Raw genomic sequence first — 142,404 nt, 5'->3', positions numbered from 1 at the left:
TTTAGCTACAAAAATGTGGAAAATATTCCCTCCTTGTGTCTTTGCTTTTTCGATTCCCATGTTATGGCAATTCGCAACAATATGGCAACTCTGACACAGCGCTGAGTAACTGTCTACACACACAAGCGCACTCATACAATATATAAAATAATATATATATATATATATTTGAGTGTGTGTGTATATATGTATGTATATATAAGCTTGTATTTTGTGCTTGTGTGTTGGCAGTCTTGTCAGTTGGGATTTCGTGTAGTGTTGTGCTGGGTCGTCGTTTATATAAAGGTACATTTCCACAGCGCACACACAGAGGAGAGACTGACGCATGCATGTGTGTGTGTACGTGTGAGTGAGTTTCGTTGTGGTATGTGCGAAGGCAACGCAAAGTGGAAGCAAAAGCAAAAATGAAAACTGCCGCCGCTGTTGCCGTTGCCGTCGCAGCGAAAACTAAAACTGAACTCGAACTGCGGCTGTTGGGCGGCTGATGTTTCGGCTGAGGCCGTCTCCGTTGCCGTTGCCGTTGCTGTTGCCGTCGCTGCTTTGTTCAACATTTTTGTTTATTTCAGCGCTGTAGCTGTATCTCTCTGTTCGCTGCATTTGTATCTGTATTTGCGAGTGCTTGGGCATTTGGGCACGTCGTCGTCAACGTCGTTGTTGTAGTTGTACCGTGCCAGGTACATTTTAGTTGTTGTTTTTAGCTCGTCGCCCGCTTCGTGTGCGCTCTGTGCTATTTTATGCGACGAACTGACTGTTCGACTGGCTGGCAGGCGAATGTTGTTGTTATTGTTGCCGTGACGCAGAAGCAGCAGCGACGCTGTCGCTGTGCGAATTTCGCCTTGAAACATTTTTGCCGTTCGCTTTGCTACAGCCGCTGCTGCTGCGGCTGCTGCATGAGCTCTGTGTTAGCTGTTATTCTTTTTTTGCTTTTGGCCAGTTTATCTTTTGGCCCCAAAAAATTGCATTTGCCCAATCGGAAAGCAAATCGCGCGCCAATTCTAATTCGCTTGCCGAATTTTGATTGAAGGTCAGCGCAAGGCGCTAGCTGCGACGCCAGCGTCCGACTCCCAGTCTGACTTCAACATCGCCGTCGCCATCGCCATCACCATCGCAATCGACTTTGACTTCTTCTGCAGGCTGTGGACAAACGACGACTGACTACGCGGACTCTAAACGGGGTGCCGCCTGAACCTGAACCAATTTCTCGGCATTTGTATTGCGCTCTTGTTTTTATTGCTGTTGTATCTGCGGCATCGATGCGTGCGCCGCTGTCGTCCGTGTTGGCTCACATGATGTCATTACTTTTGGCAGGCCAAAAAGCGAACGGGGTTTTTCAGTTTTTCTGCTTAAGTACCCCGTGCCACAAGCGGCAAGTGTATGTTCAGCCTGCGGTTTTATTTCGCTACATATTTTCAATTAGAATCGAAGTCGGAGATTGAAAGCTTAAACTGTAGAAATATGCATTTGAGTACCATATCCTATCAATATCTATAGAAATGTAGGTAATGCACCAAGATAAAGGTATATATGTATGTATATTTACAAATTGTTCAATTATTGCATATCCTTTAAACAAAATACCCTTTATAGCTCCTAAATGTGAATACTGCAGAAGTTGGGTTTTTTGTAATCATGTTATCAATAAATCTGATAAGCCCTAAGCCCTTTTCTTAGTATTATATTTATGATAATATTAGCAATAAACATAAGTAACTAAAATGCATTTTCCGCTAGAACCAGAAGCAATAAACAAAAAGAATCTAGTGCGATTTGGCTTAATTAAGAACTGTATTGCAAGGTATCTGCCAGTCGGGCACCCAGCTTTGCTCCTTGCGATTTTTTAGTATTTTTTTTTTTTGGCATGTCGGGTGGTTGTTTAGTTTAATTCGTGACGGCGTCGTTGAGCTGCAAACTTTTCACGTGAGAGTAAAAGCGGCGTCGCCGGCGCTCTAACATTGTCGTTGGCGTCGCGTCGCTAGATGCTGAGCGCTGCCGCAGCCGCAGCCGCTGTCGGCGCTGGCGATTTGAATATGTTATGATGTTGCATGTTGCTAACTGGTTTGGTTTATACTCGCGTATTATTCTCTATTGCGTTTACTTCCGAGTTCAATGTAAGCGGCGTCGGCGTAGCTGCTGCTGCTGTTGCCGTTGGCGGCAGCAGCTGCGTTGCGCAACCGCCCACACGCGTGTACGCCCGACGGCTCTTGGTGTGTGTGTGCGTGTGTGCGAGAGGTTGCGTCGTGCAAATATTTTTGCTTTGCTAGCATTTGCACCCACTTAGAGGCAATGGCAACCCCATCTAAACAACGCCTCACCCCCGCCACCGCCCCAGTGCCCACATCTGTCCTCATTGAGTGCTTGCCGCTTTGCCGGCAATCTCAAACGCACACATGTTGCATCGTTTTTAGATTTAGACGGGTTTTCAACCACAACAACAAAAGCAACAACAAGACTTTGGCACAAAAAGCGCGATCGTGTTGCAAAACAGGTGGCAGCGGCAGCGTCCAACCAGGAACCATCCTGCATACAATTTTTTTGTGCACATCACGACTTGGACTTGTTGCGACTTAAAACTCATTGAAAGTGGTAGGATATTGTGTTTTTTTTTCAATATAGCAACAAGTTTGTATTATCTATTGTTAATGATGAGGATGATAACTATATAAGTATTCTTTTGTTACATATTTTACAAGCACTTTTTCTTACATTTAATTACATTAACAAGATTTTTGAGCCCAAAATCAGACAAATGAAGACTAAGAAGAGATATCGAGGAGTATTTAACAAAAGCTTTTTATAAGAATTTATTGACTTTATGTGGAAAATGTTGATTTTAAAGCAATAAGTTTTCATTACCTGATATCAATTTGTTCTTATCTTGATTATCGCCAATCTATGCCATATTTAAAGTCCTATTGATAGGCATAGAACAGTTCTCAGCACCGTTACTCTGTTATATCTATGTATCTGTTCTCCTACAACAAATATTAATTTTTAAAAGCAATTGTACTACGAGAATATTCGGCATTTATTAATCACAGACAATAAAGCTTTCGAAATTAATCTAGGTCTAGGATCTAGTTTGAAAACGTACGTTAAATTCAACTGCTATCAAACTATGCCTAACTAACATGTACGTATGCAAATACAAACATATGATTTCTTCTAAGTGTTGTTATTAAAAGTTTTTTTTTTGTTGATTATGAAAGTAGGTCTGCTGCCAAAAGTTTGTTAATCTATTTTAGATGTTAAGTATAAGAACAAGACAAAATATAGACAAAACGTTTTTGTACTAATATCGAATCTGCCGAATGGAATTGCGTTTGCAATGCATGTTACATGAATCAAAACTGCGTTAAGAATTAGGATTTTATATTATTAAAGTGAACTAGAATATACGATAAGAGCTTAAATATGTTCGGACTTTTGGTTTTTATGAACTATTAGATTACTATGAATTAAAAAGATATGCATAGCCATTGCATGTGTCATGGGATATAATAAATATATCTAACGAATTCCCGTAACTCCCATAACAATAGTCCTTTTAACTGTCCCAAATTGCAACTTAACAACGCAGTCCATCAACCTGCTGACCTAACCAGCTGTACAGAGCACAGCAAACTGATACTGATAAGAGTATTCATTCGAACAGGAAGCAGTTTCGGTGGCCACAGAGGCCAGGAACAATCAGAAAGAGAAGGAAAACAAACATTGGCAACGGCTTGAACGGCAATCGAACTTATGGAGAACACGTTCCAAGCATTGCTGCACTTGTTCGAGAGCGAACCACTCGATCTCAATCTCGATCGATCGCCTGAGATGCCTTTCCGTTCATTTCCGCTTTGCTGTTGTTTTTCGCAGGCGAAACAAAAGCAACAACAACAGAGATACTCGTAGACATCGCCATTTAAACAAAGATAAAAGGCGCCCAATCGGAACCGAGCCGCAAGCACACAGCGATCATCGGAGCAAAGTGAAAAAATATTACACCTGATTGCCTTGAAAAACCTAAATCAAAACAAAGCAAAATCAAATGTACGGCGAAAAACGTACATATTTGCGGCGACGGCGACGGCAACGGCGAGGCAATCAAACAGAAAACCGATCAGCCAACATGTTCTAACTGCGTCGCCAACGTCGCTGCTAAATAAATGCCTCTCGCTCGCTGCTGCAGCATCCACTTCCTACTTCGAACTAGCAAAAGCTGCGCTCAACAGTGGACAAAAGCAAGTTTTCAAAGCTCAATTGCTGTGTTGTGTGTGGCAGCACAAAATTGCAGAGAAATTCCTTTGGCTTAATTAGCCTCTTTCGTTCGGGGCGAAAATATTTTCAACTGAGAAAAGCAAGAAAGCGGCACAATAGCAAAGCAACGATAGCAACAGCAACATCAACGGACAGCGGGCAGGAGGGTAAAAACAACTCAGAGCTGAGCTCAGCGTGGTTCAGCGCAGCAGCGCACAAATGAAACCAGTTTAGTTCATTTCGTTTCGTTTCGTTCATTAATTCAAAATTTCCATTTGAAACTTTTTTGTGTGTGTGCTCCGGCTCTGGCTCTGGCTCCGCTCTGCCGCAGTCGTTGCCGTTGCCGTTGCCTGCCAATTCTGTTGCTCTCTGCCCTCTGTCTCTTCTTGCTCAACACCATCGTCATAATCAGAGTTTTAACATTTTATGTACAGTGGGCCACAGTCACCACTCGCTCAGAGCAACCAAAGTGTACACAAAATGCTGATATAACAGGCAGCAGCGCAGCCAGCTAGTTCTTACTGTATATACAGACACTTCATACCCTCGCACAGATACTCACACACACTCACTCACATAGACACATCAACACGCACATATACAGAGAGCCGGAGCTCGTTTCGTTAAACCGACGTTCGTTCGCTCGGCTGCCTCTCCCACAATCGCAATGCTTTTGACTCACACCGCTGCCTCTGTTATATACACATAACCTACAAAAATATATAGCTACGGCTCTGGCTCCGGCTCTGGTGCGAGTGCCGAGTAAATGCGATACGATATTTGTGCGGCGCATCGTGTGCGCTGTCAGGCGGTTCGCCATGGTGATGGCGATTTCGGTGCAGGGCCGGGGCAGGTAGGCAGGCTGGCTGGTAGACAGGCGGCATAACATCAGCAGCGCCAACAGCAGCAGCAAAAGCAACAACAACATTAATACAAGTGAATAGGGTTGTCATACATCCAAAAGGCCGTCGGCATTGAACTCATATTGTGGGTGTATATTTGTTGGTTTTACCGTTATTAAGAATGCTATGTATGTATATATTTCTTAAATTATTTATTTTCCCACTTAACTGTACATGTAATTCGTGGGAAACCTCGATACTTTTTGGATTAAATCGGACAAACATGTTTGACTGTTAATTCAAATATTCAATAGCGAGAAATAACAAAAAAAAAAATTGGAGTAAAAATTCTTCATATAACAATAAACTTAACAATTATAACCAACTAAAGTTTAAATTAATATATACATACATACATACGTGCATACAGATACAAGACCTAAGATATAAATCTACTAAATTCCACTTGTACCTTAACCAAAGACGAATTAAATAAAAAACATGTGGTACTTTGAACAGAACACCTGACAACCCTGATGCTGGCATACTATCGAGTTTTATATGTCTGTACATGCGCTGACGCTGTCACGGCCTCTGCCTCCGCTTCTGCCTCCGCCTCATGCCTGGCCCCGTCGCTTGCCTGACTGACTGACGCTTGCCTCAGCGCGTATGTGGGAACGAAATAATACCTATAAAAAAATTATTTTTTCCCTCGGTTTTTTGCTGCTGCTGTTGCTGCTGCTACGACAACGAAAAAGAGAAAGACTTGTGGGTAGAAAACCAACAAAGTAAGACTATAAAGTACGGCGCAGAGCGCACAACGAGGACTTGGAATGGCTGCGGGGGTGATGGTCGGTGAGGCGAGGGGATGACGTTGGCAGCGGCAGCGGCAACAGCAAACAAAAATTTAAGATACTTTTTCGTTTGAGTGGATGTGCAGCAGCTCTGTATGCGAGATCTGCGAGCTCTTGGCTCTGGCTGTTGGAAACATGTTGAAATGAAATTGGTGAACGACGGCAACGGCAACGGCAACGGCAATGGCGACGACGCTGCTGCTGCTCGAGTGCCGGTTCGGGTAATGGGCCTCTGCCGCGGGGGTGGCGGCCAAATATTTGGCAGCATTTTGCTATTACATTTTGCTACTAGTGTGTGCGACTGTGTGCTTGTGTCTGCGTCTGTGTGCGAGTCTGTGTTGTAGATGTTGTTGCTCGCCGTCGCATCCGAAAAACTTTGAACATGTTCGGCTGCTGTTGTGTGCTAGTTACTCGAAAATATCACTAAAAATGCTGCAGGTTCGGCGCAGATGAATGTGGAACGCCAGCCGCCAACAGACGCGGACGACCCGAGACCCGAGACCAGAGACAAGAGACCGAAAACCAGAGACCAGAGCGACCAGCTGTTGGCCTTGTGCTGTTAATGCCTTGCAGTTGCTCTAGCTGTATCTGGCATTATTTTTGGAGATGTCGGCGACGGCAACGGCGTCGTTGGCGGCGGCGGCGGCGTCGGCCATGTCTGTTGTTGTCGTTTCAGCCCCTCTGATGGATGACTCGACACAACGCTTGACTCGACTCGACTCGACGCTATCGAGTAAAAATCATCAAAACAACAAAATGTGTATGCGACTGGCTATTTTTGATTTGCTGTTTGGGAATTTTAGCTCTGTTGAAACGATCGCGCCTGCGAGACCTATACATAGCATTCCAGTCGGAAGCATTGCAGATCATTGATCAATTTAATCAGGTGCAACACTACATCTTAGAATGTTCATTAAAGAAGCAGGCAAAGCTTTAGGAATAGGTACATATGTAAACGCATTCAAATAACTGAATACATTTTCAATATTTCTCCCGGGTAAATTCTGAACTCTTGAACTAGTTTGACAGTCTAATTTTTATCTATCTCATATCTTTAGTTGCGGCAGCATTTTATTTGATTTCATGCTTTCTTTGTTATAGCAATAAATGGTATTCCTAAGCTATGCCGAAGGGAACATAAAGTTATAGGATCAAGAAACTTTCAAATATGAACATATTGCAAGCTTTGTCTTATATCGAGTTCAAAAATATAAACGAAGGATGGGTGCACGAACAGTTAGTTCTAATGGGCCAAAATTCTAATTTCTGAAAGAGTCATAGCAAAGACCATATTTGTGTTATATAATATAATAAATTAATATAATTTGCAATTTTATATTCAGAAGGAACTATTAAAGAAATTTGTATTTCATACTCATGGCGTCTTTTGAATTCACAATCTCTAGAGTCTAAAGTTTAGAGCATTATAAATATCAATTATAATCTTCAGATCTCTGATAGTTTTCTCGCCATCATAGAATTTCGGCTGAAAAGCGAGCCATCTGTTGAATCCCTATATGATTTAATTAAATTTTCTTGCAAGGTTATCTATGAATATATAGTTTTCCAAAACCCTATGTTGGCCCAGAACCTTAAGTTCCTAGGGTGCTGATCCTCTTTAGTACTTTTCTAATCTCGGCCCTTAATTTTAATTATGATATCCAATATTTAACCCTTCCACTAGTTGAGCCATTCTTCTGTTCCACTCCCATTCTCTTAGCCTGTCCTGGACTTTCCACTCGGATTAAAGTTGGCCAAGAGCTAAAGCTGGTAGCCAGTAACAACTTTACTGTGCTGCTGTTGCGAACAGCTTTGATGATTTTACAGTTGCCATCCCAACTGCCAATTCCGTGCCTTTGTTGGACTTACACACACGTGGCCACCCACTCTAACGGCTTTATTTCACTCTCTCTCTCTCTCTCTCTCTCTCTTTCTCCCGTCGTGGCTTATGCACACGGGGTGCAGCAGCGTATTATGTTGCGCTCCACTCGAAGGAAGAAATGCGATTGCCGATTGAGGTTATAATGGATTTCGACAGTCCAAGCAGTTCCGACGACGACGACGACGACGACAGCGACGGCGACGGCGACGTCGCTGCCTCTGCCGCTGCATTGCCGTTTCTTGCAGTTTACTTTATGAATACGTTCGTTGTTCCTTTTGCGCCTATTAGTTTAATTTGTTTACAGCGCTGCCGATGCCGAAGCCGTTGCCGCTGTCGCAGATGCCTGCAACGGGATGTGGATGCTAGCTGCCAGCCTCCTGCAGTTCGTTGTTGTTTTTTCTCCTTATTGCATGCAACATGCTGCCGACTTTTGTTGCTGTTGTTGCGGCGAACTCACGAGTACGCGAGTGCTCTTGTAGCTCGCCTTTGCCTCTCTTTGGGCCAAAAAAAGACTTCAAACAAGTTCGAATTAGCGACGTTGTCGTCGTCGTCGTGCAAGGTGCATTCCCAATCCGATTATGTGTTTGTGTGTGTGTGTGTGCGCGCGTGTGTTTGCATTTGCATATGCAAAATATTTAGCAGGGCAGCGACGCAAACGCAAACAGCGACGCCGGCGGCAAAGTCGCGCAGCATCAGCCGAAAAATCTCAGACAGAGTCACATGTTGCATTCGACTTTAATTTATGCTGATTGCTCTGCACTTGCATATGACGTTCTCCCTTACACACTCGCACTTTTGCTAGACCTCTTTATTGCTTTTGTATAAGTTTACAGTTTAAGCTATCAATGTCAACAGGCAGCGACGCTTGCGGCGACGGTGACAGCGACGGCGGCGGCGACGGCAACGTGAGCATTGACAGACAGGTAGCCATCATCATAGCTCAGCAGGGGTAGGAAGTTGAAGGTCGTTCGTTCTCATACGCACACACACTAGCACACAACACATACAAAACATGCTCGCACTCATATTTATTTATTACTTTTTATGTTGTTTTAATGATGACGACGGCGACGTCAACAACGGCGTCTGTCTCTGCTCCACTTCTGGCCTGCTCTACGCGTATGTGCATCTCTGTCTAGCACATGCGTCGCCTGCGTTGTTCCTCTGAGCACTGGCAGCGATTATTTCGGGTTATTAAACCAACCACAGCAGCAGCAGCAGCAACAACAACAACAACAACAACAACAGCAACAACAACAACAACAACCACAACAGCGGCCCGACAGCCACTTGCAGTTTTTGAATTGCTGATTAATTTTATTGCCTTTGCCTTGTTGTAATTGTAATGATAAATTCGTTTTTTCGGTTTTTGTTTTGATCACTGGCTTCGCGTGCCGCCACTACGGTACTGCCCCTTTCCTTCACCCATCCCGCTCTCCCACACTTGTTGTCTCTCTCACTACACGTGACGCTATGTTGGGTGGCTGCTTGTGCTTTGCTTTGCCTTTTGGACAATGTCTGCTAACGTCGTCGTCAGCGCCGTCTATAATTTATTAATTGTGCTCAGAACAGCGGCGTCAGCGTCGACGGCGACAGCGACGTCGCTGCCGATGCCGTTACCGTTGCTGGTACTGTCGTTAACTTTTTTGTTTTGATACGCGAGTTCGTGCGCCAAAGTGTATGAATGGAAAGTGGTAAAGGAGGGGGCGTGGGTCTGAAAACGAGTTGCAGTTGCGACGCCGCCTGTTAACAGTTAGCTCCTTGCAGGGGCATCATGCACAACACAGCAGCAACATTAACAACAGCAGCAGCAACAATGCAACAGCTGTTAAGCGTCGCGCATCTACATAGTGAAGGCTGGCAATTGAGCTTATGTTTGCCTGACACAAAATGCCCAATAAATGCAACAAAGTGGGCAAAACAGGCTATTTTAAGTAAGATTTGAATGAGGCCAAGTTGCAGCATTGCTTATCTATCTGTTGCTGCTTTGAAGAATATGTTTGGGTTTGTCCAATTACTAAGAATTACCTTCGCAGGAACTAGAAGTAAAAAGCCTCGGCTGACCTCAACCACATCACAGTTAAGATGGAAGTAAAAAAATTAAAATACATTTTTCGAATTGAAGGTCTTATATCTTAATGGTTCGCTGCACCTATCATTACCCATAACATGAATAAAAACATAAGTGAGTCTTGACAGTTCTCCAAATTTAAGGAAATATACATATGTATGTTTAATTTGACAATAGAGAACAATTGTATTTTTTTTTGTTTTTATTTAATTGCCTTGATAGCCTCAAGATTTAAATAAAACAAATAATTTACTTTGCTGCTATGATAACATGTAAACCTACACTTATCATCCAATACTAAGTCATTTCTTAAAATAAAATTATATTTATGATAGAATAATACATCATTATCAATGTTTGATTGATATATGTATATAGTATAGTAAAGAAGTTCGTACCCAAATTCTATTTTGAACTTCGAACCCGTGTCCGTAAAGTTCAATTGGCAGAATGGTTGGAACTGTTAGCAGCTCCATATACATATGTATATTATATGTATGCCAAAACTGTCCCCGAATATTTTTACATATTAATTGGGAAACTCACTTTTAAATAAGTATTTTACCATCTCTCATTGCTTAGAAATTTAGCTAAGCAACTTTGTGGAGTATCTTGGCTTGCATTTCGAATGCAGACTTATTCGAAAAATCATCATAAAGAAAAACGACTGCAAGTTAAATTAAAAACACAAGGAATGTCCTGGCTGATAGAACGAATATCTCAACCTAAAGAACTACTAAAGCCTGGCGAACATGTTCTTCAGAACTGAGGTGATGATGTTTCTACTCAATTATTTCCGCGTTCCATCGTTCTGCACTCAGTCGGCAGTTTGGCTGCGTTTGGTTGTCATTTAATAGAAAAACAAAATTACGTATGTGCCACCTCGTGCGGCTCGGTCTTGTTTGACAATTTCAATGGTTTTTCTCACGCTAAGCAGCGCTGCTGGCGCCAACAGCGACGGCGGCAGCGACACAACAGCGACGGCAGCGTCCGCGTTGGCGCCGGCTTGTCTTTTATTCATTCATGCCTCGGCCTTTCGTTTGTTTGGTTTTTTCATTCATATTTATTTATTTAGCTAATAATATAAGTCAAATCGAAATTATTTATGATACCGGCATCGGTATCGACGTCGGCGACCCGGTCACGGAACGGGGGCCCAGCTGTGTGTGGTTGTTGTTCTCTTTTTTTTGTTTTTTTGTTTTTTTGTTTTCTGTTTTGATCGCTATGTAAATGGCTGTGAGATGATTTTTATTGTTTTTATTACGCTTGGTGTTTAGCAGTGCGCCTTATTGTTGTTGTCGTGCAGTCGTAGTATAGCGTAGTAAGCTATCAGGTCATTTTTTCTATTGACTATGACTGTAAAATTCGACCAATCGACGTGGGCTGTCGCTTGGGGAACACCCGGTCAGTGAGCAGCTGAGGCCTAGGGCAGCTGATCCAATTAGATTGGAGTTTCCACTTTTAGTACATCAGGTAGTGATACATTAAAGAGTTTGTTTTGGCTTATTAATATACTGCTATCTTTTTATACAGGGAAAAAGGAAATCTTACTTTTAAGCGTGCTACTCTCTCTTTAGGAGCTAACAAATCGAAATATTTATTTTTATAAATGTGTGTGCATACAAATTAAACAAAGCCTCTAAGCTCAGCTCTAAGGACACTTTACATTATCAACGCGAAACTCTAAGTGCTCCCAACAAATTTTATTCCGAAGTAGCCATATATGCGCATCTATTTGCTCACTCCAATTGGTCCAATTGGCATCAATGCTTCTCTTTTTACAGTATTTCTCGTTTTTCTTCTTCCTTTCAAACCGACTCACAAAAGGAAGATGAACGGGGGAATCCCTTGTAGCCGTAGCCACAATGAATTATGCACTCAAGCACATACATGCACACATGCACACATGAGCACATGAGCACAGATACATATGAATGTGTGGCAAATGCCAAAAGAATTAGCGAGTGCCGAGGCGGCCTGACAACAATGTCATTCAGAGTCATTCAGAGTCATTCAGGCAGTTAGTTTCGTCGCTGCCGCTGCCGCTGCCGCTGTCGCTGCCGCTGCCGCTGTCGCTGCCGCCGCCGCAACGGCAATTTTGCTTTTTATGTATTTTCTCTTGATTAGAAACTGCTAAGCAAAACAAAAAACCGGAAAAAGGGTTATTTTTTATTGCTTACTTTGGCCTCCGTCGTTCAACGCTGCCGTCACCATGTCTCCCACTGTGTGAGTGTGTTTGTATACGTGTGTATTATGTGTGTTGTATTTTCTTCTTAACTTTTGGCGATTCGCCTTTTTTTATTATTGTCGCCGGCTGCTCCGTCGCTGACTGCGCTGCTAGCGCTGACGTCGCTGTTGAGCTTTTAGCATTTTAAATTGACGTTTATTATGCGCATTTATTGTTGTTGTTGTTGTTGTTGTTGCTGCTGTTGCTGCTTTTTTTCGGTGTACTCAACATGTTGTGCGAGTATCTCTCCTTGTTGTTGTCATCGTCTCGCGTGGCACTGCCAGCGTTTCTGTCGACGTCGACGACGACGTCGCTGCTCGTTTCTTTAGTTTGTTTTGGTTTTTAATTTAATCGTTTTTGTACCCCCTGCCTACACCGCACTGCTGACGCTATCGTTATTGCTCTTGTTGTTGTTGTTGTCGCTGTTACTGTTGTTGTAGTTGTCGTTAAATGTGTTTAGCACGTGCTGCCTGACCGGCCTCTCTAGTCTCAGCTGTTGCCGCTGCCGTGCTGTTGTTGTTGCTGTTGTTGTTGCCGTTGTTGGCTTTACTTTTGCCCTTTTGTGTCTGCTCTTGATGCTTATTAGCGAGTGCCATTCAGTCCTCACTCCTCACATCACTCACTCCACTTGTACGCTTGTTCACTCGCTCATTCATAGTACTACAATGTACAAATACATGCATGTGTGTGTGTGTGTGTGTGTGTGTGTGTCTGTGTTGTTGCTGTTGCGGCAGGTTGCTACGGCCGACACTGCCGCTGCTTAGAAACAAGTGGCCAATAAATTATGGGCAGCCGCAAAGAGCAGCCCCCCATTATTATTGCCCATTGAAAGCCTAATGGTAAATACACATAAAACCGTTAAATGCCTCTATATGTATATATATATTTTTATGTGCGTATTTGTGCGGCTGGCTAAAAAAAAGGGTTCTCCTGCGGCTGCAGCTGTTTGGTTTATTTTTTTATGGCACGGAAACTGACCTAAGCTATGCAAAATCAGAGGCATTTGCATGAGCGACCCGGCACGGGCACCGATAATGAAAATGTGCTCCATCTCCATTGGGGTATGGGAAATGTCGACGCGTCTCCCGCAGTCGCTGCTCAGTGGCCAAGCGCAAGTCATGGTTGTTACAATACACATATATATTTAAACGTACATACACACGTATGTTTATGTATGTATGTGTACGCCTGTTTGTATGTGTGCACTTTTGTTGTGGCTGCCTGTCACTGTGTCAAGGACAAGTGGCATCTTTGTTTATGACCACTTTAGAAATCAGCCAAGCCAACTTCCTAATCAACTTTGCCCGCTTTTCTCATGCCGAAGTTCATTCAACTCGTGGCATATGTGTGTACATGTATACATATGTACATATGCATACGTAAATTTGCATGTATGCATCATACTTCATATCAGACTTTTAAAAATCAAGATAAAATCAACTGGGGCCCTAATCAGATTTGTACCAAACGTAATTATATCTTGCAATTACATCAGTCATACATAAAGCTCATACATAGTACATATTTCCCAAACGATGCTACAAAAGTATGTATTTAACCATGTTGAAATGTTTGTTTATGTGTTCACATATATAGAATTCGCCTAGATTTGGTTACAATTCCAGTGAATCCACATCTTCTGCTTGTAACCCTAGCTCCTTAGACTTTATGTTTTAAATCTTAAGTCAACTAGAATTCTTGGGCTTACATATGTACTTTCCAATAATTTTTTTATATTTTAACATTTCATGTGCTTTTTATTATTTTGCATACAATTTGCATGTCCATGCCCAATTTCAATTCCAGTAAGAATCTTAAACACAGCATTTTTTTAGCAGCACTACACTTTGACTTTATCCGCACGAACAGACAGACAAAACCTTAGGTCAGGTTTTTTGGGTCAATTGTTTGAGATTTTTAGGCCAGGACTTTTGTGGTTAATAATTAAGGCACCAGCGACTAAGTCGGCTCACAAAATAAACGAAATACATAAAATAAAAGATTCAACTGAAAAATCGGAACATGTGCTGTTCTAAGAAGCAAATCTTAACACCTGGTAGAGAATGCCGTTAGATTCTGGAGGACGGGGAATGATCACCTTCATAAAAAGACTCAGAATAAATAAGTTTATTTATAGCAAAGACAATATAGATAGTGTTAATATTGCCTTCGGTTGTGGTGCATTAGCCTTCTTTAATAAACAGAATAATTCACAAATGTATTCTGCTATTTATAAGAATCCGATTTGAATGGAAAAGAGTTTCGCTATGCACAAATCAAAAGCATGTTTCCCCATTAGAAGTATCTTTAGAAAATTTGGGGGTTGCCCTAGAAGCAGGATCATTAGCAGACGCAAGGGAGCTAAAGGTTTGGCCGGTTTGCTTCAGCCAATATCAAAAGAGTAGCCTGGCAGGATGTCTCAGGGGACGTGTTACCAATGAATAATATAAATTGATGAGGTTGCAAATCTCTTTCGTGAATGGAATGTAGGCTCAAAAACAAAATATGATGTAAAAAAGACAATACATTTTAAGTAAAAACTTTAATTATTATAGTTAGTAGCTCTATAGGTGATGTTATATGGGTCAATGGTTTCGCATTCGCGTATAACATATAATTTTATGATATCTTCGATATAATTTTTCCCATCTCAAATTCTGATTGCGCTATGCAAAAGTTAAATTTCATGGAATTTATAGCACTAGCGCCGACATTTAAATGTTTGTATATGTAGTATACTCGCGTATGTGTGTAGGTGTGTGTGTGTGGTTTGTGTAGACACAGCCTACACCTCCTGACCCCGACCCGAATAACAACCCATCCTCACCTACAACTCGTGCCCAACACACACAAGCACACACACCGACACTGCCACTGCCACTGCACGCACACAATGCACGACGTGTATGACATTTTTGCAGTTTTTGTTTTGCTCGCCGGCTTCTGCATTGTGGTGCCACCCCCAGCACGCCCCGCCCAACCCCTGAGCATTCCATGGTCGCACCTCATCGAAAAACTTTCATTTAATTGCTGAGAAGAACAGCAGCAAAAACAAGTTGAAAGAAAAAATATTTGCCGTTGTCTTTTGTTTACATTGCTTCGATTGTACCTCGACAAGGGAATGAAGAATGAAGAATGGGTGAATGGCGAACGGCGAATGGCGAACAGTGGAATGAGCATGCGAACTGATAGTGATGTCGACTGCGGCTGCGACTGCGACTGCGAGTACGACTGCGACGCATGCTACGCGTGTCTGCCTGCTGTGGCTACGTGATGCGTGCCAGCCCCCTTGCCAGCCCCTTGCAGAGTGCTCATTTCCAATCCCCAAATGGCTTTTCAATTGCCTCAACCGGTAAATACACGCCAAAGAAACTAAAGAAGAAGCGCAGACAAAGCGTAAACGCTGCTGAAGCTCAATAATCAAAACAAAAGAACTAAACTATCGCATCATTATCGACAGCAGCGGAACAAGTGTTTCAAGGCACCTTCTAGGTTTAGGGTTGGGCTATATATATATATATATATATATATATATATGTGTGTGTGTGTGTGATCATCGACTAAGGATCAAGTTACTCACGTTGTTGGCTTCGGTCCACATTTTCATTGTTTTCATTGGAGGTAATCGGGGGAATTCCTTGCTTGTAATAATTCTTTTGATTTTTGGCGCCTTTTTTGTTGTTGTTGGTTACTTGTTTGGTTGAAGGAGCAGGTGCAGTAGAGACCTTTCTAGTGCGGCCTTTGCTGCTGCAATTGTAGGCAACAGCGCCACATGTTGGATGCACAGATTAACTTAAAACTATTGCAATTATTTTGAATGGACTTTTGCACTAGGCTCGTAATTTCTGATGTTTAAGTTATTCGCTTTGCTTTGGCGCTTTATCATAAATTTACGTAGTTTTTGTCTGTGGACGTGCGCCGTTGGCGTCGTCGTCGTCGTCGCTGTCGCTGTGTTGTCTTGTTGTGCGAAGTGCAGAGTTCGTACTGAATGGCTTTGGACCAGGCCAACAAACAGTCAGGCCAAGCAAGCAAGTTAGCCAACCAACTAGTCAACCAGTGTTGCCCTCGTGCCGAGCCGAACAACCGAGCCTCAAACTCGTCGGCAACCCTGTCACATGCGCACATTGATTGTTGTTGCTGCTGCCGCCTGTGAGTTTTCCGATTCGCATTTTCAGTTGCGCTGTGGAAAGCTGCCAGGCGGGCCACACCAGCAGCTGCCTGGGAGCGTGCGTGCGGCAACGCAGCCACTAAGCCCAAACCCGCAACGTCCCATGGTGCTACGGCTCCCGGCTCCCGGCTCCTGGCTCCTGGCTCCTACATTATTGTGCGGCACTGAGCTGATAGGACCGCCCCTTTTCAGCCCATCCTTACACATTGACAGTTAAACTATTTTAGTGCACGACAAACAAAGGAGGCGGCAGGGTTATGTCGTTTGCTCGTTTCTTAAGGTCGATAATTATGATTGCTGCGTAACGGTTCTAATCGATGCGACACACTTGGCATCATTGGCATCAATATGGAAGTTATCGATACGAGCATTGATGCTCAAATGAATAAGTCTAGTCGATAGTCGATCATTGGGCAGTTGTCAGAGATCATAATAATCAGCAGATTCTATAAAGCTTGCTTACATTTAGAAGTGTTTGCGATCCCGATGCTTTTTAATTAAGTAAGCAAGAGTTGCCTTTTGATAGAAATGAAAATCGGTCCCTGGCTATTTAAAGTGATCGTGATTTCATATTAGGGTCTAGGGAGTAAGTACAATCATTTCATAAATGTGTAAATACTTTACCTGTTTTGGTTTGGTTTAAAAAGAGTGATTTTAAAATTTAATTAAAAAATAAACTATAGATTGATAAAATATATAAAATATAATATAATATAATATATAATATAGTAATATATATATATAAAATATGTTGTTTGGCGATTGCGAGCATACGAACATACGAGCATACATTACTGAATGCTAAAAATATTTAAATGTTTTCAAATATTGTTGCTATCTAGAAACATTTTATTTAAAGTCGGTATTTCTCGAATTAAAAATCGATTGCTTGTTTAGAATTTTAAAATGATCCCTTACATGGAATAAGTAATTGATATAACTATAAATTTGGTTATCAGGACTCAGATTATTTCATATATTTTTTTGTGAATTTAAAAAACTAGGTATTACTGAAATAATAAAAAAGTTGAGATTTTTGATCAGCCGAAGTCCTGATATGCACCAAAATTATGTTCCAAATACATGAATATTTATTTCGATATGAAAAAGAAAATACTTTCCTCTTCGTATTTATTTTTTCATTACTTCTCGTATAATATGCTTTTAATATGCTCATAGCTGTGCCAACTGATCTTGACAAACAACAATTGCAAGTCAGGTGTTTCAGTCGTCTCATCAACAGCAACATCATCATCGGCATAGCCATCAGCGTCATTATCATCATTCACAATGCTCAACAATCATTATCATCATTCAGCAGCAGAGTCGACCACATATCCGAACGACCTTTTGCTGACTGATAAAAGTGGGTGGTTGCTGGCGGTGACTTGGGGGCCCCTGCGGCTGCTGGCTGGCAGCGGCTTAGCTGCACACACACAAACACACACACACACACACATATATATATATCTATATATTTATATAAGTATATATATATATATATATATAAACTCATGCACAACAACAGCAATTTCCCATTCCCTGACCCGACTGACTGCTGATTGCTTTGCTTGCTTGGTTGCTTGGCTGACGTGATGGCATTGCACAGAGACACACACAAATACACAGGCGCACACACACACACACTCACGCACGCATGTACATATGTATGCAAACACACATATACGTATATATATATATATAGACAGCATAGTGTATGCGTGTGTGCCGCTGTGTGCGAGTAGCCACGCTCGCAGACAGAGAGGGAGATTGCTATTGCTGTCGTTGTTGTTGCTATTATTGTTGTTGTTGTTGCTGTTAACTGGGTGGCTCTTTGTTTTGCACACGCTCCACGTCCCCCAAAAATGGAGCTCGTGCTTTAGCCGAACAGCAGCCGAGCGCATTCGTGCAATTCGCCTCGTTCGCTTTAATATAAATGGAGAATTACTGATGTTGTTGTAGTCGCTGCTGGTGCTCATGTTGTTGCTGTTGCTGCTGTTGCTGTTGTTGCTGCTGCTGCTGCTGTGTTATTTGCAGTTAGCGCATAACGAACGCCAAGCCAAGGCAAAGCTGTAGCTAGCAGGCCGAGCCAGGCCTGGTCCAAGCCAGCCAAACAACCGTCGACGGATGACGACGTTTTCCGACTAACAACGGACGCGCATTTTCCACCGTTTCGAGGCGAGCGCATTGAAAATGTGCGACGCAGCGCAGCGCAATGTTTGGTAACCAGCGAGTAAAGATAAGAGGGGGCGATGGGGATGGAGAGAACTGGGGAGTGGAGGAGTGCGCGGCGGAGCAATGCGACATGGCTGGGGGAAGTCGGGGCATTAGGGTAGCTGCTGGTTTAAGCCCTAACGATGTTGGCTCTCTGGCATTGCTGATGCTGCTGCTGCTGCTGTGGCATTCATTGTTCGCCTTCGAGCACTGAAAATGCTATTTGTTGTTGCTGTTGCTCCGTTGTTGCTGATGTTGCTGTTGCTGCTGCTGCCGCTGCCGATGCTGTCGTATTTTTATTTCATACACTTTGCGTATCCTTTCACACAAGTCTGTGTGTTTGTTGCTGATTTGTGCGCAAAACTTTTACAACATCGCCGCAGTGAACCGAGAGTAGCAGCATCAGCAGCAGCAGCAGCAACAGCAACGGCAGCAGCAGCAGAAGCGTCGTGGTTGTTGTTGCCAGTTTGGACTCTGCTTTGTCTACGAAAGGTCGAAGCTGTAGTCTGTGGTCTGCTCTCTGCCTCTATTTCAGTTTCTGCTCATACGCTTTAAGAGGGGCTAAGCCGCCGTTTCGCAAATAGTTCAAAATGTACAATATTTCGGCTATTTTGGGCGGCAACTTTGAACCGAATTCAAGTAGGGAATTGCCTGATGCTGCTCTTGGGGATTCCCATTGTTGCAAATGACACCTGCTGTTGCCTGGGATCACAAATAATTACTTACACGAAGAGCAATATGATCAGACGACAGACTAATTGTATAATATATAAAACTCTACTTATTTGTATCAGATATAATTAAAGAACATTTTTATGAAAAGGGTAGATTTTGAAGATAAAAGATAAGATGCGAGCGCTTACTAGATAATGGGCAACATGTTGCACTTATAATATTCGTAATAATTGTCTACTCAGATTATTCTTATCATTTTTACGCATATACATACATGAAAACAAATCTATATACATTATATCTATAACATAGTAAACTAAATAATTATAATATATTTCGGTTTTTGATTTCCATTTGTATATTTGTTTGTTCTTTCTGGGCCAACTCTTACCTATAAGCAGAAATGTTTACCATTTATTGATATTTTACTCCGCCGCAGGCCTTCTATGCGCTTCTCATACCCCACTGCTTCCAATGTTTTGGACTCTTACTTGGTTGGGGTATTCGCTTTGATAGTTTCAATTTGAAGGCTTATCAACCCCACAATCACAGTGAGGATTCCATCATAGAGTTTGCTATACAACTATTACACTTAATATTCCCTGCTTGAAACCGGCTTGAGTTTGCGCAGTCAGGCTACAAGATCCAGTATACGTAAGAAGGATTTCATTAAACCTATACGGCTGTCATTAGTGAGAGCTTTCACTGTATATACACTCTATGATATACTCAAGTACATGCGCATACATGCACACGTACACATACACGCACACCTACCACATACAAACACACACATCTATAAGTAAGCATATGAAAGCAAACAAAGCTGAAAATGCGGTAAGGCAGTGGCGTCGTTAAAACTGGGAGGGTCTGCTGTATGTTGGGAAAAGATATTATTTTAGTGAAAATTCGAATAATTCGGTTTACTTAAGCTATTTCTATTTATTTCTGTTCAAATAAATTAGTAAACATTTTTTTTCAAATATAATAGAATTTAGTGTATATTAGCAGTTTCGATTAATAATTTAAATAATTTTAAGGATTTCTTATCGCATTCTTCATCGATATTATATGTGTCACTATTTTACTGTTGGATATTAAATTTTATAAAACGTTTAAATAGACATCTACATTGTGCATATATTGGGAGTGCTTACGTTTTAAATATTTTTAGATGCTATATACATATAAGAATGTATCACTAACTGATAATTTGAAATTTTTTATTTTAATAATAAGAATCTTCAATAAAAAATTTAACAGTTTTTTTTTTGGGGTCTTCAGGAGTTGATGTTTGAACTGAATGTACCTAATCCCAAGACAAAATGTTTTATAGAAAGGTAAACTGTTTTTCATAACTTAATAGTATTATGAAGCACATATACTTATGCTAGAGAGTTAGCTTAGCTATTTTCGGACTGGGCCGGTATAAGTTTTTGGCTTCTAATTTTAGATATCAGTTTTTCAGCCATCTCCAGTCCATGGACAATTTAAACATACCCGTATTAATTGTGAATTTTATCTATAAAGCTATATTTTATATGGATTTTTGAAAAAGAGTTGTAATTCTATTAAATTAGCGGTTCTTTCCGTCTTGTAGCCGTAAAATAAACTGTCGTTAAGGAAGAGGATTTTGCGAAAAGGAACATTTGTGGGTGGCCCAAAACATCAAAATTAACAACAATTTCTGGCTCCTATCTCCAGCTCTAGTGTTTTGGGCTGCCCGGTGATCGTTAGTCAGTCAGTTAACACAACAGTTTGATATAAAGAGATGTATGCAAAGCTATAGTAAGTAATTATTTTACCATTCAACCCCTTCATTGTAATGCCTCTGGTGCTGTGGCTGTTGTTGTTGCTGCTGCTGCTGTGATGCGTTGGCTGCCTGTATTTTGCCGCAGCAACAACAAGGCGCATTCGTTCGTTAGATGACTGACTGTGTGTGTGTGTGTGTTTGTGTGTGTGTATATATGTGTATACAGTCCTACATTTCCATCGATTTAATCTATCTGACTACGACATCAGCCAAACACATACACACACACAAGCACATACACACACACACGAGCACACACACACGAGCACACACACACGAGCACACACACACAGAGCAGCTACATCACAAAAACCCACCCAAAGTACGTTGAGTGGGGGCAACAGTCCGACAGTCAGAGAGTCGATTCGTCGCGTTGTCGGTTCGTCTTTCAGTCGTTTCGTCATATCGTCGGTTCGGCAACATCGGTCCATACAAATAACGAAATGGCAATGGGGTGTACGTTGGGCCTGGGCCCTGCCAGTGCGACTGGGTGGTTGCTGCTCTGTGGCAGCATGAGCAGCAGCGGCTGATGCTCTATAGCAGTGGCAGTGGCTCTGGGCCTGGATGGTTTTAGTTCACATTGCTTTTGGCTCCGGCTTGGTTTGAGTATGGGTTTGGGTTGCGTTTGGTTTGGCTTGGTTCAGCTGGGTTGGGTTCAGCCAGTGCCGTGTGGACGGGCGTTTTTGGGTTGAGTTGGAGCCGCATAAATTTTCTCGTCTCGTCTCGTTCGTCTAGTTTAAATGGCTGTGTGTGCCCTGCTGTACTGTGTGTGTGCCCGGCGACGTCAACGGCGCCACAATTGAACTGTCAGTAAGCTGGGAGCCGGGGGACCCGGACCGACCGGGACCGGGAACGGTATATGCACTAGGGTAGAGGTAGAGCCTTTGTTACCCATGCTACGTAATAAGTATACGAATAGTGTTGGAAAATGACAGGGAATATGTGCAGAATAAAGAGCTTAGGGTTGGGCTCTAAGGATAGTGTTTTGTGTTATTTTGTGGACTTAAATTTGTGAACCTCACACGCCTTTACAACACTATGGCTAGGCGTTGCACAGCTTTTGAAATTAGACAATAGCACCGAAGCGATTGATAAAAGTTTATTTTAATGTTAATTCTTAGTAGCGATCCCTTTAAATGGGAAGGAAGTTGATAATATGTTCTGTTCAATTTGGTATAGCAGTACAAATAATTAATGATATAAATAGTCTTACTTAAATTTATGGGAATCGCATATTAGGACAATACTTGACACTTCAGCGTATATGACATTATTGCGTAAATTCATATATATATATTTATACGTACAGAACTAAAGTTTATTCGATTGCCAACACTAAATGTTATTAAAATATTTATAATCATGGCATGAAAACCAGTAAAAGTTACCTTAATTTTTTTTAAATTGAAGCGCAAGAAGCAGTTATTTTAAAAAAAAGTCAAGTAAAATTTGTCCTCTTTTATTATAGCGGACATTACCCGGCCATGTGAGGGCTAATTTTTCAATAAATATCAGAGCAAACAGATTCTTACCTATATCTCTAATATGTTTTCAAACATCCTTTTAGTAAAAAGCAAAAATGACTTACTCAAGGTAAATCTTTAAGAATGTTGTTTTTAAATATCATAAAATAAAAAACCTTTTTTTTTATCGTACTAGCGCTTATTTCAAAGCATTGCAATTGGAAATTTAACTGTATTTCTCTAGCCGTATTTTATTTAACTCAACGTCTAAAGTTTTATTTTAGGGATAAAGAACCAACATTTTTTCGGCCATCTAAGTCTAGGTGAGAATCTTTTAGCCAAAAAAAATACTGTCTTTCATTAACCCTTTGACACGGATTTTCCATTAAAGCGCGGTAGATTTTGTGAAACTACATTTTAAAAAGGTTTCATGCTGATCCGATGGTAAAAAAAAGATGCAAGTCTTCCGCCATTTAACCACAGTTGAAAAGTTCAATATCTTTAAAAATCGCACTATTCATTCATTTCAAAAAATCTTGGATTCATTTTTTTCACCGCGGGTTTTCCAAAGGTATTTTTTTAATTTAATTGGAACCTGAAACTTTACCCACTAATTCTCTGACCCCCACTTGCAACGAGGATGAATGATATTCCGAACAGTGTGCAACATCCCTCAAATTAATTTGAACAAAGATAATTGAAAATAAATTTTGATAGATTAATTGGTAAGCAAAAAAGTTTCCCACAATTTTTTTTTTTGCGATTTTTCAGGTTATTTTGCAGGTGGAATTTCCAAAACCCCTCATAAGAGTGCACCTCCATTACCTTAGGTAACTATAGTGTAAATTCCTTCCTAGCTCTTACGATTTGGGCTGTGCATTGATTGTCAGTCAGTCAGAGAATAGCTAGGAATACATTTAAAGTTTTGTTGTTTTGTAACCCAAGCCAGCTACTTTAATTGCAAAGACTGTGCAACAAAGCACTCCGACAATTCTAGCGCTAGCGGTGACCCTGCTTTTGAAACATCTGGACTATCTACCGTCGAAAATCCTGATTTCAGATTTTATATTTAGCTGGCGGCGCAGTTTTAGTAGTAGCTGTTGTCAAGGCTCTGGTCAGCACTGATTGCTGAAGCGTTGAGTTGGAACTGGGGGGCACTACGACAAAAATCAACTCCATCAGCAGCGTCGTCTGTGCTTTGAACCCAGCTCGGCGCCAACTAAGTAGAATGCCATGTGTTGTGTAGTTTATCCAATGGTCACCAGCGAAAAGGGGCCAGTGCGGCAGGATTGTGCTGCTAGTTACGGCAACTTGATGTGGAAGGCGGTGCTTAGGTGGCAGGGGGTATTAGGGTGGAAGGTAGCGCAAGGGGGACAGCAGTCGCTGTGGCGACTCTCGATGAAACTAAATATCTAGCTGCATGTTACGTATACGTAGCGTAGTACTATGATGGCCAGCACTAACGTGTGTTGACGCAAATGCAAATACAGATACAGATACAGACACACATACAACAGCAGAAACAGTTATAAACATGCACATGAACATGCGAATATGAAATATTGACCGCTGCATGGCGTTGCATAGGAGAATTCAGACGCCAGCTTGTGGATTGGGTTCCCAAACAGAACAGAGACTGGGGGATATACGCACAGAACTCCATATGGTAGTAGTGCCGTCAATCTTTCCAGAGGTCACACTAAAGCATGCAACTCAGAGCGATTATGAACTAACCTAGTTAAAAAACGCTTGATTACGGCGAAATGAATTTATATAATTTAGTGCTTACGAAGGATGTGAAAATGAATATTTTCCTGATGGTGATATTTGAGCTGCATACTTGGAAGAACTTGAGATTTTCAATTAGTATGAAATTGATTGTATAATAAACGGTAAGAAAAGCTGCAAGTTACCTGAGTTATATCGATTTACGTAAGAGTACTAACTTATTCGGAGTGAGGTGAAAATTTATATAAAATTAATTTTAAATACGGAAGCAAGGGATACAGTCCTTAAAGTAAGCTGCGGGTTGCAAACAAGTTCATAATTTAATCGGAGACGGGAAAGGCGTAATGCGCGGGCTATTGCGGTTAAACTAGCCAGTGCTGAGTAACTCGCAGGACTTAAGTCGTTGCACAGCACTGTTATAGTACCATGACAGCAGACGCTGTCATCGAGTGTGGCTCTGGTTTGACTCTGGTACGTCAATTGAAATGATTTGACAGTAAGTCCTGGGGGACAGCACACGGACGGACACGCTGTGCACCGCAATGCCAAAGCGAAGTCCATTACATTAAAAAAAGCAATAAGGACTCTATTTATTTAACCCTAAAAAGCTTCGAAAAGGCGACACGGTGCATGCAGTCCTCAAGCAGATATCAAAACCAAGGCCGCTAAGACTTTGTTTACAATCTGATTGGTCTCAAACTAATTTTATGTTATATTTGTTGTTTTTTGCAAATTTTGAAAATAGATGATAAGATAAGGTTGAACCTAAAAGTGGGTTCAAGGATGCGTAAAACCCGGTTCGAATCCTGAAACGAACCACCTAAAAATCTTGCCTTGAATGAATTCTCACAGTTCTTAAATTGGATACAAAATATTTCCTGATAAGCATTGAACTCCCAAAAACAGAATTTTCTGTTGCCAAAACTTAATAAAGAGCAATATTATTATCACTATTAAAAAATTTGATTTAAAATAAAACCACAGTACGTAAGCCACGCAAAATATGGTCATATAAGATACAAGGATACACACTTGGTTATAAAATGGAAATAATTAAGTATTGATGAAAATAATTTGTTTAAAGCTGTAGCATCTAGAAGAGCATTTACGTTATGTGCTTTATTCTGTGATTCTATAGCATTTCATGCTGCATCGAATTAAGTGATGTCTCTTGCGATGCTCGCCAACTCGAAGCCACAGCGAATCCAGCGAAGGACGCCGCCCGTCTCAACTGTCGGGTAACTGTTGATAACTGTTGACAATCCGATTTAAGATTCGCTCTCTAAACAACATTCATTCAACAAGTTGCAAGTTGCAAATCGTAAAGTTGGCGGCGGTGCTCCTGCGAAGCTGCTGTCTTTCGCTTGTACAGCCCATGAGACTGACCTTCGTTCCGCTCCGCTCCACTCACTCAAAAGTGTGTCCACTCATAATTTCATTCATTTCCATTCACACACATACACATACGCACGAACAAACACACACACAGCTACAACATTCACTTGAGGCGGCAGCCTCGTTCATTGAGAGTTTTTCACGCCTAATTAAAAGAACAACCCAAACCGCGCTATGGCAATAAAAACGACAGTTCCCAAACAGCTGTGAGTTGATTTTTTTTGCCTTTTTCCGTTTTGTTGTTGTTGTTGTTGTTGCTGTAATGTATAAACAGATTAACCATAAGCCAAGGGGTATAGGACAGGGTCGGGCTTTGGCGAGAGGGGGCAAAGATTGGGCCTTTCCAAAAAGAGGGAGAACCACTTGTTACCACCGCGGCAACTGTTTTGGGAAAGCGCCAACGCCGAAGCGTCGCCGCAATGGGAGCATTGAACGTAACACTTTCGCTGCCGGCTGAGGATGACGACGACGTCGACGACGACAAGAGCAGCATTGACTAATGATAGATGGATTGGTGTATTGGTGGATGGTTGACTGAATATCTTTCGGTGGATGCTTCATGTTGTTGATGGCTTTGAATGGCAGGTTGCCGGCTCTGCATGGCTGGCATGCATACATTACAAGGGTCCAAAAGCGGCAGCGGCAGCAACAACAGAATGCCATAAATAAATAAAAAGCAGCCAACAACAGCAACAACAATAAATTGTTCAAGGTCGCCGCTTGTCTGCTGCCTTCGAAAGCACCATGAAAAATGCAAAACAAACGTTGACTGTGACTGCGACGGCGACGGCGACGGCGACGTCAGCGTCGCATTCGCGGCTGCTGTGGCAACAACAAAGTCTGTCATAATTCACATGCGATGCGAATACATAGCGCCCCAGCTGGGTGTGGGGGGGTTGAGTGGGTGACGGGTGTGCGGGCGTCTAGTTGGTGGGGTTTTCAACTGGGGGCGCAGCTGTGGAAAATTCAGTTTAGCAGCTGGCTAAAATGTATTAAAAGCAAACGCACGAAGCAACAGACGATGCAGCAGCAGCCAGCCAGTCACTCAGTCAGTACAGCCGTTCAACCCTCCCACGCCAAGTTGCCACCCCTGCGCCAGATGCATGCCCCGCCACATCCCTCTAAAGACAATCCACTACGGGGTGCATTGGCATTGGGCTCTGTCTATGGCTCCGGCTCCGGCTGTGGCTTCATGTGTGTGCCACGTTTCTTGCTCTGTGCATACAAAACCATAAATTGAAAATACGATGCCGATGCCGACGTTGACGTTGACGCCAGCGTCGATGCTGCGCCACTGCTGACGTCGGCAGCGTTGCTGCGTCGCAGTCGAAGGGGTTACAAAGTTTTTCACTTTTTACGGCAAGCAGCATAAAAAAACACACAAATACTCCATACACACACATATGTATATATATACATATATATATTTATATATAAAGATCACAATTGCTGGCAGAGAAAAACTTTCGCTTCGCGGCAACGTCGTCGTGACGTCCTGAAGGATTCACGTTTTGCTGCCCAGTTGCCCAGGCGCTTATTAAGCGCTCCCATGGGAGCTGCCATACACAGTCTGTGTTGCACTGTTGCGGTTGCCGCTAGCAGACGCGACACTCCAGACAACAATAGCAGAAGCAGCGGCGGCAACAACAACAACAACAACGACACCTATCCTGTCGGGCTTCTCCTGCAGCTCTTATATTTGCATAACTCCTCCACGCACTTTGACATGTGGCTGGCGCAATTTGCAGCCAAGTGTTTTGGTTTGTCTGAATGAACAGAGCCATTTGATGTACGTAAGTGTGTGTGTATGTGTGTGTGTGTATATGTATTTGGGTCACACACGCACACATACGCACATGCAATCGTTATGCCAGACGCCGACATGCTCCACATCTCCATTTCCACATCCTCAAAGCGGGCACTAAGGCTCACTCACCAAAATTGCACATACACACACACCTACACACACTCTCGCGCACACTGCCTGCGGTTTCCCGAGCTGACCTTACACAGCGGGAAATGGCCATGGGGTACACGGCACTGCATGGGGGCTTGCCTTATGAGGTGTCATCCCATCACCTGTTCGCCCGAAAACTTTCAGCAGGTCAAGTCGCCGCTTTGCGGCAATGCAAAACCAATTAGTGGGTCATGTTACGTTTTCCGAAAACAGCGCGCATCGATAACGAATATGTGGAGTGAATTTTATGATTGGGTGGTGACGACAGTGACCGGAGAAGGTGGGTTTATATGATAATAAGTATTAGTATATACAATAAAAGTATAGATCATAGCAATAAACGATCCATTCAGGTTTTTAATAGCTACTGGCTACTGAAACTTTCGACAAATTCAAGGCTACTGCCGTACATTAACCTGAGATTCGCCCCCGGATCCGGATCCATTTAGGCAGCTAACTCATCTACCGAGGACTTCGGGTTTTCTTTAAAGTTGGTCATAAGTTATTTAAAGTGTGTTCAACGAGCTAGAAAAAGTCTTAAGTAAAAGTTGTTGGGATTAATGAAATGTTCACTTGAATAAAGTTTAACCAGAAAGAAGGGCTAACTTCGGCACGCTGAATATATTATTTGTTATTTTTTATTTATTTATTATTTTTTCTATAGTTATATGATATATTAGTCCCATATAGATGAGATATGGCTCTTATATAAGAAACACAGTAAAGCTAGTTTTTAAACGATTATTCATATGGCAACTATATGATATTGTGGTACCATCCAGCCGGTTCCAACATACAAGCGTACTTTCTGCAACGAAAGGACGGAGCTATGCTATCCTTTTAAAACTAAGGACTAGTTTGCACAGAATCACACGGAGATGGTTATATCGAGTCGGCGGTTGACACTGATTAAGAGTATATATTCTTTTTGGGGTCGGATATACCTCCTTCTGTGTGCTATGTCTTTCATGGCAAAATTAACTTCCACAAGTATATAATTTAACATTTATGGCATTTTAATAAGAACGGTACCGACATTTGGCAAAATATCTTACATACCATATTTAAATAATCAATATGTCTCTTAACGTTCTAGCAATAATAAAATTTGTTTAAAATATGTTTATATATAAAGCTTAATTCAGGCCAACGCTTAAATACATTTTGGGCAATACATACGATCTAAGGAAACTGACTTTCTCGATAAAAATAAGCTGTCGAAATGATCAAAGCAGCTCAAACAAAGTTTACAAAATGCAGATGTGCAAGAGCACGTAACCAATAGCGTATATGTTAATTACTTTGTAATTCAATACTAACATAATTAGTAACTATATGAATTGAAGCATGAATATTTAACTCTGCATATAATAAGCCCATTTACATTTTTTATAATCTTATTAAGAATATTAGAATTGTGTAATGAAAAGTGTAACTCATATGAAATATGAATATGGCAATGAATGAATTTCCGTCAGTATGTCTCTTTCTATGCAGTTTTTCTAATCTTTCTAGTCTCTCAATTGTAAAGTTTAATAAAATGTGCATAGATCCGTCCTTCTGTTGCAGGCAATACATATGTAGAAACCACTTCAGACCAAAGTTGGCTCCATATGCTGCTTACATTTAAGCAAAATTTAAATACCATCGGACTTCTGCATAATGTAACTGGCATAGGAAGGATCGGTAATAAATGAAGGTTCTGTATGAAAAACGTTTTTGTGCAAAACTTGGCATTTAGGAGATCTACTATGTTTCAAACACATTAGACGAATATTGAATATATTTTAACAAAACCCAGGAATGCTTAACAATTCTCCTCACATATTTGCATCTTATTTAAAGTATTTTATATTAAACCTAAAAGATTTGTCTGGTATCTGTCTTATCTGACATTGGCCATCTATTTATTGGGGCATACATATGACCTAATCTACTAACTTAATGTAAAAATTAGATCTTAAAGTCATTTTCAATAAGATTAAAGCTTAATGTTTATGAATGACATACATTGCAAAATGTAAATGCAATTTTGCTCTCACAATGTGCACCCCAAGTTTCAAATATAATGCATTAGTTTGGTTTTATTGGTAGTTAAAAGAGAACAATACATGTTTGGAACTTGAATAGCACCATACAATATTTGCCTGTCAACCGTATTCTCATAACAATTTGAAGGCATTCAATCATTAATGCCGAAACATCGTTAATTGTGATGGCAAACTGAGCTGGAAAACTGGAAACGCTTGTCTTTGGCAGCGGCAGCCGTTTTCTAATTTCAACATACAACTCAAGGCTTAAATGCAAGAAATTTAATAAACATTTCTAGTCGAATATATTTTCGGGTTCTTTGGTTCTGTGTTAGTCCGCAATTCAACCCAACCCCACAACCCACACACAACCATTCAATCTCATGCCGAAAGCAAGCCAACCCAATCCATGCTACATCCACACAAGACGGCCAAGGCTTCAGCAGACCTTTTAGATACTCGTGCACAGAGACTTGACTAGGAGCTGCTGCTGCTGCTGGTGCTGCTTCTGCTGCTTTTGCTGCTCCTCTGCTGCTATTTGTTGAATAACAAGGCGAGCAGGCGGGGCTTTGAAGGGAGAAGCACATTACAACAGCAACGGCAAAGGCAACGGCAATAGCAACAAGAACAACGCTGTACATTCTTGGCGTGTTAGACTTTTCACAACAACAAAAACCATAATAACAACAACTATAGCAACAACAACAACCACAACAACAACAATAGGATGGCATTTTCACATCGAAAGGAACGAAGCAAGCAAACGCTTTTTGCCCGATTCGTATTCGCCTGTTTGGATAGCTCTAGCTGCCTGACTTCAGCTTCTATCTGCGCATCTCTGTAATCATCATCAACACCACGAGTCAGCCAGGCAGCCATCCTGTCCTCGTGCGCAATATCCTTGTCGGAGACGTTCCTTTCAGCCCCAACAACAGCTTCTGTCATTTCGTCTCGCTGCCTCCAACCGCCCATCCAAACACACACATATTCCATTTTCGTTTTCATTTTGGCCGAGAGACCAGGCCAGGCCAAGCCAAGCCAAGCCAAGCCAAGCCAAGCCAAAGCCAAGTCGACTGCCTGCCAAGGCTTGCCAGCTATCCTGACTGCCTTGCTCGACTCGAGTCGAGTCGAGTCCTTGCTGCTTCATTATTTCAGCATGCTGCTCGATGCCTTTTCTATCTGATGGATACGTATACGTACCGTGTGCCCCGTTGTCGATGTTGCTGTACATTGTTGTTGTTGTTGTTGCTGCTTTTGCTGTCGTTGTTGTTTTTGTTGTTGTCGTGAATTTGCAGCATTTTATCCTTCGCTCGAGCATTGAGGCAACATGGAGGGTGTGTGTGAGTGTGTGCGTGTGTCTGTTTGTGCTGACAATAAAAGTTTCGTACATATACACACAAAACCCATAGGCACACAGATACACAAACACATACACACACACATGCGCATGAAAGCTTAATGCTTTCAGTGTATATATATAAATGTGTGTGTTTACTATAGCTGTATGTATAGTCCATCGTATTTCAGAGCAAGTTTTTATACCCTATAACCATGAAATGAATAAAGCAGCGATAGACGAATTGTCAACATGATTGCTCTTCGATTCGATGATAACATGTTGGGAAATGGGTAAAAAAAATCATGGATTATATTGTTTTTAAATTGTGGAACGATATTTTGATTTTTCCTAAAGTTCTTTAAGATTTAAAAACTTATATCTTGATTTGTGAGCTTTTTAGATTTTTAAAAGCTGCAATATTAATCCAGACACCTTATATATATTATTAGAATACTTGTCTTTATATTTCTCTGCACACGTAGAGGCGTTTTTAAAAAGACTTAAGATGGACTTACCATATGTAACATAGAGAACTTTGACTCCATTCTTCGCTACTAACTCTTCAAGTATCTAATCAAGCATTAAATCTGAGTTTTCTTCTAAATGTTTCAAATGATTCTTTGCCTATTATATGGGTAAATATTAGAGTAAGATTAGAACATCTTCAAATAGAATAACACTTGATATCTTATCTTATTCCAAATCGATATCAGGGTAACTTCCAGTCTGCTATTTTCTGCACGTGTTTTTTGCTTTGTTAGTGCTCGTTGTGCCGATGCCGACAACGTTGCTGGCTGGCAGATCGTGTGGTGGGTGGCTGGGTGGCTGGGTGGTAACTGGCTTGGCTGGCAGACATTTGGGTTACACTTTGAGCTGGGGCGGTGGTGTCTGTGGGTCGCATAACGGTTACAGTGAAACTTTTGCCCTATTGTGACAAACAAACGACAACGGCGAGGACGAGGACGAACGAGCTGCTGGGTGGATGGGTGGCTGGCAGATTGGGTGGTTGCTGGCTGACAGGCGACGGGAGTACGGACGAACGGGTGGCAGTGCGGCATTCACCCTAAACGAATGTAATCTGCACCCGCGCCCGCACCCGCGACTTCGCGCACTCGTCCGCGTCTGCGTCCGCGTCCTGCTTCACGTTGGGCTCGTTGAATAGCAAAGTGAGCGACTGACAGGGCAGCTCGGCCTGAAATGTGTGCCGTTTTAAAGGGTGTTCCATTGCTGTGGCTTAATAGTGAACAGCTCCACGTCGGCTGCAACACCCTTTATCCGCATGTCGCTTCCCTTATATTTTTATGCATTGGGCCATGAGTTGAGGCTGCCTAACATCCAGGACAGCCGGTAAAGAGCCCGACTCCCTTCCCCACCGCTTAAAACAAACTATTGTTGCTGTCGCTCTGCGAAAACTAAATGAATGAGATTTTAGCTTGTGGATGGGGGCATGTGTATGCCTGTCTCAGAGTGCGCCGAATTGCCAAACGAAGCTGCAGGCGCCAATGGCTAGAAACTGTTCCCAGCTGTTGGCTCAGGTTCTGGCTCTGGCTCAGACTCTGACTGAAGGATATTTGCGACAGCGACGGCGGCGCATTGGCTTTTTTGAGAAGTAGTTAGGCCTTGCCTGAATGGAGGCCTAATGGCTAGCCCTATGCATACGACATCCTTGATATGTAGCCAAGCACCGGCGGTGAGCTGCCAGCGTTGCTTCGGGTGCAATCGATAACTTTTTTCAAAACCGAAAACATTCGCAAAGCCCAACAACAAAAAAGAGTGCAAAATACAATCGCCAAAAGTTGAGTTTTTGAGGGCGCATGACGCATTCGATTTTCAGGTTTTATCAGTTGTTTCTCGCTCAGCATTGCTCAAAAAAGCATATTTTTGTGCCGTTGCTGTTTGTTTTGATGACACACAACGACTGAAGCTAAAGCCGAAGCGACTGGGAAGTGCCCAAAAGTTGTGCGCCGTTGACTTGGCACTGTTTCAACAGAAATCGAGGGGCCCCATTCAACCGCACAGCTAAATGGGACGCACGTACGCCTGAAGAGTATTCAATACTGTGGGAATATCACTCACTTAAACTGGGCTTACACTGTGTCCTATTTCCAGAGGCAATGGGCTTAAATGGGCTATAATAGCCATAGTAGCTTAGGTCTATATTGATTTTAAGATTACTTAGCTTAAGTAAATTTGTATAAATAAAATAATTGCTTTATTAGTATCGCATCATCATATATTTAAGATTTACTATAACTGAGCTCGGAATTATAATTTATTTGTTTACTACGAACCAAACCACATGTCAAACCAGCTTTCCAAGAAACATGCGAGCCGAAACTGAACCGAACCTCTATATAAAAAAAAAGTTAAATAACTAGATCCCCATCCGCTGCATTTATCGAAATATTTCTGTTAGATTCAATCATTTGAATTGAGATCAAACAGCCAAAAATAATAAAAGTAAAAAATGAATTGTTTATTAATATTTATTCGAGCCGTGAACCGAACCATAGAGAATTCTGTTCGGCTTGCGGCCCTAAAACTAAACATAAACCAATATTACCGATATTAATAAAGGTAATATTTTAAAAATTTCAATACCGGCAAATATCTAAAAAACTTATTCAGTTTATACTTCAGTTAAAAGGTACGAGAATTTCAACTTATTTTTATTATCATCATACAAGTGATTTTAGTAAAAATGATTACGATACAATTTTGTAATAAAGATATTAATATAAGTTCTTAACATATTCCAAAAAGATGTCCTAAATGTTCATATATATAATGGCATTTTACTTACTTTAAATTCTTATCTGGTGGATCTACAATTACGAGAAGGAAATAATAAGCTATTGACAGATTGGATAACTGTTTTGATTATCTGTATAATGTAGCAGCTCATCGCTGCTATATTGTGATCCCCACTCGCTTGCCTGATCGCCACATAGCTCTTCCTTTAGTTACCTTCTGGAAACTTTTAAGGTATATGTATAAATATTATATTTGTACTTTACCCTTCGTGTGCTCTAGATATATATTGTTACCCCAAATATGCTAATTATTCCTGTACCACCCACCACTTAGTCATGTGCCCGACTTAGACTATGGCTCCCACTAATTTTTTACACACACATCGATCGATGTTGCTGTTGGGTTTTCTTTTTTTTTTTCTTTTTGTCTTGGTTGCGTTGCGCAAATGGCAACTGGTCGTCGCCGTCGTCGTCAACGTCGCTGTTGTCGTTAGCCATGTGTTCGCCTGAGAACCAGAACCAACAAACCAGACGGCAGCAGACGGCACTAGCCACAGCCACAGCGCTCGAGACAGAGCCCGTGCCCGAGCCCGAGCCCGAGCCCGAACCCGAGCCAAAGCCAGAGCCCCAAGCCCAGAGTTTCAAAGCTGACGCTGTAAATGGGGAATGAAGCAAGGCAGCGGCAACAAAATTCAAACAGCGGAGCCAGAGCCAAGAGCCCAGAGTTGATGTTGCTGCTTTTGTTGCTGTTACTGCTGGTTCTGGATGGTGCTGGTGCTGGATGGTGCTGGTGCTGGTGCCAGTGTTGGGTAGGCACTAAAGCACATGAAGCAGCCGCCGCGTCGCAGCACAAAATCGAATGAATAAGAGCGGACCCAGAATCGACATTGTTGTTGTTGTTGCTTTTGTTGCCGTTGCCGTTGCCGACTTGCAGGTTCTGACTCAGGGCTCCAGCACAGTGCGCGCCACTCTGTGGTATGCTACCATGTGCGACGCTTAGAACGAAGACGACAGCCGAGGAGAACTATCCGGGCTACGATGCGCTCAGACTTTGGGGGCCAGCTCTAGCAAATGTATTGTCACAGTGGTGTGGCATTTCCTTTATCGTACTGAAATGTGTTTGTGTGTGGGGGAGGGGGTGAGGGGCGCTTGGGGGCTGCAGGGAATATTTTAGGTCTCGCACTCTACTCCTGGACGCCAAACCGGCACTAGAGCTCCAGCAATTGGGATGCCGCCCACTCCTTGGCGTTTTCATCGTCGCCGTCGTTGTTGCTGTTGCTGTTTTCGTTGTTGTTGCTGTTGCTGTTGTCGTTGGCCTCGCTCGTTCGTCTTGACATTTGCGTTTTGCCCTGCTGCTTGGTAAGGTTGTTTGATTGGAGAGAACAGTGGTACAGCAGATTAGCAAAGAGGAAATGTTAAGTGCAGCAAGACTGGTTAGATATAATATAAAATATAATTACTAAACTGCTATTCTCTCCAGTAATAGACAGAGCATGCCTTAAGTTACATTCAAAATCTGGTAATACATATGGCCAAGGCTCAAAATAAAAAGAATTTGCAAATTTATTAAAATAGTTACAAATGACAAAAAGAATCAACCAAATGGGTCGAGCCGTTCTATAGTTATGATCTTTATTTACATAAATATATAGTTGTGTGCAATATTAAAAACTTGAAAGGGCTACGCCTTCACTTACTTGAAAAAATTGTTATTAATGTTTTTTGATGTTGTTTATAGTTGAATAATAATGTGAATTAATTCAAAAGATCGGCACATTGATCAGACTTATCCTATATTTATCTTCTTCATAAAAGTTTTCAAAATCATGGTCAAAAAATTTACCTAAAACACCTTTAAAATCTGTATCCTTAAAAACTTTATTTCAAATAACAATTTAGTAAATATAAAGTTCTAGCCATTCGTTAATCCTGAACACTCAATGCGATTCTATCTTGCACCACTGTGCACCGCTTGAGCGAATATTCGTTTATTCTGATTACAAAAGGCGGGCATAGGAGGTAAGGCGGAGCGGGGGCCCAGGCACAAATTCCAGCTTTACTTCAACTTTAATGTTCGGTCACTGTCGCTGCTCCATTCTCAGTGTGTGCTCCGAGTTCGCACGATGACGACGACGACTCTGAATACGAATACGACAGCTCTAACTCTGAAAATATCCGCTCTTTTATTTTGTATACCCTTCCGAGGAGTCTATCCTATAAACTATTGATTATGCTTGCAACACAGATATTAGTATTAAGGACTTTTAGAATGCAGCAATGTAAGAGCACATTTTTACTTAGTAATTAATTCTCTTTCGAAAAGGATCTTTAAAAATTCGCTCTGAAAAGAAAAATTATTCTTATTTAAGCCTCGCTTACTTATCCAAAAAAAATTTAAAATATATAATGAATGCTAATAGATTTAGTTTAAGGGTCAACGCATGCACTGAAATAATTTCGGTATAAGGGTATATTTTATTGGATTCTTATTGATATCTGACTAACGACACTATAGGCATAAATTGTATACTAAGAAGAAACGCATTTTTTAAAAGTGCGAAACACCCCTCAAATGAATTTAAATAAAGAACTTTTAAATTAAGTTTGAAATGAGGTATACAGTACGTATCATTGAGCTATTTGAAATGATAGTTAAATCTTTCCAGATATATGTTGAAAATTTTAAGATAGATGTAAAGTATATGCATATATAGAAATTTCATATATGTGTATTTATATTTATACATATCTTATAATGTATTTATCATATAATATTTATACATACATACATATATATTTTTATATTTATATATAGCTTTATATTAATTACTGGAATATATATATTTATATTTATATATATATAATATATATATATATGGAGTAAGTAATTAATTTAAACAGGATGAAGGGTATATAGTATAAGCTTTCCTGGAAGCAGCTTGTGCCCTGTGTTGGTTGTTGGATAGTTGACTGGCTGCTTGGCGTGGCACTGGCACTGGTCGCAGTTGCAAGCATCGCCATCGTTGTTGCCTTCAACGTTTGCTGCTTATGCTGTCGTTGTTATTCTCGGTGCTGTTGTTGTTGTTGTTGCTACTTTTATTATACATTTTTGCTGGCGCTGGTGCTCGTTCGTTCGTTGCTGGTTTTTTTTTTTCATCGTTGTCGTCGTCTTCGTCGTCGACTTGCCTGACGTTATAGCAGCCAACGCCATCGCATGCTTCACCTTCGCCCCACCGCACACACATACACACACTCACACAGACACACACTCAAACAGTCACACACTTTGTGTGGCTGCTTTCCTCTCTCCCACTGGGCCCGCTCCCCACTCGCGCTGCCATTCTGACGCGCTGCTCCCCTCACGCTTTGCTGCTGCCATGAAGTTTCTTGTTTTCTTTCGACGGTGCTGCTGCCGTCGTCGACGCCGCCGCCGCCTCTTTGCTTGTCGTAATTTTACTTGATTTTTTTTTCATTTTTCTTTTTCTTTTTTGTTGTTGTTGGCGATGGTGCTGCTGCTGCTGTTGCTGCTGTTGTTGTTGTTGTGTGCTGCTTTCTGTGCGCTCGTTGGCTGTTGGCTCGTTCGTTGTTCGTTGGCGTTTTTCATTTGCGTTGCTGTTGGGTATTTTTTTGCTGCCGTTGCCATTGCTGCTGCTGCTGCTGCTGCTGCTGCTGTTGTAGCTGTTGTTGCTGCTGCTGCTGCTGCTGGCAGTGAGTTGGTTTCGAAATAAACTTTAATGCGAACATTCGTTTGGTTGAGTTTCAGTTTCTGTTTCTGTTGCTCTGTTAAATTTTGCAAAATGTGCGCAGTCAGCTTCAGATGCAGATGCAGGCACAAGTTTCTTTGATTTTTAATGCAATTTTCAGTTGTATTTCTAAGAGTTCTATTGGTGGCTAAACATTGACATGGAAAGGGGTTCTTTAAATAAAGCTTTTGAATTAAGCTGTTCTGCAATGTTGTTGGTCTGCCAAGGCGAGAAAGTACGGCTTTAGTTTAAATGGGCTCCTCTAGCTAATGTTACCAAATTGCTGTAACAGCTGCGCGCGTTTTTCAAAAACCTTCGCGCAGGCGAAGGCGAAGCAATCGAAGCAGCCAACCAACCAGCGAACCAAGCCGCAGCAGCAACAACATTCAAGCTGCCAGTTGCCAGTTGCCAGTTGGCGGAATGTTGCTGCTGCTGCTGCTGTACATTAAGCTTAAGCTGCGTTGAGCTGAGTTTCACTATAAAATGAATATGAGTTTTCGTTGTTGTTGCTTTTGCTATTGCTGTTGGTTTGGCACGCAAACGCACAAACGAACCAACAGACGAAACGAAACGCTACGAAACGAACGAACGGACGTCCTCGAGAAGCCCAGCCAGCAGCAACCACTTCAGCAACAGCAACAGCAACCGGCAACCAGCAACCAGCCAGCTCCCTCTTCGAGCGCCGTGCCTCGCCGTTTGCTCTACAAACTGAAAATATACAAAAAGCAACAACAACAACAGCAAAAGCAACGTCGACATTTGGGACGTTCGTTCGTTAGTATCGCAACAACGAACAGCCGGAGCCACAGCCATAGCCATAGCCATAGCCATAGCCTCATGCACAGCAGATACAGATACGAAACCCACACAGATACAAATATACAGACACGTATACGAACACACATACAAATGCCCAGCTACACGCGCGCGCTGGAAACAACGCCATCAAACGACGGCAGTGGCAAGGCAAGGCATGGTGAGGCCGGGTAAGGCGGGGCGAAGCGAGGGGAATCGAAGCGACAGAGCGACCGAGCGACCGACCGACCGACCGACCGACGACGACAGCACTAAAAAACGACAGCATGAATAATGCCATAGATTGGGGCTACACTGAGGATAGCTATGCGCTACATAATATAGGAGAAATGGGAAAAACATTATATAATGAAAATAGCACTGTTCTAGAAACTAAATATTAATAGCATGATAGTCAATATAATCATTCAGTTAATCACAGAAACTAATTCAATGGACAGAATATCCCATATTTAGAAAAAAAATAAAAAGTTGTCCTCAACTTTATTGCAAGTAGACAATGAGATGTTTTAGTCTAAAGTTAAAATGAGAACATTTTATAAGATCTTTTTGAGATATATATAGATTTAAGGACTTAAGGCTGTTAATTTGAGATTTCCAATACGTATCTTTGTATGTATTTATTTTTTAAAGATAACTTGGACGACTTTCAAAGTAAAATTCAAAAAGAGTCTAAAATTGAAGCCCTTCCAAGTTTTACATCCGTTGTAGTCGGCCATATTGTCTTTAACTGGCGTAGCACCCTACGAAATGCCTCTTGTGACTCACTATTGGAATAACTTCAAGACTCCGACTGGGCTGGGGCTAGGGCTGGCCATATTCTTTGAGCACCAGCTCGGCACCGACTGCGACTCCGACAACGACAACGACAACAACTACTTCGACTTCGACTTCTCCGTTGTCGGTTGGCTGTCGTCATCGCCTGAATTTGAATGCAAAGTCGTAGAGTTGTGGAGAGATTGTTGTTGTGTTTGTTGCTGTTGCTGTTGTTGTTGTTGTTGGTTTGGTTGTTTTGGTCGTTGTTATTGCTCTTGCGCCTCTGAGCTGGCTGAGGCTGCTGTTGCAGTACAGCAAGAGGAACGAAAATATATTCAACGAGCGATTTTATTCTTCCGTTTTGAATCAGGTTCACCGCAGCTGGACGCACCGCACCGCCTCCCTCTGCGGAGTGGAAATCAATGCCGACATCTTGTGCGCCTTGACAGCTTATCAACTGTGCCAAAAACAAAATGGAGCTGCCCAATGGTGGCTCGTAAATGAGGCTTCGGCTATACCCGAACACAATCGGCGATCGTACATCCTGTTCCGACTTACGTTCGTTTTAGTGAATGCCCTACTTAATTGAAAGTTGAGGTAAGCCCTGAGTACTTGCTTTTTATTTCTCAAATTTGTACTTTAACTTTCCATAACTTTAAGTTGCTTTTTAATTAGGTCAAATTTAATATATCCACCACTGTTTCTGTGTACCTATAACCGCATCACATTGGCTAATTATTAAATGACGAATATTCTATGCAAAATAAATAACTAACTCTGATATGTGCAAAAGGCATTTATTAAAACATAATAGGGAATAGGCGCAATTTAACTTTGACAGTTTATATAGCATATATAATGTTATGGCTTTTAAAACAGATCTGTATGAATTTTATTTGGAGACAGTGAAATTAAAATTTAATCAAGTTGTTACAAAACAAAATATGCATAAGCGCCCCTAGCGTCTGTTAATTGCACTTGGTTCAAATTCAGTGACAACCTGCTTTAGCTACTCAAAATAAACAGTTTCGAACAACAACCAATAGAGCGCGCCCCAGTCACTCAAAAATTCTAGAGCAGTTAGCTCTTTCTGCCAACATTTTGTAGTTCTAAAAGTATCCGATAGAGCATATGTGGCCTTGTGTTAGAGTTTTTTAGCATTGGAATTCCCCACTCCCATTCTAAGCTGGCTAATGAGACAATTGTTTAGTTACCTAGGCTTACACCGCTGGCAAAAATAAGGAGGAACGTATTTCAACTGCTGTAATACGATACTTTAGTACATTATTGTTGATGATGGTTACTTCGTATGAAGGCGACAACGGCGTTTGTGCTCTTGCTGGTATACCAACCCTATAATAGCTACATAGCTTAGCAGGCATCTGTTGATAAGCGAAGTAAAAAGTCGGCTTTATTTGTGCGTATGCTTAGCAATTGGCGTTTGTTCTTAAACAATTTAATTTTTTAAATAAGTGCTCACTTAACGGAAATGGGTAGAACGAGTTAATAATTTATCGATTAATCGATTAGCTTTCGAAATTCACAACAGAGTGCGCCACAAGCATACGCCAATCAGGTTAAGTTGGCTGCGTTAGTCGTAAACAGCTGCTTAAGCAAATTAAAATCGCGTTGCCGCTTTACAAAACACGCCGAGAACATGATGCAACATAGTAAACGGATTGTAAGTTTCACGTTTTTACAGCGACTAAGAAAACATATATAATAGTAACTTTTGCTGCATTTGTAGATTAAGCCGGTCTTAAATGGACTTTGGAATTTGCCGGCACGAGGTGCAACAAGCACGACGGCCGCGGCACCCGCCAAAATTGAAAAAAGTGAGTAGTTACTTGTATATACATATTTATGTGCAGAAACCAAATAAACATGTTTCAATTATCAATTTAAAACACAGCTGTCAATACCGTGACCATACTGGGACGAGTGGGAGCCGATCCGCAGCTGCGCGGCTCGCAGGAGCATCCGGTGGTCACATTCTCCGTGGCAACGCACACCAACTACAAGTGAGTTGAAATTACCAAACGATTGCTAAAGATCCATTTTATATTAGTTAATCTTTCAGATATGAGAACGGCGACTGGGCGCAACGCACCGACTGGCACCGAGTGGTTGTCTTCAAGCCCAATCTACGCGACACGGTGCTGGAGTACCTGAAGAAGGGGCAACGCACCATGGTCCAGGGAAAGATTACCTATGGCGAGATCACCGATCAGCAGGGCAATCAAAAGACAAGCACCAGCATTATAGCGGATGATGTGCTCTTCTTCCGCGACTCCAACTAACAACAAGCCAAACATTAGCCTAATCTTAAGAATATTCAGAACACAGTTGAACATGCATTGCATTTAAATACCTACATACATATGTATCATATTCATTATGTTAAAAGTTATTTTTTCAAATACATTAAAATTATGCTGTAATCAGGCGGTCTATGCTGTCAGTTCATGCGTATATCATTGATAATATTTGCCATTTTGCAGGTGCACTTGGTGCTCAGGCTGCTGATCTTTAGTTTGTTGGCCATTTGATCATAGCTTTTGGCCACATTGTCACTCAAGGATTGCAGACTATTCAACTTTTTCTCCAGTAAATTGAGCGTCTTTAAATGATAGTCCATGATCTTGGTGATCTATGGGAATACATTAAATGTGATTTGGTAGGTAGGCTCGCTTTGCCAATTCTCACCACTTTAGGAGAGTCTAAGCACTTCAGGGCCTCATTATTATATTGGTCGAGCTCTGCCCTTAGGTTGTTACATTGTGCTGCCGAGCAATCCGCCGATAAAAGTAGTTTTAAGAAAACCAGGTAGCTTCTAGGCATTAGACGAATTGGATCTGGGCCCTTGGGAAAATCTATGGAAGATGCCTCGTACCGTGAAATGTATTTTTCCACATTGAGTAAATCAGCTTCGTATTCCTGCAATTCCAGCTCCGTTTGAAAGAGACATTCCTTCATCGCTTCTATAAACTGATCGACGGAAATGAGCTGCAGACAGTTATAAGGCTGGCTATATCTTCGTGAAGGACTAAAGTTTGGTCTCTTACTTGTTTTGCATTCTCCAAACAGTTTCGTTCCTGTTGACGAATAAAGTTCATTTTTATATCGAACTCTTTTCCGATTTCCTTGGCGTCTTCTAGTAACAGATTTGATAACATGTCCAAGTATAAAAAGGACATTGGGTCCGATATCGATGGTTCATGCATTGCAAATAAAAAAGTTGAAAAAGTTAAATCTTAAATTTAAAAGACAGTATAATTTAGTACAAAATTCTTATACAACACATATGTATGTATGTCGAACAATAAGAGAATTGCTTTTTTGGTTTAGAGCTTAAAAACATATTACAAATAGGCTACTGAGCCAACAATAGAACAATAGAATGCTCAAAGTATATAGCTTACACAAGTTTACATGTAGACGAACGTGTGTTTTTACTAGTTCTAATAAAAGGATGATACCTGTTCACAGATTAAGCTGTTTTTCTTGACATTTATTTTATCTATTTAACTTTTCGCTTGCCGAAAGAGTTTGAGGATGGTTGATCAAAAGGCTTTTGCAGATCAGTAGCAACCAGTAACCAGTTGCGGGAAGGTGTAATAACCGTATAAGAAGTAAATCCGAAAGTCAATTACATGCGCCATTTACCTTATGAAAGTCAAAAACGTATTATATTACTTGGGTACAAGATGGTTTGCATATTGATCTTACTTGTGTTTCCCACACTGTAGACAACCTAATCTGACGAGCCATAAGCTCCGTATATAAACACACATGTGATGCCGATTTATAGGTATACTCTCTATTGATTCCTAAGCTTATCGATCAAGAATTATGTCAGCGAACTAAGGCAATAGCAACAACAATAGAAACAACAAAATTCAGCAAATACTCAAACACCGCGATCCGATCCACTCTCAATTGCCAAGCTCTTCCACATGTGAGCGGGAGCGGTACGTTATCGCTGTTTGTGCGAGAGTCTGTTTGTTTTCATATTACAGTTTGTGAGTGTTATTCAGTCACGACTCGAAACATTTCGCGTACTCAAAGCCCATTCAGTTCGCATTCAGCTTTTTGCCCGTTCGGCGGCGCTTGCCAATCTCCAGCGCAAATTGAACTGCTTGGAGTTTCAATCCGATCCTCAATTTGGCTGCCCCAGTGCCACTGATAATCGGAAACACAACTTTTGTTACATCAATTGTATAACACCGAGCAGAAGTGTACGGAAAATGCAAATTCTTATCACTTGAAAAGGTTACTTAATAAAATAAAGGTATTTTCACCTGGAATCAACTTGTTTTTTAAGCGCCGCGCACAGCATTTAAGTAAATATGGCTGTGGATTATGTGTTGGAGGACCTTATGGGCAAATTGGGTGAGTGTTAATGTGTGCACTGCAGCAGGTCAAATACTTATTGACCGTTACCAAGCGTGCCTGCTGTTATCAGCGGCTCTTATCAGACATGCTTGCGCTTATCTCGCGGCCGGCAGATGCGGTATTTCCGTTTATCCAGGCAAGAACTGCACTTACTGAACGTTAGATTCAGTTATCCGACTGTCAGTTTTAATTATCATCTGCTCTAGATACTGTTATCATTTTAATTTATATGAAGGGCCTGTCCCAGTGGCCCATACATAACATAGTATAGTATAATCTTTTGCTTTCTTAATCTCCGTCGCCGGTCCGTTAAGTTTTGCCGCCAAAGTGTTCAAAAGCGCCGTGCTAACTAATACAATTTTAATTGGCTTTTTTTTTTTTAATTTAATAAATCTCAAGGTTGACGGACGTGTATGACGGACTGACAGAGGTTGCTCGTTACAATTGGCAACGGGCACTCACACATGCGAATCGCGAGCTTCAATCTAGTTCGCCGATCGCTTGACATTCGCTAAGCCGTCAGGCCAAGTTACGAATTACATTTAGAAAAAGTATCTTTCGAAACGTACTCAATGCGAAACACAAACCGCAGCAGCATCACGCGGTTGCAGATGAGCTGCTTGTAAGACTTTAGGATGCGATTGCGGTGTATTCAGTTAATTCACACGTTTATAATTAAATGCGAGCAGCCGTAAGGCTATTAAAGATTTCTTTGTATGCTAAGTTTATCTATTGTAAACCTATGCAAATGCAAAACAAATAGTTATTCAACTGTGCTGCTTTTTTATAAATGCCCAGCCCCGCGCTCTAAATTACTTAATAGTTCTGCCTGATTGGTAATACAGCTCATTTGTGGAACTGCTTGGTTTTCTATTCCTTACTTAGCAAGACCCTCAAGCCATAAATATTATCTATTATGCAGCTGTCAAGTTCAGATTTCAATCAGTTTTATTCGTTTATTGCTGAACTTATTGGGTAATTTGACAGCACAATTGCAAGCATATGGCATATGGTAAACTGCATTTGTGCAAGCTTTTCAAATCACAATTTCTGAATTTGTAGGTATAAAAGGTTACACACGTTGATCGTAAACAACTTTTTAAAATTCACGCACGGCTTGAACCTCAACCGGTAAGAGATTATGGTCCGCATTTGCTTTTGCTTTTTCCGCGGAGTAACAACATTTAAAAGTATATGTTAATACATCTCTACTGTCTGTACATACGTATGCCAAGAAATTCGAAAGTCCGCAAACAGGTTTCGTCTCGATTTTATTTCTAATATTTGCATTTTATTTTCATTTCCATTTTTGCTGATGTGTGTTTATTTCTGAGCGGTTTCTGTATTCAAGGTGATGTCTTAATTATTCGCAAACCCCAAGTACTCGAATGTTTCGTGACTTCAGAAGTTTTTGTAGTTTGTCTTTTAACGCTGGCGTTAAAGACATGCCCCAAGACTGAATAAAAAAATTAAACAATTACCAAAAATTGATGACCTTATCTTGCGGTGACAATTAAATATATATATTTATATTAAGGGCATGCCGATAACAGCGCTTATCAAACTGGGGGCAAAGTTTTGTTTCGTTTTAAATAGGAAATGTATCCAAAATCGAATTCCTGCAATAACCAAAGGTTAAATAATAATCTATACCATTCAAATTTGCTATCTGCGGGGCACGCAGTTGCACTAATCTAATCAGATCTTAATCAATATTTTAGGAACTAAAATTTGATTTTATTGACATTTTACATGGAACGAAGTTTTCATTGTCCGATTCTATAAGAGCTATAAATATATGAAAGTTATATAAGTTTTGGCAAGATTATATAGTCCATCATGGCTTGCCTTGTTTTGTGACTGCTCAGAGGTTTTAATAAATTCTCAGCTTACCCCCGATTCTTTCTAAGGTGCTCAGGGAAAGTATTCTTATGCAATTTCTGATATATGTATATATGCTTCAGTATGGAGTCAGGATGTCGACAAAGTCGAGACTAAATTTGATCGAATTTAAATATATTAGTCTCTATGAATTAATAATGTAGATAGTGACCTAGAAACAAAAATCATTCTGCATTATTCAACTAGTTAGCCGTAATTTTACAATTATGAAATAATAACGAACTCTTAAACATGTGTATGAAAAACTAAAAATCCATCACCAAACAATAACCACACACATCCGCCCACCGCAGTCATAACAGCAAAATTTGATCCACACGATTCTTTTGTGCAACATTTGGCTTTGTTCATTTTGTGGCTTACGGTTTTGCAATAAGCAAGCTAGTGTGTAATTAAAAACTATTTAATGCACATAGATTGCAAATATAAATTATAAGCCAATGCCAAACTAGCCGCAATGTTCCAAATGGCCCTCTATGTGCACTTGGGAAACTAAAAACCAATATGAATATTTGGTTTATAATTTTAGCGAGTCGAATCCTCTTCAAATAAAATGTAGGCGTTGAATTGACAAAAGAAAATACTACGCAAAAGCGAAAGAGGATTGAATGTCAAAAAGCAGATATGAGTCGTAATTATGCGCCAAATTATATGTTTTAATTAATACATGACATGTTAATCTGACTGACTTATAGCCAAATAATTGGTCAGAATATCAAATATTTTATACAGTGGTAGGTTGACTTGTAAGTAGCTTGAATCATAACACACTCAGAGATGCCAACATAGATCCAGCATATGTACGTTTGGGAACGTTTCGACAATCATGATTGATGAGTTTTGTATTTGCCTAGTATTTACTTCGATTAACGCTTTAACGTTTTAATTAACCTCTTTTATCTATTTAACGGATGTTCTTGGAGCTGTAAAATATAACATATATTCAATATACTCGATTTATGGTGGCAGTGTATCGCAAATACACGTTTTATGCCATGTTTGATTACTAAAACAAACAATTCGTGCACGTTGTTGTGATCAAGGGCCATTTGGTACCAAACTGGGCCAATACTCTAGCATAATAAACCCCATAAACAAGCCATAAACTGGTGCAGTATATGTTTATTTTGGGGACTGATTTTCTGATAATCCGTCAGTATTTCTGATGCTTTTTGTATTCAATTTGATTATCGTCGCCTATCGATCGGTCGCCTGTTGTTCCGATTATGCATATAAGACGTAATTGGATTTAATTAAATATCGTCGGAATGTAGAATTGGTATTAATTAAAAACTACTGTTTCTGCGAGAGATCTGTGACATAATTTCACGCCTATTGTGTAATCAGCCAAGTAGTTTTTTAAATTCTTAGACGATGGTATCACGTGTGGGAATACTCTGTCGCTGTTTCGTCTAGCTGTCGATGTTTGCCGCTTCAACGAGCTCAAATAAATCAATATTGCTATAGTTCTAGTTTGTAAAGCAAATCAATTGTAATTGCCGATTGAACATTGGACCGTTCATGTGTCAAATATCTAGGCTATGTCCAAAGAAATTTACACAGTGCCTGCCCTCGAGCAGCCAGATCACAGCTCAGTCCATGCAAAAGTATAGCAGGCCCATGCATTTTGAGCTCCTCACGACGTCAATAGCTCATAGAAAACTAAAAGAGAATAAAAAACAGACAAAACCAAAACACAGTTGGCAAATAGTTTACCGCGCATTTGTATGCTTTTCAATTGAAATCGAATTGAATAAATTCCACTTGATTTAATTGCAACGTCTACGGAGTGACGACAATTCTGGCGGCACTGTTAAATGTGTTGAGTTCCGCCCATCAACGAGTATCTGATAACCCAATTTGGCAACTCAAAGAGCTCTGGTGCTTTTGGATAACTCGTTATGCCATACATGTGACATGTGAAAGTGGATAATGCAATAATTTTAATTCCAACAAGAGTGTACATATAAATACATATGTACATATAAATACATATATCGATATCAATATTTAATATTGATTTGGATAAGTTCGAACGATTATGGAAAATAAATACAAGTTCTGACAATTAACGTTCTGATGAATTTCATAGTAAATTGTGATTTTAACTAATTTAGGCTATATGCAACTATTTTCAAATGTTATTTTCAGCGGAATCCACAGATGGTTTATAAATATTGATTTACTGATTCAAGACAATCCTCGTTTTCAATTATAAATTAAGAGCTAATCCAAATACAAATTTTTCAAGTTTCGAAAATTTGCCTCATATTGGTATATAGCCATGCGTAAAAATCGAACTCCCCATTGACGAATTGAAAAGCAACTCTATAGAATCTTTTAAATATTTTCGATGATATTTAATTAAATTAGATAAATTGACTTTTATCTTTCAGGTGAATTTGGTAAATATCAATTTGCCCAATTCTTTCTGCAAGTGCTGTCTGCTCTCACGGCGGGTATGCACATGCTATCGCTGGTGACTGTTGCTGCTGTGCCCGAGCATCGCTGCTTCATTGCCGGAGTGGACAACAGCAGTCTCTCCCAGGTCTCAGAGACTTGGCACTCCCGCCCTATTATCGACGCTATTCCATTAACGGAAACCGGAGATCTGGAATCGTGCCTGATGTTCAATGCGAGCGCTGGGGACCACAGCCGGATACCCTGCGAGAAGTATGTGTATGATACGACATACTACAAGTCCTCCCGCACCATCGACTGGGACTTTGTCTGCGATCGTCGCTGGATGGGCGCCATAATTCAGACCGTGTTTATGTTGGGCACATTTACAGGAGCTGTGACATTGGGTGGCTTGGCCGATAAGATCGGTCGCAAGACCGTATTCTGCTGGTCGGCGCTGCTGCAGCTGTTTATTGGTGTGGGCGTGGCCTTTATACCGGAATACTTCTCGGTCATGGTAGCTCGTTTTCTGCTAGGAATTGTGGGCTCTGCTGGTGCCTACATCTGTGGCTTTGTGCTGACCATGGAACTGGTGGGTCCCAGCAAGCGCACAGTTTGCGGCATTACGTTTCAAGTGAGTACATTTTTTTTAAAGAAATCTTTGCTAAGATCATAGATAATGAATTTCATGGAATTCGCAGGCTGTATTTGCAGGCGGCATAATGCTTGTGGCCGGCTGGGGTGCGCTGATCAAAGATCGTCAACTGTTGCAGGTGGTGTATGGCCTCCACGGTTGCCTGTTTCTGGCCCACTGGTGGCTGTTGGATGAGTCACCACGCTGGCTTTGGATGCAGGGACGCGCTGCGGAGGCTGTGGATATTGTAGCCAAGGGACTGCGCATCAACGGCTCTGGCATACCTCTAGACAAGGACTACTTTGTGCAGAAGGCCAAGCAACAGGCTGCCGTTGAGGAGAAGTCTAGTGCCGGCCTCAGCGACCTTTTCCGCACGCCCAATTTACGGATGAAGACGCTGAATGTGTGCCTCTGCTGGTTTGCCAACTCGATTGTTTACTATGGCCTGTCCCTGAGCGCGGGCAAGCTGTATGGCAATCCCTATCTCATACTGTTTCTTATGGGTCTGGTGGAGTTTCCAAGCTATATCACCATTGTGTTTGTCTTAGATCGCCTGGGACGTCGCTCCATCACCTCTACTCTGATGCTCAGCGGCGGGCTCTGCTGCATTGTGGCCGCCTTTATAGCGCAGGGTACCACGCTTTCCACCAGCATTGTTATGTTGGGCAAATTGCTCATCGCTGGCTCCTTTGCTGTCATCTACAATTACTCGGCGGAGCTCTTTCCTACAGTGGTGCGCAATTCAGCCATGGGCTTGGGTTCTATGTGTGCCCGTCTTTCTGGCGCGCTAACACCCTTGATCACTCTGCTCGGGGATTCGTTTGATCCCAAAATTCCAGCTGTGCTTTTCGGTGTGGTTGCCCTTTTGTCGGGCTTCTGGGTTATGTTCCTGCCAGAGACAATGAACAAGCCCATGCCAGAGTCCATTGAGGATGGCGAGAACTTTGGCAAGGGCGACACCTGGTTCAGTCAATGTGCTGGTCGCAAACAGCGCCAGGACAGTACTTATCCCGACGATCCCGAACAAATGGTGCCGCTCAAGACCATTGAAAGCAAATAATAAATGACATTGTTTTTGTTTTTTTTTTGTTAAGCCTTCTCATAACGCACACACGCCACACACCCACAAAAACAGCAGCTGCTTTTGCAGTGTAATTTTAGTTAAGTTTTATCATGTTAATAAATTGAAAAATCGCCTTTAAAACGCTGCGGACCAAAGACTTCCTTCCAATCATATGATGCAATGAAGTCGCAATCTCTCACTCATGTTTAAGACTTGTGTTTTGAGCTATAAATTTAATGCAATTTCTTGGCTTTAAAGGGCTATGCCTGGTACCGGAGAAACTAATTTGATTGAGAACTGCAGACTCGGTAGGTGATCGGCCGCAATTTCTCTCACATAGTCTTATCCTATGCTAACAATAATAATAACAGTAAGTTAAAACAAACATCTACGGCAGCAAAACATTGTTCGGCTAATGCCTAAATCACTAGTATAAACATTTTCAGCTTAAAAGTATGCTGTACGTTATGCTAAAATCTATGTAGGTGTGAGTAGTTATGGGTTTAGTTGAATGTTTTTTTGCGGAATTAGGTCGCCGGTAAATAAATATTTCCCGCTAAAATAAATACGCAGGAAATGATAATGTGAACAACAATAACATTTAAGTTAATTTTTCTAAGAACTGCAAGAACTCTAAATACCATCCAAATGCGTAAGTTGACTTGCATACACCCTGAATCTCCCAAGCGTTCTAGCTTCCTTCTATAGATACATATTTCGCAGTCGTCTACGAGATGACGATGAAAGTTGGACTTATCCAGTATACAATTCGAAATTATGGCCTAAAAAAGCCTTGAATCCTTTCAAATAGATAAATAGCAATTAAGAGCATAGGGTGCTTTTTGTTTAAAATGGGTTTTTAATGATTTTTGATACAATTGAGAACATATTGAATTTAAATATATTTTTGTTTATTTACTCGTTTTTTAATTGTAGCTAATATGTATACATTTATACGTATTTCAATATCAGATTTAACTATCTGAGTTCTCTCTGGCTTACAATTAGATCAACATTTACATATACACAGATATAACCGAATAGATACAAATATTCATATCTGGCTTTGGATTTGGGTTTTCTTCTTTATCTTGAGTGCAAAGTTCTTGCAGCTACACGAAAACATATAGAGTTTTTCTTTTTAATTTTATGTGTTTTATGTTGTGTTTTTGCATGAAGGTACATTTAGATATTTTGTGGATAGCCACGAGTAACGAGTACATTGCTGACATCGATACAAATAGAAACGAACACCAAGAGAGATAGATGCAACGCGACTTCGTATGCAAACGACAAACACATCTAGAATTAATTGGAATTAACAGCTCCACTTGGCTCACATTAAGATAAGCTAATGTTTGGTAAATGCTCGACGGCTACTCACGAGGCAAATCAAATGGGAAAGGAAAACCGAGTCTTAAATCCGCTTCGAACGAGAGAGTACAAGTACTTAATATAAAACATAGCTACGTGTAAATTAATCACAATCGAATTTTTTTTTTTTAGAAATTATTTACAAAAAATACTCTCAGCCACCAGGCTGCCACACAGCTGTCTATTCATGCTGGCCGAGTGCCCATTCCCCATCTGTTTAAGCTATTCATTTCTGAGATCTCTCTTCTATATAGATGGTGCCTGGTTGGCCCTGGTGCTGGCTCTTCCACATGCCGCCAAACATTCCGTTTTAAGCTCCAAGTTGGGCGCTTATGCGCGCTCCGGACATTTGGTTTGTACAATTGGCGCCTTTGGTTGTAGTGCAGTGCCTACGCCCCCTCCCTCGGGCACCATGGCGGTGTGCACAATAATTGCCGGCTGATCCTCGCTCTGTGGATGTAGCTCGTGCGATTCACCGGGTGTTAGACTGGCCAAGGCCGCGAGCAGATCGTGATTGACAAGCGGCTCACCCTCTTCGCGCGGTTCCCAACCAGCTGGCGGCGAGGCGGGTGGAGAGATAAGGAACTGTTTCACCGGCGCCGGTGGCTGTAGATTCTTGTTGCTAACGGGTGTCACCGGCTGCGCAAAGTAACAGGTGATCACCGTCTTTTTGTTAAACTCGTACTGATGCAGCTTAATGCGTGCATTAGCTGCCGCAATGGCATTGTCATAGTTCACCCGGAGTCGGCGAAAGCTGCGCAGCCATTGGAAGGTGGCCGATTCGCTGAAGGTGCGGAACAGCTCTTCCATGGCATGCTTAAGATCAGGATCGGCAAACACCTCCGAATGTATGTTGGTCACAATGATAGATGTTGGCAAATCATCAAATGAATCAGCATCCACCTCTGGCTCTGTATCGGTATCCACATCGCCTTCCGGCGGCAACGTCGGATGCTGGCTGGGCAGACCGTCGGCGGCATTTATAAAAATGTCCTGATCAGGTGAGAGTTTGTCTATGCTGCCGCCTTCGCTGCTATTCTGGGTTGATTTCAATTTGCTGCTGTTGTTGTTGTTGTGATTGCTGCGCGGTTTCGTTGTCGTCGGTGTGATATCGCCGGCATCCTCATCGACGTTCGCCGAGCTGGTGGCATTGTTATTCGACTTGGCCGCGTCGGACATGGCTGGGCTACAAGAGAGACAAAGAGCGGGGAGTTAGTATTAGATACTTTATGTCGACTCCACGAAAGGATATTTATCAGCAAATCTCTTCGGTGTTTTTTAGATTTCAATTGGGTTTCTGTAATATTTAATTATACAAGCAGGACTTTCACAATTGTGGAATACCTTTAATGTGCGAGCAAATATTTTCGCGGCTTCTTTATTAATTCTCTACTTAAAAATACTTTTTAGATGTTGCGAAAGTACCCCTAAGGGAATAGTTACCTCTACAAAATTAACATATCTTCTAAAAAAAAAAAAAAAAACAGGTTCTTTAAATAATCGCGTTAACAAGCAAATTAGCTATGTTGCTTACAACCCACATTTAGGACGGCCCAAAAAACTCAGCGCAATTCATTGACGTAACAAAATTTCAAACGTAAATTGCGGCCCGAAATATTTACGAGCTCGGCAAAGCCGAAAAACTACAGACGTGTCTGCAAATATTGCGAGACGGTTTGTGAGTTTAGTTTAGAAAAGAGAAAAACAATGAGGAAGCCCGGGAAGAAGGGGTTTGGGGCACTAACTTAAGTATCGGCACGTGAAGGCAATCAATAGGAACCGCCGCACCAACGGCTGGATTGGCTGGCTCAGCTTTGGTGACGCACTGTTGATTCACCACTGCTCTTGATTTTATTGCTATGCTTGGCTATATATACTTTATAAATGTGCTATATACAAGATGGGTAAGGGGGCTTGTAGCCATTGGGTGGCGGTTGGGTGATTAATAGGATTGGCAAATTTTTGTGAATGAATGAAAATGAACAAGGCCGGCGCGACAACGATTTGGCGTCAGGACAATGACGTCGTAGTAATCGTCGTCGTTGACGCCTTTAAATTCGTCCTCGCTGCTGCCGTTGTTGTTGTTATTATTATTGTTGTTGTTGTCGTTGTCGTTGTTAACAGCAGCACCTGTGACTAAGTTCAATTTGCAGACACGAGGCCAAAAACTTTTAGCCAGTTTTATTATGATGATTACTATTTTGGGCCAAGCATACTTTTAGATTAGCGCTCAATTGTATGCTATAAAAACGCTTCCTTCCTTTCAGACAGAGGGCCAAGGTCTATTTATATAGCGCTCGCACTGGTGAGGAAATAGTTCAGCGAATTGGGTTGACTATATTTGGAATAATATATGTTTACGACATTTATAGTAGGTATATTAAAACTGTTAAATGACTGTCATTTTATATTCTTTCTATAACAATTTTTTATCATGCATTTTAGCTGAATTCCGCTTTAACAACTACTGTATTTGTTCTTTTAATTAGAACCCAAGTTGCGCAAAATCTACTGGCAAAAGTAAGCATTTAAATTATATTACAAATGTGAATCCTTTGTAAGAACACAAGAAAATATGTCCATTATGCTCTGTTCTCAATATCCGGTCAGTTCGTTAATGATTCCCGAACCTTCCAAGTCATACTCTTTAATGTGGTCAGCATTTATTAAGGACAATACACATAAGCATATTTTATAAATACCTTTTAGGTGGAATTTTACTGCCAGCAGTTTAGTAAGAGTTAGTATATATGTAGAGCTTTACAGAGCTCTTACAATTCCTATGAAAATATATATTGTTGGATATGTATATATAGTGGTGTACCGCTGATAATTCCTAAGAATCATGCGTTGATGTTTGTTTAGTTTTTGTTTGTAAATAAAACAATTTCTGCTTTAACACTCGAGAAAGACATGCGGCACATTTAAGACGCACTTCCCATAAACCTATTGAAAACTTTCATCGATTGACTACCAGCAATTCGAATCGGATAAATTTATTGAAAATGTGGTGAAGGTTAGCAATTTAGTGGTTTATTTTTCATTAAACTTAAATGCAATTACGAACGTGGGCGCTTGCCATCAATGGAGGTATTATACCAAATTGACATATTCCCTGACTGCGGCGAAAGGCAACTGTCAAACGCAGACTTTAAAATGTGCGACGCGGGTCTCAAGTACGCTTTGCTTGCGCCTGCGGGTGCTCAACGAACTAATACCCTTGCTACCGGACAGGGCACGGCGCGACCGCCCGTCGTGAAAAGCTCTCCGGTTGTTTTACCCTGTTTTTTGTTGTCACTTTCTGTTGGCCTAGCATTGCGCACAGATACAATGTACGAGAGCGATAAAAACAATGGCCAAATTCAACCAGGGGACCCAAATGACGACAACGACGCAGTAGACCTGAACGTGTCTACGAAAACGAGAAAGAGGACTATGTCGATGGCGCTGGCGACTAGAACGAGTTGATCTATTTCTGGATGATTGATTTCCTTAAAAAAACACACACAGACACACACTCACATATACATCTGCTACTCGTCCGGAAGTTAAGCTCTGTAGTCGCATGACGTACGCGTTTTGTTAAGACCTTTCAGAAGGCCTTTCACTGAATGGGTGCTAGCAATACTTTTCAACTTACTATAGTCTGGAGGTAGCGTAATGGGAGCAAAGCAAAAACTGCAAGTAAGCGAGAAAAATGATGGGAGGACTGCTTGGTAAACGACCGCCTTGCATGCAAATTGTGTGGCTACTGCATGACGTCATCATTTGTTTGCATGCCAAACAGATGGCAATGTACTTTTCTGAAAGACGCCATAAAAGCAAAATAAAGGAAGCCCGCTTTAAAAAATATATGCAAATGTATATATACAAGATATATATGAATGCAGACAAAGGAATGTCCAGTGCGGCTCAACATGATGATGAATTGCCTGGCGCTCGTTATCCTACGACCTTCACTCATTCATAATTGCTGTCATCACGTTATAAGAAGCCCCAAGCCCCAAGCCCCAAACCCTCTGGTGCGCCTTGTGGGCGTTCAGCAAGCAAATCTTGGCTCATCAGTTTGATGCAAAAATTGTATGGCACACAAAGAGATAGAATTTCTATAATAAAAAGGTGGCCCATAGACTAATAATAGATCAAAGAGAGTCTTTCGATTTTAAGGACCTGCGGCAGGTGAGCTGCAGGTGAGTGTTACAAAAGCTCTTCAAAACTCACTCGGACTTGAGTAGCACAACTTTTTGCACAACTTCCAAGTATGACAATTTTATCTGAACAGCTAGTGTAACTGTTGCAAATCCTTAGAAGTTCAAAGAAGTCTTTGAAAGAAATTTAATTGGATTTCCGTGCAAAATGCAATCGAGCCTTTGGTTCGCGCGTGTCTGGTAACAGTTAATCAAATAAAGTGCAACTGCAATTGAAACCGGGAATCTTCGTGTCCGCCTTTCCTGCCGCCACACTCCATCCGCCTGACCTTCAGGACAAAAATCAAACACAACTTGTTTCAATGTCAATGCGTGGGATAATCTAATTTTATTTTACAGAGAAATTCGAAACAGACTCTGCACACGGCATTCATTTAGGTATACCACACGTACTTGTATATCCATGCCACGCACAATTTTTTCACAATATGATGATACACACATGAGTTTGCTTTTGAGATTGATGCAGATACAGTTCGAAATTTAATTAAAAGTTCCTACCATCAGCCCGGCCAACAGTTTACACAACATTCAGAGCAGGACCTCTGCAGAGGCCAGGCGGCCCATGGACATCTTTATTTGCGGCTGCATATGTCAGTCCTATTCAAGGTATAGAGTATTTCTCTCATGCAACTCATATGCAATGTTGTCAGCATATTTATGTCACACACACATACAGAAGCTCACAAACTTACACACCTACACAGTAAATTGCCAGCTGCTGCTGTGGTTGCTCACCTAACTCGTTTTGCTTGATGTGCAACAAAAGGTCAGCTTGTGTCCAGATTTGCGGCCTGTGCAAGGCACGTGGACAATTTGGTATTGCAAGTGAAAGCCTATTTATAACCAGCAGGAATATGCACATACCATACATACCTACAATTCACAGGTCCACAAAATTATCTGCAAAAATATGACACACTCTAAAAAGACCAACAAGGTGACAAGACTCTAGCGACCATCAGTTAATTGTACTTGGAATGCAAGAGGCATAACTATTGTTATTTTTATCATGCACAGGCAAAACTTAACAGTTGCTAATGAGAGGTACACAGACGAGGCGTTGACAGAATATTAGCATTCATGTTTTCCGATGCGCCTACTAGCTTATGAATTGATGCTGAGTTCGAAGTCAACTATCTGTAAATGAACTTCATGAATTTTGGTCCATTGGACAATATTTCTAATTGCATATGCATAGCATTAACAGGCGAATCCATATAGTTGCGTGAATTCAAAGGAGTAGGAGACAATGAGAGAGCTAGGTTTTATGTTATATTACCGAATTTTTTGTTTCCGTTCATAATGTATCATTCATGTTGGTTTATACCTAAGGAAATTGCTACAAAGCAGGTTTGCCTGACAACGACTAAAGTAAAGTATTTCTGTTAGTTAGACAAATTATGTAGGCTGTCAAGCTTTAAATTAAGAAGCAAGCTACGCCCACTACTCGAGCTATTTCCATCTCTGGTTTAACAGGGCCCACCTAAAAGTTGGCAACGCTTTTTATAACATTCTATATATAATTGTACATCAAGCAACGCGTACAGCCAGCCAGCTGGTTGCATGTTGGCGCTGTTGGCGGCTGCTCGTTTCGTAATTGTTTGCAAAGGTGAACCGCACACCCTGCCACACTGCACTATGTACAGTACAGCATGTGTGTGTGTGGGTGTATGTAGACACGGCGTATGGGCAATATTCATTATATACAATCTTGCCTCTGGGCGGAGTGGCATCTGCGGTTTCGTGTGGGCATGCCGCACGCAACAAATGGCACAGATTTCCAATGCTAATGTTATCAGTGGAATCGCTGCAATATTTAAGTTAAATTAGCAAATGCAGTTTGTTAGCCGAATAACAACAACGCCAGAGCAGTTGCCTTTTGATGTCAGTTCATTAACATATATTTTGTTTTTTTGGACACATTCGCAATTGGTTGGCTAATTAAACCTAATCCCGTAATCCATTTGACAGTTGTTCCCGCATCCCGTCAATTAACGTAAGTTCACCCGCGTGTCCACCCATTAGCCAGACCTAGAGGTGAAATGTACCTATGTAACATATACACATACTTAAACATACCTACACACACGAGGGCAGGCTGAAAAAAAAATCGGTCTAGCCAAGAAAGGACCAATGTGGGGTATAGAAGTGAAAGCAATTTTGTAGCGTAGCTTGTATAATATTGCATTGATGAATACGATCTTGTTTGTTGTCAGCTGGGAGCAATCGTTGTGCCTATGTCTTCACTCTATAAACATTTTGTGGACCAGGCGGTTCTTATCAAAAATGTTGGTTCGACCAAATTCAGAATGCCCCTAAGCACCGTCTAATTCATTATGTTTTCCTGTCCATCCCGATTACTTTTCAGCCTGCCCTCGCACAAATGTAACTATGTTGCCCGCATGCGAGTCAATTGCGTGTGCACATGTGGGTGTTCGTGTAATAGAATCGCCTTTGCTGCATGAATTGTTGCGGCATTTTGACCTTTGGCATTGGCTCTGGGCTGCCAATGCTGCTACAAAGCTGCCTCAGCATCGCCTTGCCGTCATGACAATGGCAACTTTAGTAATTACCCGACACTTTCAGACAAACGCTGTTAATAAAATCATTTACACGTCGATAAGCAGCCAACCAAACTAATTTTGTACACATTCCGAGCAATCAAATAACTCAAAACTAATTATTACTAATATAATAATGAAAAATTATAATTATAATTTGTTGCAATTATAAAACTAGCAATCAACAGGGGAAGTTTTTCAAGCAAAATATTTACATATAAATACCTATATAGAAATTACAGTGAAATCCTCAATTCGTCGTGTAAAACTATATTTTAATCTGAATAACAATGTATAAGCTATCGAAATGAATCCAAGTCGAGACGACCTGAATCTGTCGGCACAGTAGCTGGTAAAAGGTGAAAAAGGGCAACGCGTAGCATGAATTCGAGCGTAGGTCTGTAAGCCAGGAGCAACTAATGCACTGAGTATGTGACATTTGATAGTTTTAAGAGCTTTTCCTGGTATTCCCATGAGCAGACTGGGTTTCATTTTGTCGGTGAAACAAAATCTACTGTGCTTCTTACCTTTGATAGCTTTGATAGCTACTGTATGGTGGATTCATAGAAAAACAACAAATTAGGATTTGCTGTCTACCAAGGAACGCTACTGGCGAGCTTAGAAATGTAGCATGACTAAGGAATCTCTTTTAACACTCGTACTTATAAGTAAAAGTGTAAGAAAAAGAATATCTTAAATTGATCTCAAGCATAAAGGTTCTGACAAATTTAGTCGAAAAACCGTATGTGCTCGTGAAAAATAACCTAACCGTTAAAGGTCGTTAAGCAACATCTTGCAAGCTGGTGAAGTGTTAACTCTAGATGGAGGATAGTTGCATAGTTATATAAGCCAGTAACAACGAGGCTTCTGCTAAAAAACGGTTATGCAGAAACGCGTTATGAAACCCACGCAGATTTTCTTTAGATAACAATACTTTCGCTGTAACTGCGTCTTCAGTGGAAGGAGAAGCGTTAAGCCCAGATAATTAGTTGCAAGAAAGTACTTTTTAGTTTGCTGCGCTGTTGAATAATTAAATCGCCATTTACAAGGAAACGCTTATAAATTATCAAATAGCACTTAGGTTTTGAATAGTGTAACTGCGTTTCTATCATCAAACATTTCTGTATAAAAGGAGACGCTTGTTGAGAAATTGAATTTTTATCTGAGTCAACGCTCATGTCAGGAGCAAACTGTGGGGACGCACTTGAATGATGGCCGGCTCCCCCACACTACCCCAACTAGCTACTAGCTATGCTCACAAGTTTCGATGGTTATCGAACACCCTTGGGTCTTTTGACACATTTTCGCAGACAGGCCCTTTTGTTGCTGGCTGTCAGAAACAACTGGCGACATGTCAGAGCTGCCGCAAAAATAGTTTCATCAACTTATGCAAAATGTGTCCAAATGAGACATGTGTTGACCAAAACAGAGCACGACGCGAACCGCAAGACGAATTATCAGTAAAAAGAACCAAAAGTACTCAACAAAGGTCTGAAGATTAAGTAACCGGTTATATAACATTTTATCTCATATTTTCTTAAAATTGTTTGAAGATGTGAACGAGTAACAAGATTTGCTAATGTTAGCGATAGTTTTATTAAGTTTGATATACTTAGTTGCCTTAAAAATCAATACGAATAGAGAGAGACTGATCTGAGACTGAGAGATTAATCTATTCGTAACAGAAATTTCTGCTTCAATTAACATTTCGAAAGAACACTACAAGAGACCTCTGCAAGGTTATTAGAAGTAAGTCGAATTATGATTGAGATCAGTGATAAAACACATTTTTTTCTACTAAATCATAAATAATGGGCAAGGTGGTCGTCATTGCCCGGTGCTTATCATTGATAGTATGGCGCTGACGCACCAAATGAACCCGACTGCAGTTGTCGACAAGTTGTCCCCAGTTACCGACTACGCTGATAACAATTACCCGTTGTTATTATCGTTAATTGAGACGTACATACATAAAGGCATTGTATTGCTAGAATTTATGCCCTAACTAGGAATGCTTTAAGTCAAGGCATCCACAATGCCAATCAGTACGCTGATTCCATTGTGCTTAACGAGCAGTTCCACTCGCTGTGACGCCTGTTCAATTGCAATTCCGTCAGCCAGTCCTATTCTCAAAAATAACCCATTGCCGAAAGAGCCAGTGCCTGATTTGTCAATTACCTAGCGCAGGTGAAACAAGGGGGGAAAGCTCGATACAGATGCCCATTACAGCTAAATTATAATCCTCGATTTATATTATTCTTTTCATTAAATATAGATGTATACATTTCAACGGAATCCTATTTTTATTAAAGGTTATTTATGTCGGACGTAAAAATTGATATTCGTAATAAACATGAGGATATGCTTAGAAAACTGTAATTGTATCGATTGTCGTTTGATAATTTTGAATTTCAGAACAATTAAATGATTATACTTAATTCAAAATTGGTAGTTTTTATATTTACATAAGATTGTTGGCAGTTATATTTATATTGTATATAGACAAAAACACACGGTCAGCTTGACATTATATTAGTATTTATACTGTAACTCCCTAAGATCAATAGTCATTTTCGTATGGCTTTTACAAAATTTTAACTTATTTTTATCTCAATGTAGTTTGGGAGATATCCCAAACTAATGGGTAAATTATAATTTACCCGACTATATTATACCCCATTTCGGAGAGTTTAAGTTTACTGGGTATTTAACAAAAAAACTTTTTAAAACAAAAGCAAACGGAAAATATAAATAGTAAGCCAAAATAAAAAAAAAAAATGGACAAATAGCAACCGATATAATAATAAAAACGATGAGTTGAATTTATTTTAAAACTCATCGTATTTTTTGCGTCAGCATCGACGCAAACTGAACAAACACTACGTATGTCTGATGTTTATGTAGACGAATACTTATGGACACACGCCCATTGGTCAACTGAATCAAAATACCAAAAATTGTATCCCTCATTCAATTTTGCCCTCATACTGTCCAATTGATGACCCAAGACACTGACTGATGACAGATTTGATCTATTCCTTTCGGAGTAAATATATCATTAATGTGGCATAGATAATGATTACATCGGCTGGGAAATTGAATCAATAAAAATGCAGTAAAATATGCGATTTGCAGAGCAACAAAGTGATAAAAATGATTTAATTAATAAAAGCGACTAGTTGTCTGCAAGATGAACATGGGAGTGTCCAAAATGCAAGTTATGAGCATTATTGCTCTCAGTAATTTGCTTCTATGATATGGGTAGGCACTGAGTCGGGGTCGAGGTCTTGAACAATTTCATCAAAAAATTTAAATATTTTCACGGGTTGTGTATACTGTGCAGTTAGATAGTTATAATTTCAGTAATGTGTTGTTTATTTTTAATAGAAAGAACAAAATATCGACTTCAACATTTTTTCTTAAACAACTAAGATCAGATTTTTTAATATAAGTTTATATTTATAAGATGCTCAGTTGATAACTAGGACAAATAGGTACTGCGTTGTCTGGAGACAAATTGGCGACCGTCAAAGGTTTCCACGTAGACACTGTCCCGTGGCCAGACAAAGGTCGCTATGGATGCCAAGGTCGAGCTTTACATGATATGCTGCTGTTGTGTGTGTGTGTCTGCTTGGTCTCACAACAGACATGCACGCGCGGGCAGTACGGGGGAAAAGACAGTGCGGCAACAAAATATAAAAACATTTGCACAAGGGCCGATTTTATTTGCATTTCAGAATTTATTGCTTTTGGCTTCTCTGCTTTCGGCTTCGTCTCAGCTATTTTCCATTTTGCGATTCTTGTGCTGCTAAGGGAATTTGTTTTTGCTAGGCAGAAAGTATGAAGTCTGGGCACAACGCGTGCCCAAAGCAATTAAAATTTTCAAACAGCAGCAGCAGCAGCAAAACCAACAAGAACAACTGCAACAACAACAAATCTGTAGACAAGAACGCCTTTATGTTAAAAATTCAACATCCGCAATAAAGGCAGCAATTGTGATACGTACTGGGGTTACAGGCTGTCAGTCACGGCCACGGCTGAGGGGATCCCTTCCCTAGCACACACTTGCGAAATGGACTCCACAGCTGATGGCCAGCAGATGACGAGGAAATTCAATAATGCAAATAAATGCTCACATGTACACATTTGCACAATGAACTAAAAACAATATACGGACGCATTTCATGAGAACTGTTACATACCCTGTATTATCAAATATGGTTAACTAAGGGTCAAGCTCATCAATAATACGTTCAAAGTACATATTGAAATAATTGCGTACTAACCGAATTCGAATGAGAATTTTGTAATTTATTTACGAGGAATATCTAGGGCATATCTATAAATACATAAATCTTTGCGAGGAGGTCTTGATTTTTCTTTAACTGATTTCCCGTTGTTTGTTTATTATTTTTATGCATATAACATAGACAAGTACAACAAATTATAAAACCTAGTTGACGGACTTTCAATCTAGCTATTAGGGTTGATGCGCTTTGAATTCGCAGTCATATGAGTAAAATTTAAGTAAAGTAAATAAAGCCTTAAGAATTTTAAAAGTGGGAAATTTTTTTTTGAATACATTTTAATATCAGTAATTTGATGTATAATTAACATAAATAAAAAAAACTGGCATTTGTATATTAATTTAATAATAAACATAGCCGAACATAAACAATATTTATCTCATCAATCATCTTAATGCGATTGGCTAGTGCCTTTTATTGCAATTATACGATGAATGAATAAAAATAAGCAAGCAAACGCGCAGTGTGTCATACCCTTTTTGAGCATATGATGTGTGTAGGGTATAAAAAACGTATTCGCACCCACGCAAATACCAGCAACGGAAAAGTAGATGCATAGTAAGAGTGCGAAAGCACGCACGCCGAAGTTTTGACACACTTGCTAAAATATAAGAAACTAATCACATGTACACACATTAAATATAGCTTAAAATAAAAAAAAATTAACATTAAATGCGGTGTACGCTTTAAAATAGGGTATAACACTCAAAGATCTGACCAAAATATGCAATTTTCAAGTATACTTTTATTTATTTACACATATTATATCCCAATTAAATATATAACAAGTTGCTATAAATGCAGAAACAAAACATAAAACTTTCAATATATGTATATATAAAATATACCTTAGAAAAAACACATGTAGTGTATTCGGCGACTGCTGTAGGGAAATCGCTTACAAAAACGCGCAATTTATCAGGACAAATTTCCTGTGCCCTTCAAAATGTGCCACTGCGTATGGGACGCATTTGTTGCAAATACTATACGGAAGGGGAATGCTTGAATTTTAATTACATTGCAGCGTAAATGTTACGCGTATGCTGTCAATGTTTATAAACAAACGAGAGAAATTAGGGAGTGACTACAGCAGCAGCAGCACGGAAAACAACAACAAAATGCACACACATACACATTTATGTACATATACGTATGTATTTGGACGTAAAAAACTTGCATCTTTGGCTTCCACTTTACCTGCAGCATTTGCATTACATAAGCAATTTGTAAATGCAATGACAACTAAATTGGGATCAGCATTTTTGTTTAAGAACCTATTTACTTACCGTTTACGAACTGTTTAAGAATATTTACGCCGACAACGGCAAAATATTATTTTTTGGTTTCTGCTTGGCTACGTCAAATTTTTAGCACAACACGAACTGCGAGCTGTTATATTGTAAATATTAATAACAATCTATCCGTAATGCCGTTCTGTATAATAGATAATTAGCCTTTTGGCATTTGTTTAATATAAGTTCTCGGATTTTGCGCCAGTCGCGACGCGACACAACCGTTCACCACAAATTTTGCTTCAGCATTATTTTTGCCAAATTAAGTGTAGCCCACTGCTCGCAGCGCAAATATACTGACATTGGTTTGGAAATATGGTACTACTTTTTTAAAAATACTTAATTTAATGCCAATTTTGTATGGCAGCACTGAAACTACACAGCTGATGTAGCGCAGCCAACTTCATGGCGTTAATTCTAGAGATGAACGAAATTTAGAATTTAAAGTTACTCATATAAGATTAAAATGTATGATTTATTTTATCCTGCACTTTAAGTTTATTTCGGAATTGATGTAAACGCGGCACTTGTACATGTATGTGAATAAGCTCCAACTTTGTTAAGCTGTTAAAATTTGGTGCAATTAATGATATATTAAGTCACTACAACAGTTACTTGGCCGCAGCTACCAGCTCTGCTCATCTCTAGTTGTTGTTATTTGGTGGTGCGTTGAATTCATATTTGTTTTCGGTTGTAGCATTTAAAAGATCCAGAAAGAAAGACTAATAGACAAAAGCATGGCTAATGTTGAGTCCATGATTGTGGAAGAGAAGACACAGATCAAGCAAATTGATCGCGAGAAGGTTTGTTTTAATATGCAAAATGCCGGCAACAAACTTCACTGAGCTGCTTCCTCTTCTCGCTGTCATTTCAGACCTGTCCGCTGTTGCTGCGTGTGTTTTGCTCCACGGGTCGGCACCACTCCGTATCCGAGTATATGTACGGCAATGTACCCACCAACGAGCTGCAGATCTACACCTGGCAAGATGCGACGCTGCATGAGCTTACCTCGCTGGTGCGCGACGTGAATCCGGATACGCGCAAAAAGGGTACCTACTTTGACTTTGCGATTGTATTCCCCAACTATCGCAATAATCATTTTCAAATGCGCGAAATTGGTGTCACCTGCACTGGTCAGAAAGGCATCGACGATAACAAGACGCTGGCTCAGGCCAAGTTCAGCATTGGCGACTTTCTGGATATCTCCATAACGCCACCAAATCGCATGCCGCCCACGCGACGTCAGCGCCCCTATTAAGTCAGCGGAATTTACAAGCTATACATATAATTTTTCACTTTAAATAATAATAAAGTACAGACAGATTAGTAAAATTAAGGCGACGACTTAAGAGCTGTTGAACTTAAATTGCTAACTGGAGTTTAGGTGTGTGTGTGTGTGAGTGCTTAGTTTCTGTAGATACTGTTGGGACGCTTGGACTTCTTCTTCCCCAGCTGCGTCATGTCGATCTCCAAGCCGTTGGGCAACACGGCGCGATTCTCCTCGTAGTTGATGAAGCCGTTCTCCTGCAGCTCCTCCTCATTGTTGCGGGCATTGGGATCACATTTGATGCCCGTCTCATAGTTGTACTCACGCTTGTTGCCATCGGGGTCAATGTAGCCATAGGTACCCCTTGAGGAGACACATTTTAATTATCAATTTATAAATTTTAAGGTGTGCACTCACTTGGTTATGCAGTCGGTGCCGATGATCTCCTCCTTAAAGGAGCCATCGTCGTTCTCATATCCCCAGGTTATGGTGCCATCTTCGTTCTCATCGCGCCACTTGCGTATGGTCTGGGCGACTGGACGTTGGCGACGCTGCTGCTGCGTGTGTTGCTCATCCTGCAGTTGGTTCTGATCGATGATGGGACGCGGCTGAATGGGCTTGGGCCTGGGACGTGCAACGGGCAGAGGCGCTGGTGGCTCTGGACGTACTGCTGCGGATGGTCTATTGCGGATGATGGCTACACGTTGTGGCTGTGGTGGTGCCGCAGCTGTTGGAGTTGGACGCGGCAAATCGAAGCGCTGGGAGTTCTCAAAGCGTCCAATGCCAAAGTCATTGAAGGACGGTCGGTTGATCGGCGTGGCAACTGCGGGACGCTCGGCAAAGCGTGGTGGCGCTGGCAATATCGCTGTCGGCTGGCTGTCCTCATGCTGGAGCAACTGATGCACCGGCGTGGCCGTCTCAATAGATTGCTGGCTGTTCAGGAAGGCGGCGGCCGCCTGCTGGAACTGGGATTGCTGTGCCTGAGCAAGCTGCTGCTCACGCAGCAAACTGGGCAGGAATGCATCCGGTTGGTCGTCCTCAGCGGGCTCGGTGACGGGTCGTTCCTCTAGTGCAATACGCTGGGTGACCGCGGGCAAGATTGCCTGCTGCTGACGCAGCGGCGCTCCAGGACGACGCACGCGCAGCACCTGCTGCCGTTGCGGTATCGGCGCTGACACGGGCACTGCACCAGGAATGTTAAGCCGTGGCGGATAGTTTTGGGCCTGTGCCAAGCCGATGACGACGACGCTGCACAAAAGCTGCAAGTTGAGGAAGGGGGCAATAGGCATTAAAGCAGGGCTATAAATGGCATGGTCTCAATTATTTCATGGCGTGTTGCAACTGTTGCGGTTGCTTGGCCAAGTGTGGCATCGATCACGTGGACACACTTCCAATTAGCAGTGCGTACTCAATGTACAGCTTGGACTGGACGGATCTTTTTTGAATTTGTGCTCCACATGCGTTCCACAAAAGTGGTTTACGGCAAATGTAAATAAAGTCCAAAATTTGGCTTTGTGCTCTTTGTGTACTTCTTAAGCTGGTGTCGCCATAAACAAACTGGTTTAAATTTATACGCCGCTTAACTCATACAACAAAAATTTGTAATTGTAACGCTGTGGCGGCAACAGCGACAACGACAACAACAGGAGTAGCTGCAATAGCAATAAATGTGGAACATAAAGCAAATCGCAGAAATTGCTCGCCCGCCTCGCTGGCGATCGATCATAACAGCCACCAGCAGCAGCACCACCACTGCCACCAACTACCGCCAACAACAACAGCAAATATCGACTGTTGAAAATCGCTTGATGCTGTTGTTGTTGTTGTTATTATCGCCGTTTCGGCCTGGATTGCGTAATTTGCATGCCTCAGCAGTTGGCGGCAGCCTAAAGTGGCACAGTCAAAAAAAGAAAAACCCCATTTGAGTTAGCTATGCGAATTTTTCCGTGGCATGTGGAAACCGTTTGAGCTCAAGCACGCCGAGTTTCCGGTTCACAACAACTACAACATTATAAAAAGAAGTCAGTGTCTAGGACAAGTAGCCGCCAAGCCAATGGGCGGCTTCTACGAACTCGAATACTTTCCAAAATACCAGTCGTCGAATTTGAGTTTCAGGTCGAGTTACTTTTTAATTAGGTGCCGCGTTAAGAGATCAGTCACACAGGCTATGGTCAGCGCCCCAGGTTGGTCGAGCGGCAGCTGCGCCGCAGTTGGTTTCGTCGTGGTTCGATGGAGGTATTTTTGTGCCACACTTCTGGGCTGTGGGTCAACACAAAGTTGGAGATTTCGAGAGATTGGAAATTTTGTATTCATTACCAGGTGTAACATAGGCTTTGGCGTCTATGGTATCTCTTGATAACATTCACGAATATATTTTAATTGATATTATTAAAAATGCATTATATATGGGCTTTTCATTTCGTAAAAGGCATTCAAAAATATTCTTAAAACAATTAATGCTGTCGTTTTTGTTGTTTGAAAACTGCATTTGACTTTGAACGAATCTAAAGCTCAGCCGCTTATAGCCGGTTCGGGTTAGGTAAACTTGTTTGTGAACTGTTTAATGTACCTGAGTTGCTTTATTGAATGAAATCGGTTCGGCTCAACATTTATGAAGTAATATTTCGAATGATTTAATAATGTACATATTCTAAAAAACGCATTTAACTACAACTACTTAACCAAATCTCATTTATCGGTGGTAATTGTATTTGTCACATCAGTTTACCATTATGTCATACAATTAAAAGTTTTCCAAAAATATATATACTTCTGGAATTGAAAAAATATGCCTTTAATTTAAATCATTTTTATCTGCTATAAACCATATGTATTTTTCATATTTCATTTGCTTTTATAATCTTCGGTAAGTGCTTTGCCATGCCCAGCTTGGAGATACAATTTGTTTACCTCACATTTAAGTAGAGAAGACACCTCGTCTACCAAACAAATTTTACAATCTTTGCAACTCCCAATGACTTATTTAAGGACAAATACAAATATTTAGGCCATTGGCACACATGCATTTCAGCAATATATCATGTAATTTTAAATATAGGTACAGCTATTTTATGTTTTGCTACTTAATTGCGCTGTGAGTCAAGCTTATGCAAATTTTTATTATGCATTCACTCCACAAATATTTGTACATATATATAAGTAAATAGTTTTAAGCTTGATTTGCATTGCTTTCTTGGCCGGTATTCCTCTTGGCTTAGTGTTGTGGGCATTCAAGCCAAGCATTTATAGTGACCGAACAACAGCTTGGCTGGCTGCCCAACTACCTGGTCAAGTGAACTATTTGGCCAGCCGTTAAAATATGATCGAAAATAAAAGAGAGACTGAAAACCGGGCTTGCACGCTTTAGCAAACACTTGCAACAATGCGAGTAATTCGTTGCTTGGGGAACTTGATTTAATTTAATTAGTTTTTATGGCTGCGCCTCGTGGTTCAAGGAAACCAAAAAAGCACAACATTTGTGTGAGCAGCCACTACTCAAGTTGTGCCAGGCCAAGCCCTAGCCAGCAAGCAGTCTTTCACGTGGGCGTAGTCTGCGATCTTATTGGAGTGCGTTGACTGGCAGTGAGCTGAGGATGACTTTCTGGCGTTTCGATGATATCTCATTAGTAACAATAACTTGGCTAAGGACTCTTGGCCTTGAGCCATAACTTGACTGGCCATTGACCGAAAGGGATTGAAATCCAAAAACCCTAGGGCATTCAACAGAGATCTCATGCTCGCGTCTGTAACAGCTTCCAACCCGAATGTATTTCTTCTCGGTCTACCAACTGGAAATAGTTGTCAGTGCACTTTCAGAGCTCAGATATGTAACGTTTTATTTATGTTTAATACAAATACATATGCATGTAACTATGTGTGCACAGTGTGCTCGTGCATTACGTAACACACTACGCCCAATTGCGTTATGGAGCGGCGTATCTGTAATACTTTTTTACTTGTGTTGGTGTATCTGCATCTGCATCAACTGCGATGTGTGTGTGTGTGTGTGCGTGCCGAGAATTTGCGTTATATGGCAATGAGTGTGCAGCCAGCTTGGGTGCGTTTTTGGCATCCCAAGTAACTTGGTCAGTGGCTCGTGGAAGCGTAAGTGGAGCCGAGCCAAACAGCGGCAACGACCTTGAGACACATGCATAAGCCAGGCACAATAACATGCCGTGACCAATTTTCAGTTAATTCACACATAACTACTCTCAAAATGCTCAACAAATTGCTGACACCTACTGCTCTGATTTTACTATTATTATTTCGTTTTTATGAGAAAACTCATTAGACCAAAGGCTGTGCAAAAATTTTGGACAAGCCCCACAAATCAAGCAATCAATCAATAACATTAAAATCCTATTAGAAATGGTAATTTATGGTTTTCGAAGGTTTTTATATATTTCTTAACAGGCGGATTTTAATTAGAATTTTATATGTTGTCGTACTAGATATATTTGCAATCTGGTAAGAATTTTTTTTTTTTTTTATACTATTAATTTAAAGCTGATGGAATGTGGTTTACTTTTTACTCTTATATAAGCAATATAGAGTTTTATATTTCTTGTATAAAAAAATGCATTAAAACTTGGAAGAAAAGCAAAATATTACTTATTTCTAAACACCACCAACTTTATAAATTTGTTATATAGGAAGAAAACTTATTTTTTTATTATTAATCTATAGCTTTTTCTTTTCTCCAATAAGCAACTCCCATCTTTAAATTAATAAATATTTATTAGTGTGCATTTTACCGCTCGCTCAGTAGCAAGTTTCAAAGATAATGCTAGGTACTTATGTTCAATAATATTTTTTTTGCTTTTGAAATTGTGGGCACATTGCCCACAATCAATGGGGCGGAGGCTAAGCCGAAAAAATGCTTGTTAAGTTTGTGACCTGAGGGCTTGGTTAACCAATTTTTCAATTGAAATTCTTTGGTACACACACAATTGTTAATGATTGAATCGCATATTTATGATGTTGGCGATTTGAGTTGTTGTTTGGTTTTTATGCGATCGGCAACGAAATGTCAATTGGCCATATTTAATTGCTAACTGCATCGCATTGAGCTACAAGTACACTCATAGACTTTCTATTAAATGCAAATACACAACACAAATGTCTCAATCGGTGTTCAGAGATCGAGATCTTAAGCTGTGAACCAAACGACCTTGGTAGCTCTCATACCCATACGTGCCGGACAATTGCATTTATTATGCGCACTTTTGAGCGACTCTTATAAATTTGATATTCATATTAATATTTACGCTTGTGCTTGACACTTTTTGTGTTCATTGATCCTTGCAAAACTTACCGCAAATAGTTGCAGTTTCATTTTGTTGTTGTTGGTTACTCCAATCGTTTGTGCAACACTTCCGCAAAACTCGAATTTTTATCACCCTTAATTCAAGTATAGATACTTTTAATTATTTTATTTTGCTGAGACCGCCGTGGTAAGGTTACTTTTGGCCAGCCGATAAACGTTGAAATGCTTGGCGCCCGAGCTCCGCAGTCGGTTTTATAGCCACGTCGCAGATTTGCGTCTCTTTCATGCCCAGCACACACACCTGGAAATTTATGTGAGGCGTGTTATGGCTGCCATGTGAACGTTTAAACGTTTAAAGCCGTTAACGCATCTTGAAATGAAAGTGAACGCGATGATTTTTGCAAATTTTATACGCTTTTCGGATATTGCCTGTGCTGAGAATTGTGTGTGGGATCTGGGAACGTGCTTCAATTTTTAAATTACTTTTACCGCGATTTTGAAAGCAAAAATACAGATAGATGGCAACGCTGTGAATAGAGCTAAAGCTAGGCTGTTGCATGAGCTTAAAGCTGCGTTTAAAAATGTACGAAACGAAACATATTAGTGTACAAATCAGAAATTGAGCTTTTAGGTACAACAGGGCGTATGCGCGCTACACCGTGCAAAGCACGAGGTTTATGCATTAGCTAAGTAGAGAAGAAGTAGCAGATGGATAGTAGACATAAAAAACTAAGGAATTGTAATATTTTTGACTATTTATGATATATATATTATGATATATATTGACAAACAGATACACTGTACCTTAGTCACATATAACTATTCACACATTTAACGAACTTTTCAAACATATAAACACACACAGACAGATATGGATAAGCGAAGGCAAAGCACATACATAGCCAATTTGACTGTTGATCAATAATATATGAATATATTAATATATATATATATATATATATATATATATATATATATATATATATATATATATATATATATATATATATATATTTATATCTTAGAGTAAATAAACCTTATGATTGTTCTAGAAAATAAAGAAGCAATTTAACGTTAAGAATTTACAGAAATATAATCTATATTTAAAAAGTCTATAAAATTCATATTTTAAATTCAAATTAAATATAAATATGCGAATAAAAAACAAGGAATGCTCAACAAAGGCTGAGAAGAATGATTTTGTGTATGCCCATTGACCGATATTTCCAATATATCACAGATAGAATTCACATCAAATAAATATACAAAGAGATTAACTATTCGACGTCCTTCATCAGAGTTAATGCAACAGCGCCAATCAAGCCACAAACTCCCATGATATTAAGAGGTAGCAGAGCGTCATAACGTTCCTTGAAAATACAAATTTTTATTAGGTTGACAAGAGGTAGGTGAACCTCGTTAGCTCACCAGCTGCCACAAGGACGGAACCAGTATGAGCCCAATGCCTGACGCCAAATTTCCCATTCCGACGCCAAAGTTACGCACAATAGTCGGGTACTGCATAGCCGTGTAGGTGGGTATAATGGCATTATTTGCGCCTATCAAACACTTTGCTGGAAGGTAAAAGAAGTTATATGACAAGCTGCATACAGATATATGTGTATCAGATTTATAGGAAACCCACCTATAATGGCCAATGCAATGACGCCTGTCTGATTATCCCCGCCCTGGGGCACTAAATTGGTGGCCAGACAGCAGAGGCCCGGCAACAGCATGTAGCCCAGAAGGCTGCGTCTAATGCCCGCTTTCAGAACTATGAAAATGCTAATACATATGGAAATTGCCTCCACGCTTCCGGCCACAGCGCTGTTAATGTATATATTGCCACCTAAATTGCTCAGATGCAGGGTCAGTCCGAAATAGATGATGATAAGGGTGAGCCAAATAATCAGGGTAAGGACTGTGGTGCGCCAGTACTTGCTGCCAAAGACAACAAACAGTGGATTCACATGCAGATCCATATTGTGTGAATCCATTTGGGCCTTGCCCTCCTCAACGGGCGCGTTGACTACATCTGTCTGGGATGGCTCCTTGGGCTGGGCAGCCATTGGGGCGGCGGCTTCAAGCGTCTTTTGATAGTTGCTGGGCAGCGTTGTGCCATTCATCTTAGCCGCGCCTTCAAGCAGACGACCTAGCTCCTCGAGGCGACCCTGTGCCAAGAGCCAGCGTGGAGATTCCGGCAGCCAGTACCTGTTGAGGCAGCGGAAAGGAAAATAATAGAATCAATGTCGTGCTTTTGGTATTTATTGCCTGACCATTGACACTTTGGAATTTTTCATTTTCATTCGATTCAAAGTCCGAGCCACACACAATGGCAGCTCAGCGTGCCTAATCTAAAGGGTTTCCCACCAGATTCTGGGATAAACACTGAGGAATGTGTGGAACGCTGCCTGTTGCCTTGTCCGTTTCAAATCTAATTGATCCCACGCAACAAAATGCTGTCAACCGTTGGTCAGTGGTTGTCAGGAATTTGTTACACATTTCGTTTTCACTTTGATGTTTAATGCGAACGTGGAAATAACAATAAAACGATTAGCTAAACTTTTTGTATTTACTTGGCGCACTAAAAGCGGCCTCAAGTCACATACTCGTAAATACTATAAAGACCTCAAGTTTGAGCCGACGAATGCAACAAATACAAACTACTAAACCAGAAAATAACACAATACGTTCATTTGAGTATATAGCTAACAATTTGTCTTACTCGTAATAATTACCCCAAGTTAATTTTAATATTTATGTATTAAAAATTACTTTCAACAAATGACATAATGGAAATAACTTTACTAGAATTACACATTACACACACAGTAACTAAATATAAGGGGTATGGAATTTCTAAAATATGATATTCATATATTCTCATTTCGTTTTCTTAATGTTATTATTATTATTTAAGTTGTTTAATTTAAGATATATTTATGTTCTTATACCCTGTAACGCCGTATGGAAGCCATATAAATGTTTTTGATTATCTATTCATTTGGTTGAAATATTTTAATTTCTTAAAGTATCTTCCCCGGGTGGAAAAAAATTGTAGAAGAAGAGAATAATTAGTCAAAAGCTTGAAAACATTTCAGAATGATTGAATTGTTATCAAACTACCTTGTAAAGTTTTTTGGAGTCTCTATGGTCATTATTAATAGAAGAAAAAATAACATTTTATCGCTAACGTGAAAATGTTTGGGAAAATGAAAAAATGCTCTTAACCTGAATAAGAATTTCACAGCACAACACGCTGCAAAAAGTATACAAATAAGTTAAGCTTGCACTTTTGTAAGCACATTTTAAAGATTTGAGTTAAGACTAAATCGTTTAATCTTACTAATTACTCATTTAACGATTGGGGAAAGTTGCAAATGATTTATGAAATAACAACTTTTTTGATTAAACAATTGTTTTGTTTTTAAGTAATCGGTTAAGTGTAGAGAAACAAATTGTGCAATTCAACTTGCAACCTAATCGATTTATCACACCTTAAATTCGAGTATGGTAAACAACAATATTTTATTGTAAGCGAGTATTCAGTCATTAAATCATTGCTGTTACTTACCAAATGGACAACAAGGCCAGCCATGGCCAGGATATGACCAGCTGCAGAGTGCGCCAGTCTCGGATGAGATAGGCAATGCCAGACGATAGGACATAAGAGATGGCGACTGGTAAAATGTTTAATATACCGATTACTGTGCGCCATTTGCCGGATACCAACTCGACGACCAACACGAAGCTAACAACAGTCACGGTCATTGATGCGAATCCAATTATAACACGTAGCGACATGAACATGGCCACCGATGTTGAGAAGGCCAAAATTCCACCTGTGCCACAGCGGTATAGAAAGAGAGCGAGCCATAAGACAGAGTGTTAGAGTGAGAAGGTCGGTTGGGAATGTCAGGTGCAAGGCCAGGCACGTAAATAAGAATGTAAAGTCAATTAAAATCCCTGCTGCGGACAGAGTCAAATATGTTAAGCCCTTTCCACATACACACACACTCACACACAGGTCTCATTGTGTGCAAGAGTTTCATTTAAATGACAATTAGAAAATAAACGTGGCACAAACTGTCATGTCTGGCACCAGGACATGCAATTTTCCCCGTGATTGGCATGATTACTCCAACAACTATTTATTGGACTTACCGAAAACAGTTTGTATGAACACAAAGCTCATCAATGTGTGTCGGCGGCCAAAACGGTCCGAGATCCAGCCCGAGAGGACCGCACCAGCTGCTGCGCCCATCAGAAAACACATTTCCACATAGTTTGATATGTTGTTTCCACAAACCAGACCAAACTCCTGCACCAGCGTTTTAGCGTTGCCATCAATATCAGAGAACTCAAATTGCTGACACTGTCTATAGCCCACATCGCTGACATTGCTGGGCCAATTGATCAGCTGGCCATTCTCCACGATCACCTGGCTGTAATCGATATCTCGCAAGTGACAGCCATTGGAGCTCTGGCTGAGGTTACGCCATTCCGTGACGCCCAGTTCGAGCAGATTTTTTGGTCGGGCACACCAAAAGTCCTTTGGAGCGGTCTGCAATATAAAATCGAAATCAATTTTAACCACTTAATAGAAAAAACTCCAAATAAATATATTCATCAAATTCTGAACAATAAGCGGCCTTAAAATTAATTAACTTTTACTTTCTTTTTGCTGAAGCGATTTGTTTTTTTTCTTTATTGACTGGACATCAAGCTTAAGCCAAATATAATTACCATCATATTATTCATTCAAAAAAGTACATGCTCGACTGGGAGATACTAAAGAAAGTTAAAGCGGCGAACTTTCGATAGTTACGAAATGTTTTAAGAAACTTAATAAGGAAAAATTGTATTTACGAATGATGTAACTATCATATATAAAGTCTTTAATATGGCAACGATTTTGGCATGACTTTACACATTTATTAAAAAATCGGCTCTAGTTTTAATTGCTATTTTCCTATTTCATTGTTAAAAAGCATTATGAATGTTTGTATAAGGTGCTCATTAATTATAAAAAAAATATTTGTTGTATTTTTACCTTATGAAAAACAATAATTTTATAATAATAATTATTTACCTTTTACACATAAATTGCGAACGGTACATTTAAGGTCAGTCGGCAATTTATATTACGGAATTTAGTGCAACAATTTAAAACATTAATTAAAGAATTGAAGCCAATTTGATACACTAACCAGTTTTTACCTAACATATAACGCACTATATGAATTAGTATAAATATCAAGGTCAAATAAAGCTTATTAATTTTAGAACTGTGTTAAAATCTTTTACTAAAAAACGCACGAGCTGAGGACATGGGCGATAAGACCGAGACTACTGTTGATGGGGGCAGATAAAACAAAGTGATTTTATTTTAAAATAAATAACAAATGCTAAAATCGCAAACAATATTTTCAATCAGAATAAACAATATAATTAGGCATTTTTCCTTAGCAAAACGTTTTTAGACTGAAACATCATAAATATGTCAACACAATCACAATTTTATTGTCGAACGACTACAATTAAACTACGGCTGCTTCATATTTCGATTTTGTAACAGTGCATACAAAGTCGATAAGTTCTTGATACTTTATGTAATTAGCTAGTAGCAAATGGCGTTTATGGTGGCACTTGCAAACTGATTAATTATCGCTGCATGCATTTGTGTTTCGCATTGCTCAATGGCAAATTTTATGCGGCCATTCGCTACGACCAGTAAATAAAATGCAGGCCAATGACTTTGCGATTGAGTATTGAGCATGACTGTTACATCATACGGGAAATTGGAAAACTTTCGGCTGACAGGGTACGTGGCTACCTGGTTTCCCGGCCAGCGAGGCTGATTGACGAAGCCTTCAGTGCAAGCTATTTAGCAGGCTGCTATCAATAACATAGCATAACGGAGAGGCAAAGGTTATTCACCGGACTCTAGAGCTCGAACTCGAGCTGCGGCGCATGGGGCGTATACGCTATGCGGCCGGGCAGGCCTCAACAGGTTGGTTCGGCTCGTAACGTACGTGATACCATTAATTGTAGCCGTTGCTGTTGTGGTTTTGTGAGTGTGAGGAAATGGTTTCAAGTTCAAGTTGAAGTTCGCACTAAAGCAACCACAACACCAGCTACGCACGTAGAAAGTGAATAAGCTGTTTTAATGAGAGAAAAAGTAAAAGTTAACGTTCTTCAAAAAAACTGCCGACAAGTCTTGTTCCTTCATTAACGATATGTGGTCATGTATATTATGCTTGTTGTTACTGTTGTTGTCCGTCTATGCCGTGCTCTCATGCCATAAACTGTCCGTGTCCCGTATCTCATGTCCATTTGTCTGTGGTTTTGAGTGCTGCGGCACTTACTTGTCACGTTTCAGGCATTTGCATAAAGAACCGACGGTGGAATTTTATAGCGTGGGGTTAGCCGCATGATCACCACCAATCTGCAACCAGCGACCCACCCCACCTCAACCCACCGCATCGCACACGAGGCTTCGGTTGCGCCGTTTAGATGAATGGGCTTGCAGATACATTTGCACGAGTTCAAGTCGATTGTTGTCTGCATGTGTGTTTTTTTACATCATTTATTTTTGCACCTGATTGCAATTTAATGTAATGACGACATCGGGCACACTGGTCAGCAGTCGCACAATGCTAGATTTAAGTTTGAGCAGCTGTTTTAGCCATTGTGGAGAATACACAATTAATTAATAACCAATTAATATTCCATATTGCAGCAGACAATGTCGTTATTGTCAGTTCATTTAAGACTGGAGTGGAGTGTACAAGCTCTTTATAGGAATGGGCATAATATTTTTTAGTTAAATTGAAAATTTAAAATTCTGGGTTTTTAATATTATTGTATTATTGTTGTATAAATTAATCTTCTCTTAAACAAAAATATAATATTTATATAATATCGAGATATATATTTGGGCACTAGAATTAGAATACTCGCATTTTAAAGTGGTTAAATTCTATTAAATGGGAAATTCATATTTATATAGACGGATACTCCCTGGAAATCCCCAATACAGCATCTAAACCTGCTTCTTTAATATATTTGCTAGCCTATTATTATTAGTAATTTATTGCGCGGGGTCATTGTATGATAACTAAGCTACTGCAGCAGGTTTTAGTTATACGTCATACTAAAGTTAGTTATTACTAAAAGTACATATTTGCTACCCAGTGAATTCTGAAACCAGTGTGCCTAGGTGGCAGACAGACCGGCCCAGAAATATTTGCTTATTTTATTATTGTAGATAAATTAATATATTTAGACATTTTAGCGGCCGCTATTGGCCCAAGGCACGAGAGTAACCTTTCGAAGTTAACCTTGGTTGTCGCAACCTCTAGCCGCCACCTGATATAGATCAGTAGGAGTGGAAATTAATTGAAAACTCTTGGAGGCACAACAATTAAAAGACAAGCTATGACGCCAAAAAAAAAGGCAAATCTGTTAAAGTGGGTTAGTGGTGGATATATATATATATATCTATATATATATTTCTATATAATCGCATTTATGAACCCTGCCAGCATTCAGGGATCTGGTTAGACTGGAATAAAATTGTTAAGATATTTGGAGATTCAACAAACGTGTTTGTGTATTAAGAGATGATAAAACAAAATAATTCTTATACAAGTATTGAAATGCGTTTTGTGCTATATTAAGAACGTCTAAAGTCACTCAACCTGATCATAAACAAAATAAATAATAATTGGCAAAAAGAGTGTCTTGAAACAACAATTAATTAACCACGTAAACACAAATATTGACACAATTTCTTCTTATCACAGATATCACTTATCAGCATGCTTTTGGTGGAAAATAACATAAACAGAACCAAGTCATGATTTTTATGAGTCTATTGGCAGAACCACAATGTGGCTCATTTTAGTTAGAAGCTTGTGGGGCTTGTTCATATGTCGCTGGCAATGCAGTTTGGTAACTTATACAGCCAGACTAAGGTCTTGCCTCTGGCGATCACTCACCTGAAACACATACACGAATATGTGGAACGTACAAATGGCCTGGTGGATAGAGAGAATGGCACACCACATGCACTGCCAGCGACTTGCCGAGCCCAACAGCCCTTGCAGAGTCTTCATTTGGAGTAGCTCCAACTGGTCGTCGCTTATGGGCGTGGCCAGCAACATTGGCGACAATTCGCCCGTATTTGCTTCAACCGTTTGCATACTGAGCGCACAATTTGAATTGGTTTCGAAAAAGTCAACCGACTGCGGCTTCTGACGCCAATCAACTGATTTAGAATGTTTGCGAAAATTAAGATTTCAGTTAATGAACGAACACATATGCAAAATTCGATTTTTGTGCGTATTTTATGATTTACATGTGTATTTTCTGAGAGTTTTCGGCCATATAGTGGACCTCAAGCGCGCACTTTACTATTACAACTGAGTCGTTAGACAGGCAGGTGTTGAAAACGAAGTGGAAGTCACAGTTGCACAGGTGCGCCAACACACAAGATTTTAAAAGGGGCATTAAGATAAAGTTCAACAAGCCGGAATGACAATCAAAAGAGTTGCGCTTAACTGATCAGTAAAAGTTTTGCATAAATTAACCCAGCTGAGCGTGGAATTTAGATCATTGATCTGAAAACCGTTGAGAGAAAAGAGAGAGAGAGAGAGAGAGAGAGAGAGAGAGAGAGAGAGAGAGAGAGAGAGAGAGTTTCAATTTTCAGCAGTAAATTCGTATTTTTATACCCTGAGCCCATTGAAAATGGGTAAAAAGGTATATTGCAAAATGCAAATGTATGTAACAGGCAGAAGGAAGCATCTCTGACCAAATAAAGTATATATATTCTTGATCAGCACCAATAGCCGAGTCGATCTAGCCATGTCCGTCTGTCTGTCCGTCCGTCCGTATGTATGAACGCAAGGATCTCAGAACCTATAAGAGCTAGAGACTTGAAATTAGATGTAGGTGCTAGTTCCCGTGCAGATCGAGTTTGTTTCCGATAATCGATAACTTACTCCGTTTCCAAGCAATCGATCAAAATCGATATCGACATCATGTTTTTTGAGCAAATTGGGTAAATAATAAGAGCTAGAGTCGCCAAACATGATATGTTGCTTCTAGAATTTTATATATATGTCAAGTATCTTTAATTTTATACCTATCGCGGCCACCCCGCTACCACCTCTTAGCTATAAATCAAGTTAATAACCCAACTTTTATTGCCAACCAATTTAAGCAACAATTTAAATGCAATTGATTTATTCAGAATACACAAATGTTCTATGGTACAAAGATATACTGTTGAAATTTTCATAAAGATCGGTTAAGAAAAAACCAAAGTTATATGCAACTTCGCAATTGGATGGGGAAGTAGCTTTAAGAATTTCTGTATACATGTACACACACACATTCATGCATGTTCCAAGTTATTGGTGTGGCTGCTGAGTAGAGGCATAGCAAGTGGTGCGGTCTGTCGCGAGTTCGAGCCATACCGGATACTATTTTTTTTTTTTTGCTGGTGTGGCTGTTGAGTAGAGTCGACAGCAAGCAATGCGGTCAATTGCGAGTTCGAACCCTGCCAAGGGAATTTTTTTTAAATTTATTTGGTGCTGGAATAAGAGGGTTCAGGTATTCCCTAGTCGGGAGCTTCCGACTAGAACCTCTTACTTGTTATTATTTAAAGTCTTAAAAACCAAATATTTTTCAGTAACATTTAGTAACATATCTGTGTGGCCTTAACAAAGTTTCGAATGGAAGCTGTATTATCTTAGCATGAGGCCTGACTAATATTTTATACACGATGTTTTGATTTGATTTCAGATGAGCACGTTAAAGGATGGGCAGGTTCAGGTAAATATAGCCGAACATACCCAAAAATCACGCCGCTCCTAAAATTCCTTTAACATATAAGGCTATGAAAAGTTCGGGAGGGATTGGTAACTTTTGGTGTTAACATGACAACACCCGCCCTTCCAAAGGATTTATTACACAATCCCAAAAGTTACCAATCCCTTCCGAACTTAACATAACCTTGTGCAAATGTGTACATTTTTTGGACCAACACGCAAATGGAGTGAATATAGAACATCATGGCATCTACAACGTCCATTGTTTCACTCGAAATTTGTAAAAATTTTCTGAATTTTTAGTATAACCACACATATATGTACTTGTAATATTTAATTGATGATTGCAAATTTTTAATTCTTGCATCATATGCAACCAATCATAATTTGGTCAAGCTTGACTTATAATTGGTAGTTAGATAACCCTATTACCATATAATATGCTGTTTACATAAGAACGGCCCATTGATATGGGGTTGTAATCATGCAATTATCGACTGGTAAATAGCCATACTAAGGTATCTCTTAAGTTCTTGACTTCTTGATGCTGCAATTTTCTTTCTTATTTAGTATGCCATATGATAAACCGTCTGTGTCAAGGTACTCTGCGGTTTGTTTTTCTTTTTTTGGTTACCCTCCCAATTGCACATTAGCACGATAGATGATTATCGTGATTAACATACGCTGAATCGAACAAACGAAGTGCTTGCAATTGACTAGCACGCAAGACAATCAAAGTATCTGACAAATACGCTCAGTGACAAATGATCGCAGATCTCAAGTTCTGAGGCCCATTTGGTGCGTATGGAATACGATTCCAATGCAAATTGCTCGAAGGTCGCTCATGACTGGGTTTCACGCGACATTGTTAATGCCTGAAATATTGGCAAATTAGTGATATATAATAGGCTTTTGATTATTACTCGCACTCTCATTCAACACTTTTTGAATTCGACGAATTGTCGACGGAGCAAAAGCAACAATAGGAATAATGTCAAGTGCTGGCTGGCTTGTCAGTTAAAATCCTCAGGGCTTTCTTGTTATCACATTTTTTAAGCAAGATTACCGACTGCGATATGTCGATTGTATAGTGTGTTTATATTGTTTATTTACTCTATTAACAGTTTCTCATATTCAAGTGACGAATGACAAACACCACAGGCTATATATTATAATAGTATCTTAATAACACCAATTTGTATATTTTTATAAATATAACCCTGCCATTTGACCCACATTTAAATGTAAATGCATCTTACTTATATGAATTCACGCTAAATTTTGAGTAAATGTAAATCACATTTAATCATATATTATTAAATCATTAAATCGACAAATAAACTAATCAAATTGACTTCTACCAATTGGTCGATTTATATAAATCTTTCTCTTTTATCACAAAACACAAATCAGTCTATCAAGCAATTATTAAAGCTGTTGCATGGCCAAATTGCCCTCGATCTGTTTAAGTTCACAAAACACAACACAACACAAAACAGTACAAAATTTGGATTTGAAAGTGCGACGCAATCAAGTGTGCAAATATTTGCCAATCCATAAGCTGAAACTCACCTGAAACACAAACATAAACAAATGAAATGTGGTGGGTATCTGGAACAAGCACAATAGAAATGTCCACATGAAGCTCCATTTACGATAATGGCCCAAGAAATTTGATAAAACATCGCTATCGACGTCCTGGCTAAGATCCTTGACGGTGCTAGGCGTGGGTGCAGCCCCAGCCACGAAGCCAACCTTCTTCAGGTCATCCGAATGGCGACGAAAGTCCATGGCAATTACACTTATTTCCGGTGTGCCTGGCACTGGCTTTGTCTCGCGGTAGCCGCCATAAAGGTTCGAATCAAGGCTGCCCCGCGAGCTGCCGCCAGTGCAATCGAAATTCAGGGAACCGCGTCGCAGCACTCCACTCATATCGCAAAAGAGGAGTATAAAAAAAGAGCACAACAATTAAATGTATAACACTTAGTAAAAATATGTGTCGTTTTTGTATTTATTTGCTGATCGATTGTATTGCTCCGAGTCGCGCGGTTGATTGTTTGCTTTGCTTTTGGCGACGATCTAAATCCGTTAAAAGTTCGGCGAAGCTATTATAAATGGCAAAAAGCTCGAAAGCTCTATGCAGCGGCGTTGCCAGCTGCAAGAAACATAAAAACTCAAACGCTTAACTTCGCCTAAGTCAACGACTCGAAAGTTGTCGTAGGTTGCGAAGCTTTCGCTGTAGCTTTGAGGCCTAGAGTTAAAAAGAGGTTGAGATATTCATTTCCACATATTTATTAGTTATTTTTAAGCATATTTGTGTTGACACTAATTGATTTACGTTGCTTTGTTAATTTTGATTTAAAACAATTTCATAAATACGCCATTGTTAACATTTATTTCCCAAGTTCCAGTTGCACATTGAGCATTTAACATGAGCTTTAAAACACGATTTAGATTGGGTGCACTTCCCCTAGATGGAATATTAAAGAGTTTTCATACATTCTTGCATTTTCATCAAGATTTGATCATAACTGGATAACACTTGTTTTATCATAGTTTAACATTAAACATTCATCTTTCATATCTCATCTGCATATACGTATGTATTTTTATGTATATTCTTGTACATATTCTATTTTCTATTTCCTTAACATACATGGCGAATTTTTTGAATTTTCTTTAATTTACAAATTGCGTATTTAAATAAGCAGTGCTGGCACTAATAAGCATATCTATACAACAAAAATTTATACTTAACTCGTAAGTACAATACAAATAAATCATAAACAAATAAAAGCTTACAATTAAGAACATTATTATCATATATGTAAGTACAACAAGCATTTTGACGGTTTTCCATAAAGCAGCAATTTAGTAATCCTAGTAATTTTTTGTTTATTTATTTTTTGTTTTTTATTTGCCTGCTTACACGCTTTTTAATCATGTAAACTAACTTGTTTTATTATTCTGAACTACATACATTCATTTATTTAAATGCATTATTGTGGGAAATGTTTGTAAATTATTGTTGATGACATTTCGTTACGACCAAATAACATGAACAGATTTCAATATGAGATGAGTTAAAACAACAAGCATTGGCTGCTCTCAATTGGTATGTATGTATGTGCTTATTTACAAATACAAGTACATATACATATATAGCTACTATGTATGTGTGCATAATTGACCGATATTTATTTTGTGTATATTTTATTCTAGTGATTAATTGACTACATTTACCAGAGATTACATTTTTCACTTCAATTTAATAATTTTGTATATTCATTTAATTATAAAACATTTAGTAATAGACGGCAATAACAACGAGATTATGTTTACGTTGACATATTGACAAGACATATCGACAAGAATTTTTGATTTGTTTATATATATTGACTGTTGTGCATTGCGCTGCTGATGGAGTAAATAATTTAGCAATACTTTTACATACACATATTTTTTATATTCATTTCTAGTTATTCGGTTGGCCTACGAAAATCTCACAAAAATTGTTTTAGGCAGAAGATAATGGCGATATTATTTAAGAATTGAAATTATTTCATAACAACGTTATTAATTAACTTTAAATGTTATTCAAAGGCTTAAAGATAGATACGAGAGTGGGAAAAATTTAACTGTTGCGTAATTTGAGTAATTTGCTCATCATATTCCCTCTTGTACTATATTAATGTGAAATTTATTATCTTCGATGATACCGAAGCTATTAACCTACTCCGAATTGTGACTTTGTTAACAATATGTATTCTTCTGTACTAAACCTATTATAAGCTAAAAGCCATTGTTACTTTCTGATTTTTTTTTTGATTTTGTATACTTTTTCTTTTTTTTTAAATACTCGCTACTTGCTACGCAAATAAGGTCCTGCCTGACTTTTTGAATTATGGCATTTAATGGACATTCGATAAATTGCGCTATTTACTTGAGTTCCCGGTTGTAGGAAGGTGGCGGTGGCTGCGGCGGTGGATATGTCAAATCAGGGCTGGGCAACGATTATTGTTGGTATTGCTAGATTGTTAGTAGTTTTCTGGAAGCCTGTGTGCTCATTTACATACTTTGGACCAGCCAAAATATTTCCTAGGTGACAGGGAAAGAGTAGAGGGGGCAGGCGTATTATGACAGCGTCTCAATAATTTATTACACCTGTTTTGCTGCGTTCTGGCGTCTGGTTGCGGATGATGCATTTTTTCGCACGGCCGTCTCCGGTAAGAAGAGCACCACGAAGCCACCAAAGATGCTCCAGGCGGTTAGCAGTGACATCAACAGGTGGCCCTCGATTTTGTTCTGTGCAATAGAGTAGTACAATATTATGAATATTATGAATGTGCTGTGTGAATTATCCAATATTCATTTCGTACCAAAAGCGATAAGTAGGGCGTTAATATTAGCGCCAGCCCGGCAGCCACATTGCAGGCGCCCACGCCCACATTGCGTATGGCTGTGGGATATAGTTCCGCAGTATAAACGGGCATAATAGTGTTGCCGGCGCTGATCGTAAACTTGCCCATCATCAGGAATGTGATCTTCAGCCAGAGCATATCCTCGCGTCCCTCGGTTATCGCAGCACAGCAGCAAGCGACCCCGGCACAGAGCAAGGTGGCGCAGAAGAGCCACTTCTTGCCCACCTTGGTGATAATGTACATGGCCACCGCAATGGCAGGTATTTCGACTAGGCCAGCTAGCGCCTGCAAGAGAAGTCGAAACGTAGACAGATACATCACATGAGAAACACTTGTTCCCGGATGTCGGCGGGCTACACTAAATCAAGGCGGCATCAAAGGTGCGCCATGCCATGTCAAAATAAATTATGCAATAAATTTCCTCCAAAAAATAAAAGAGACACACTTTGGCCATTTTTTTTGCTGGGAGTGATGCGCATTTAGCTGGATTTATGCAAAATTAGCTAGTAATTCAATTTAAATAAAGGCTAGTAAAATTTTAAGTTAACAAAAGTGCGAGTATAAGCTATTCATCATAGAGTTATTATTTTTACATCCATTCAGAATTCGGGATGTTTTCTTTATAATAAGATGAACAACAGTCTCAGCAATAAATCCTAAGCTCCTGTAATTTATGCGTCTTCGATTTATTTTAAAAGTAAAAGTATTTAACTTAATAAGCACAACATTAAACTTAATTTCATTTTACACCAAAAAAGTTAGTTTTTCTTTCATTTTATAATATTTAATAAAGTATACGAAATAATAATTATTTTATTCTACAAGCAGCAGACAGCTAAAAAAGTATAGTTTCAGTTTAAAAAAAACTTTTTCATGCAGCATTTGCCATTGGCTTTTAGCCAAATTCCACAAATGATTCTGTACAGCTGGTCAGGGGAAGGGCGGGGAAACCAGCGGAGAAGCCACGGCAGAATTTATTTAGAGCCCTTGTAGGCAACATCATAATTCGATAGTAAAAACATTTGCCTGTCCTTTTGACCGAGTGTCTGCCTTGGACATGGCGCATAGAAAGAATGACAGATCCAATTAACGGACAGATCTCGACTGGGCGGGCACTTAGCACTTGTTAAATGTTAAATGTGTACGCAGCGCACTTGTCACTCAAAGATTGAGACATGATGTTTGATGGAAACAAGTTAAATTAAGTTAGTTACAGAGGAAATTTCCGGGATGGGGCAGATTTTCTACTGTGCTCAAATTAAGTGAAATTGGCGGCGCCTCGACGCGTAAATACGCACTTAGTGCTAATGTAAATTTCTTACTTACCGAATTCAAGTAGACATTTCCACCGAACGAGCTCATATTCAAGATAATGCCGTAGTATACCAGGTTCATGGTAAACCAAATGCACAGAAAACAGATGGAGATGCGCCTCAAGTAGCTTGACCGAAACAGATACGTGAAGTCCTGCGAGCTGCTCTCCTGCGTGGGTGGCGTCAGCTGATAATCCGGGGGCAGCTGGCGTCCATTAAAAACGGCCGCTGCCTCAATGATGCGTCTCACTTCCTCAACGCGACCCTTGACCAGCAGCCAGCGCGGAGATTCCGGCACCACAAACCTGCCAAAAAGAGAGCAAGACATAGTTTCAGTCTTTGTCCCACAGTCATAAATAGTACACCTTCTCGTCTGGCCGGAGGCGTCTTATGTTTATAATTGGGACTCCCACGCGCGGTCGGTTCTTTATATGCCATTCATTGCTCAGCCGACTCAATGATCTATACACATGCATACAAAATATTTAGATGTACGTATATGTAAACACACATGATATTTTATTGGCAATTTACACTTTTCACACACCACGAGGAGCGTCTTTATTTTGTTTACCTTTGCAATAACCTTTTGATCCAGCTGAAATATTTTGAATTTAATTAACCTTACCAGAGAAAACAGAGGAAAATGCCCGGAATACCAATGCACAGCTGCAGACGTTGATAGTCTTGCGTCAAATAGGCGAGCCCAGAGATAATCATATACGAGATTGGCAGTGGGAACAGATTGTACATGCCGGCTATGGTGCGCCACTTGCCATCCACATACTCGATAGCCAATATGAGGCCGGAGTAGGTGACCGAGACGGAGACGAGCCCCAATAGAGCACGCAACGTTAAATAAAGCTCAAAGGAACTGCAGAAATACAGCCAAAGACCTATCGGTGGGAGATATATAATAGATATATGGTTAAAGAATCATCATGAATGAAATTTGATGAATATTATTTCATACTGCTAAATGCACAATAATATTCTTTCCGAAAAGATATAAAATATTCACATTTATCAAATCAAATATTATGTACTATATTTTGTAATTTATTATTAAAACAATAAAACTAAAGTTACAATTTGAAAGTATACTTTAAATTGTAATCGCTGCTTTCAAACATAGTGATTTTCATTGTCTATTTATTTCTTTATTATTTGAAGGAAATAACAAAAGAAATCTTAAACTATCCCAGGAATATAACCTATCAGAATCAAGGCTGACACCGGGTTTAAGCCGATCTGGCTTAAGCCCAAAACTATTATTATTTTTCAAAACAAGCCATATTCTGAAGGAACCTTAACAAAAAGAAAACTATATTTGTTTTAAATTAAATTATATTATTTTGAATTAAATGTTATTTGTATACCCAAAATCATATAAACTTCCGTCGATTAAAATAATTGGCAACAGGTAAGTGCATAAAATTAAAAAATAAAAATATCGGGCTCAGAAATTTCTCGACTAGCACCGAAAGGGCACAAAACACGTTGCGAGGCTGTACGTGTCTAGTTTGCCCCGTGCACATCCCTTAAAAGTAATGTCCTTTTGTATGCAAGTTCCAATTACATTGAACGTGATTTAATCAACAAGGACAACAAGGCAGGCAAATGCAGCAGCAGCTGCGCCAGTAGCCACATCCACTGATGCATTGCCAACTCAACGATGAGCCCGCCCACCAATGCCAAGTTCAAAGTCAAAAGGGGACACTAGCGGCATTTGTCAATGCCACTTCCGTGTATATGTGCATGGAGAGCTGGCAGTAAAGGTCACTGCAGCATGATAATTATGTGGCAACGCTGATGATGATGATGACTGGGGACGGGGATGAGGATGAGGATGCATTGTTAATGGCTGGTGCCCAGCGCAGCCCACTCACCGAATATAGTCTGCAGCACGGCCGATATGAAGAGCATTGTTTTGCGGCCAAACTTGTCAGAGAGATAGCCGGAAATGATGCCACCTGTTGCGACGCCTAATAGAAAGAACATCTCGGCCACGTTCTTTAAATGCTCCTTGTCGCATACCAGATCCCACTGCGAAGTCCAAGTGTTGCCGACATTGTCGTTCGTCGCGTACTCCCAGCTGTTGCAGGCAATCAGCTTCCCGTCGTCGGCAGTTGCTGCCGCAGCTGCTGCCGCCTGTTGCTGCAAGCCGATAAGAACATTAGTTACCCATGGTTGGGTTTGGATTTAAATGAAATTTTATGCATGGCAACACCACGCTCCTTACCTCCATCTGTGCGGGTAACGTGTCGTTGCTCAGCTGGCTCCAATCTATGCCGGCGAGCACATGACAATTGTCTTGAGAGCCGCTCAGATTACGCCAAACATCGACGGGTAATTGCTGTAGATGTGATGGGCGCTGACACCAGAACTCCTTGTTGGCCGCCTGGTACACAGATGACGATATGTGAAAGGTGTTTGGCACCTGGAACAGCGACAGCAGCACCGTCATGACTAACTGCCATTTGCCATAGTGACCCATCAAATCGCCGATCACATCGGTCTCATCCTCATCGTCAGCTGGCCCGGCGCCGGGCTCTGCCGCCGCCATCGGTGACTGTGTGGGCGTGGCTATGGGGGACGGTTTGCCGGCTGTGTCGTGCATGGCGCACAAAGGAACTGCAAGGTTGTAAAAAATGTTATCAGCCGCATTTGTCAGGAGCATTTGCAAATAACACTTAAGCTAGCGTAAAAATATAATACTTTTCATAGGTAAAATAATTATTTAGTTAATAGTCAAGTCTCGAGGTGGAGACGTAAGTCATATCTAGTTACTTCAAGATTGAATAAATAAAATGAAATAAAACAAGTGAAGTTCTTTATTTATACCCTAAACGCACTGTAAGTAGGTAAAAGGGTGTATAGGATATAGGAGATACTCATCTACTCAGTTGAAAAAGATATTATTATGTTAGCTCAGTCTATTAGTCTATTATAGCTAAAGAAATTTCTTAACTCTTTTCTTCATTACGATCTCTCAATATCATACGAACTCATAATTTCATGGTTTGACTTCAGAGCCCGTCAAGATGCACGCATATGGCCATTATACTCAATGGTAAGGGGCATTCAAATTAATTTTATGGCGCGTGTCAGGCGCACACAAAGGCGCAATTAGTTAAGTGGCCAGTTTCCAGTGGCCCAGTAATGGTCATAAACCAAGTCTGCCTCTTAGAAACAGGCAAGCGGGCAGGCCAAAGTCAAAGCCAAATGCAGCCAAGTCAAGCAGCGAAGGCGACTCTATTTCATTTATTACGCGAATCCGCAACCGTTTGCCTTCAGTTTCTAAAGCTCGCAACCTGCGTTCGATGGAATTCAATCACATCGTGGGCGATTAACCACATCAGGCCAAAGTCCGATCCAAGTTACCAGCAAAAGTTCTGTGCACCCAAATACAAAGTAAAAGAACAAGAATAATAGCTAAGATTTAATGTAATTGCGTTGGGTGAAGGAGGAGGCCTGGCTGGCTCTCGTCATGTTCGTGTCCTTTTCTCAGTTGGCTAGTTCAACAATTTGTATACCCTTGCAGAGGGTATTATAATTTTGCCGTGAAATGTGTAACGCATAGAAGGAGATATATCCGACCCCATTAGTACATATATTGTTGTTGTTTCTATGCGAACCAGTTTCTCATTTTAAAAGCTATCGAAATGAAACTTTGCAGAAGTCCCTCATTCTGTTGTTGCACACAGTACATAGTCGGAACCGGCTGGATCGGATATCAAGGTATTTTAACTAAACTCTGCATTTATTAGTTTTACTATGCGTCTAATATATGTATATGCTAAATTCTATCAACATCGGAAGATTTTATCATAAAGCTGCCATAGGAAAAATCGGTCAAAAATAATAGTGTTGTATGGAAAACTTTTTTTTTTTTAAATATCTTAACCATACTCGGCATTAACTATTTTCCTCGTGCTTCTTAGATACGGGCACAGCGTTATAGCATTATGAAATGGTTGGGTCTACAAGGGCATTAAATCTTTGGCGTGCCGAAGATAGCCCTTCTTTCTCGTTTTTGTTCTTTTTGCTAGCAGCATTTCTTTCAATGCGGTCTGCTTTGCCTTTGTAGCGCATTGGCTTTGTTCGGGATTTGCCAGCTCAGCCAGTGACTGACTACTTCCATACAGCCATAGGTAACAATATCAATGCCAACAAGTAAGTAATATTCTTCACTCCTACAACTCAAGGCGATACAAAGAAATAAAGTTTGACTTAAATCTCATTGAGCTGCTTTTCTTTTAGCTGCACTAAGCGGTTAATCCTTTGGCAACTTTGTTCTTGTGCCTTATAATTAAATACTTTAGCACACGTCAAATGGAATCAATTTGGCATTTCGTCAATATCATTAAGTATTTACGTGGGCGGATTGTGGGCGTTATGATTGGAACGTAAAGTAACCAAATGCTCTCACATACAAACCTTAATACATGAAGTATCCAATTTAAGAATATGCTTATTAAAACAATTAGAATATCAGCTTTCTCTCTAAATATATTTATCAATCAAAATATTCGCATAGTTTGCAAGTTTTGCTTATTACGTGTAATATTAGGTCGGTAACGTGACATGATTTCATCAGTATAATGAATTTCTATTAAAAATATGAATGCTCAACCTTAAATGAGCAACATATTAAGAAGAATAAAATGAACATGTACTTCGTTGATGACAAAGTTTCAGCTATATTGCTAGACATAGTAGGAAAAATGTATTTAATAATCGTTTTCAGGTTGAAAAATATCGTGAGTTTCTTGTTGGCTTGATATTGAATAATTGTTTAAAGCAGACCTATTTCTATTCAGTATCAAGTTGCTGATATCAGATATTGATGGGCTATAAGAACCGTCAAACTTTTTGACAGATTTTAAGCCGCTCGGCAAAAGGTAAACAACATTAATTTATTAATGATGCCTGCTTGTGCAAAATTCATTTAGTTGCAGAACTATGAATAGCTGATGCTCTCTTCTGAAATAATTCATAAAAATATGGCATAATTCGTGCATAAGTGCACATTACTTTTCCTGCTGTATTCAACTCGGCTTAAATTAGCATTTTACATATTTGCTCAACACAGCTTGTGCGAGTGTTTGTCTCTGTCGCTGTTATTCCATATGTGGCCAGTGGCCGCTTGGCCGCAGTAAAATTCACGCCACAGGCTGCACACCGCATGCCACATGCCGCATGCCGCACGTGATAAGCAGTTAAGCGCAAATTTTCACGCACTTGTAAACACAATAAGCGAAGCGTACTCGCGAAAAGCCGCAAGCCAGGGCTGAATGCGGCGGATGGGTCAGAAGGAGGAGTGCCGGGCAACTGGGGATGCCAGCAAGGCGCTGGCAGGATAATTAATTATCAATTTCATAGACGCCATGCGTTGCAGCTGCAACATATGCGCGGCATCAACGCATCAACACACACGCACACACACCTTTACATAATAGTTGTCTGTACCTGCCGTGCACTGCCTTTTCGGTCAGGGAAGTCGCATGGGGATGCAACACAACAACAACAAGTAGTAAATGTTTGTTTGTTGGCATTGCCGTTGACATCGCAGTAAGCGCCCACGGGCAGCCAGTGCCTGAAGGTCGTCGCACGCAGCGGCCGGGCTAGTGTGTTGGATACATGGGTGTGGGGGGGCGGAGGGTAGGGTGCGTCACTTTGTGTGTCGGCGACTCAATCTCAATGCTATAAACTACGTCGTTGCCATTACAATTTTACCTTCAACTCATTCGCGCCAGGCGGACACACATGGCGTATGCGCAATCTTATGGCACGCTGAAAATAACACTAATTGCATTTTGTTGCAGCTGTTGTCCAACTAAACGGAACAACTGACCAAGCATCCCAATAGATCAACTATACCAGTCCCACTTGCAGGGCAGCCCCCATTGGCATCAAACAATGCACGTTCCTATGAAAAATAATATCCACTTAAAACATGGGTAACTATGCAGGTACATCAAAATTATTGAATTCATTGTAAATGTACTCTAGTCGAGCCTGCCCATTTAAGAGATTCCTGTATTAATAACCGTAAAATACATTAGACCTAAAACTATAAATTTGCATTTTATTTTTAAATTTAATAATTACAAATGAGGAAAAACCTAAAAGTAATAATAAACTTGTTATGCGAATAAGGTGCCAAGATATAAACTCAAAATAAATGCAGACAAAGAGATCAGATTGATAGAGATACTTCCTTTAGACTTTAACAGTCACTTGCAATTCCATAATATACCCTAATTACACATATTTAAGCCGTACAGAGTAAAAAAATAATATATTTTACAAATTTTATAAGAATGTTGACGCTATAAACACAATTGCTAATGCAACAGGCGGCTTTCACTTAGTTGATTTTTACCCTATTGCTTAAGCTGTTTAATATGCAACTTAAGACAAAATGTTGATTTGTTAGTGCCAATTAACGACGCCTTTCTATACGTATTGAATTGAAATCTAAAGTGCAGGTCGTAAGTATTTGAAACATTCAATACACTCCTCGCAAAAATATGCAGTGCTGGCGCTCTGGCGCTCTGACGCAGTCTGCATTAATCGGTCGATCTAGTTTTTGCTGCCAATTTGTTACTTGATTGCCCCCAAAGAGGTTGTTTACAAGCTGGGCATACATTTATACGAGCAGCAAGATATCCCACATCGCATTTAAATTAACAAGCACTATGCGAATGTAGTTGCAATGGTCCATGCCCAATAGCTAATTACAATCACATAGTAAAATTAATCTTTGCATATTGCGATCATAAAAATACATGCTTATGCATAAATATGCATCTATTCAATAGTCGCCGCCTCAAAGTCAAGTTCACTTGGTCGGGCGCGATGTGATATCCGATACGGATGTGTTTGGGCGCGATCTTTTGACACGCTTCAACAGCCAGCGCCAGCGGCAGCTGCCTTTACTCATCGCTCGCTCAATTGAAAAAGATATACACGCTGCTCAAATAATGATTTGTTTCAATTGAAAAGTCAATGCCAGCACTCAAAGCCCAGGTCCAAGCCGGCACCAACATCATCGTCTAGGTTTATTCATATGTATGATTAATTAAAATTTGAAATAGCACCCGGTTCAAATTAACTGGGCGCTGAGAAAGTTCCACAATAGGCAATTTCTTTGCTTAAATTTACATAGTTCAATTATGAGCTATTTTTATGTATTCAGCAAAGGAAATTCATTTCAACACAGTACATATATCATTCGCATAAGATTTGCGCAATAGCCCATTTGTAGATAAATATGGGGTTTCTCGCAATAACAAAATTCTTAACCAATCTTAATGATAATTATTACATTGTCAGTATCAATTGTGCTAACTTTTTAAAAAGCGCTTAAAACGATAAATATATTTGAATAATAAAGTTGGAGTCAATCAAAACTTTATGCATTCAATTAATATATATAACATAGGATTATACGATCGCTAAAATGTTTTTAATAAATTGATTATTTTAAATAATGAAAACAGGAATCAAGTATTTTTTGACAGACACCTTTCAAATGGTACAGAGAAAATATTACGTCTTTTAATTGTTAAGCTTTTTGAAATACAAGAATATAAATATTTAGGTGAATAGAAAGTACGGAAAGACCTGGCCTTTTTTTGGATATAGTTTTTCAGCTTGAATTAAAAACCACCATACCTCTAAACAAAGTCACTCCCCCAAATACCGCAGAATTCGCCAAAAAGTCCTAGGGCGTTGACCTCGGCCTATCGAGCGGACTTGCCTAAGGTTTCAACTTTTGAACACAAGCCCAAATTTTAATAATAAACCAGGCTCCTCGAAAAACTAATTAGCTGCAATAATGTATTTGCATTGCTGCAACCAAAAGTGACAAAAACGAGAGTACATTTTATAAAAAAAAAAATTACAAATTATAAGCGCCACAATCAGCGAGAAATGTGCTAAATAATTTTATACAAAAGAAATCATTTAGCTTTGGGGATTCACGCCGACAATTGCAGAGGTGGTGGTTGAAAGCAGGGGTGAGTGGGCGAGGGAAGGGGGGGGGGGGGGGGGGGTGGCGACTGACTGAGAGATAGACAAGCTGTCGCTGTAATTAGCAGTCATGCATATAAAAGTGCATTCACTTTCATTCTATGACTATGAGATGTTGATGATAATGATGCTGATGATGATGATAATAATAATGATGATGATGTTAGTGTTGATAATGATGTTAAGAGGAGGACGCTTAATGACGTTGGCAGGCATTTTGCACATTTATAGGATTTGTTTATATATATAATGCATTCTGTGGTTGCCGCTGCCTTTGCGGCTGCCTCAACCCCCTCAGCCGGCATTGCACTCGCATTCGAATTGTAGAACGCTGCCAAGTGGGTAATAGTAATCGTAATCTAGTCACAGCATCGTATATACGCCTATATAGTTAGTAGTATAGTTAGCTCTTCGGCGTCGACAGCTTCCGCTGTTCGCTGTTCCACCGAGCGTCTAAGATGCCGACATTTAGCCGGATAACAGCCTATCTCTAGAACTGGCAGTGGTCGATCTGGCATCTGGGCTGTCTGTCTGTGTGGCGTAGCTCATCACTTGTCAGTCTTATTACAATAACGTCCACAAACGTCGCGATGTGACAGATCGGATAAGAAAACAATTTTATGATTAACATTCCAAAATGATTCGAAATGTTTGCTAGTGCGTTGCACGGCTATGGCTCGGTAGTCACAAGCGTAACTTATTTTTCAATTTTTCCATAATTTACGTTATTTGCCAAATGCCTTATAGACATTATAAACGATTAACTTTTTAACTAACCGCATGTACGTGCTGCAGCGGTCTTTTCACGCCTTGCAATTAAAGATATTGATTTTGGCATTTGAACGCATAAATATGCAAAGCAGAAAGAGAAATATAATGAATCAAACTGAACCGGAAGAAAAAACAAACATGCCCACCAGATTGTAGCAATAGTACATAATTTCAGCTGGCTATAAATTGCTAAAGATTTATGGCAAACTATTGCGACTAATCGTTCAGTAAATCAGGCCGTAAATGAGGCCATTTGTACAGCGCAAAATATAAACTGCAAGTAATTTGGCGTTTAAATGAATCAGTTTCGAAAAATACCACAAAAACTTTTTCACTAGGAAATCGAACATCAAGTTTATATTCAACGTGATTTAGTTTTATTGCTTTAAACAATTCTAATCAAAAGCTATAGATGCATGTAAATAAAATGGACTTCAAAGTTAGAGAAACACGTCTCGACCTTGGATAATAAAATGTTGGCTTTTATCTTCAAATCATTTGAGAATTTAATTCATTTGTATAATCAGTTGTTCAAATATTAAATAAAGTCTCAAAAATATTACTTGTAATAATATTATTACAAATTTTACTAAAAAGGTGCAATAAAGAGATCCAGAAAGTATAAATGTACTTATCTAATAAAAATGCTTAATGTTTATAAACCAGTAAATTTAGAGATTTAGAGAAGGGGAAAAATAATGTTATGTAAACATGTACTTAAGTAGATTTTAACTTAACTTTGAGGTTGACAGATTTAAGTATTTATTTAAATTATAAATTGTTAGTATTGGAAAATAAATATTTTATAAACATGTATTTAAGTAAATATTAATTTCGCTTTGAGATTGAAAAGATTCGATACAGAAATGTAAATACCCATTTAAATCAAGCAAAGTAGTTAAGTTTAGACGAAATACGATAGCTGTTGGCCCATTTTATTCAAATATTGAGCAGAATTCCGCCCAAGCCGTGCGATCTTCTAAATAACCCACATAAACCGCTGTGTACAATATTTTATAAGTCGTCTATATGTTGAGAAGGCCAACTACCAAATTACTTATGCTAAATTTGCAACATTGTTGTCCTACTGTGGCTGCTTTATGGGGTAAATATTTCTCGGAAGGACTCATTTTCATTGATAGCCACAAATTGAAATCAGCTTAACAATTTCGTCAACAACACTCATAAAATTAGTACGAAACGTTTACAATGCCGAATGATTGAAAAGAAGAAGCAGAAGACACCCACACACACGCACTCAAAAATCAAATGAAAGCAAATCAATTGTAAGGCATTTACAAAGATTTACATATTCGCAGAAATAATGAGGTGGGCGTGTGCAACCTTTTGGCAGTAAACTGCCAAATGTGTTGATATATTATGCAAATGTTTCCTTTGTGTATCTTCCACCTGCTCGAAGCTTTGATATCTTTTATTTTGCACAAATTTAATTTAGCACAATAGCAACAAACCGGGTAAAAAGAAGCTATCCGAGAGTACATTGCAATATTGGCAGATACGTTATGTCCGCAGCTCGCACTAGTTGGCTGCCATTGTCGTGCCACATTGAAGGGTCCTTACAGACATTTTGCCTGTTTGCCTGTTTGCCTGGCTGCTTGCCTGTCGGTCGCTTCATGATTTTCGTATTTGTTGTAAACAAACCAACAGATACGCCCATGCCCGTGCCTGGCTAGAATTTATACATCTTCATTTTCTTTTTTCTGTGGCTGGGCTAACAAAATGTAGGTCATCTGTACCATGGGCATCCAGGGGTATCCACAAATCTCCTTATTTGCGCTTTGCGCGTTTTTTTTTTTTAAATATATGTATGAACGTCCATTGTTGTGAACATGAATTTGCAAATCTATTTCCATTTCTATTTATCTTAGTGTGTGTATGTTTCTCTTGTTGTTAATGCTTCCATGTAGCCAGCTGCCCTTGCAGCTGTTGTCTTCTTAATCGAATAGCAAATCGTTTGGCAATTTCAAATTTAGCCAACTAAGCAGCGATAATCCGACAACATACAAATGCAGACATACCCATGCCCCATCATGCTTCATGCCCCGTGCCTCTTACCACATTGTGAGTGCCTTTTGATTACAATTTCAATTTCAAAGTGCGCACTGATTTGCTACTTTTATGCGCTTCCAATCAGTCGACATCGAGGCACAGCTTCCGCCATTAGCATAACCCAACATGACTGGAGGCGGCGGCAACCGGCGCCAGGTGATTGCCAGAAATGTTTGTGTCCCTGTTTGATTCATTTTCCCAGTCATTTTTTTTTTTGTTCATTTCTTTTTTGCATGCATTGTTAAGATTCCGATTCCAATTCCAATTGGCTGCATGCATAAAAGGTGGCACTCGGCATTTTTCAGTTGCCTTTGCCCTTTGCGGCGGACTTGTAAGCCTTTAATATTTGCTGACTAACAGACGGCATGTTAGTTACTGTAAATTTGCCTTAATCCTTCGTATTAGAAGTGGATATTAGGTAACTTTTTTTTCTTGATTTCACATTGACAGGAGTAGGACTGCACCAAATAAGGAATATAATAGAATTTTTTATCTGACGTCTAATACGTCATAAGAGTTATACTCTTATAAATTAAATATCATATGGCAAAACTAATTAAAAACGTATAGGAAATATATATTTTTTATCAGATTTTCAAACAAAAATTGAGCACTACACATAGTATAAAAAGGCGATATCGAAAAAATTTGGAATATAAAGAAGCGCGCCATTTGCAACGTGGTTGATCTTTTATATACTTTTTCCTGCATATAACTGACTTATGGTCATGTATAGTAAATTATAGACATCATACGACTCTCATATTTTAGTTAATACTTAATACACATATTGCTACTTGTCATTAGGCCAAAGTTAAAAACGAAAACGAACGTCTATTATGTCAGACATATCCATTTTATAAAGATCACTTGACTATTACAAGCATTTTCACAGTATAAAAAGATAATACCATTCATTTTATTATTCTTTTGAGCACAAGTAAGTCATTAAGAATAGCAATTTGAACATAGTTCTTACTCCAATTATCGTGCCGAAAAAGCCATATTTGTGGAATACTACTATTTTGCGCCTAACACCCTTATCAGAGTAATTAACCAAAAATAAATAATTTTGATATTTATGATCGTAAGCAACGAATGTGCCCATTTGTGCCCATTGTCATAATTAGGTTTAGATTGTAAACACAAAACTTGAAGGCATCTATTCTACTCTAGCGAATAAACAATATAGTTTGCAAGGGCCGTATAACAGCACATTTATGGACGAGTATAGAGTTAAGAGACTCGTCCGCGCAAGTACCCAAAGCATTTCTATTTTTTGTTTTTACATGTTTTTTTTAAATGTACATTGGTATATATACATGCAAAAACATATGTGAATATTTGTGGATACAAAGTTCAGGCAGCTGTTCTGCAATCTGTCAAGATAAACTCATTGTTGTTGCTTGTTATCCTTATTGTTGTTCATGTTGTTATTGTTATTGTCGCTATTTACTCTAAAACACACACACCGACACACACACAAAGAGACATCATAAAATAGAAACACAGACGGACAGACAAAACAGGCAAATAAATAAACAAAGCAAAGCAAACACCGCTGAGGGCACATCCGCAGGTCGTGCAAGCAGCAGGAGCAGCTCTAAGGATGGGGGCAGAGCACAGACACCAATGCCGTGTGTTGATGTTTCGGTTGTCAACATGGCGAGGTTGCCAGTTCCCGTAAAGAGCTTACCTTATGGATATAACACGAGTTTCTGCTGATCCCAGACGTGGGCTAATCGTGAAGCGGGTTTTGCTGCACAATTGGCACCGCAAGGATGCTGCTGCTGTTGCCTGCCCGCTTTCCTTACCCCGCTTCCTGTTGCTGTTGTTTTGATGCCTTGGCGCGGAAGTCCGTTGTTTTTAAAAGTTTTAAAAGCGCACCAAACGGAAATTGACACATAAAACCAACGCTCCTCGTGTGTGTTTATTGTTGTATAATGAGCCTTTGCTGACTTAATTGTTTATGACATTACGCATACGAAGCGTTGTGAGAGACAAAATTGTTTCTTGTGACTCTTTTTCAAATTGCGTGTTGCAGCCGCAATGCACTTGATTTGTAAATGCAGCTGTAATTTATAATTGCGGTTTAGTCAATGAATATTTGAGAGCGGGCGCGGGAGAATGAATTTCACATTTGTTACTCATACGCCGCGTGGTGTGACGGAACGAAATATTTGCGCGCTTCGCTTAAACGACAGCAAATTGCAATTTGGAAAACAAATGCGAGCGTTGCAATTTGCAATAATAAAAATCACAAAAGCAACAACAATAACAAGAAATTTAAGAAAAAAAAAAACAAACAATTAGTTTTTGCCAGTAATAAAATTAATGAGAGAACAACAAATAAAATATATTTACTGATGGCTCTTGACCAAGAAAGAAAATGATGAAATAAATGTCTGGTGATATTTTTATTGTCGCTGTTGTTGTGTGTGGGCTGTTCACACCGTCTAATATGCTCTATTTAACAGAAAGTCTCGTCATAGTTGTCCAAACATTGGCGGGGTGCCTTCAGTATTTTGCTTATTATAAATAACAACAACTTTAAGCATAAGCATTTATATATTGGCACATATTTATACATATGTATATGTATAATTGTATATGCATAACAATGTTATTGCCGCTCGCATTTTTTGTTGTCTTTGCTGCTGTTGTTTAATTTATTTATTTAATTTTATACTATGCGCACTCCCGCACCCACAAATCGTTTTGTCTTTGGCTGCTCACACGAAAAACTCTTCCTGCTGTTGCTTCTTACAATTCTCTACGGCGATGGTGACAATGATGGCGACAATGTCGTCTCTGTCTGCTGTTGTTCTTGTCGTTGTCGTTGTTGTTGCTGCTGTTGCTGCTGCTGATGCTGCTGCGGCACAAGTTCATACAACCACAACGAATGACCGAGAGCAACTGAGCGCTCGTGCGAATTGCGAAGAACATTTATAACTTTTGCTCCTGTACGCAACGACAGCGTACTGTGGTTTATGGCCTAGTTCTGCCAGTTAAAATTTATTCAACCTCGCTCTTTTCTATATTCCAATCACCATTGATTATTTATATTTTCTTATATTTAAATACCTAATACTTTTTAAAATCTGCCAAGCTGGACATAATATTCTCCACAACCGATTCCAAATTAGTTCATAAAAAACAGAATATAACTATACCTATATGTATTAAATACTTAAGTTTTGTCGACCAATGATAAATAAAATAATAAGAACTCTTCTTATATGTATTTTAATCGTCTTTGAAAATATTAAGAATAAGTCTTAGATGATTCGCAATTGTGTCAGAGCAAAAATCACTCCGCCCCACTGTGCAACGCCAGCAGCGCTGATGCCAACGTTGATGCTGTCAATAGCGAAGGCGCCAATTGCTGTGGGGCCTGCCGTTGGGTTGCCGTTGCTGCGCTAAGACCATTCTTTGGCAGTCGACGTCGACGTCGACGTTCTATCAGCTGCTGCTGTTACTGCACCAGCTGCGGGCGCTCTCTTCACTCGTGTTCTCTTCGGTTGCGCTCTCTTAGTTCGCCACGCTTGGCGCGAAAAACTGTTGCTATTGTTACTTAATCGCCGGCAATGCTTTACTCAGCGCTCTCTATACACTACCGTTAAGTAACAGCGCGAAGGCTATAGAATGCTACTTAAAACGAGAATTATCTTAAGTTAATGAGTGATATGCCAAATTGTATTTTCTAATATTCGAATATTTATATTTGTCCAAAAATATAAAACTAATTGGCAAGCTTAGCAATACACACACCTCGGTAGACGAGCTGTCGAAGTATCATGTAGGGAACTAAAGGACGGGGATATGGGTTCAAATCACCGAGCTCATATATAAATGTTTCATTTTCTTAGCCAAAGGCCATTTAGGTTTATAATAATATTAAATATTTAATTATCTTATACAGAAAGGGTATCCTACCGTCAGCATTCAAAGCTGGCACTTCCGCACTAACTCTTATTTTGAATATTATGCATAAATGCTTTTGAGTAATGCCCGTATCTATCTAGTAGCTGCAGTTTGCTGCCCGCCCAGCCGATCTGGGCATTGATCAAGCAGTAGTCGCAGACGTATAGTTATAGTTTATAATAGTCATGGCTATGGCTATAATTATAGTTACAGTCTATTTGCCATTAGCCGGCACGTGGTCGGCACCGATCGCTGAGCGACGACTGTCAGTGACAATTCGCTTGATAGATCACAACAAAAAAAATGCTGACAATTTGTTGACATTTTTGTATTGTTATTTGTTTGGGGGTTTTTGTTTTTTTTTTCGGGTGGGTAATGCTGATGACTATGATGATTGCTTAATGAGAATTCACTATGGGTGTTCGTTTTATTATTATTATGTCGACGGAACACAGAAATATAAATACATAAATGTGATTAAACACATTGAATTTGATTCTATTAAGCTGAGTAATTGGCTCTATTTGTGTGCCCGTAGTAGAAAGGCCAATAATATTTTTAATTGAAGTATTATAATTTTTGAAGTTCACAATCCCATGTCTGGAGTTATTAATAAACAGTTAAATTGTTATATTTATCTTTATATATAAAATGTTTGTCCTGACTGACTGATGAATGATCAACGCCGAAAGAGCTAGGATGCTGAAATTTTCACTGTACCCTTTGTGGTGAAGGTGCATGTTAAGACGGGGTTTCGGGAAATTCCTCCCGCAAGTGTGAAAAAATCGCGAAAAACGTTTGTGTGAAACTGTTTTGTTTACAATCCGAACGGCCTCAACCACATTTTTAAACATCTTTAATTGTTGTCCTTGGTGGAAATGGGGGTCAAAGATTTGGTGGGTGACGTTTCGCGCTTAAATTCATACCTAAGGATCTATGTATATGAAAATTCATTTGAGACATGTTTCACACTTTTTGCAGAATCCAATTTTTGTCGGTGAAAAGTTTAAAGATTTTTTTTGATTAAATTTTAAGATTTGTCCGATTTGCTTCAAACTTAAGGATAGCTATATTTAAAAATTCAACTATTGTAGTAGACCAGTGTACTCAATGTACTCTTAAGATAGGCTACATTCTAGCTATCTAACAATAAAAAACTTTGTAGGCGCAACTTTAAGGCTTATAAATATTTACATAAATAAAAACAGTCACAACTTTGTAAGAAGCGCTTTTATTTTTTTTTATCATTATTCATGAAACCAAAGAACAAATAGGAAACTTTGTTCAGCTGCTTAATTGTCGCTAATTGAGTAAAACATCACCAAATGCGAAGAGTCAGTTGTGATAATTACGCGAAAGCCGGTTTAAAAGGTTGCCAAATATTTATCGTATCTATAAAGCTGATCAACAAAGGAAACCAGATACTAATTGATATTCCATATAGAAACAGTAGAGCTTGTAATTGCACAATAAATTTGACTCAACAACTCTATTAGATTCCCCTCAAATCAAAATATCTATTGATACGCTTATCTCTAAGCAGACATTAATCATACTCCATCCTGTTATGGGCACAGAAGTTCTTCCCACGGAAATGCTTCCGCATTGGAAAGCTTATCAAAAAAATCCAAATAATGTTGAGTTTGGGCCGTATGAGTATATACACATGTGTTTTTAATTTGAAATATTTTACTCACCCCAAATTCAGAGTGCACAAACCAAAATCGCACATATATTCGTTTAAATATTTATAATTATTTGAAAGCTTGAAGTGGAGCGCGTTTGTAAAATTGCTCTCATGACATAAAAAAATAGCATGCGATAAAATTTGTCTCACGCTTATCGCTTTTGGCGCGCATTTATAAGCGTATAGAATATAATTTGATATTGTTGTTGCAAAGCAAAAAGAATTTGCATTTGTTTATTCATAATATGCTAGCACTTAAATAATTAATTTGTTGTTTTTGTTTATTTATCAATGAAAACGGAGGCGCAGCGGGAGACATTGATTAAGATTCTGCACAGAGCCGTTTTCATATCTATATACATACGTGTGTGTATGTGTGTGGATATTCTAATTAGATTTCTCGGCGCTACACGATTTTCATAAATTAAAGGCAAATATTTCGTATTCGCATTTGATTAGAACAAAGCAAACCGTTTGGCTAGCTGCGGAGCACAGTTAAGCTTCATAAGCGGGCTCGACTTGCAGTGTGCAAATGTCACTGATTTATGGCCAAGACCAGCACCAGTATGTGTGTGTGTATGTGTGTGTGTGTGTGTGGGTGTGTGCCAGTTTGTTTTGTTTGACCAACTTAACTGGTTTAATAGCCCGGTGCCTAGTAATGGCGAGTGTGTGGTACTTACTTTTTGCCTGCTCCTTCGACGACAGCAACGGCAGCTCCAGTTCCAGTTCTAGTTCCATGTCAGCTGGGATGTCATGGGTTAAGCCAGTAGTACTTTGACGCTTTGGCATTGCTTATTTGCTTTGTTCTTTGTTTTTGTATTGAAATCAACATGCATGGACATTAGCTAATTATTATTATGCGCAAATGGCAATTTGAGCTTTGATTTCAGTTTTTACGACTTGGCGCCCCGTCTTATCAACAGCTGGTATGCTTATCACCGGCAGCACTTGACCATGCGACTTGCCTAGTACTTCTACTACTAGTGGCTACTAGTTAGTTGCTCCAATAATACCCTATATACGCGACACTCGCTATCGGTAGCACTCTGTTAATGGTTGGTTGGCTGTCAGTTAGGATTGCGAGCTGGCCCCACATATATCACGTTTCAATTATTAATACTGCATATTCCAAATTGGGCAAACGTGTTGGCATTTGTTCTGTTTTGGGATTTGCTTTATTAGCTTTTGCGAATGCGAATCGATTGGGGCGTTGCTTGTATATAGTTTATATATTTTATTTTCTGCTACGGTTTCAATAATTTTCGCTTTTCATTTGTTGTCGCGTATTAGTTTTTTTCGCGCAACGTGCGAACTGTGCAACGGACAGCGGCCAACTGACTTACTAAACGCTACTCTGGCCAGCCTTAAAGTCGCTTCACTTCTCTTCAGCTCCCTCCGCCTCGGCTCACTTCTGTTCCGTCCCGTCTCCGGCCATTGAGCCGCACTGTGTCTGCGACTAAACTACGACAACAACTGAATTGGGTAGCCCCCAAAACAACCAAAATATATAATGATAAATTCGCAGTGCTGCTGCCGGTTTTTGTCGTGTTTGTTTTGGTCTGATATTATAATTGCGAGTGGGCAACGGCAAGAGGTTTGGCATTGGCTTGCGAATCGGATGGGATGGGATGGGATGGGTTGGAATGGGTACTGTTGTGGGATTGGCGCGTTAAAATGTATTTACACATTCATTGAATGTGTTTTAAGCGATTCTCATTTGTTTACCAGAAAAAAATAAAAACAAAGCACACTGTAAAACACGGGTATATATTTAATTGACAGCTGAATAACATCGCCAGACGTCGAGTTGAACTGAAATAACCCCGAGGCTTTTTTTTAACCAATATAATAATGATGGCATAATATACTTGCACATGTTTCATAAGTAGGTGCTAAGTACCTGTCTAAATAGCTGATGATGTGTCTTAGACACTATGAAAATTTGCGAGCGGAAGGTGAGCAATGTTGAAGCTGTTCAAGTGAATCTATGACCGCAACGACTGAGTTAATTATTTTAAGCTAAATGCTTATAAAGTCTTCTTTAATCTAGCCAGGTTGCCAAAAGTATATACTGTGGTTAGAGAAGTCACTTTATATTATTAAAAACAGAATAAATATTGTCCTTGCTTAAACGGTTTTATATTCGTTTGGCAATATTCTGATTTCATTATTTACTGTACTTAATTATTCAGTTCACACAAATGTATATATTATTATTATTAAATTTTATTATTATACCCTGAACCCATTAAAAATGGATAAAAAGGGTATATTGTATTTGTGCAAATGTATGTAAAGTATATATCTTCTTGATCAGCATCAACAGCCGAGTCGATCTAGCTATGTCCGTCTGTCTGCCCGTCCGTCCGTCCGAACGCAAGGATCTTAGAAACTATAAGAGCTAGACACTTGAAATTTAACTGTAGGCCCTCCTAGTGCCTGCGCAGATCGAGTTTGTTTCCGATAATCAATAAGTTATTCAGTTTCCAAGCAATCGATAAAAATCGATGTCGGAATTCTCTTTTTTGAGCAAATTGGGTAAGTAATAAGAGCTAGAGTCACCAAAAGTAATATGTTTACTCTAGAATAGTATATAAATATCAAGTATCTTTCATTTTATACCTATCGCCACCTCCCCGCTACTACCTCATAGCAATAAATCAAGTCAATAACCCAACTTCTATTGTCCATCAATTTAAGCTACAATTTTAATCCAATTAACTTTTTGAGAATACACGAATATTGAGGGATTTTACACACTATACGTATATATATTTATTTGTTTATTAACTCTGTGTTCACTTTTTATTAAAATCTACTAGATTAGATTTTGGTGAATCAAAAGAAATCAAATAAGCTCAGAAAGTTTGCCCCAAAAACGTTACCCCAAAAGCTCAATTAAGATGGGTTTCAAACCAAAAAGCTCGGACAAAGCTTTCAAAATATCCTCAGTGGAATTTACCTCGCACCGGAGGCTCTGAATCTGTTTACTTTTCCCAGGATATTGCTCAACCGTAACCACATAATAGAGCAGAGATTTAGCACGCATTAAACAACATCAAAATAAACAAACAATTTCGCAGACAATTGGTTCAAGCAGTTCAAGCAGCTACAGCGAATTGTGCTGTGAGAGCTGTGGGTTAGTGGTTAGGGGTGGGGTGAGATTATCCTGCGGAAAAGTGGTCGCTGTTTGCCGGTCGTGCGTCAGCGTGGAAATTCACAGACAAATTTGCTCTGGCCATGTCTGGTGTGGATGCAAAGCGCTAATCGATATGTTCCAGACGTAAGTCCTCGATCCAGACAGCCCAAAGCCAAGTTACCAGCTAGGGTTGGTGTGGAGTGTGTGTGAAAGAGTGTGTTTGATGGGCGCTGCTCCAGTTGAGTGCACTACGAAAACGTCTTGACACCACCAATCTGTTTGTTGTTGCTGTTGATTGTACGTTGCCGTGCGTCAATCACTGAAGGTTTTTTTTTAATGACTGGCAGTGATTGGGCTGAATATAACCAGTTATTTATAAACCTTGGAAATGCGTCTTCTGTGGGCTTAGTGTCTACTTTTCAGAGAACAGGGAATAGAAACTTATATAAGGCTATTTTTGTAATATCAAGAGGGTACTTCCTTTAGTTTAAACATGTATAAAAAATAAAAAAAGTATTCTTTAAAGAAGGTTGAACTTTATGTGTAAGTAAATTCTATATCTTCTAGCTATATAGAATTTACTGCAACCATGCCCAAGTCTGTGAAGTGCCCAAGTTCTTAACATATACGTTTATTTGTACAAGCTCACGATACATTATTTTTATCTTCGCTAAGTCTCTGTCCCCATCCTTTTTCTTCTTCTTAAAGAACAGTGAAAGGAGAATGAAATATTAAAACATACATATTAATATACATGCATAGAAAAATACAAAGAGATACTGCTAGACTAATCAAATTAAAATCCTATAAGCCTTGTATGAGATTTTGAGAATCACATAGTAGGGCAAAGTATTTCGCAAAAGCGAAGTAAACATTTTTAATGTAGATATATACACATATGTATACAAAAACTCAACTAGATGAATTTGATTAGGTACTTTAATTAAACATTTATATATCATACAATAATATAAATAAAGCTTTTGTTGTGGCCTTGAGGATATTTTTATTACTCTTTTCTTCTATCTAACCCTACGTAGTCAAATTGAGATCCGTTTAAATCCTTTTCAAAATAAACATATGCGTATGAATACTTATTTGGTTTGACAGGCCAAGAAGCGACAAGTACGATTATATGCAAATCAAATGAGAATGAATTGCTTATTTCCGTTCTTTCCCACAGTCGGTCAAGTCCAAGTGGAAGCGTGCATTGGCGATTATCGCCTAGCTCGGGCGCACTCGTTTGAAATGCGATAATTTAATTGTGGTCCAATGACATATCCGCCGCACAGCTTCAACAATAACAACAACAACAACAACAACAACAAGCAACAAGAGCAAGTATAGTAAGGTACCAGTCATTGCTGGGCGATATTCAGTCGAGGGGTTGTTGCAGCGATTGCCAAAGTTAAATTAACAATCGTGTTTACATTGGTTTGTAACAAGATTTCACTTAAGGATGTCAGCTTTGTGCTTGCACCGGTTCGCAGGACACCAGGCGCCGGGCCACTTACCCTGCATCAAAACTGATTACTGTCATCAGCTTTGTGCGCCGCGGAGTGTGCGCCGGCGTGCGTGTGCCAACCAATTTGACTGGTAATGAAAAGGTTTGCGCATCCGCGTCCGCCCTAGCATATTGTTTGGGCATTGTTCGACTTTGCCGGCGCTGGTTTTTCGCGCCTCGGGGTTAGCGCACGCGACCTGGTCGCCTGCCTGGGCGGGGCGGGGCGGCTGAGCTGCTCTGACGTAGCTAATTTGTGCGTAAACCAAAACATCAAATAAACATAATTCAATTTGAACAATTGCCCCGTCTGTCTGCTGTTGACAATTCTGCGGTTTCAAGTGCTGCCCTTTGAGATACAGATACATAGATGTATCCCTAGCAATGACACTATATATGCACATGTAGATAGTGCGGCATTTGTTAAATGAACTGTGAACTGTAACGGACTGCTATGCGATGTGATCTGATTGTTGCAGTTTCGCGCTCAATTTGACGTCTCGTGGGAAGCTGACTGTGCCGAGTAACCCTCTAGCTCGAGGCCAAAATGTCAACAGGTTGGATCACGATCAGCTTTCGAAAGCGATGCGCCTCCATGTTGATCTCATATTACTAACAGACCACACGAGAACCTTAAAGCACACATGCCACAAACCTGCCAAGCTGCCGTCAACCGGGATAGAGTGCAAGAGACGGCACAGAGAGAGAGAGAGAGAGAGAGAAAGTTATACTCTCTTGGTGGCCCCCTGATTTTGGGCGTTCATATACAAAGCTTGCCAGGACAAACATGGCTGCCGCCTGCTGGGCGAAAAATATTGGCAAAATGTCAAAAACAGGTTAAGTACAGAAGGGAAATTTTAGGAAGTAAGTTATGGGAACTGTAAAATGCGCTACATAAAAAACTTTGCAAAGCTATTTATAAAATACATATATACATTTCATGACATTATCTGCACATATTTTTTGTAAGTAACACATTCTTATACATTTCCAAAAGTATCCAACGGCGCATATGGCTACAGATATATTAAAAGCTATTTAATTAATATATACTGGATAAGAGATACGAATGCGTGGAATATCTACCTTCTTTTCGTTGTTAAAGTTTAAAGTTTAAATAAACTAGTGAAAATAAAGCAACATATATCGTATGAGATTTTAGTTCATTTACCTTTGCTTTCAGAAATATAAACATTTTAAACCCGATGCGACATTTAGTTTATGATTCTTGAATATAATAATAACTTAAATGCTGTAATAATTGATAAATCAAAGAAACTTATTTTTTAAACCTTTTATAATTCACGAATATGATATAAGAATTAATACATGATAGGTTTAATGAATATATTTGTATAAAGCAAATCCTATTTAAGATTTTAGTTTTTCAAATTATTAACAATACTAATTTTTCACAAATCAGGTCGTTTTGAACAAATATGCCTTAATATTTTCTCACAGCCTCCGCTGGCAGCACTTTTGCGCGAAATCACCCTGTAGTACTTGACAAGCTCCGCCCTCCAGAATCCAGGCGAATAGTTGCAAGGATACTTAGGGGTTGATGAGACTGTGGTATTTCCAATTGGACCGGCGGTGCTATAAAAGACGCAGAATTCCCATGAGATGTTCTCATTATACATTTAAACTTATTGGACATCACAAGCGTAGCAATTGGAATATTTGAAAATATAAAGTTATACAAATTGTAAGGAAAAACAGAAAAATGTCGCGCCATCAATTACCAGATTCGTCCTCATCGCCCCCCATAAGGTGAGAAGTTGTGAATATATCGGAAATCTTGAGAAATCTCTGAAAAAAAGGAAACACATTCCATAAATTCACTTGTTAATTAAAGACAATTTTGATTTATATAAAATTTGATATATCCCTACAAGCCTCCAAAAATTATTTCCGACGGCAATTGAATGCCCACTAAAAGTCATAAACTTTCCCAACAGCCATATACCCTACCATAACTTTGACGATGATCTTATCACTGAGCTGCCCTCCTGCATCTATGCGGGTCAACATCAGAGTAGTGTCGGTGGTGCCGGTGCAGCTGGTGGCATCACGGCTGGCGGCTCCGGTTTGCGTCTCAGTTCCAACAACTTGCGTCACATTCAACAGCATTATTTACAGCAGGGCAATGGTAAGTCAGCAAATAATTTCAATAAATTCGAATTTTCGAATTTTAAATTCCCTTAGGGACATTTACTTGATGTGCCATGAAGTAATCCGATCAAGTGGATATAAGCTTATATTAACTTTGACCGACTATTCCCACAGGAGCTATAATACTGATACTTAAAAAATGCTCAATTTTTCTTTGATCGCAGAAAATATGCTGGACTCATCCACTAATACCAATACGCTGGTAGCGTTAAATTCCAATAACACCACGCCCATGATGTGCAATAGTCCAACTGCTAGCAGTAGCGGCGGCGGCGGTGGCGGTGCAGGTGGTTCAGGTCCTAGCTCGGGACCAGGACCCTCGAGTGCTAGTTATGGTGCAGCGGCCGCATCCAGTTACAAAATCCAACGGCAACAGGCAAATGTGCGGGAAAGGAAACGCATCCAGAGGTCCGCACCAACTGGGTACACTAAATGGTCTTTTCCATTGCACACTTAGCTATGCCCTGCACTTTCTCGAACTGGCCACTAATGAGCTTTTCTTTCTCTATCTGTCTCTCTCTCTCTCCCTCTCTCTCTCTCTTCCTATCTTGCGCTCTGCAGTAGTATCAATTCGGCCTTTGATGAGCTGCGCGTCCACGTACCCACATTTCCATACGAGAAGCGGCTGAGCAAGATCGATACCCTACGTCTGGCCATTGCGTACATATCCCTGCTGCGCGAGGTGCTGCAAACAGACTACGATCCTCTGACCTATGTGGAGAAGTGTCTGCGTGGTGAGATTAAAGCAGATCGCGCCAATTGGAATACAAGCGATTTGACGGCACGTCTCTCCTGGATTAATTGGGAGAATCTGGGCGTGCATCCAGGACGTCGCACTCTGCTCACATCCCTTGCATTGTCCTCGGAACCAATGTGCGGTGCACACTGTGGCATGCCATAAGCCTATTCCAACTCAACTAAGTTGCTCTTGGTTAGGGGAAAGAAATCCTTTGTTTTTGAATGCTAGCAAGGGATATTTCAAATATTCCAACTAGCAGTCTACTTTGAAATTATTAAAGTAATTTATAGCTTAAAATGTATTAAAAAAAATACTTTGTGACATTTAACAAAGTCGGCAGTTCCCGACTAGAGCCTCGTCTAGTCTGGAACTACCGACTAGAGGATACCCTGAACCCACTTCAACCTGCACCAAATGCAAGTGGCGCCACGCGCTTTTTTGCTTTAGCGGTGATAAAAATAAATGTAGAAACAAAAATTAGTTCCTTCGATGGGACTCGAACCCTTAACAGACCACTCTATTTGCCACAGCCTCTACCCAACCGTCATACCACCAATTGACCCTTACCGATAAAAAAACGAAATAAAATAGCAGCACATGTGTGTATGTGCAGATCGTACAGATCGAATTCAATAAAGACCCGCCCAAATGTGTGTGTGTGTTCATGTATGCAGAAATTCTTTCGCCTTGCACCAGCTGCTGCTTACACTTTAATAACACCTGTGTTTCTTAGCCTATCTTCATGAAATGTTCAACTGTTGATAGTTCTGTGCTATAGAATATTGGTATATTCTCAAAAAGACAATTGCATTAAAATTGTCGCTATATAAAACGAAAGATACTTGATATATATAATATTCTAGAAGCTACATGTCCAGTTTGGTGACTCTAGCTCTTATAACTTACAAGATTTGCTCAAAAAGCAGAATTTCGATATCGATTTGTATCGATTACTTGTAAACGGGGCAAGTTATCGGCTATCGGCAAAAACACCTACTGCGCGGGCAGTAGGAGGGCATGTTCAAAATTTCTGAGAAGCTTGCGTTCATACATAGGGACAGCCAGGCGGACATGGCTAGATCGACTTGGCTATTGATGCTGATCAAGAATATATATATACTTTATGAAGTCCCAGAAGCTGTCTGTTACATACACTGGCACAAATACATTTTACCCTTTTTACACAAAAAAAAAAAAAAAATTCTGTAATTTTCTCAACGTTCAATCGGTACGGAAGATCCAGTAAGTCCCTAACTCCAAATAGTGGTCTCCAAAAAGTATGCTATGGAATATAACAATTGATTGAAGACGATCCAATTAGACAATTGATAACAAAAAAATATAACATATCCTATCAATGTCTTCCCTAAAATGTTAGCGAATATGTACTTGCATTTATCTTATAAGTAAATAATCATGATATTAATAAAAGACAATCTCATTTTCTAACAAATAGCAGTAATATTTATTTTAAAAGCATTTTAGTTGCACTAATCAAACAACACTTTGTAGCATGTTTTTAAGTTTGTATTTTTTCGCTGGTTCGTTAGATTTTGCCTAAAAGGCAGACATACGCGATGTACGTGTTAACAAATCAATTCCTCAAACTATATTTTAGGACATATGTATATAAATATATATATATATATATATATATATATTTAGTATCAGTGTAGACAGTGAGTATTTCAAACTATAAATACAAACGTACGTAATAGTAAATAGTTATGGTAATTTCTTTCTTTTTGTTTGTTTGCTTGTTTGTACATAGCTATCAACTAACAGGCATTTGCAACCATTTAACAATTTAAAAGCAGTTTAAAAAATACATTATATCTAGAAGTTTCCTAAAACACACACAGCGGCATATAAAGTTTATATACTACAAAATAAATACTAATATTTTTGATCAACTAGAAAATAAAGAACGTAAGTCGTATGAAATTTACAGACATACAGACATACTTGTGTATGTGACGTTTATCCAGGCGATATACTCTAGATCTATGCGTTATCAATTTAATTTTTTTTTTGGCAACAACTACAACTACTTCTAATGCACGCACACAAAAGTACATGCATAAATTGTACAAATGTGTGCATGCAGTTAAGTTTGTTTATTTTTCGAATTGGAATTTGACTTTGGTATCATATTTAGTTTTGCTTCGAATAATACTCAAAATTTGTTGGCTACAATGAGGCTATACACATATACACACATAAAATGGTACATACAAATACGCATTGGACACATTTAAGCTACATCTCTAATAATAATAATTGAATTTTACGATTGCTTTCTTGTTTTTGTTTTGGTTTTTTGTGGGCCGCTTTTTTTTTTTGTTTGTTATTTTTTCTGTGTTTTTTGTTGATTGGTTGCTTAGTTCCCATTTAGCACGGCTACTTTGCGCAAGCTTTCGAGCTCGCTGCGTTTCAAACGCAACGAAAACATGGCCTCAATAAAGCTATGGCAGTCGGTGACTATGCTATCCTGAATCATAGTGTCGCGAAACAGATTTGCCAGTGCAGCAATATCCTCGCAGCCCAGTATAGCCCTCTTGTGGGTTATAAACATGGCTAGAGCTGCACGAAATACAATCTGCAAAATGCATTTTTATTGATTAAATTCCTAGTGTGCAAATTAATGACTTGCCTTGGAACCCTCGGCGAAAACGCAATCCCATATTCGCAACACAGTTTCCACAGGCAGAACCTCCGCAAATATGCAAATGAACCATTTGCTAGCTATCACCGCGTAGGGCAAGCCTGGAACATTAAATAGAAAGTTTTGTTGTGGAATTTTGCATTTTTAGCGATGGGTCAAACTCACCCAAGTTTTCCACATGCCGATTAACAGCTGGCAAACGCCTTATTACCAACTCCCTAAAAACGGCCAAATCACGCAACAGATTGGCCATGTTATGTGAGTGGTACTGTGGCACAATTTTCTCAACGATATGCTTTAGCAGCCAAAAGGACTTCTCCTCATCATCCGTGACAATGAGCAACAGACCGGCTATATAATTAAGACCTTGGCAATAGCCAACATCGCGATTATGGTGTGCATAGGCGCAGAGTATATTGAAGAGGCGCGCCTTCTTGGAATCAAAATGGATATTGTCGGGAAAAGTACGAGGTAGATCGATTGATATGGAATCGCTAATTTCCTTGTTGAAATGTTCGATATTTAATAAACTACGATATAGATTGGGATTTTGTTGCTTTGCCTCATCGGCACCAGTGATTTTCATCCAAACATCCGCACGATATGGACCTGGTATGCCCTTGCGTATATATCGCTTTATCTTTGGACTGATCACGCTGAGATCTGGATTCTGTTGCAGTATAGCCTCCCATTTGATGCGTCGCCGCGTCAATGTCTTTAAGTAATTATCCATAAACGTTCCGTAGTTCTTATAGTCGAACTTCTCGCCACGCTTGAAGCCGTACTCGTCCACATCGCTGTGTATAAGTGAATTTATAAAATTTCATTTGTAGCCATCATTTGATATAAATAACAAAAATATTTATATGGGCATCACCATCGCTTGGCGAAGACCGGATAACATAGGGGCGTAGTTGTTTACTCTTACCTAAACTTGGAACCTGCGGTCGCTTCCATATGAACTATGACTAGTTTATTGCTCAGTTGCTCAAATTAAACTCTAAATACTTGACGGGCTTAGCCCGTTAGTCAGATATTGTTGTTGTTGTTGTTGTTGTCGTTGTTTCTCAATTGTTCTTCTTGGTTCATGGCCCCCATTAATTGCTTTTTGAAATTGTGAGCACGTTCGCTGCTTCCGCTTTATGTTGCTGCTGCTGCTCTCTCTGCTTCTACAGCGTTACAAGTTTAACTGCAATAAATTAATAAAAAATCAACTACGATAGTTTGTCTATTGACGGCCTAATTTATTTATAAATGCCCATGTCACCTACTTTTTACTGTATGTGTCCTTGAGAATTTGCTATTATGCGCGCTAAGCACCCACGGTTGCTATTGTTGTTTTTGTGCTGCTACTGTTGTTGTTTTTGTACGCGTTCTTAGCGCGCCTCGAGTACTGATAACATTACAAGCTGCAGTGGGTGGCAGGTGTAGGGAAATTTTTGTCACACGCTTTACGTTCCGACTTTCACTCTGCTTGCACTGCGTTATTGCGGTTAGGTTTATTTTGAATGTTTGATAACTTGGTTGTTGTTGTCTGCTTCGGATTTCCAATGGTTTTATTTATGTTTTTTCCTTTTTCTATGCATTTTTTATTATTCGATCACAAGCAAATGTTAATGTTATGTTGACGAATGTTAATGGCTCAGCATTAAAACTTTGTTTGCTTATGGTTATAAGTGCTGGCACTCACCTGCTGACGTCACATTGAGTACATCCTGGACTTTGGTGCCATAATTAAACCAAATTGTATATAACTTATTTCATCTTATCTCAACTTTGTTTTCCTCGCGAGTTGCGAGACCAGGTAACAGCAAGTCTCTTCTTCTTTCATTCATATATGGTAACTCTAATAATAACAGCAATGCAAACCGACGACAACATTAACATATGCTGTTATTAACAGTGAATATTTAGTAATTACTGCATTAGTAGCCCGTTTTCGTATCATGAATAAATTGCATCACTTTAATTTAGACAATATTTGATCAAAAATAATGTCATAGTTTTATTCAATTACTAAATTATAGAATTGCGGCAATTTTGGTATTTATTTAATTTAATTTGAACGAACCTGTTTGCCTCAGCGTTGCCAGATGCAGTCAATCGCCAAACAGCTGTGCAACTGCCGACATTTTGCCGTGGTCAAGCAATCGTACCGTGCCGCTGACACATTACGCAATGTATCAAACAAACTGAGGTAAAAAGCATACAATTTTGTCAAAATACAAATTCCAGTCACATAAATAACGATAAATTTACAGACGCATCGATAAGTTCATACATAGGCTAACTTCAAACAAAAGAATGCTGCGCAAAGCATCGATGATAGCCGCCGCCGTGGCTGTCGCGCCGGTTCCAGAAAATCAATCAGCGAGCAACTCGCTTGTGTGTAAGCCAAGTGAACTGCCCATTTACGGTTCCTTGCGAAAGCCCGTGTAAGTGATTGGAGTGAATTATGAAGCTCTTGACTTATTTTCCCTATCTTGTAGGCCAGAAAAACGTTCAGAGCATAAGCCGAAAGATTCTGCGCTGCAAAAAAGTCTAGAAAACAGCGTTCGCTATGTACGTCTGGAAATGCAGAACGGATACAAGGCAGTGGGCGAAAGAACTGCCGTTGTGAGCGAATATTATAATACTGCAAAGAACCATACACAGCGATCCATCGATTTTCTGAACGAGCCACAGAATTCGATGCACCGCAGTGGCGCCATTGTAATGGGTGGACTCGCTGGTTTTATATTTGCCGCACGTGGCGGATTCTTCAAGAAGGTTGTTTATACGACAATTGGTGCTGGCACCGTCGCATCCCTGTGCTATCCACGCCAGGCGGAGGAAAATGTGCGCATTGTCTTGTACGAGGGGCGCAAGATTTTTGCCGTTGCCTACAACTTTATCAAAGGAGTAAAGCCTGGCGAGGAGATACCAATTGAGCCAATCCAAAAGTTCCCCACAACGCTAAAGGAGCTCAAGTTTCTGGCCCTAGACCTGTTCGACGAGGCAAAGGAAACGATCTTCCCTAAAAAGAAGTAAACATTAGGGGCGACATGCAATTACCAGCGATACGAATCGAGCGCTCAGATGTGTTATGATTTTAATCAAATTTTACTTTTTTAAACCCACATCTATATTTCTGATCTTTATTATACCTCTGTATAGCGCGTAGCAGTTCTCTCTATTGATTCAGTCGGCTGCTGCTTGTAATAAACTCAAGTCGCGTGTCAAAAGTGAAATCCAATTTGTGTTTCTTACAACTGTGCCAGAATCTTGCGCCAATTTCGTTCCCATTGTTGGCCATTGATTTATTATTCAACTGGTGTCAAATGTCAACTTGGCAAAAGTGAAATTCACTCTGCCGGGAACATGTGATATCGATTTACCCCCAGCCGTACTCATCGCTACGTTTGTGCCAATCATTCCCATAACCCTGAGGCTATACATGGTGCTGACTGAAAAGTTAATGAATAAGTCGAAATTGCGGCTGCCGTTAGCTGCAATTGTACATCATTTACGCACTTGTCCATTGGGTAGCTGAAGACCACAGAAAGCCGAACTGAATTGAAGATTGTAATAATGATAATGCATAATTGCTGTGTGCTATATTATTGTAATTGTCGCAGCGAGGGCAGATCGATCGGTATTTTTGACAGTCTAGACATAATCGGAATAGAGCTCACGCTGAGAGCTTTAATATATTTTGAGTAATTTTCTGTTCATAAATTGCTGTACAATGTTTTCAAATCCATGTTGTTTTGTATGGCATCGATAGCAAGTTTACCTTTAAAAAATTACTTGAAATGTTTTCTTCCACTTGATCCAACTTTGACGAAAATATAAAAAGTTGTCCATACCTTTTATCTTTTACACATTATTTTAAACTGAACGTTTTCTTTTTCTCAATATTTTCAATATATTTATTTGAGCTCATCTTTATAAATAAACTTGTTCTTTGGGCAAGATACAACATAATGATGTTTGTATGCAATTTGTTTATAAATTATATAGATTTAGTTAATTGTTAATGCCTAGACTAAAATACCAACAACTGCACAATGAAAATGACTTTTCTATTTTGTTTTTTTTTTCGTTTTTACCACTATATACAAATATCGATGCCATTATATCATTTAGTACGATTCGAATTATGTTAGACAACTTAAGATCAGCCTACAAACAATTTTCGCTAGACTAACTTAGTGGGCTTGACTAAGTGTGTGGGGGCGTGGCGAATTTCGCACAAGTTCGGTCGATGCAAATTGTTAAATTGAAGCTAACTAAGCTTAAGATTCGTTTAAATTAAAATCACACAAACTTAAAGATAGACAACTAATAAATTAAAACAATAACAAGAGTTGAGCATGCACGATATATACGATGCACGATAATTATCATCTGACATGCTCCAGTATCCAGGGCACAAACTTCGAGATGCGCGTACAGACGCCCGGCAAATTGGCCTCGGCGCATCCAATGCCCCAGGAAATGATGCCAGCTAGAAAGAAGCGGCCATTCTGGGATTTGGCCTGTAATTTTAAAGAATAGCCTGAGACCAATCACAATTTATGATTGATATGGGATTTGATTACCTGCAAGGGGCCACCTGAGTCGCCTTGGCACGAGTCCTGACCGCCCGTTTCATAGCCAGCGCATAGAAAGATGTCTGGTATGAATTCCTGGCGACCGGCGCGCAGAAACATGGACTTGCAATTGTCATTGCTCACAATTGGCACCGACACCTACAGAATGAGCAAATGATAGAATACGTGCGTGTGTGTGTGCTAACTCCACTTACCTCCTGCAGCACTGAGGGTAGTGTACCGCCCTCGCTGAGGCGACCCCAGCCGGTGACCGTGGCATTCATACCAATCAGTAGACTCTCCGTTTCGGGCAAGCAAATGGGACTGACATGCGGCGCAAATTCGAGCGGCTGCTCCAGCTTCACCAACGCCAGATCGTATTCGTACGTAAAGAAATTGTACTTCGGATGCACCACCTTCTTGGCCACGCCGCGCTCTATGTAAGGCAGCTGCTCCTGCACATGCGAGAAATCGTATTCGCCCACGCGTATGCGTATCTGCGATATGAGCAGACTGCAAATAGAGACAGAGAAAGTGAAGAAGAGAGGGAGAGCGTGTGAGGGTTCAGTTGTAGCGGAAATTGCAGTCAGTTGTATGCGGTTGCTACTCACTCGTCCACACAGTGCCCCGCCGTTGCTATCCAGTTCTCGTTGATCAAAGCGCCACCGCAGCGATGGGTGCTGGAGAAGCCAAAGAACGAGGTGCGTCGCACAGACACCTGCCAGGGCCAACGACCGAAGGCCGCACTCTTGCCGCCCACAATGCGCGTCTCTGGACGCGTCAGCATCGGCACTCCGCATTCTGCATATGTAAATGTATGTGCAACAACAAGTTAGATTGTGTCAAATGCATTGGGCGTGGCTGTACTTCCAACTTACCGCTTCGTGCAGCCGAAATGGTCTTCACGTGGCCCAGCATGGCTGTGCCGGCATCATGTGTGGAGGAGTCCGTTATCTCATTGGATTCAATACCCGCCGTTGCCGGCTGTTGTACTATAGGCTGGCGTGTGGGCTGCTGCGATGTTGGACTTGGACGCGGTCTGGCCGAGGTTGATGCCGCAGCTGGTTCTGCTGCTCCTGCTGTTCCGGCTGTTACTGTCGTGGATGTGGATGTTGTAGTCGTGCCCGTTGTGGTAGGCCGCTGGTAGGGCTTTGTGGGTTTCCTAGTGGTTGTTGTTGTGGTCGTTGTTGCCTTTGTGGTAGTTGTGCCCTTCGTTGTTATTGTTGCCGTTGATGAGGAGGACGTGGCTAATGATGTGCCAGGCGACAGCTGGAAGGTAGCCAAAAGTGGTAAACATTATGCTAATAGTTACCCAAGGAGCTTAAAATATTTCACATGCAAAGAATCAATTTTTCATTCCACTGCTAAGTCTCTGCGGAGGCCACCATAATGTGAATCATGCAAGTCGATGTTTGAATACCCTTTCGATAAATTAATAGAAATATGTATCTATGCAATTTTTCAGAGGGGTCTAGATTTTATTTCAATATGATTTTAATTACTTTTTTTTAATTATTTCTGATCTATTTTACATAATCGCTGTTTTATATCTTTTTGTTTAAGTATAAGAGGGTTTCTCAATCAAATTAGTTTAAGCACTCTTTTGATACCTAAATCCGTTCCAGCAAGTGCACAACAACACACCCCAGAGACGAACCTCTTGACTACGTCAGCATCGTCGCCAGACAAATCTTACATCAGCTTTGTGCAAACAATAAAATGTCCCCCAAGGCTGTGGCCTGCCACGGCCCTAGTCAGAGCATCAGAGAGCGTCAGGGAGTCCGAGCTGATCGAGGAGTAAATGACCTCGTTGCTCGTTTGTTTCGCTTTCGACATCAGTGCATCACACACACAGAGAGTGCGGCACAGAATGAAGAATTGTGGCAAGCAGACAGAGAGATGAACGACGCGTATTTACATACCTGAGGCCTGGTCGGCATGGGCTTGGGCTTGGGTTTCGGACTCGTCTGCCCCGGCAGCATCATTGTCGTTGACGACGACGTCGTCAGCAGCGGCGTTGGCGGTGGCCGCTCGTAGACAATCGGCTTCTTTGTGGGCTTTGGCGGCTTGGAGGGGCGCATGGGCGCTGGCAAATTGACGATGCCGGGCTTGGTCCAGCCGGTGGGTCGCGGCTTGGTAATAAAGCTTGGCTCGGTGGTCATGTGCCAGTGATGGTGCTGTGGCTGTTGCTGCAGCGTCTGCTGGTGCGTTGATGTATGCCAAATACTATCTGTTGGTGTAATTATTATTTGTTATGAGTCCATAAGTCTCTCATAACAATGCAAGAGGCGCCATTCTATACTCACTCGAACTGCTCGTCGCCTGGCTAGCCGCACTCTGCAAATCTGGCGGCGTCGTCGGCTTCGGATGCGGCCTGGACAGAGTGCCCTGATGTACCGGACCTGAAGGACGAATAACAAGTGTTCCTGCACCATGAGGACGCTCTATTGTTGTCATACCGCTGCATAAAAACAAAAAAATTTGCTATTATCTGATGATTTACTTGTAGGTGTAGAGTTTTTAGACTGACGGATATTTGTGGAAACTATTCAAATATCCCTAAAAAAATATTTTTAATATTATTTCATCTGAAAATTTAACCATATTAGATTTGAGAGACCGATTTTTTAATCCAATGCTGATTATATATCTTGAATAATGTTTTTATTTCTTAACGTACATGTATATACAAGTTTATACTAAATTTAATTTTTCATAATCAAACATTTTAACAATTGATTTACATTTTAACAATTTTTGCCAGCAAATATTGCATTTTTTACAAGCCGTATTTTTATACTCTTTTAGTTGGTATTATAGCGGCCGAGTTGATGTAGCCTTGTCCGTCGTCCGTCCGCCCACTCCAAAAGTTATAAAGCTCCCAAAACTTTGCATAATTCCTTTAGGACGAAACCGACCGGATCTAACCGCTATATCAGATAGCTGCCATAGGAACAATCGGTCGAAAAGTTGGTTCTTGTATGAAAAACTTTTTTGTCTGGACCAAGCTTTGCATTTATTAGTATCACTATGCTTCTTACACATATCCAAAATCTGTAATATCGGACCACTTTATTAGGTAGCTTCCTTAGGAACGATTGATAGAAAATTAAGTTCTTGCATGAAAAACTTGTTTGATAAACAACTCTTATCAAGATCGGTTTACTTTGTTATATAGGAAGAAACCAATATACTCAGCAATTACGAGTTTCACTTTTTTCATATATCTGAATGTATTCTTATTTTCTTGTTCTGTATTAAAGTTGCAATTCTTAAAATTTCGAAATTTTTATTTTCCTTAGTTACACTAAATTGTTCTTTTGGTGCGAATTATGTACTTCGTTACTAGAGTTTGAACCAAGGTATACAATAATCTCAAGTTAATATTTTATTAATATCTAGAGCATAAACGAATTCAAATGTTACGTTCCATCATTCCTATTTTTTTTTTTAATTCCCGCTTTCTAAATTTGTACCTTTTGGCGGCGGTACAAAATAAAATTGTTAGTGGAGAAATTAATTTGGAAAACTCTCAAACCAATAATATGTAAATTTCAAAGAAAATGTGTTAGAGCTGCCTTTGTTTACCCACCTGATTAGCGGCTTGTGCGGCTGTGGTGGCGGTCGCGGCCGCAGTGACAGGGGCTTGGTGGGTCGCGTGTAGGAGAAGGCGGTGTGTGGCAATACGATGTTGTCGGTATAGTTGTGGGCACAGCAGGAGCCAAACATGAACGAGTCAACGCACATGCCCACGTGCTGACCCTCGGATTTGATGCACTCCCAGACGAACATGCAGGTGCCCTCAATGCGTCCAAAGGAGCACGGCTTGGGGCTTATCTTGAAATTGTGGCTGCGCTGTAGGTCTGCTGTCGTATAGTAGCCATCCAGTCGATGCGGACTGCGATAGAAACTCGGCAAGGATGTGCTGTCATCCTCATTTGTGGACTCGTAATCATAGCTGTTGCTGCCGACGTTCCCCCTGCTACTGCCTGGTGGTGTGATAAGCGCCGCCGTCGCTGAGGCAAGGCAATTGACTAAGATTAAGCCTACTAATAATACTTCTACTATTTGGTGTCTGCTCCTCGCTGGTATCGCTGCAGTTGCTCTGTTGACTAGCCAACGCTGTTTGGGCCACATCTTCGGGGCTGCGGTTCTGCCAAAAAAGAAAACAACAGGGCAATTTAGCATTAGACATGTTACCTGCCGGAACTACACTAGAGCAGTGCACATAACACTGGCCATGTTTCAGATGACCCCCCTTCCTCCCCCTACCCCATCCCCGACGCTTTCCTCTTTTCCTTCTGATCCCTACTAATTAAGTGCACTTGTCGCATGTTGGGCACTCCAAGCAACTGCAACAACAACAACAACAATTGCAACAACAACAAAAACGACCACAACAACTACAACTAAAAAACGGGCACGTCGCCTCAGCGATTTCTACTCTTTATGATTGCCAGCTGTGGTGTGCTGCGCTTGTTGTTGTTGCAGTCACAGTTGTTGCAGTTTTTGCTAGACTGCAACACCAGCCAGTGACTGGTTTAATTACAACTTTTCACTTTTGCCTCATAATCAGTTTTTTGTTTTGGCACAACGCGAACAACAAATATAGTAGCAAAAAAAAATTTATTGTGATCGCACGAATATATGTTTTACAACCGACGACACATGCTACAATTAATAATTTTATCTTGTGGCAAGTAAAAGCGACTGAAGTCAGACGTCAGATGTGCATCCCCCAGCCAGGCCAAGAGCTCATCAAAGCGGAATCATTTTGAAATTTTAATTAAAAGTTTACTCAATTCCACACAGAGCGCACGCCATCAAATTAGATGTTTGCGTCTCGGCTGATGCCCCACGCGCAGCCACCCACAAATACAAGTATAATAGTCATATTAGCTCCCTACAAGCACTCATATTGTAACCCAAACTGGTAGCATAGATTGCCTCCACCACCCCCACCTCAACCCCAGTCCCAGGTTGACAACTTACCTGTGTCTGTGTCTGATTAAAGTTGTTTGCTTCATCGGTAACGTGCCGGGCGCATGTCTGGAGTCATGGAGAAGAGTGAAGAAGAAGCGAAGGTTTGTTATTAGCTTATTTTTTCTACGTTTTTGATTTTTCATTTTTTTTTTTTTTCTCTCGGATGTAGAGTGGAATATTGTAGGACTATAATAAGTGGATAACTATAAGTATATACTTCTATATGACTGGTCATGCATGCGGTGCAAGAGCTGCACTTGGCCCTGTGTCCACGCCCACCCACCAATACAAAGCCTACCAAAGCGGTCCACGCAGTTTCAAGTTTTTATCGTATAAAGATTGCGGCAATATTGCAGCTTATAATCGATGAGGAATGATGTTGATATGATGCTGATCTTTTAATGCCTAATAGTAATATATAAAAATGTTTGTACTGACTGACTGATTGGTGATCAGCGCACAGCTCAAGACAAAAAATCTGGGATTATGTGATGAAGGTGCATGTTAAGAAGGGGTTTCGGGAAATTCCAACCGCAGGTGTTTAAGCATCGCGAAAAACGTTTGAATGAAAATTTGTTGCTTACCATCCGATCGACCTTAAACTAATTTTCAAAAATCATTGTTCAAATTAATTTGAGGGGTGTTTCACCCTTTTCGAAAAATGCAGTCCTTCTTGGTGGAAATATGAGTCAAAGATTTAAGTATCGCGCAAATTCATTTCCAAGGATTTATATGAAAATCATTTGAGACGTGTTTCACACAAAATGAAAGCTTCCTCGGTGAAAAGTGCGATTCTACGATTTTTTTTCAAACTTATTTTCAGAGCGCTAAAAACTTAATGAAAACGTGTCTCAGTGATTTGGCATATTTCCCTCGAAACAGTGCTAAATTGGCGGTAAACAGTTTTATGAAAGTTCTTTGTTTACATCCGATCGGATTCAAACTCATTTTCAAAGATAATTGAGAGCCTTTATTTTAAACGTGCCAAGGGCAAGCCCGGGGTGTACCCCCTAGTACTATAATAATCAAAATATTGTTTACGAAACCTTGTGGTAAAGCGGATATTTAAGATAATATTTACACTGTTTATTTATAGAGTTTATTATAAATATGAGTACATACAAAATACATATCTTAAAGCTGTACTCGACCTTATAAGAATCGCAATGGAAGGCGCTAATTTAGCAAAGCATACATTGGGGTAAAAATAAGAGTAACAATGAAGGGAGAGGCACAAAATGATGTTATAAGTACTTGATCATTAAAAATTTGAAAATGAAAACCATGAAAATCGCGCAGAAGAGCGATTCGCATTTAAGAACCAAAGCGGTGGACAAAGGGACACAAGTGTATAAACTCAACTAATTTATACAAATTTGGCCTTAAAGCAATTTAACCTAACCACTTCCGACCCCTTAGAAAAAACTGTAATAGTTGATTCAATTATATGGCAATGTAAGACCGAAAAATGAGTTTTCTTCAACCTGTCCCTAAACTTAATATTGACTGAATTACATATAAATTACACTGATAAATTGAGGTAAAGCACCTAACACTTAATGATTCTAAACTTGACCTAGTTTGATAAAAATATAAACTTGTTATGTACCATGTGTATCCATCAAAATCCGTGTTGAAATTTTTATGATTACTAGCAATTACTGTAAATTATTTACACACTTGGAAAGGCTTGGATTGATGGTAACGCTTATCGCAAATATGGCCAAAAACCCGTTTATCGGTCTGTCTCATCAATTTAATGCCCGGCATTTACGTTAATGATAATTACAAATCTTTTCGAACTGGAACCCAAATAAATCTGCACGTCATCTGCGCGCAGATACAAACAGCTGATGATTGAAACTGAAATTGAGACCGAATGACTTTAATTTCAGTATTTGATCTCTCCGAATCTATTTACCGAATGGCTAACAAACGCTTCCGACTTCCTCAACGGCTACTCAATCGATAACAGTTTAAGACGCCAAACGCCAATCGTAATTTTCACTCTAATAACTTTATTTTAAAGACAGGCACCGGGTCGGTCAGTCGGTCGATCGGTCGGCGATGGGAACTGTGGGCTGCCACACGCCAGTTATGAGCCATTGAGCGCCCGAACCGTTGCAAATTAATTTCGTTACGTTTTCATTTCCTCAACAAAATGATCAGTTAAGTTGCTATTGTTTTGCTTATTTTTGTAGTCGTTTTGTTTTTTAGTTTTGTTTTAACAGAGAGACCCGAAAGGTAATTACCCCGTTTAAGCCCCTGAGAAGCAGAAGCGGCAGCCGTAGCAAAAGCAATCTCTTGTGCTAATGACTATCTTTTAGAGACCCCATCGAAAAAAGACGGGTAGCCACAGACTGACAAACGATCAGACAGAACCAGACCCCAACCCCGGTGCTAGCCAAGCCAAAGGCCAAATAATTTTGTAGCAAAATCTTTTTTTCCTAGTTTCTTTTTTTTTTTTGTTCAACAAAGTATTAGAAAAATGCAGCAACTGACAAACTGACGAGCGCGGAACAGGCCAACGATTGAGGTATACACTACGTGTGGATCACAGCCGATGTTGCAATAGGCAACTAGTTGCAAAGTAATTGTAATAAGAATTGCGCAATTTGCGTCAGTCACTTAACTCCAAAGGCGCAGGCGAAGGCGAAGGCGAAGGCTGCCAACTTCAGCTTCAGGTTCGATTGGGTCTGGCGTGCTGTAAAGTGTGGAAAAGTCACAGCCCGTTTGGTAAATGGTGGGCTGCCGGGCCAACCTGCCCGGTAGGCGTTTTGTCAATCGACAGACGATCGACAGGCGACGGCTTAGATGACAGGCCGCCCAGGCTAATGAAAAAGATAAACAACTGGATCACACGACCACAACAACAAAAGCAACAACAGCATTAGCTTTATACCAGACACGCAGTTGAGCCTCAAGTAAAGTCGGGGCTTCTATCACATACGTTAGATAGCATATGTCCATCTTCAAGTCGACGTCGGCATCGGCATCGGCATCTTTTGAGCCACTCTCTTGTTATAATCACTGCGCGTAACGTAAACACAATTTTTGAGTGGCTTCTCCATGTGAAACACACATGGCCAGAGGCCTGATACGACGACGACGACGGCCTCAATTGATCAGAACAGTGAGCAATATAATTCATTGTACCTATAAATCAACATCGATATTGGTTGGAACAAATTATAATCTCGCTAATAAATGATATGTCGGTAAAAGCTGATTGGAACAGTAATAGAATAAGACTCTATTTAAAATGTAGAGATATCATACCATTTAATTTTATTAACCAGATCAAAACTGAACGAATGTTTGGAATATTTCCAAAAGTTATATTAAAACCTAAGCCTAGATAATGATTTTCTATCTGCAATTTTTTTTATGTAATTGAAAATTTGTTTGTGTCTTGATAATGAATAAGTAAAATACAAACTAAATCTGTCATAAAAAATTCATAGTAGGTTTATTCGGTTATTTTAAGATTATTTCAGTTTATTTTATTAGTATTTTTAATACTTTAATGCAGTTTTGAGGTATTCATTTAGGATATTTTCAAAGTAATATTTTTTTTAAATATTGAACGACACTATTCCAAAAAGTTGTGGAATAATAAAAAATTATTGTATAGTTGTATTTCAAAATCCATTTCAAATAGATTACTTTGATTGATTACATAATTTTACTTATTTAAATTTGCGTTCCAATTGAATTTTCCCATTTCTGAGCTGTCCGTTAACTTGTGGCTATCACTGTTTAGCTATCACATGGCGCCTGTTTGTTGAGCTGCAACTTTGAACGCGGCACATTAATCAATTATATGCGTCAACATTAACACACATCACACATACGCAACGTGAGCCCATCAGGGAAGAGAGTCAAACGATGGATGCTTCAACATTGTTGGGCATCGCTTTGCATGCGCTTTCCACTTGAAGAGTGAACCAAAATAAAAGCAACACGTTTTCAAGCTGTTAGGTGTCATAGTCTGGGCCACATGCATAAATCACTTGGCTGGCGAGTGTCTCTGGTTTATTAACCTGCCTCGACTAATGGTCGAGCCCGTGCTATGCAACCTGACGGCATCGCTGCACTTGAACCTTTGACTGCACCAGTCGTCTCTGGCCTCAAGCCCAATGCCCAATGGCCAATGCCCAGACCCCAGCTATTGCTATTGTTGTTGTTGTTAGTTCTTCTTTTGTTTGTCTGTTTGTTTATGTTTGGTTTTCAGAGTTTTTCCTCATTTAGAGCGACCCCGGTGGAACCTTTTGCCTTGTTCCCATTGTCCAAATATTTGCTTTTTTCTATGCCCTGTGCAGAGCAGCATGACGCTGCTGGTTTTAGGGTCGAGTTCTGCGGCTTCTTATAATTTCATTTTGCCCTCAAACCGTAGGCAACATAATTAATATGGATTTAGTTGTCTGCCCATTTGGTTGTTCTGCCTCTAGCAGCGGGCCCGGCTTAGCCTAGCAGAGAGCTGTTTATTCATGGCAATCTATTCTAAATAAGTTACTTTATTTTCAATATCATAACGGTCGCACCTGTTTCAATGGACTGCAAATTAAAGACCCTTAACTGAAAAGGCCCCATTTCAATGAGAAATATAAATTTAATTCAAAATCAATCATGATCATGGGCTACGGAAGTGGCCCGGCCAACACGTGCGACCGAATTATTGACAAGCCGAAAAAATGAAATAAAAACAGATCCCAGCAACCGTCACCATCGTCATCGTAACTGTTGCCCAGATCTTTTCATACCGGCCACTTGGCATTTAAAAACGTTAAGAGTTAAGTAAAATAAAATCGTGCGGCAATCACTTTTCATTATTGAATGCTCCAAAAAATCGAACAATGGCACTCGAGTCTCTATTCGTGAGTGCGACTATTTGACAGATTGAAAGTGAAAATCTTTAAATGCTTGTAATGAACAGTCAGGCCAGGGAGAGGTTTTGTCGTTAATTTGCATGAAATGCACGTTGCTGCCGTGCCCACAGCCAAAGCTCGAGCACGCCCCGAGCGTTATGCTACCCATTACCTATCATCCACTACCCCGTTCCAGTTTCAGTGGGTCAATCAGCATTCACTTGTCTCATTTTCAGTCAGTAAATTGAATAGGGCCCACAGCAAAGACAGCCACTTCAGATGAGCAGTCAGCTAAAGTTGACCAGATGTTGAGTTACTTATTGCATGGGGTAAAACAATTCGATTCACATTCTATTCTTAACTGCCTGTGTGGATATAGGAATTTGAACTATGTGTTCGCAGGCGTCATAATAAACAACTCGTCAAATGAATGCAAATAATTATTGGTTTGCTACTAAATGTCGGCCGTTGATAATCACGAGCAGACAGATACTCGCATGTGGATATACGAGTATTTATTCATTCATTCATTCATTCATTCATTCAGCAAAACAGGTAATCGTAGCTCGCTCTGCTGTGCGGTCATATTAATTATAGTTTCGTAGTTATACTGTCGACTACGGGTACGAATGTGATGTCATTGCATGTCAATGGCCTGGCCTGACTGATGACACAGCAACAACAGAAACAATAATAACAACAACTTATAATTCTCAGAGCTACACACTCCTTGAATTGCTTTCCATATTACTTACTAAGCGACTGACCTGTGTAAATTCATGTATTTGAATACAACCAAATTTTTGTAGAGTGAATATGCTTGTTTATTGCAGTCTGGATTTTTATCTTTATGCAATCTACACACCGACAACTTGTCGTAAAAATAGCCTTTAGTTAATACTCAATTAATATCCATTAGAAATAGGTACACCAAGCGCAGTTCAATTTACAAAATATATTTTCAATTCAAGCTTTGAGGCTAACCGCATTATTCCGCACTTTTTGTAACAATAATAGATCACAAGGCACCTGAATAATAAGTATCTCTTAGTCCTGGCATTAGGAACAAATTAAATTATCATATGATAATTTTGAATAAATTTTTTGGGATTTGGTAAGGTATTGTATTTCTGTAAATTTTACTTAATTCTTAATACTTAATAAATCAGTGCGATATATTCATCGTAAACAATTTTCTGTAAATCTGTATTAACCAAATCTTATGTTTGTTTTTTTTTTTTTCTAAACTATTTTTGAATATTATGTTTTATTACGGTTTAAAATATTAATGAATATGCAGCAACGGCTTGCGCGAAGCTGTTCGCGTAATTTACATATTAATTAAGTCGAGGTTTTGGTACGACATTAGACCTCTCCACTCGTTCTTGGCTATTCACACCTGTTCCCAGTGGCAGCACAACAACATTTTTATGATATAACTGTGCTGGGTTACATCCAAGGTCTTTCGCCGCAACTGAAGTAATTTCATAATTTTGTCGACGAAAATATAAACGCATTTAACCAATTTTGAGCAAACGAATTTTGACAAATGGAATAATGGTTTTAGAAATTATATAATAAGCCAAAGATGGTCACAGTTGTTGGCTGAGCTGCAATAAGATTCGCCAAAAGCAAACAAGACTCACACACGCACTCGAATTTGCTGTCTGAATAAGAGCTAAAAATTTCGTTTTACGCGCAAGTGAATTGGAATTGTGTTTTACGAGCGCGCGCCTTGATTGCAATCGTCGTGGGGGAGAACGGTAAGGGTAATGGCAAGGGGCAGAGTTACGGGAGCCACATTGCAACAATTATTCTGCTCGATGACTTTCGCTAATAAAACGACAGACAGACGGAGAGACGGGCACACAAACAGCTAGTGACAGAAGGCAGCCTGCCTGCAGCTAGTAAATGGCACTGACACAACGCGAGAGATGGCTTCAGGTTTTATTATCGTAATACCCAGATAATCGCGGCATATGCCTGGCTTTCGCATTGCACACACGCTTATGCCGATGTATGTGTAATAGTTTATAAACAATTTTATTGCAAAACATCGATGCGGTCGTCGTGCGCTCACACAAAGTTTATTTGCAAATTAGAATGTCGCATTGCGTATACGCAACGTTTTCCGGCTTTATGACGACGCAGTGAAGCAATCAAATTAAATTTGAGCAACAAAATACATTTAGAATGTGAAAACGTTTAAAAGAATTGATCACATGGTAATTGTGTGTTAAAACACGATTATGTTCATTTCAGCTTAACAGACCTTACGCTTTGTAAAATAAAGTTTTACAAATTATTGTCAACAAATAGGAATTAAATTTTAATCGACTTACTTTTTAAATTCGCTGGGGGCATAGTTAAGAGATTTATATTATGTTACTAATTGCTAATTCAATTTAATAGCTGTCACTAGTAATAAAAAAGATAATTTACAACAAATATATAAAATTTAAATTTTCTAAATTTTCAAGAAAAGAATAACAGATCTTTAGCTTTTTTGAGTTTGGACTTCCATAGAAAGAAAAAGAAAAGAAAAGAAAAAGAACCCGTTTCTTTTTATAAGTATTCTAAAAGTAAAATTTTATATTTCCACTTACTAGTCTTTCAATTAAGTGTAGAGCTGCCAGCCATAAATGTTCGTAATTGGATCGTTGCACAGAAATAATAGTTGAATATCTTTGAAGACTTTTCAACTGCTTAAATACGATCGGATTTTCACTAGTCGCAAAGAACAATGACCTGTTGCTGTAGCTTATCAAATTTGATTTTCACTGGCTGCCATTTTGGCCACTGCTTTTGTTTACACGCACTCGCACTTTTCTGTGCCGCTCTCCACAGAATTCGTTAATTATTTTCTTTGATCGGCACACTTTCCAACGTTTTCATGGTTACTAAAACACCAAGACGGCCGATAACTGCGTGTATGATCCAGTAATGATTATAAACTTCTTTTTTATTTTTAATTTTTGTTTAATTGATTTTCACTCTTCTCTTTCGAATGCAATAAACTTTTGTAAATATTTGTGGGCGAGTTTGTGGGGCAATAACTTCACGATCATGCTAACATTACAATAAAAATACACCAACACTTTTTCGACTCGGTCTTAATTAATTTCGTTTTAAAACTTTATGTTTATCCCTTTGTTTCTTTTTATCTGGAAATTCGATATTGGTTTTTATTTTATTGCACAATTTTGATTTACGATTAAGGTTTTCCTTTTTATTGTTTTTCACCTTTCCAGCAAAAGTAAGCCTGGCTGTAGTTTTCGCCTTTCTCTGTCGAATTTCTACAAAATAAAACATAATTATATACGTTATAAGCGAGCCGGGAATTTATGCAAAAAAAATACGATAAGCTTTAAGTTTAGGGTGCAGCCGAAAAAAATAACATTCTGTGACCCTATTTAGCGCTAACGTATTTGCATTTCATGTGCTACCAGCTAAATAGAATGGCCAAAAACTCACGGCTACTAAAATTCAAATGACCAAACGAACTAGTTAGTGCAGGTAGCTGCTAAAAATGGAGAGGAACATACCGAGCTGAGGTGGGCCGAAGGCAGAACTGAATGCTTATCTTGATATAAAACACCTCTGCCAAATGGAAATTATATTCGAATTTACCGTTTGGTAAAATTGCTGAAGGCGACACCAAATCGGGCTTTCAATAATTAATTATCTTTATGTTTGCGTAAAGTTACAAAATTGGATTGAGCTAAAAATAAATACTAATGACACAAAATTAATAAATTAATTAACACCATATATTTGCGTTGAGGAATTCAAGTTTCGTTTTTTCCTATACAGCTGTGAGTTGTCAAGGGTAACTGTCGGTTAACTATTTAGATTGCCTTTTGCGCTGCATGCATTTGTTTTCTCTTAGTCATCAATTTGACGTTGTGTTTTCTCTTATCTGTGCAACTTGCCAGGCAAGCAAATCATTCCCTTGCACTTACTGCCACAGGCAGCTGCAGCTGCAGCCAGCAGCCAGCTTCTCATCTCAGCAGCCATATCACAAACACCACAGATACCACTGTTAGGCGCTGCCAGTGGCTGCTCATTAAACGTGCATTTGCACTTCTTTTCGTTTTGCATACAACGAGTAGTTGTCAACAATTAACAATTAACTGTCTCAGTTGCTGCTGCCGCTGCTGCTGCTGTTGCTACTGCTGTTGCTGTAACTGCAGCAAGTTCGTTTCCTAAGTCTTTTGTTTGTCGTATGTGCCAAAGTGCTGCCAATTTTTATTGCCAACTTATCGCTTCATCCTGTCTGTGGCTCTCTCAGCGTCTGTCGCGGCCCCACTGTGGTGTCGTGTGTGGTGGTTGTTCCCACTAAAAGTGCTGCTATTCAAATGCTGTCGCTGTTGTACTTCACTTAATGAGAACCGTTAGCTAGGCCCCAAGTTGATTTTCGCAACGCATTCGAAGAACAAACATCAAACTGTTAGTGGATGCTACTTTTTTATAGCCAAAGCCTTAACCTCAGTCTTAGTCTTAGTCTCAGTCTTAGTTGTATAGCCTTTGTTTTGCTTTTTGGTGCGGAGCGTTGAGCGCTATCAAAACTAATTTATATGCAAATGCAGTTCAAGTAGCAGCAACAAAAGACTTCGTCGTCGAGTGCAACGCGAAGACTCGCAGTAACTATTCAATAAACAGACTCAAAGAGACTGCAACTGAGAACAACAGCTTGGGACGCTGGACGGGACAGCTTCTAAGTGGCATTCTTATGCTCTCTCGCTTGCGAAATCTCTCAAACGGTACGACTGGTGCATGTTGCAGAGGCACACCAGCAGCACCAGCTTCAACACTAACACCAATGTGGCATGATTTACCGTAGAGAACAACAAAGAAATTAATTAACTGCACATGTATGGGTGTGCGCACTGTGTGTGTGAGTGCATTAGCTTTGCAGTTAAATGCTTTACGAGTAACTCGCCAGCATCTGACCGCAGCAGCACATAGACCAACACCAACACCAACACCAACATCAACACCAAGAGCAGCAGCAACACCAATGCCCAGTAGAATCGAGCGTTTGCATTTGACAGTCAGGAGCAGGCCTACTGGCCAGCACAAGTTGCAGCACAGCTGAAAAACTGGCTACAGCGGGCACCACAATACGAGTATTAACTCACTTTTGCCTGCGTTTTTGTTATTTTCTTTGCTTTTTTTTTTTGTTGTCTTTTTCTTGCAAAGGCGACAGCAACTGCTGCGGCGTCGCCCAATGTTAACAAGTGCCAAGTTGAGTGCAGTGTGCAGCTGTATGCCACAAATGTGAACTAATTAGTGTGCATGTCGCTGACAGAGTTATCGGCATGCAAAATGCAACAAAACTTGTGCAGGTCATTCGCCTGGCCAGCCAGACAGATAGACAGACAGACAGACAGACGGACCGACAGACAGACGGACCGACAGACAGACAGATAGACAGCCAACCAGGCAGCCAGTCAGCCTGCTTTGCTGTTATCCTTTTTGTCAGCTTTCACGCACAACACTGAGGCTGATAAATTTTATTTCTTAATTAGCAGTTGCTCCAGTTGCCAGGCCAATGCAGCGGGGCATTGAGTGTTAATTTCAAAATTTCAACGCGTGCCGCCGCTGCCGCTGCTGTTGCTACTGCTGCTGCAGCCGCAACGTACCATGTTGCAATGCGTTGACAGCGAATGCAATTTGAACTTGATGGCCGGCAACGTGACACGCATATTAAGCAGCCAAAGAGACGGTAGACGGTGCCAGAGGCATAGAGATACAGATACCAGAGCTGGGCTCCGGTTTTGTAATATAGGCGGCACTTTAAATACGCATAAAGCGGCGGCGCATGCGCAATTAGTCGTGATTGAGTCGCAAGTTTATTTAACCGACGAAAAGCAAAAGGCAAAAATCAAAAACGAAAAAAAAAAGCAACAGATAACAGCAAAATTACCTAAAAGCGAGGAAAACTCTCACTTTTTACTTGCTGATTTCGATGAGTGGATTTTCTGTATTTTTTTTTTTGTTTCTTTCGTTTTTTTTTTGCTATACACTAATTTTGGTTACGTTCAATCGCTGATCACTGATCGCTGTTCGCTAGTCGCGTGTGGCATTAACTTTTGTCGATCGTTTTCATGTCAGATATATCTGAAATTTATGCGTCTCTTTGATTGATTGTAGCGTCTTGAGACTGAGCAACTGGGTCTGTTGCCGCAGGCAACACTGATAAGTGTTATAAAGTTTAGGCACCTTTTAGAAATCAATAAGCAGCAACCAGCCGATAGCAATGTTTGGCGTTGGCAATAGACTTGCGTTCCAATGCGACACAACAGCTGCTACGCGTCGAGCGGGCAAAAAGCGCACAGCTAAAACTCTGCAGGCTCGCAAACGAAACGGTAATCAAAATCAAATCCGAAACCGTATCCGAACCCGATCCGCACTCGTGCGCTGTGTAAACCAAACTGCGGCCGGCAAAGCAGCAGCCAGCGCATAAAACTGCGCCACTTGCCGCTTGCCGTCTCGCCAGATGCCTAAAGAGAGTTGGAGCCGGAGCGCAGCATAAGGCGGCTAAAGAGAGAGGCCAGCGAACGAGCGCGATTGGCCAAAGAGAGATTTATGACGGACAAGTTTGTGCCTTAAGTCTTTTGTTGAACAGCTGATTGGAAGCCCCCGAGCCAGCAGCAGAAACAACAACATCGCAACTCTTAACTTGCATATTGATAAGTGCGAGTGTACGGGTGTATAAATGTTTACGGTTTGGCGACCTCGACCCCCCAGGCGTGTGATATCTATGTATATAAATTTTAACAACTTTTCTTTTGGTTTGGCCGCGATCCCAGCACTCTTGTCACTGTTGGTCACTTGCCAGTGTCCAGTATTTTGCAAGTCCGCCGCGTGTGGGTGATTCATGTACAGCCGGAGCAGAGGCTGGGTCTGCGTCTGCGTCTGCGTCTACGTCTGGGTCTGAAGACTGAGACTCAAATTGAAGCCTGAGTCGTACGATTATTTAATCTCCATATTAACGCAAGCCGTATTTGGTCTGTGTGCGGTTTCTTTATTGACTCACTATGTTTTGAAAGTGGGTCAGTGTTAAAGATTTTAATTTTTTGTTGTTGTATTTTTTTTGGGGCTTTCTTATGAGTTATCAGTATAACGGTTATATAATATTGAATTGTGCTGAGTGCAACCTATTGTACTGCAATGAATCACAATTATATGGATTATGACTGCACAACTTGCATTGCAATATTGCTCGGCTGATTTGTCAGATCCATGTTTTTCACAGTGTACAATAAGCTAACCATTCCAAATCGAAACGCTTAAAGCTCAACTCTTCTTTGATAAACGATCGCTGATCTCTGACAATAGATAGTTCAAACAGTTAAGGCGACATTAGTAAAGTTAGCCGCTGTGATCAAATGACAACGACTATCACCCAATCGATTTATCAATATTGTCAGAGTTTCATATTAACTATTCAAAACCAAATTCTAGCCGCTTGAATAAAATTTATAGTCGAGCACTTTTTAATCATTCAACAATCATTGCAGTTCAATGAACCGCTAACTTTGAGAATTGCGCTTGGGCAGCTCCACAAACGCAGCTGATGATAATGAATGTGAGATTCGCAAGTAGAATATTCCTTTACGGCCGACTGCCTCGAGTCAAAGATGGCATTCCAAATCAGATCTGGCCAAGCAGTTCACTGACAGAATTCTCAACACCGATTGTAGATAACTTCTGTGCTACTCTGGCATTCATTTCTCATATGATCATTTAACACTGTCAATGCAATCCGAACATGAATCGGAGAAACTCAAGTTTAAGGTCAATAAAACATATACATAAATCCAAGAACAATAACTGTGGTATCGCTATTTTATATTTTTACGCAAGAAATTGGCAATTGTAATAGATTTATTTTATGGAATGGATGAAAATAATTGTATTTGCCTACTGTATAAAATCCGCAAGAGTGTAACAAAATCTACCTACAGAAATGTTTTTTATTTGAAAGCAGCTACCAACGTTCACTTATCGACTTAAGGGCACGTGCACGAGTTTTGCATTTGAACTGTCCATATAATTTAAGGAGGTGCTTAGCTCGTCAAGTGTTTCAAGCTGTTAGCGAAATATTGCCAATGAAAAGGAAAGAAAGTAAGTCTTTAGCCACTCTTTGATTTGTCTGCCTCTAGCTTTTCGTCAAGTGCTTGACCTTTTTTACATCCCCTTTTATTCCTAATCATACGAGGTTCAGTTTGTTTAATACTTGAGATTGGAACTTTTTTATTTATTACTAGTAACCTTTTGAAAATTTTTTAAGTAATAAATCATTTTGTGAGGTTTTCTTTTCTTATTAATAATTGACATATCAAAACAACAAATCATAAATATAATCTTAAGTGTTGTCATGAACTTTTTAATGCAATATACGTATAGTCCATTAAGGTTTTAAAATTCCAAGAAATATACTTATTAAACGCTCTGCACGAGATTTGTTTTTATATTCGCACCAATCAATTTGGCATGAACTTTCAAACTGAAATTAAGCTCTTGGCTTTGCCCGAAAAATACCACCTTACTGACCCATATAGCATCGACATAAAGCTTCAGGCTAAGGCACACACAGTGCGCCCGGCCCCAAACCAGAGAAAAGTCAAAGCCAGGGGCTAGCTAAGCCGGACCAGGCCCAGTCCAAGTCACTGACGCAGTCGTAATCGCTGCTTGAAACTTGATTAATCGTTTACACGTGAATCAAATCGAAGAAAAAACGTTAATTCAAATGGCCAGCATACATTGTACAAAAAGTCTTAGCCACAGCCGCTGATGCCAATATATATTTATTGGCAATTATGCTGCAGCTGATTAGGCATAGCCCATGGCATTAGCTGGGCCCGATCCTGCTGTCAATGTCAACTGTTCGCAGCTGATTGACATTTGCATAATATTGTAGAAGCGGCAGAGCCAAAGTCTAGAAGATATGCGGGCCTGGGCAAAGTGAAAGTCCATGCGAGATTAATAGGTCGCAATTTGTCATGCGGCTCCACGGAGATGTCTTCTTGGCCTGGCCTGCTCTCTTGGCGTGCACATCATGTCATTTTCATTCATTGTAATCGCGTGCTGTCAGCAATGCCACAAAAGCGCGTCAAATGACATGTGCGAACTCAATCGATTACCATTTGAGTAGGAAGTGTGCAAACTTGTGATCGGTGAAAATCGAGTTTGTGTCTTAAGTCTTTCGTATTTGGTTCCGCACTTGGCGCGCACAAGCGGAAATCTGACAGCCAGTACACGCAGAAAAACACAAGCACACATACACAAGCACCCATACTTAGCAGAAACATAGCTAAAACCTTTGGAATGTGGTAATTAATTAAGCCAAGGAAAAGAGCAGCAAAGTGCCTGCAACAGTCAACGGCAGCTGTCGAAGAATTTTTCCATTTGTTCCATGTTAGCTTGAAGGTTACCGCACACGGTAGCAGCTAGAGCTGGAAAAACCATAGCTAAAGTTCTCGCTGCGGGTTGGGGGTGGGCGGTAGCCAGGCGATAGGCGATTCACTGGAATCCAAACATTGCATGCATGAAATGAGCGTAATTATTAAGTACCAAGCGAAGATACTATGCTGGGCCACAGGCCACAGCCTGCGACGGGCCAAGGCAATGGCCATGTCTTTATTTAATAGTTGTGTAAGTATTTTTCACAGCAATATTGAATTTTCCACATACAGATGACATGGGTCAGTAACCTAGAAATGAAAATAACACCTTGCCGCCGCTGCCAACTGCCATAAATGCGGACGGAATGGAGCAACGATGAGCCATGCCAAGCCAGAAACTAACCCGACCAAGCGACCAAGCGACCAGGCGACCAACCAACCGTCGACCATCGACCATACAACCGACCCCCCTGTGTTTGCTAACGTTTCCAAGTACATATCTATATCTAAGCATGTGTATGAGTCGACGTCAACATCAACAAGACGAGAACCTGTATGAAAGACAAGACTTTGCTAAGATCACTAGAAAATTTGTTAAACCGCAAAAGAAAATGTTGAAAACACGAAGCCCAAACCGCGAAATGTGGCGAAAAATGAACGCGCACCTGAGCGCAAGCGGAATGTAAATTAAAACAACACTTAAATAACTATATAAGTCCCTAACAGCTCTTAATGGACGAGCTCCAGTCCGAGTTCAAGTTTGAGTTCCAAAATTGAGGGGGGCATCGACACCCAGTCCAATTGCTATTCTTGGCCGCAAGACGGTCACAGTCATTTAACAGCTGGCACTATTATATAATAAACAATGCTGCCGAAAAGTCACAGAACCACAGACCGACTGCTACCGTCTGCCAGAAGATCAAATGCGGTCATACGCCTGGGCCAAGTCATTGGCTTGGCATGCGTGTTACGAGATGGCGAGCAGCGATCTTTAAAAAATCGCCCAACACCAGCTTCAAGTCGTTTGTAGATTAATTTCGAGTGACAAATTATACATGAAACATAACGGCAGTCCAATATTTATGTGAAGATTCCCACTACCTGAACTTGAAGCTGACGCTGCAGCAGCAGCAGCCGCACCACCGCCCGACATGCGTGGCGATAAGTTTAGGCCTGCCTCTGCGCATGAGGCCGTTGTCTTAGCCGAAGTTCCCGGCCAGCACGGCAGTTGACAGCTAAAATTGAGATTAATTGTGCTAAATTAAGTGAGTGAGAAATTACAAAATTATTGCAGCGTTGCTGTTAGAAACTGCAATCAGTTGCATCAGCTTCAGCCACAACAACTGCAGCCGCAACCTCAGCAGTTCCTTCCTGGATCTGAGCTGTCGTTCTCTGACTTGAAGGTACCAACAAATTATGCTGGACTGTTTTGGCAGCTAATGCTCGTTTTGTTGCCACCCCGCCGACCCGCCAGTCTGCCAATTCCCCTGCAGGGCACCTAAGGTGCCATGCGAAAATTACAGGTGTATGTGACTGAAGGCTGCGAAAGATGCATAGGTGTGATAGCATTGGCAATGCACCTAAATTGCTGAAGGCTGTTGATTTGCTAAAGTGCACTTAGCTCTACACAATCACACACTTAGATAAGCTGGGAGAGTTCCACAGTTTAAATATTTATGTGCGCAATAATTAATTAATCTTCATGTGAAAGTTACACGTTATCTGCTTAGTATACAAAAAAACTTGTAACAATAAGTTGAGTATTTTAGCAAATTTAGATTTTCTTTATCACTTTTACCATACAGCTTAATTAGTAATTTAAAAATGCCGTAAACATCTCCAAAGTTAAAATATATCAAAAAATCTACACTTCGGAGGATGCTTCTGATATTCTTAATAAACATCGTTTGGGTCAACACTGCGTGTTACCCCTAAAGGTATCACAATATCATAAATTACTGACATACTACTGCAAGAGAATGAAGCCCCTACTGATTATAGGAGAGATAAAAGCGTAGATCCGGGGAAGGAAACATTTTTACAATCACAAAGAATAAATGATTCACCCACAAGAGACTGGTTTCCGAAAAGCTTGTGACTTAACATATATATTTATATATATATATATATATATATATATATATATATATATATATATATATATATATATGTATATATATATATATATACGTCTATAAGTTTTTAAATAATCATATTATTTTACGAAAAAATGTTTGAAAGAGAAATCCCATACTATTTTATTGGGCAACATATTTAGCAATAGAATTCGTCAGCGAAAATTTGTTACTACTGATTTGTTGCGCTCTGCGGAGGCTCAAGATATAGTTAACCTTTGCTACGATATGTTGTAGCTGCTTCAATCAGCTGCAATACCGCCGGCTGAGGTGTGTGCCACAGTTTGAAGAGTTCACACCCACAAGCCTAGAGATGACACATCAAAACAGAGTTGGCTGTCCATGGTGAAGCACATACCAGAATCGGGGTACCTTCAAATCGGCCATATGAAAAGGCGTTGGCCAATAGTCAGTGGCAGTGGCAAGTTGCAACTTTGGCCACAGGCCGCACGCCAATGAACCGCACGAACGTCAAAAGCTGTTACAAATTGTGCAATTGGTTTGGGCTAATACTAATACCGCGGCACACAAAACTTTTCTCTCTCTATTTCAGTTTCTAGACCTCTACTGGTGCCTATATATGTATGTGTGCGTTTGTGTGTGTGTGTATGTGTGTGTGTGTGTGTGTGTGTGTGTGTGTGTGTGTGTGTGTGTGTGTGTGTGTGTGTATATGTGTGTATGTGTGTGTGCTCATCATGCCGCCACCGGCGGTGCAGACGTGCCAAAGAGGAAGCACAACAAACTAAAATGGTATACGACCACTGCAACCTGTTTAAGCCAAGGCAACAACGTTCATGACGCCGCTTGGCCCCAGCCCCAGCCCCAGCTCCAGCCCCAGCTACAGCTCCAACTCCAGCTCCAGCCACACTTTACAGTTTGATTTCTCACGAGGCAGCCACAGCAGCCGCTGCCGCAGGACCGTTACTTACTTACATCTGGTTCCGCACTTCAAGTTCAACTCAGACAACATGTGGCTTGCCAGGCAAGGAACGGCACAAGTCCCAATACCAGTACCAGCTCCAGTGCCAGAGTCACTGCCTATCCAGCTTACAAATTTGAATAGGGATTTTGTTTTCACTTCTGTCTGGGTCGCCTTCAAGTGGCACAAGGTCAGTGGTGTCACGGACTGGGTCTCTGATTGAGCCGTTGTGTCCGACAGCGCAAAGGATCTTAGAAAGCGAATTATGCAATGAAATCTAACAAGCATAAATATACGTGACAAAACAGCTGTATTTAAAAACCTGTAACAAAAAAATGAAAACCTATACAACCAGACTCAATCGTATTTTATGCTAAGATTTCCTTATTTGACTACTTAAATGCACCTTTTAACGGTTCGCTTTAATTCCAGCCGGAAAAGAGCTGCCAGCCTGTTCTTATGAAGAGTCACAAAAATTAGTTGTCTATAATGGGGAATGCGACTTATGAAAATATTTGCGAATAATTTACTAATGCAAAGGCACTACGTTGATGATTTTAATGATGATGATGGTGCTGATGTCGACGATGATAATAATGATCATGATGATGATGACACAATAATGAGTTCTAGTTTCAGCTGAAGTCGGCAGATAGTAGTATTGCAACGCATGTAATTGTCGGCATTGCATTTGTCAAACGTTTTTTTTACCGTCCTGAATAGCTGACGCAGTGCAGCAATTAAAACAAGAGTCTCGTGTCAGTGCGTAGCCCTGGCTATGCGATGGACTTGAACTGGGAATATTGCTTAGGGGGACTGGGATTGATGCTGTGATTGAACTGCACTTTGCGACCGACCAGTCAACCAACAAGCGAGCGACCGACCGCAGTGCGTGGAACCTGTTTAGTTGTCTATATTAGATATGAAGCAACGATAAGTGGAGCGCTCCGATGCCTTTAGAGAGCTCTGCAAAGATTTGCAGCGGAATCACTACCAGCAGCAGCAGCTACAGTTCCCAGTTTCCAGCAAACGGCAGCTGAGATCGTCAATACAAACATGGCAGAGATATCAGCGACAAGCTGACATTCTCTAATAATTGGCAAGTGACATTCCTTCGCGCTTTGAATTTACAGAATTTATGGTCAAAGGCACTCCACTGAGTGGACATACTCTGCCCGTACCCTATCCCACATCCTATGCTCAAGGCTCACCCAATTCTGGGCAATCGACCGGCGTTTGATGCACATCCGCCAGCACAAGTTGACTGAGCTCCTTCAAGTCCATTACTCCAAATTATGTGGCCGCTGTATGCAAGTTTACAGCTTCACTTCCATAGGCTGTCCAACTCCCAGGCTACCCAGTCCCCAGTCCCCTAGCGACCGTGCGACGGTCTTTGGACTGCTGCTGCCCCTCATACCCACACACGCTCTACTGGCAGCTGAAATGTGTGCGTTTTATGTGGCGCCGCCAGCATGAACATCTATATAAAATATATATCCATGTTAGTCTCATCAGCAGCAATTAGCCGAGTGAAATTCAACACTAGCATGTGGGTCCATTGTCCAAATGGAGCACTCTTCGGCGGCATCGTAAAAACACAATTGGTCAATGGGTGAATATCTATAGAAAAAGTTTTATTCAACTTCTGTGCGCTCTCTAAGGAGTTTCAAGATCATCATTAAAGATCGTAAGTTAATTGTATACCAATTTAGTAGAGCAATTTACTCAATATTTGACAGTGGCCCATATTTCTCTACACTTTAAAAGTAATTATGCTTTTGTATCAAATGTTGTATTACAAATTTGCTCATTAATATTTAAAGCCTGATCTCTATTCTCAAAGGAGCATTGGCCAACGACTTGAGGAAATTACAATAAACATGTTTTAATCTGATTTGTTTTAGATGCTAACGTATTTTTATTTAAAAAATCTGTAAGAGATATTCGCTCGAGTACAGCTGAAAGCAGCGATTGTGTGTTGTATATTTTATTGAGTCTGAGAAGTACCCATCATACTCAAATTCGAGTCCTATTGAGTATGGGTAGCAGATCAGAACAAGTGAGGGCTCTAGCCAGGAATGGTGACCCTGCACCTTCTTCAAAAAAAGAACTACCACGCGTTACGCGGTTGCTTGCTCAATATCTAGAAAAGAAATATATTCTTGATCTATATCTGGTTACTCTAGCTCTAAGAGATAGCCTCAAAAAAAACCGATTTTTATATCGATTTTTCTGGATTGCTTTAGCCTGGGCAAGCTATCATGATCTGGCACAAAGGTCCAACGTTCACGAGCTCAAATCTCTTGCTCTTATAGCTCTGAGATCGGCGCGTTCATCCATACGAGTTTATGGGGCTGGAGATTCTTCCCTCTGCCTTTTACATACAATTGCACAAAATCATCATACCCCTTATACGAATCATCAACATGTTCAGGGTAAAAAGTCATCTATTAGATATAAATCTATACCATTATTTTTGTAACAGGACACAGGTTATATTTTAATCGACTAAAATTTTTTGTGTTTCGTGAAACGAACAGAAGGCTAACAGCCGAATAATATGAAATAACTTTTCTTAACACATTTGCACAGCAGATTCAGCTTAAATACTTAGCTTTTCACTTGCAGCCTCATCTATTTTTATTATAAAAACCATTTGCCCAAGGGCAGTACACAAAACAAACTCCGTAACTCGTGTACAATGTGGTATGAAGAGCGGGGCATTTCATATCTGGTATCTGGAATTTGCTTGGTAACAATCTTAACAAGCACCTGTCTTGGCAGCCGCCTCGCAACGATCGTCAGCGAACACCTTTATTTAAATAAGCCGCAGCTTTAGGATCTGTCTGGTGCGTGGTCCCATTTCGCTCGCTCCAAATCTAACAACTTCAGTTGACCCAATGCTAAGCAGCTATAAGTTGGACAATGGCCCAAAGCAGTTTAACGGACATTGTTCATGTTGTTGTTGGTTTTGTTGTTGTTGTTGCTGTCGCGTTGTCGTCTTTGCTGCGCTAAAAAAAAAGGGTGGAACAAGTCTTGAGACATGTTACTCCATACTATGCCAGGCAGGCAGCAATGAAGTGAGGCAAAATGTGCTAGGCTGCCTGCTGACCATGTCCAAGTCAGAGTTGGAGTCCGCAACCGCGTCCGAGTCCAAGTCCAGCACCTGAACTTGTTCCGCGAAACGTGTTTGGTATTTGCCTCCGAAAATACAAAAAAAAAAATAAACAAATAAATAAAAAAGAAAAAGAAAAACAAACGCGAACAACAATTTTTGCCTTGACTTGCGACTGGTTGCGACCAGGTGAACAGGCGACCTGTGGCGGTGGCAGTGGCAGTGGCATCGGTTCTACTTATACTTGCCAAACGTTTGCGAATATGATTGCCAAAGACACACATACGAGCCAGCCGACATGTTGGCCCAGAGCCATAACCAGCCGCAACCCCAGCCCAGCTCAAAGTGTGGCCACAAATCGAATTTCAGTTAATTAATAACATTGAAAACAACTTGCAGCAGGTGCGCCTAATTTGGGTGGCGCCCATGTTGACGCCCTTTTCGCAGCGGTATCGCAGCGTATCCTTGCCACCTGCACA

General features: G+C 40.1%; 12 protein-coding genes and 1 long non-coding RNA gene across 21 annotated transcripts; 5 read left to right on the top strand and 8 right to left on the bottom strand.

The window, feature by feature from the left end:
- The first annotated feature begins 40,556 nt into the window (after window positions 1-40,556).
- LOC115770622 (single-stranded DNA-binding protein, mitochondrial) lies at window positions 40,557-41,276 on the top strand. The gene is made up of 4 exons (XM_030715960.1): window positions 40,557-40,649; window positions 40,716-40,803; window positions 40,881-40,989; window positions 41,049-41,276. The coding sequence occupies exons 1-4, from the start codon at window positions 40,626-40,628 to the stop codon at window positions 41,266-41,268; spliced, it is 441 nt and encodes a 146-aa protein (XP_030571820.1). The 5' UTR covers window positions 40,557-40,625; the 3' UTR covers window positions 41,269-41,276.
- A 58-nt stretch (window positions 41,277-41,334) lies between these two features.
- On the bottom strand, window positions 41,335-42,288 carry LOC115770621. 2 transcript variants are annotated; one of them, XM_030715959.1, is made up of 3 exons: window positions 42,034-42,288; window positions 41,675-41,956; window positions 41,335-41,618 (listed from the first exon to the last, which is right to left on the bottom strand). In XM_030715959.1, the coding sequence occupies exons 1-3, from the start codon at window positions 42,190-42,192 to the stop codon at window positions 41,427-41,429; spliced, it is 633 nt and encodes a 210-aa protein (XP_030571819.1). In that variant the 5' UTR covers window positions 42,193-42,288; the 3' UTR covers window positions 41,335-41,426. The 2 variants fall into 2 exon arrangements, with proteins under 2 accessions (XP_030571819.1, XP_030571818.1); XM_030715958.1 differs by having other exon boundaries at window positions 41,675-41,974; window positions 42,034-42,284.
- Window positions 42,289-43,052: 764 nt separating this feature from the next.
- On the top strand, window positions 43,053-49,503 carry LOC115770620 (organic cation transporter protein). Its single transcript, XM_030715957.1, has 3 exons — window positions 43,053-43,360; window positions 47,662-48,299; window positions 48,367-49,503. The coding sequence occupies exons 1-3, from the start codon at window positions 43,318-43,320 to the stop codon at window positions 49,357-49,359; spliced, it is 1,674 nt and encodes a 557-aa protein (XP_030571817.1). The 5' UTR covers window positions 43,053-43,317; the 3' UTR covers window positions 49,360-49,503.
- Window positions 49,504-50,266: 763 nt separating this feature from the next.
- Window positions 50,267-63,416, bottom strand: LOC115770806 (protein sarah). Its single transcript, XM_030716229.1, has 2 exons — window positions 63,102-63,416; window positions 50,267-51,922 (listed from the first exon to the last, which is right to left on the bottom strand). Exon 2 carries the CDS (start codon window positions 51,913-51,915, stop codon window positions 51,067-51,069), a length of 849 nt encoding a protein of 282 aa, XP_030572089.1. The 5' UTR covers window positions 51,916-51,922; window positions 63,102-63,416; the 3' UTR covers window positions 50,267-51,066.
- Window positions 63,417-63,593: 177 nt separating this feature from the next.
- On the top strand, window positions 63,594-64,441 carry LOC115770683 (histone deacetylase complex subunit SAP18). Its single transcript, XM_030716068.1, has 2 exons — window positions 63,594-63,910; window positions 63,982-64,441. The coding sequence occupies exons 1-2, from the start codon at window positions 63,845-63,847 to the stop codon at window positions 64,363-64,365; spliced, it is 450 nt and encodes a 149-aa protein (XP_030571928.1). The 5' UTR covers window positions 63,594-63,844; the 3' UTR covers window positions 64,366-64,441.
- Window positions 64,419-69,746, bottom strand: LOC115770682 (translation initiation factor IF-2). The gene is made up of 3 exons (XM_030716067.1): window positions 69,689-69,746; window positions 64,792-65,633; window positions 64,419-64,737 (listed from the first exon to the last, which is right to left on the bottom strand). The coding sequence occupies exons 1-3, from the start codon at window positions 69,707-69,709 to the stop codon at window positions 64,512-64,514; spliced, it is 1,089 nt and encodes a 362-aa protein (XP_030571927.1). The 5' UTR covers window positions 69,710-69,746; the 3' UTR covers window positions 64,419-64,511.
- A 1,047-nt stretch (window positions 69,747-70,793) lies between these two features.
- LOC115770688 (organic cation transporter protein) lies at window positions 70,794-81,534 on the bottom strand. Of its 2 annotated transcripts, XM_030716080.1 has the most exons (7): window positions 81,056-81,534; window positions 77,644-77,848; window positions 73,805-74,204; window positions 73,215-73,482; window positions 71,286-71,851; window positions 71,069-71,214; window positions 70,794-71,010 (listed from the first exon to the last, which is right to left on the bottom strand). In XM_030716080.1, exons 1-7 carry the CDS (start codon window positions 81,406-81,408, stop codon window positions 70,918-70,920), a joined length of 2,031 nt encoding a protein of 676 aa, XP_030571940.1. In that variant the 5' UTR covers window positions 81,409-81,534; the 3' UTR covers window positions 70,794-70,917. The 2 variants fall into 2 exon arrangements, with proteins under 2 accessions (XP_030571940.1, XP_030571939.1); XM_030716079.1 differs by lacking the exon at window positions 77,644-77,848 and having other exon boundaries at window positions 81,049-81,534.
- A 1,235-nt stretch (window positions 81,535-82,769) lies between these two features.
- LOC115770790 (organic cation transporter protein) lies at window positions 82,770-103,019 on the bottom strand. Of its 3 annotated transcripts, none has more exons than XM_030716210.1 (8): window positions 98,828-98,938; window positions 97,788-98,163; window positions 87,453-87,844; window positions 87,100-87,367; window positions 85,839-86,106; window positions 85,224-85,515; window positions 83,856-84,182; window positions 82,770-83,781 (listed from the first exon to the last, which is right to left on the bottom strand). In XM_030716210.1, exons 3-8 carry the CDS (start codon window positions 87,828-87,830, stop codon window positions 83,635-83,637), a joined length of 1,680 nt encoding a protein of 559 aa, XP_030572070.1. In that variant the 5' UTR covers window positions 87,831-87,844; window positions 97,788-98,163; window positions 98,828-98,938; the 3' UTR covers window positions 82,770-83,634. The 3 variants fall into 3 exon arrangements, with proteins under 3 accessions (XP_030572070.1, XP_030572071.1, XP_030572069.1); XM_030716211.1 differs by having other exon boundaries at window positions 98,859-98,927; XM_030716209.1 differs by lacking the exons at window positions 97,788-98,163; window positions 98,828-98,938 and adding an exon at window positions 102,383-103,019.
- Window positions 103,020-107,907: 4,888 nt separating this feature from the next.
- Window positions 107,908-108,396, bottom strand: LOC115770698. Its single transcript, XR_004018881.1, has 3 exons — window positions 108,314-108,396; window positions 108,085-108,151; window positions 107,908-107,987 (listed from the first exon to the last, which is right to left on the bottom strand). It is a non-coding gene; the product is annotated as an uncharacterized LOC115770698 (long non-coding RNA).
- Window positions 108,047-109,523, top strand: LOC115770697. Of its 2 annotated transcripts, none has more exons than XM_030716092.1 (4): window positions 108,047-108,112; window positions 108,301-108,491; window positions 108,679-108,922; window positions 109,076-109,523. In XM_030716092.1, the coding sequence occupies exons 1-4, from the start codon at window positions 108,066-108,068 to the stop codon at window positions 109,413-109,415; spliced, it is 822 nt and encodes a 273-aa protein (XP_030571952.1). In that variant the 5' UTR covers window positions 108,047-108,065; the 3' UTR covers window positions 109,416-109,523. The 2 variants fall into 2 exon arrangements, with proteins under 2 accessions (XP_030571952.1, XP_030571953.1); XM_030716093.1 differs by having other exon boundaries at window positions 108,679-108,949.
- Window positions 109,524-110,748: 1,225 nt separating this feature from the next.
- Window positions 110,749-114,065, bottom strand: LOC115770731 (growth hormone-regulated TBC protein 1). 4 transcript variants are annotated; one of them, XM_030716135.1, is made up of 7 exons: window positions 113,990-114,065; window positions 113,609-113,764; window positions 113,190-113,496; window positions 112,847-113,107; window positions 112,084-112,715; window positions 111,907-112,019; window positions 110,749-111,852 (listed from the first exon to the last, which is right to left on the bottom strand). In XM_030716135.1, the coding sequence occupies exons 4-7, from the start codon at window positions 112,873-112,875 to the stop codon at window positions 111,634-111,636; spliced, it is 993 nt and encodes a 330-aa protein (XP_030571995.1). In that variant the 5' UTR covers window positions 112,876-113,107; window positions 113,190-113,496; window positions 113,609-113,764; window positions 113,990-114,065; the 3' UTR covers window positions 110,749-111,633. The 4 variants fall into 4 exon arrangements, with proteins under 4 accessions (XP_030571995.1, XP_030571994.1, XP_030571996.1 ...); XM_030716134.1 differs by having other exon boundaries at window positions 113,609-113,934; window positions 113,990-114,043; XM_030716136.1 differs by having other exon boundaries at window positions 112,847-113,132; window positions 113,609-114,014.
- LOC115770732 (MICOS complex subunit MIC27) lies at window positions 114,039-115,148 on the top strand. The gene is made up of 3 exons (XM_030716137.1): window positions 114,039-114,115; window positions 114,180-114,353; window positions 114,408-115,148. Exons 2-3 carry the CDS (start codon window positions 114,223-114,225, stop codon window positions 114,946-114,948), a joined length of 672 nt encoding a protein of 223 aa, XP_030571997.1. The 5' UTR covers window positions 114,039-114,115; window positions 114,180-114,222; the 3' UTR covers window positions 114,949-115,148.
- A 1,155-nt stretch (window positions 115,149-116,303) lies between these two features.
- On the bottom strand, window positions 116,304-120,629 carry LOC115770856 (serine proteinase stubble). The gene is made up of 8 exons (XM_030716293.1): window positions 120,085-120,629; window positions 118,778-118,953; window positions 118,415-118,725; window positions 117,371-117,761; window positions 117,104-117,293; window positions 116,708-117,005; window positions 116,502-116,651; window positions 116,304-116,438 (listed from the first exon to the last, which is right to left on the bottom strand). Exons 1-8 carry the CDS (start codon window positions 120,627-120,629, stop codon window positions 116,304-116,306), a joined length of 2,196 nt encoding a protein of 731 aa, XP_030572153.1.
- Window positions 120,630-142,404: the final 21,775 nt, after the last annotated feature.

The sequence above is a fragment of the Drosophila novamexicana genome, unplaced genomic scaffold, assembly GCF_003285875.2.
Source record: "Drosophila novamexicana strain 15010-1031.04,08,12 unplaced genomic scaffold, DnovRS2.1 tig00004560-arrow-pilon, whole genome shotgun sequence".
NCBI lineage: Eukaryota > Metazoa > Arthropoda > Insecta > Diptera > Drosophilidae > Drosophila > Drosophila novamexicana.
This window is presented reverse-complemented; position numbering and strand designations above follow the sequence as displayed.

Bases quoted from the DNA above. Each gene is read 5' to 3' on its own strand.
- LOC115770622 (XM_030715960.1), top strand. From the start codon at position 40,626: ATGATGCAACATAGTAAACGGATT. The intron at 40,804-40,880 runs GTGAGTAGTTAC...TTTAAAACACAG, and splicing joins ACCCGCCAAAATTGAAAAAA to CTGTCAATACCGTGACCATA. The intron at 40,990-41,048 runs GTGAGTTGAAAT...TTAATCTTTCAG, and splicing joins GCAACGCACACCAACTACAA to ATATGAGAACGGCGACTGGG.
- LOC115770621 (XM_030715958.1), bottom strand. From the start codon at position 42,192: ATGCATGAACCATCGATATCGGACCCAATGTCCTTTTTATACTTGGAC. The intron at 41,975-42,033 runs GTAAGAGACCAA...AACTGTCTGCAG, and splicing joins GTTTGGAGAATGCAAAACAA to CTCATTTCCGTCGATCAGTT. The intron at 41,619-41,674 runs GTGAGAATTGGC...GTATTCCCATAG, and splicing joins GCTTAGACTCTCCTAAAGTG to ATCACCAAGATCATGGACTA.
- LOC115770620 (XM_030715957.1), top strand. From the start codon at position 43,318: ATGGCTGTGGATTATGTGTTGGAGGACCTTATGGGCAAATTGG. The intron at 43,361-47,661 runs GTGAGTGTTAAT...TTTATCTTTCAG, and splicing joins GGACCTTATGGGCAAATTGG to GTGAATTTGGTAAATATCAA. The intron at 48,300-48,366 runs GTGAGTACATTT...TGGAATTCGCAG, and splicing joins TTTGCGGCATTACGTTTCAA to GCTGTATTTGCAGGCGGCAT.
- LOC115770806 (XM_030716229.1), bottom strand. From the start codon at position 51,915: ATGTCCGACGCGGCCAAGTCGAATAACAATGCCACCAGCTCGGCGAAC.
- LOC115770683 (XM_030716068.1), top strand. From the start codon at position 63,845: ATGGCTAATGTTGAGTCCATGATTGTGGAAGAGAAGACACAGATCAAG. The intron at 63,911-63,981 runs GTTTGTTTTAAT...CTGTCATTTCAG, and splicing joins AGCAAATTGATCGCGAGAAG to ACCTGTCCGCTGTTGCTGCG.
- LOC115770682 (XM_030716067.1), bottom strand. From the start codon at position 69,709: ATGAAACTGCAACTATTTGCG. The intron at 65,634-69,688 runs GTAAGTTTTGCA...CTCAACTTGCAG, and splicing joins TGAAACTGCAACTATTTGCG to CTTTTGTGCAGCGTCGTCGT. The intron at 64,738-64,791 runs GTGAGTGCACAC...TGTCTCCTCAAG, and splicing joins GGCACCGACTGCATAACCAA to GGGTACCTATGGCTACATTG.
- LOC115770688 (XM_030716080.1), bottom strand. From the start codon at position 81,408: ATGAGTGGAGTGCTGCGACGCGGTTCCCTGAATTTCGATTGCACTGGC. The intron at 77,849-81,055 runs GTTTCAGGTGAG...TTGTGCGCTCAG, and splicing joins TTTCATTTGTTTATGTTTGT to TATGCAAACGGTTGAAGCAA. The intron at 73,483-73,804 runs GTAAGTCCAATA...GCTGTGGCACAG, and splicing joins GTTCATACAAACTGTTTTCG to GTGGAATTTTGGCCTTCTCA.
- LOC115770790 (XM_030716209.1), bottom strand. From the start codon at position 102,491: ATGCCAAAGCGTCAAAGTACTACTGGCTTAACCCATGACATCCCAGCT. The intron at 87,845-102,382 runs GTAAGTACCACA...ACAACCTTGCAG, and splicing joins GTCGAAGGAGCAGGCAAAAA to TTCCTTTGTGCGCCATGCAC. The intron at 87,368-87,452 runs GTAAGGAGCGTG...ATCGGCTTGCAG, and splicing joins CGTTACCCGCACAGATGGAG to CAACAGGCGGCAGCAGCTGC.
- LOC115770697 (XM_030716093.1), top strand. From the start codon at position 108,066: ATGTCGCGCCATCAATTACCAGATTCGTCCTCATCGCCCCCCATAAG. The intron at 108,113-108,300 runs GTGAGAAGTTGT...CTTTCCCAACAG, and splicing joins TCCTCATCGCCCCCCATAAG to CCATATACCCTACCATAACT. The intron at 108,492-108,678 runs GTAAGTCAGCAA...CTTTGATCGCAG, and splicing joins TTATTTACAGCAGGGCAATG to AAAATATGCTGGACTCATCC.
- LOC115770731 (XM_030716135.1), bottom strand. From the start codon at position 112,875: ATGGAAGCGACCGCAGGTTCCAAGTTTAG. The intron at 112,716-112,846 runs GTAAGAGTAAAC...ACTTATACACAG, and splicing joins ACCGCAGGTTCCAAGTTTAG to CGATGTGGACGAGTACGGCT. The intron at 112,020-112,083 runs GTGAGTTTGACC...TTAATGTTCCAG, and splicing joins TCGGCATGTGGAAAACTTGG to GCTTGCCCTACGCGGTGATA.
- LOC115770732 (XM_030716137.1), top strand. From the start codon at position 114,223: ATGCTGCGCAAAGCATCGATGATAGCCGCCGCCGTGGCTGTCGCGCCG. The intron at 114,354-114,407 runs GTAAGTGATTGG...CCTATCTTGTAG, and splicing joins GGTTCCTTGCGAAAGCCCGT to GCCAGAAAAACGTTCAGAGC.
- LOC115770856 (XM_030716293.1), bottom strand. From the start codon at position 120,629: ATGTGGCCCAAACAGCGTTGGCTAGTCAACAGAGCAACTGCAGCGATA. The intron at 117,294-117,370 runs GTAAGTTGGAAG...TTACATATGCAG, and splicing joins CATTTCGGCTGCACGAAGCG to AATGCGGAGTGCCGATGCTG. The intron at 117,006-117,103 runs GTGAGTAGCAAC...CTCTATTTGCAG, and splicing joins GCGGGGCACTGTGTGGACGA to TCTGCTCATATCGCAGATAC.